The sequence below is a fragment of the Phyllopteryx taeniolatus genome, chromosome 6, assembly GCF_024500385.1.
Source record: "Phyllopteryx taeniolatus isolate TA_2022b chromosome 6, UOR_Ptae_1.2, whole genome shotgun sequence".
In the NCBI taxonomy this organism is placed as follows: Eukaryota; Metazoa; Chordata; class Actinopteri; order Syngnathiformes; family Syngnathidae; genus Phyllopteryx; species Phyllopteryx taeniolatus.
Genome location: NC_084507.1, coordinates 29,525,075 through 29,653,462, shown reverse-complemented (window position 1 = coordinate 29,653,462; position 128,388 = coordinate 29,525,075). Strand labels below are relative to the sequence as shown.

The following is a 128,388-nucleotide window of genomic DNA, read 5'->3' as shown; positions in this document are numbered from 1 at the left end:
TGACTCCCCTTATTTTGCTAATTTAATTATGGATGTGCCTTTGAGCAAACATTGGTGCATGTATGTCAGCCATTGGTGTATTTCGTATTGTTGATTTACCGTATGTCTGATATGTACAGTATGGCAAGCCCTTTGAACATTTAACAACTCGACTGGATGAATATGCGTTACAGATATCTGAAATTAAATTTTTGCCAAGTCAAAAGGGACATTTTAGATATCCGCAACTATGTTCTTCCTGTCCACAATTGTCATTTCAGATATCTGCAATGCAATTTCATCTAGTACAGGGGTGTCAAACCGGTGGCCCGTGGGCCAGATCTGGCCCAAGACATCATTTTATGTGGCCCGCGAAAGCAAATCATGTGCGTCGACTTAATGTCTTTTGGGAAAATACTAAAATTGCAAGTTATCTTCACTTTCAATAACGTTGAGATATTGGAAGCATTTTTTGGTAGCAAGCCCCCTTAGAAAGTAAATAAAATAATAGTTGAACAAACCTTTTCTTTTTTATTTATTTATGTGGGTTCACAGTAATAACGGTTCTCCGAGGGAAGCCGTAACTACGATGTGGCCCGTGACAAAAATTAATTTGACACCCCTGATCTTGGACAAATGACACTACTTTTGCCATTCATACGGTATGCATGGGGTTTGTCATTACGGATATCTACAATTCAGTTGCAAATGTCCTCTAAGAAATAGATACACGTACCTCCAGTTTCAGATATCTACAGGTTGATTGTGACGAGTCATAATTCCAGTTCAAGATATATTTCATTCACCTCAAGTCTAGATGTCTACAAGTCCCTTTAGAGAATATCGGAAGTTAAGTTTGCACAAGGAAACAAATATGTCGTGCATCTCAAAGTGGAGTTTTAAATGTCTACAATTCAGTTGCAGATATCCGTAATCCACGATCAGATATTTGCAACTCAATTGTAGATACCTGTAGTGACAAATACATGACTTGCAAAAGTATAAGTATAAAGTATATCAGGCTAAGTATAAATAACACTGCAGATATTCACAATTCAGTTTTGACTAGGCAAAAGTGAGTTCCAGATCTCTTGATCGGAAACAACCGATCAAGAGATCTGGAACTCACTTTTGCCTATTGTGATTTGTCACAATAATGTTACAGATATCTTGAATGAAAATTCCAACTATTCAAATTTGAATCACGACAAGTCCGAATTTGAATTCTGGATAGTCAAACTTAGCTTTTAAATGTTGAATCCACTAGCTGTACTTCTGCGCATTTACGCTGCACTCACATAAACACATATCTGACCTATAGGGGATTTTTTAATCTACATTAGGAAAAGGCCTGATTGTGATTTGAAAAGATCTAATTCAGGTGTTTGTTTTTTTCTCTCTTTACACTGCCATGACACATATCCCAATTGTGCCACTTGAGGGGAATCGGGTTTGTTTCACTTAAACCTTGCATTGTAAATCCAGCCTGAGAGTGGCTACCTGTATCTTTTTTTAAAATTTGCATTTATTTATTTTTTTTGCACCTCGCCAGGCTCAAATTTCTTCTCACGTGAAAAAACCTTTGCCGGTGCCAATCCTAGACCCCCACTGGTTTTGAATTCCTGCTGCCCCAAAAGCAAAATCACCACCGATCAAAACGAAACAATAGACAATAGTGCAAGAAGAAAGTGATACGCTACAGTGAAAATTCCCTTCTAATGGAAGCTTATGTGCAAAGCCTCATGTCTTTATTAAATGGGAAACTCCTGCCAAGCGTTACAACAGCAACAATATCACTGATTATTCAGCTCTGACACATTAACACATTTACCAGCGCTGCTACTGGCTGGCCCACACACCGGTGCAAAAGGCGTCTTGTTGTCCTGGCTGCCTCACACTGCTTTCCCAGCATTGGACCACGGTGTGTCCGTGTGTGTTGTGTGTATTTGTGTGTATTTGTTTGTGAGTCCACTTCGGAACATTGGTTTGTTTACAGCTGCATTGAGTGTGGAACTAAATGGTTTCTGACTGGAGGCTTTTGCGAAACTGTTTGTGGAAGGCATCACCAGTTGCTGATTATGGCCTCCTAGGCTTTCCTTGAGCCCAACTTTTAATTCCGAAAATGATGTTTGACATGATGTTTTAATAAAACAAATCTTTGTGGAAACATTTTCATTTCTTCATGAGTTGGGATACAAAGTAGAATACACAAATTACATCTAATAAAGTCGAGTTTTTACCGTAACTTGATGACAAAAGCAAACAGGAATTCAGCACGTAGCTCACATAATTCGTATACTTGTGTTTTCCCCAGCATCATTTATATCTGAGTGTGGTTAGGCGAGATGAAAAGACACATTGTAAAACAATAGGATCACACAGATTTTACACAATGGATATGCATGGGGGAACCTCAAATGGGCTGTGGATGAATTGATTGATTGAATGCTAAGAACATTGTCTCGTCAGCATTCTGTCACATTTCATTTGAAGATGTATTTATGAGCCAAATTTGCTCATGAGTCAGACAGATACTACATACTATATACATTTACGGCAGATTGTGAAAAATCTACACAACCCACAAAACATGCAAGCCCGGCTACATTTTCATCCATCCATCCATCCATTTTCTTTACCGCTTCTCCTCACTAGGGTCGCGGGCTGCTGGAGCCTATCCCAGCTATCTTTGGGCGGGAGGCGGGGTACACCCTGAACCGCTCGCCAACCAATCGCAGGGCACACAAAACAAACATCCACACGCACTCACATTCACACCTTCGGGCAATTTAGGGTCTTCAGTCAACCTACCAAGCATGTTTTTGGGAGGTGGGAGGAAACCGGAGTGCCCGGAGAAAACCCACGCAGGCACGGGGTGAACATGCAAACTCCACACAGGCGGGGCCGGGAATTGAACCCCGGTCCCCAGAACTGTGAGGCAGATGTGCTAACCAGTCGACCACCGTTCGGGCCGGCTATATTTTGTAACCTATAAAATATGTTTGGTGCAAAGAAAACTTGTCCAAAAGTTTTTTTTTCAAGATTTCTGTTTGTTCTCAAACGAGGTGAAATCATAGGTGAATTTATTTCTTTTGGGCTTTTTTTTTTTTTTTTTTTTTTTACATTACAGAAACCTGGTATTGGATCAGGGTGTGTAGACTTCTTATACCCACTTAGAGCATATCTGCCCTGCGCATGACTGGTGCCCATTCCAGGGTGTAACGGGCTTGTGGGGCAAATCCAACAGGAATATTCTCCAGGTCACCCATGAAAATAATGAGCCCAAGACGCACTTGAAATTGGATGAATGATGGATAGATGAATGGATAGAGGGATATTACAACATTACTTGTGTAGTTAAGGTTTTTGAGGGTGAGCTAGACCCTGGAACCAATTGTTGCCATTTCCATTATTTCCAAATGGAAAAATGGTACAACCTACTTAGGCCATGTCCAATTGATTTTTTTCGGGGGGGGGGGAGGGATTTATTTTGATATTGTCATTTTGTTATATAAGCAAACTGTGTTTTAGGTCACTGAAAATCAAGCTTTTGGAAACCCAGAAGTCCAGACATTCCAAAATTGTTTAAAATGGGTAGACAGGAAAACTTTTCCTTGGCAGCTCTCAATTATATGACATCACTGGTTACCTCATTATTTTGACTTTTTTTCATCCATCCATCCATTTTCTACCGCTTATCCGAGGTCGGATCGCCGGGGCAGTAAGTTTAGCAGGGACGCCCAGACTTCCCTCTCCCCACCCACTTCATCCAGCCCATCCAGGCGTTGCCAGGCCAGTAGTCTCTCCAGCGTGTCCTGGGTCATCCACGGGGTCTCCTCCCGGTGGGACGTGCCCGGAACACCTCACCGGGGAGGCTTCCGGGAGGCATCCTAAACAGATGCCTCAGCCACCTCATCTGGCTCCTCTCGATGTGGAGGAGCAGCGGCTCCATTCTGAGATCCTCCCGGATGACCGAGCTTCTCACCCTATCTCTAAGGGAGAGCCCGGACACCCTGCGGAGGAAACTCATTTCGGCCGCTTGTATCCGGGATCTCGTTCTTTCGGTCACGATCCACAGCTCGTGACCATAGGTGAAGGTAGGAACGTAGATCGACCGGTAAATCGAGAGCTTGGCCTTTCGGCTTAGCTCCTTCTTTACCACAACGGACCGATGCAGACGCTGCACCGATCCGCCTGTCGATCTCCCGTTCCATTCTTCCCTCACTCATAAACAGGACCCCAAGATACTTGAACTCCTCCACTTGGGGCAGGATCTCATCCCTGACCCGGAGAGGGAACGCCACCCTTTTCCGACTGAGGACCACGGTCTCAGATTTGGAAGTGCTGATTCTCATCCCAGCCGCTTCACACTCTGCAAACCGCCCCAGTGAGAATTGGAGATCACGGCTAGATGAAGAGAACAGAACCACATCATCTGGAAAAAGCAGCGATGCAATTCTGAGGCCACCAAACCGGACCCCCTCTTCGCCTCGGCTGCGCCTAGAAATTCTGTCGATAATAGTTATGAACAGAATCGGTCGCAGTTCGATGATCGACTTTGTGGTCGTATCATCGGACTTGCGTCCGCATGTCTTGGACACTCGGGTGAAGAGAGGAGCGGAGCTGTCAACTGATCACCACCTGGTCAGTTGACTTTGATTGGCTAAAATTGCCCGTATTTGACCAATTTGTTTAAATCGAGAGAAATCCTCCTGGTGTGGACGTGGACGGTGCATTACTAATGACAAGAATAAACCGCAAACTCCGTATGTCACTCTACTTTCTACTTGATTCCCTCCTTCTGCTGGTGTGGTTGCGATGACGCCTTCATGAAGCAAGCTGTAGCTTTGACCGCAGCGAAAAAAAAAAACTTCAGCCGACCACCGTCACGCTCAGAAAAGTGAAAGCTCACTGAAAACGAGCAGGTCCAGCGGACAAATGAGGTGAAAATTAACTCAACATTCTTCATGACAAACCCGCGTTAAGCAAATACAGCGCAGTGTTTTGACGGCGCGAAAGCACACGTATTCTTACTGATCCCATTTCCCTTACTCGCCAGGTTTAAGATCCATTCGTCATGTTCACTCCTCATGCCCTCATGTCTGTGGACATTTCCCTCTCATTGTGCACCTATCAATTTCTCCATCCAGAAGGATTCAATGGTTTCCTCCGTGCCAGTTCCAGTCAGCCAAATTTAGCTTCTAACGCCCTTTTACTGGCAGTGCACCCATCACTGGATTAAGCTCACACTTCTTTTGGCATAAGAAGGGAGAAAACAAATGAAAGCACGTGTGTCTGCCTGGCTATGTATTTCTGCAGACTATTATTCTTTCAAGCCACAGCCCATCGTTTGCATAAAATAAACTTGGGCCTACAGTGTGTCTCATTAGAAAGGCAAACATATAATTGGTTGCAAATGAAGGAGAGAGGTTAACTAGAAGACAGCTCTGCATAAGTGCAAAGCAGTTAAGGTGAAGGCGAATAAAAAAAACAGCTGAGGTTTACTGTGGGAAGAAGGGAGAGCCAAATTACCACTCCCTTTGTTTTGGAAAACCAAACTAATATGATGCAGCATCGAACAGGCAACAACAAAATACGAGGAAGAAGCTAGGATAAATGATAAAAGACTGCTGTTTAATCTCACAATCCAACTGAGTCCAAGGATCATCCAACCTCGGTGTTGACCGCACAAAATTATTGGCGATCATGAATATTCAACAGGTTTATCATCTACGATTGTTGGCCCGACTGTTTTCGGAGCTAAAAACGTACTCCACACGACAGGTTAATTGCGCAGGGGTAATCTTTTAGTCAGCCGATGATCGGGTCTTTGCTGACTTTGAGCTGATTTCAGAGGTGTTCTACCATTTCTGCGCCACTATCCCAATGTTGAGAAAAGAAATATAAAGCTACTTGGACTCCTGCTTCTGTCATAATTTTATAAAATGTATTCCACAAATGATGTTGATGTTTCTCCACATCGTTCTATGAACCAGACCTGGCCAACCGCACGATTTCCATATTTAAGAAACCGTTTTTTAAAAAGTATGTTTTCTTTTTTTTTTTTTTTTTTTGTTTTAAATCAAGCTTTTTTTAGGCACAGAGTGCCTGTGCAGCACACACGCCCACCCACGCACACTCCCCAGTCCACAGTTGCATGCAGACAGACAGGCAGGCAGGCAGGCAGGCCATTCCTCTGAACACAGCTAAGTGCCTGCTGCGGGAAAGCCCAGTGGCCTGCATTCCAGTGGCGTCCTGGTGAGAGAGCAGGAAGCATGCCGCTGCTTCGCAGGCCGCTGGCCTCTTTGTCATCTTTTCCAAGGTAACCAAAGACTGCAGGAGATTAAGCCCAATGGAAAATAGTTGCAGAGATAATAATGAAAAAAAAAAGACAACAAAGAAACCAAATCAATGGCTCAAGTGGTTTCCTTGAATATGCCATTTTTCAACAAAGATGAAGGATTGCTGTAGAAATCTTTGCTCAGATTCTAATGCCACTATTCTACTGCTTTCAACACAGCTCCACTTGCTCGTGAGACTTTTGCACTGGCAAAAGCAGGTACTACTCGATACCACTTCGCCGATCGGTCGAGCTGATTAGTCATCACTGCGTTAAGGACATTTGAGGATATATGGCGAAAAAGGGCAAAACTAAACACATATGCTAATGTTAGCTTACCAGGTTGCAGGGCCTAAGCTCTGCTCCATAGTCTCCACTTTGCTGTAGTGGTCTGTTTTTCTCTCAGCCCTCAGTCTCCACTCTGATATCGCTTTTCCTGACTGTGGTCAACACGGGAGAGCTCAATACTTATCCTCCATTACTGTTGCTAGCATGCATACCTGTTTCTCGCTATGCTATACAGCAGTGGAAAATCAAGCTCGCTAAACTGAGACAAATTCAAATCTCCAACATGCATGTCGTCTTCATGAGAAGGAGCACAAAGAGCAGTGTTCGTTGCTGTTCTTGATGGAAAAGGTTTTACTCTTGTCCAAATTGGCTTCAGCAGGAGACGATGGATGTTTATCAAGACTGTAGTTGGAAAGATTAGCCTGTTAAAGATGGATCATAGACAATGTACAGAACATAAAAACACCTCCCAAGTGTCTCTTGTCTTTTCCCAATAGTGTCTGGCTGTTGCGGGCATGTCAGGTTACTTCATTTTGGCACAGTAACGTTGATGTCGACCCTTTTTTCAACTGCCCAAAAACAAAGAGATATTATTCATAAGGCCTTTTGGGGGTGCTTAGGGGTTAAATATGAGGGTGATTCCCATTTGATTGTTATGGTTGACCTTTGACCCCATGGGGTCTTTTCCCCGCAGTTGATGTAAAGCTCTTCGAGAAGAACGTTTTGTATTTCCACAGCATTGGGGGATTTTTCTGGTTGCGTGTGGGGAGCACTTACTGCTTCACATTGAAGACAGTTATTCCATATTGACGTGTCAGGTTAAAGGCGCGCAGCCAACCTCAATTTCCTCTTTATTTTAGGGACATGTTTTATTTTTACTGCTTATTTCATGATAGTGTAACGGAGGTGGCCAAGGGTGAGAGGCTGAAGAGTAAAGTGTTAGCACAGTAGCTGCACAGTGAGGCCATCTTTGCATTGGGCCTGTGCCACCGCGCATTGCAGCCCATGACTAAGAACTTGTTTTGGTTGGTAAACATGAAGCACAACTACATACATTCAAACTCTCATGAAACGGACATGCACACAAGGAAGCAGGTTGTCTGTTGACTTTCCTTGAACACCGCCCCCCCCCAAAAAAAAACCCAAAAACAAAACAAAAAAACACCATTTGATGTAGCTGGAAGCATCTTTGAGAGCAAGTTTCTCAGTCTATATAGACGTGTCTGTATAAATGATCTCCCCGGAGTGTGGTGAGAGAGTCGTGTAGTTTCACACATGTAATAAATACTTCATTGAGCACAAATGCTTTCTGCATGGTGTTAAAAGACAATGTGATGTAAGACAGTGGTAAAATCTAATTTGTCTGTGCGCCTTCCGTTTATCTACTTTCATATACCGGTTATGCTCACTTGGGTCACGGGTTAGCTGGAGCTTATCCCAGCTCATGTTGGACAAGATGTGGTGTAGAAACAGAAACCGAAGAAAAAGGCTCCACCTCGATTGTACTTGTAATTTAACAGGCCAGAGCTGGATGGAATTTCCTTCGTTTTCACAGCGCTGGAATATTCCTTTTTCGAAAGCGATTCAAAATCATGTAAATGATTCAATGGGAATAATAAGGCTGCGTTGTGTCTGTGCACGCTCTCTCTTGATGTAATTGTGCAGTGACATCGTCGTTCACGCGATGGCGGCTTCCAAACGGAGCTCGTCTGGTTTTGAACTACTTGTAACTTGTTGTTTCTAAGCTGTTGCTTTCATGAAAGTGTAAAAACAATTGCAAGTGCCGTGCTAAATAGACGACTGACGGAATGACAAAAAAGTCTGCATGTTAACCCGGCTGCTATTAAAAACACGTAACAATAGATTCTGTCGATTTTTAGGGGTCTGGAACGGATTAATGGCATTTGAGTTCATTTCAATGGTTAATATTGATTGGATACACAAATACATTCAGTTAGGAGCTTGTTCACAGACTTGAATTAGTACGGCTGTATAAGCTTTTTCACAGCGAGCCTTGTTTCTCCGTATGCTGCTATGTGTCACTCCAGACACGTCGGTCTTTAAAAGCGCCGTAGAGTTTCCCCTAAATCATATTCAGAAACCTCATAAGAGAAAACAAGGAGACCACATCAGCTGCCGTGGAAGTCCAGGGTTCCCTCTCTTGTTATTTCTTCTCTCAAGGCCACATATGAGTCACTGCTTTGACTGGCAAGACTTCCAACGGCGGGCACAAGGTCTGTAGGAACACTCATCGCTCTTTTTCATGCCTGTGTCTGTTGCCTTAAGCTTCCCTACTCCTTCCTTGTCCTCACGCTGCGTTCACATCACTCACCTCAAGTGACAATTTCTGCATCCGCATGAGGCCTTTGCTGCTGTTGTTGTTTTTCTTGGGGTTTTTTTCTTTACCGCTCGTCCGTCGTAATTTCCATCTGACAGGCCCGGCTACTCTGGCTATAAAATATCCTTAAAATGAAATCCGAGCTGGACCGCAGGGTGGTGGAGAGAAGAATATGAGGAGGCCAAGACAATGGTTGTGCTTTGCCTGTACAACAACAGTGCGGAGGCCCACGTTTCCTGACAAACTTTCATGCTAAGGTCATTCATCTTGAGTCCCAGACTGCGTGGGCTAATCGGAAAATGTACAGCAGTACCTTGAACTTCGAATGCCACAAAAGTTGTCAAATTTAAAGTCGGACCAAAATGAATTGAAAAATTTGCTTCCGTTTAAACACGTAGCCAGCGTTTTCACACCAGTCGTCAGCGCACCTGACTGGATCTCCTTCAGACAGCATCAAGGGATTCATTCTGTTAATTCTGTTCCATTAATTCTCATTAATTTCCAGCTATGAAGCCGAATGCAACCAAGCTGTCACCAATACTGTGTTCTACAATAATGCTTGACTATATTTATCTTTTCGTATGTACCCGTGGCTAAAAAAGCTACACTTGAAGAGTAGCAGTCAACAAATGCAGCCGACAGCCTCGCTCTCGAACATCTTTTTCCTTTCTTTCTTTTATTAGAATATAAATACAGTGGCAATCGGCTTCTTCCTTGACAATCACGCCATGTTGTTTGTGGTTCAATAATAATAAAATAATCATATTTTTAAAAATAACCCAGCGCCTAAAAATGTTTCCCGATTATAAACGACAGTGGTTGCAGTATTTCCATTGGCCAGCGTGCGCATGTGTGAGAACTGCCAAATGTGTTTTTTTGTTTTTTTATTTTATTTTATTTTTTTAGCCATCATGCATTTCAGTTGCGTTTGGGCCACGTCGATCAGTGTGCAGCGACCAATCGAGCGGGCAGGACGGTAAAGTAGTGACAAACACGAGTGCCTCACACTCAGGACTATCTTTTATAACTTTTAAACTGTATTGTTCGGAATTTTATGTAAGCAACATCATCAACAAGATAATTAAAATGAAATCAACTTGTGACGTGACACTTTTGGCTTCATTTCTTTAAATACGGTTGAAGAATAATTTGCGCTACGATAGCATCCAAGCATGAGTATGCTTATGTCTATACTATTTGCATGTCACATGAAACCATACGGTAGTTCATTAACGGTTTGTTATGGGGGCCTGAGACGTTGGCATTTTGACTAATATGCAAAAATAATATAAAATCAACTTTGGGCTATTATTAACAAACGGTATATAGAAAATACATTTGCAAAGATGTAAAATGACAGCGCTTGGGGCAACGGTGAGTTCTTAAACCTTCACGGCATTTTCAGGTCAGAAGAACGGGACTGAAAAAAACTGTCCACCTTAAGCGACCCGCCAATAGCAGCCAAACTAACGCATCCAATGAGAGAGTGGTTTTATCATAGTGTGGAAATAGAACTTGTAATGATTTCACGAATGACCTCAGCTCCCTCTACCATCTTTGGTATCTCAGGCTTAATGAGAAAATTATGAATTTAGTCTTTCCAATGCTGCCTTGACACATTTTCATTCTTGTCAGCGACCTGCTTCCACATCCTGCAAGTCCTCTCAGTCCAACCTTGGCTGGCTATCTCCCCCCCCCCAACAATTAATTCCACGCTTTACCCTTTCTCTCCATTCAATCTGAATTTTCAATCTGAAGCAGAGCTACAAGGAGAAATTCCATTTTTTTCTTTACCGATTGATGTTATAATATATCGATTGACCTTACAATTAACCACACACCGGATGCTCGAAACTCAAGCACATTAGTTTCCCAAACCACAAGTCTTGTTTTGTGACCGTCCATGATCCATCATGTAACATGACCTACGCTCGTGTTCTGCTTTTTCTATGAACCTTTATTAAATGACGCTATCATTTAAATTGCTGCACTGATTGAATGTTTTATTTAACATATTAAACCAAGGAGTGGAAGACAAGTTTCCATCTCATAATATCCCTGCTAAATGCCATTGGATTGGATCAGCCAATTCCAGTTTTGAGGAACATTCCCACCACTGAATACAGTAGGGGTCATTAGTAGTGTAGTAGTTCAAATAAGTGACGTTCATGCAACTGGCGTAGGATATATTTTCCTAATTTCAATAGCCATGTGATTAAATGACATTCAATCCAGTATGTAGTTAAACCTTTTCTCTCAGTAAAATCGGATATAGCAGTCCCTTCTCTGACCCGGAACACTAGGGCTCGGACTCACCCTCTAAATCCCCATTGACCGTAACGAATGACTAGCGAATCAGAATCCAATTGTTACTCCTCGTACTAGTCAGAAATAAAGACGTCATTGTCCAATTAAATGAACTATCCAATTTGATTATTTGAGAACTATTGATAGCGCCCTGGTTACATACTAGTCCGTTTTTTGGGGGGTCGTAGATTTTGAAAGAGAGGACGCTGTTGCATTTTGACAATTTTGTTTTCAAAATACTGCTATTTATTTCAAAATGGCTTACTTTAACCAAGATCCCTTGCCGTATCGTGGCCGTGGTCTGTTTTGCGCCAGTCTCAGTGGCGTAAAATGCGTTAATCCACACTGGTCGGCTGGGAACTCCTGCTTCTAATAGCTGGCTAACTCTCATCAATCATCTGTATCACTATGTCTAATAAGAAGTGATGCATTCAAGTAGGAACAATTGTGCTGTATTTTCTCTGCTGTGTTTTTGTTTTTAGGCTCCTCTACAGTTGTCTAGTGGAATTAACTGTAAAGCCTCTGTGGTAAATACAAATTGACAGCTGGAAGGAAATGCGTCTTTTAGCCAACAAAGACATGGTCTGGAGCTTAAGAAATCAAACAATGAATATTAGCTGAAATGTCAAGCCATGCACACAAATCGGATTGGTAACGTTCGCACAGACTCTCGTGCTAACACAACACGAGAGGTGTGGACGGCAATTGATAGCTGCCTTTTGCTGCCTTCGCACAAGCGAACGTTCCATCATCAGTAAGATTTGAAACTCTATTTCGCTCGTTGTTTCTTTAAAATGATACAGACAGGAAAGTCACTGTGTCCAACATATAGATTGAATTTCAACATAATGGGAGTACATTTACAATTAAGATTGCAAGAGTGCCAGAATTGTCATTTTGATTCGGTAACTGTGAGCATGTTTTGATGGCGCACATATCCAAATTGGCTAACCCCAGTTGAACGTTTTAGACAGTTTTAGCACAAGAAAGCCCATGTTTTGCTAAATGTTTTAGTAAATGCGTTTACAACTCACAGTAAAGTGGAATTTTCAGTTGTTGACAGCAAACACCGTCTCTGGAAATTAGTCGTTCAATTACTCAACACTACGATGTGTCATGGAGCTGCTCGTTACGTATTTTTAACTGTGTCTGTGGTTACTCTCCCAAAACATCTATTTTCTATGACTAAGAGCTAATAGCATGAATGAAGTAGTAATAAATCTCGCAGGCCGGCATTGCTTGCTGTGGAGTTTACCACACACTTTAGGTACACCAAACTGTTCCACTTGTTGTTCTGCCACACAGTTTTTCAGGTCAAATAAACTCTTCAGTGCACACGGTACGAACTGCCACACGGGCCACACAAAGTCTTCATCCGCGCTCATGGACTCATTTAGTTATTCATTTTTATTTAAGTGAATCTTCGGAGGGCACTCGTTGAAACGTTATTATGATGATAGCGCTATGATCGCGTTATTACGACAAAATATTCTTTCCAAACTGAAAAAAAAAAAAAGAGTAATTTTAAAATTATGACGGGAAAAAAAAATCATAATCAAATATCACTAATGACAAGTTGTTACTCTAAAAAGTGTTATATCTGAGCATGTTGTAAAAAATTTTGAACGATATTTGGTCAAAACACATTATTCATCAAGAATGGCATTATCAAGTATTGATGCTGATCATACTCGGTCTCAAAAAGAGGTGGCATCGATGCATCCCTAATATTATTACCTTACGATAATATTCTTTTTTGTTTTCAATGTAGTCCTAATATTCCTTTGTACATTATATGTTTCCATTATATTTTTTGATGATTGGTTCTACTTCCCCATATTTGACCTACCAGCTTCATACCGGAGACAAAGTCCTTGTGTGTTTTTGACGAACTTCGCAAATAAAGATGATTCGGATTCTGATTATGAACACTCGGATTCAAATTTAGAAATGAAGGTGAAACATCTTTAACAAACAAGAACCGGTCCAGTTGCCATGATTCAACCTTTGCGGGTCAACGTGACATCGCAGACCTTATGAACACTCGTTTGTCTTGACCTATCAAGGGCTTCAACATAAACATGGCGTCATGTTCCAACATTATGGCAAAAGAAGAAGATGGGGACATTTCAAGCAAACAAAATATTTCTGACATTCCAAATCAAATTTTGTTTTTCGGAAAGAAAGACTTTTTTTGCCGGGGGGTGGGAGTGGTGGGGGGGGCGGGGATAAATAAACAAATATGTACTCAATTGAGCCATAAATTTAAAGTCGCATCCCCTCATGGTTACGAAATATTGAACTTGTTCCCTCTTCTATTGAAGTAGTCCTCTCTCCCTTTCTCTCTCTCTCGCTCTCTCTCTCTCTCTCTCTTTCTCTTGCTCTCTCTCTCTTTCTGTCTCTCTCTGACATGGACCACTTTGCTCAGTCTGTGCGGGGGGAGACACTTAGTGGGTGGGCAATGTGCTCTCTCTCTCTCTCTCTCTCTCTCTCTCTCTCTCTCTCTCTCTCACACACACAAACTCTCTCCCACTCTTGCTGGTTCTCTGGGTATAAGAGCACATTTGTGATGGAGTCCCCATTCGTTCACGTTGATGCAGCTGAGATGAGTTCTTGGATTGCAAGCGCCAACCCGGCCATGAAGCTTATTTTGGTAGGTTGTATTTGAGTTAGTTTTATACCTGGAGAGACATGATTTTTATGTTTAAAAATACGCATGCGTGTTGATGAGACTGTTTATTTGTTTGAATGTGTCTGATGTACAAGCTGTTACTATGCTATCAAATTTGAGTCCACATTTTGGCTCATTTCTGTGCCTGCTGTGCACCACTGCACTCTCTCTGTGGCTACAAAAGAGTGTTTGTTTCAAACATGTACAGGGAATTTTCATTCAGTTCTCAATGTTTACTGTACGGGCAATCATCTGCAGTCAAATTAGTCTTGATCGTGACAAAATAACAGAAAGGCAAATAAATCCAATGCAAAAGAAAATTCATTTTAGACCGCTTGGTGGTCTTGTTGCCACAAATATCATATTACTCATAAAATGGATTACCACATAGTATTTCAGTCATAGAATGAGAGGTTAACTGAGGTCATCTATCTAGCTCTCTATCTATTTGTCCTTTCTTGGGCGTCAAGGTCCAGGCTAAGAGTTTTTTAAATCCAGTGTAGTTTGCACGCATTGTAATGTATTTTGGAGATTTTGCATGTATTTTGCACACAAACATTTTTGTAGGCCTCGGCCGTTTGCAAGCACCAAACGGGCTCTTGCATTAGTTTCTAACAAGTTCCTATTCATCAAGTCAATATGCGCAGTTGCACCTAAAGCCAGTGCTTCAATCGAATCATGCAGAGTAGTTCTTCACATACTAGATAGTTTTGCAACGAAAATAGCATTTGAGGCGCTTCTGCATTATTCAGACTGTCATATTTAGCCAACTAATGAGTCAGTCTTTCAACATCCGGCTAATTAGCCAATCGCTTCCTTTGGGACTCCCTCAACTCCGTGCGCCTGCTTCCAAGCGAGTTACGCAGCCAAGCAGCCGCTCCGTGCGTCATTGAGCAACTCGTGTCCGAGTCTAACAAACGCTCTGCGGCCTCTGCATGCGGTGAATGTACCACGCGCACCTGTGTGCACTTCCTTTCCCCGGCGTGTCCCCGACACATGTGGCTGCGATATGTCTGGTGTCTTCAAACGCGTTCTCCTTTCGGACGATATCAGTGGAACATAAAATCACGTCAAATCCTTTTGAGGCTTGTGAGGGCACGTGCAGGTCAACAGGCGAACTATCGTGTGACCGAAACACAATATGTTTTTTGTTTTTGTGTTCATCAGCAGGGAAACGTGTCTTTTCAATGTACGTATATATTCCTTCATCGGTCTGTTCATCTCTTTTTGTGTACCCATCCGTCCATCTGGTCGCCCACTTTATTTGTCTGGCCGTCCTTTTATCTATTTCTCGCTCAATATATTTCTCCACTTGTCGGTTATCGATAGGTCTGTCACCCGCCCATCTGTCCAACAAGCCATATCTTCAGCCTAATAGCATAATTGCCCAAATCATCAATCTCGCTGTTACGATGTCAACAAAATAAAAATACCCACGTGCTCATAATAGTTTGTTCTTAATGTCAGCGAGCTTCTCAGTCATCCAGTCATCCCTGTCCATTGCTTCATTCATCCATCCATCCATCCGTCCGTCCGTTCATCCATTAACCTGCCCTCTAGCCCTCAATCTGTCTGCCCACCCTTCTGTCCATCCATTCCCGAATCAATCCATCAGCTCACCATCTGCCAGTGCACCCTTCATTCTCGTTGTAAAAGGTTCATCAACCCATCTTTCATCAATCGCTCATCCACCTTTCTCTGTCTGTCCATCTCAACAGCATCCATCCATTCTTTTCTCCCCCCATCTGTCTACCACCGTAGTCATCCCTCCGGTCAGTCCACCAGTCTGCCCTTCGTAGTCTGTCACTTACCCATCCTTACATTCATTCATTATTCTATCCATCCATAAATCCACCCATCTACCATCTTGCCCTCTCTATTGTCCATCCATTTGTTTAATTGATTATCGCTATTGATGAATATTTCATTGTATTTTAGTACCTGATTTGACACCGAAGTCTACAATCGGCCATTTAGGCGTCCATGCCATTGTAGTACCGTACAATATCTGCATGTGGCATTATCTGTTGTTATCTCTTCCCTCTTTATCTTAACGCCCTCTCCCCACTTTCCTCCGGGCACTGGCCGTTGGTGTGAGCCGCAGCAACTTCCCCAAACGTGCGAGTACTGTATTCCATTGTAGAACGTTCACATGCAAAGGGCGTGCGGAGGGCAGATTGCTACGAAGAGCAAACCCAGTCAAAGAGCTTTCATTCTTTCGGAAACTGCGTGAGAGGTGACAGCGGGCTCCTGCTCAAGGTATGCGGAGGAGCGAGATGTTTTTAGACAAATAAACGCTTACATTTGGAAGTTGCCTCTGCGCACCTAACTTCCTCTTTTGCATCAACAGTAGAGCAGAAAGCAGAGGTTTCCGTGCATGGAGGGCAACTGGTGGGGGCGGGGTCTTTATTTGAGGAGTTTGTGGAGTGAGTGGCCAAGTGACAAAGAGAAGTGGGCGAGTATGCAAATGACGTGAAGCTATTTGAATCAAGGTCACACTCTCTGGCCTTCATTTTTGTTTCAGCTTACTTCCGTATGCGCTGTGTTCAAAACAGTTTGACCGATGCAAATCTGCCGAACAATTATAGCACAGTGCACACATTGTTGAATACGTACGGGGAGTAGTGGCATAAGTACAACATGCATAAATGTTTGCATGTGTTAGGCAAATAGTTCTGTTTTCTGTGGTTTTGAACATGCAAATGTATGTCATTTTAAAAGGACAACTAACACTTAAAAGTTGATAAATGGTCTGATTTTCTTTACCGGAAATAGATTTTTCCAAATGTTATTGATTCTCAGCTGGAGGGAGTGCTTGTAAGTTTAATTGTCCTTTTATACTTTGTTTTATACTAATAGATAATAATTAAGATAACGACACAAACATTTACAGTTGATTTTTTTTTTTTTTTACATCATCAACAAAATCCAGATTAAAAGCCTGATATGAGATGTTTTGTTGCGCAATGATTGATGCATTACGGCGAGAAAAGCTGTTAAATTGGACCGATCGAGCAATGAGTCAGTGTGTCATCTTGTAAAGCATACCCCATCTCCCCCTCCCCCTTGATCTCTCTTTATGACCTTAAAAAAAAAAAAAAAAAAGAAGAAGAAGAGAGATTCCATATTCACGGGAAAACACTCACACATAAACGTACAGTCGGGGAGCTGGAATCCCCCTCAGACCGCCTGCGTTCTTCAGTTAACTGAAGCCGAGCTGCCGCCGGTGCGGCCGATTGGAGGGTGACCTTCGGGAAATTTCAATTTCCTGCGTAACTATAGAAATGTAAATATGTTGAGTTACGTTAAATATGCGGAGCAGCTAATTGATTACGGATGTGCTTTTGAAATGAACTCCATATCTACAGTGGAAGCGCTGAGGTTCGAACACGCTCCCCTTCAGGTGACCGAAGGTAACATTCTTAACCATCATACAAATGTGCGATGGAGTTGACCGCTCGTAATTGCAGTGATGAGTGACTTTTGCGGTGACGAATGTGCGCACAGACAAAACGCAGCTCACTTTCCATGAGCATTTTCTTGTTCTTTTTGTTTTTACTTTTGTCATTTTGTACTCATATATTGTGTATTGCTCTCCTTTGTCCTATAGTATTTCCTGTCCGATGGTCATGGTCACATTTGTATCATCTTGTGCTCTTATAAGATGGAGGAGTTAAACAGAATTCGCTTTGGCGTTTGGTTTTGTCGACATCATTTCTCAGCATTCAGACAATTTCTAGTAAATCAACTGGCCCCCGACACTAAGAGTTATGAGCTCTTTGTGAGCTGGCTTGCATAAATTGAACTAGTCAGTGAGCAACCACGCACGCTGCGGCAAGCGTGCTGTGTCACGAACCGCCACGTTTTCACTGCTTTTTAACGATCCAATTTAGTGTAATGCTGTTGGTTGCAGTCGGCGCCAAATAAACTTGTTAAATAACACATGTTCTGTATTGAGGGGGGAAAAAAGGGAGCACATGAGTTGAACCCAATGTGATTTTCAAGTGAGGTTACATCGCAAGCAGAATCAAATGAACCATTTGTTACCAGTAAGATTTTGTTTATTCTTCAAAATTCTTCTTCTTTTGTTTTTGTTTTTCCTGAGAAAAAAGCTTTCGAGGGAGATGGAGATTGTTCATTAAGTGAAGTGCCCTGTCAGGATACTCACAGTAAAACTAACAATCTGGAGCATTTGTCCTTTTGCAGTTTATAATACTGTCTCAACATAATTACATTTTAGTCAAATGACCTCCCATTTTGATCCGTTGACTTCCCTCTCCACTTCAATACCTTCATCCATCCTTTCCTCCCATCTGGCAGCGCTCCATTTAGTACATTTATTTCACCGACAGTGTAATTATGGATGTCAGTGGGCCCCGAGTTGCCGTGTAATTTGTTCTTTTCCAGGGATGGCGCATGATGTCATCAAACGGTGTCTTCAAACAAAACCAGGTTGAAAAGTTCAAGATGTCTTTTAGTTGTTGATAAACACACACATACACACGCGTTCACACGCACACACGCATACGGCACTGGACATCTTCCAGTTCACCCATTCTTAAAAAGCTGAGCAATTTTGGTGGGTTTGGGAAAGAGTGATGAAACACTCTTGATGAAACAAATCTCAGCAAGATGTTATTTTCTATTCGTCGTTGCGGTCAACTGAAAGTAACACGAAGCTATATGTTGCACTACGTCGGCACGACTTTTGAGCTACTTTCAGGAATCAGTTCTGTTTGGCTTTTAACTTCAAAGGATATTGGCATTTTTTGCACACACATTATATTGTTTGTATAAAACTAGTAGCATATCTGCAGTGCTTGTCTAGCAAATCAAGGTTGAAATGAAACAATGAAATCAATCTTTAGTTACGTGCCAAGGTCTGAAAATGTGGCTGCACGTCCGCCTCACTGTGATGTAACAACGGGGCTACTTAACATAACCACGCCCACACGGTTTTTCAATGACTTGGCAGCTTGGCGTTTAATACTTCGGCGGCATGCCTGTGAATATTTTCATTCATCCAGGTCATTGCATGCTCAGGGCATTGAATCAATCCAAGCTGGACTGTTCGGGTTGTCTTAGAAGACATTTCTCCTCTCATCCGAGCAGGCTTCGCCTTTTAACAAGACAGCAACTGAGATCGAAAAAAAACACCAAATATACATCTATTTTTCTAATTGATTTTCATTTTTGTCAGTGTCGTTGTTCAAAATGTCACTGGCCTATTTCCAGAATATACTCTATCATAACCTTAATAGGCAGGACGGCGCCCTCATGGTTCACACTTCTGGCTCGCAGTTTTAAGGTGCACAGTTCGAATGGCTTCCTCCCATTTTGCCATTTTCCCCAAAATGTTCAAGAATAACAATTTTCTTCGGGTGTGAATGTAAGTGTGAATGATTGTTTTTCCTTGCGTGCGCTGCGATTGGCCAGTGACCGGTGCAGGCTGTCCTCCCCTCATGAGCACAAGTGCCATAGAAAACGGCTTGATGACGACCTGAATTAGGCCGTTTCCTAAATAGATAAATAACAATTCTAAATTGTTAATAAAATAACATGGCAGTTGTTCCATGTGTCAAATTGTACTTTCATTCAATCAGTGGTGCTGCCGTAATGAATGACATATATTTCATTTCAATTTGCACAAATAACAGATGCACGTGGGAACTGACCAATAGTGTCCATTTGTGAAAAAATCTAAATTTGGACACAGGCTGTTTCTGCCTAACACTGACAATAGAGAGGAGTAATAGACTGAGTCAATGCAATCTCTGTTCATTTTGTCAAAAAGTAAACAGTGTATGACATTATTGAGATTGTCCTTTTTCTATGGCGCCTGAGTACACTGGTCAGCAGAAACCCCCAGGTCACATATATTCATATATTCCACTCACACTTCATCTTCACGGGGAGAACATGAAAACTTCCCACCCGGATTTCAATCCCAAACCTCAGAAATGTGAGCCAGACGCCACAATTCCACCGCCCTGCATAATGAGATTGTATGAGATGTAATATTATCAAACTTTGATCTGGAAATGCCTTTCATTACGGCGTCAGTCTTTACAGAAGTGGAGAAGCTGTCATGTCCTCGTGCAAAACTGCAAATGTCGGGAGGAGTAATGACCAGGTGTCCCAATATTTCTGTTCACACGATGTGCCTTCTCTGCTGCCCCCAAGTGGCCGTATGCAGTTCTTTCGTTTGCTTTCAGCTCCCACTCCACATGGCTCTCATCATATCCCGATAATTGAAAGAGTGAACCATGACATTTTCTTTAATTTGTCCCAAAATGGATGACTCAGAAAGCATCATTTCTTTCCCAGAATGCATGTGCTGTCTTCCGTCCGTCTCTGTGGCGTGCATTGCGTCGAGCTGTGTTCTGTCACTGGACTCGGTCCACGGAGCACTGTGTGAAAGTTGACAAAATCAATGCGACCGTGACCATTTCCACATGCGCTCGTGAGCACACGCCAGTGAACTCAGTGTGACTTATTGAAGTGACAGCTGTAACTGTAACCAGATTAGCTCAACCGGGGGACACACTTTGTCAGGCTTCGCTATACTCTTTAAATTGACTGCCGTCTCACGGCTTAACAGTCTTCTTAATTTATGGCTGCGATTGCTATGAATGTGACTTCTGGCGGGGGCCACCCAGGCTACAAACAAAGCATGCAGTTTGTAGTCATAGTATGGCTCGCAAAGTCACTCTGGGGCAAAATCCTTCCATCGAGTGTCCTCGGAGGTTCATGGCCTTTTGTCAGGGGGAACCGCTGAGCTCACCGGGTTTGTGCAGCTTCGGTTTCCAAAATGCAGCCTTTAATCTGTTTTTATTCTCTTTTTCACTGAAAGAAAACAGAGGCAACGAGGGTTTCTGAGCCCTTTACGACGAAGTGTTGAAAACATTTAATTAAGAACATATACAGCTCATTGAGTTGAGTTTCTTGCCCACGAAGAGCAGTAGCATCATTTCTTTTTTCTTATTTAATAAATCTGCAGGCGGCACGGTGGACCCGTTCTGAGGACCCGGGTTCATTCCCCGGCCCCGCCTGCGTGGGTTTTCTCCGGGCACTCCGGTTTCCTCCCACATCCCAAAAACATGCATTCATTGGAGACTCTAAATTGCCCGTAGGCATGACTGTGAGTGCGAATGGTTGTTTGTTTCGATGTGCCCTGCGATTGGCTGGCAACCAGTTCAGGGTGTACCCCCCCTCCTGCCCAATGACAGCTGGGATAGGCTCCAGCACGCCCGCGACCCTAGTGAGGAGAAGCGGCTCAGAAAATGGATGGCCCCCCCCCGTCAATATGGGGTGCTATGTGTACATTAATGAGGGAAACAATTTACTTAAATGATTTTCAGCAAATGGCTGCAAAATAACAAAGAGTGAAAAATTTAAGGGGGTCTGAATACTTTCCGTACCCACTGCAGGTCAAATCCTTTTTTTTTTTTTTTTGCTGTGACGTGTCTGATTTTTCCATCCATCCATCCATTTTCTGAGCCGCTTGTCCTCACTAGGCTCGCGGGCATGCTGGAGCCCATCCCAGCTATCATCGGGCAGGAGGCGGGGTACACCCGAACTGGTCGCCAGCCAATCACAGGGCACATACAAACAAACAACCATTCGCACTCACATTCACACCTACGGGCAATTTAGAGTCTCCAATGAATGCATGTTTTTGGGATGTGGGAGGAAACCGGAGAAAACCCACGCAGGCACGGGGAGAACATGCAAACTCCACACAGGCGGGGCCGGGGATTGAACCCGGGTCCTCAGAACTGTGAGGCAGACACTCTAACCACCGTACCACCAATATAAAAAGAGTATAATTAATTTTTTTTTCATATCCAACCCAGGCCACTCGTATGTGGATATAAATGGGGTATGTATCCGATGCGAGTGCAATCTGGACGCTCACGTCGCACTCATCTGACCGACACGTCATCAAAAGGTGACAAAGGTCACAATTCTTTGAAAAAACACGCGCGACAAACGCAACGGCGGATGAAGGAGCAGAAAACAGTCAGTGGCGAAAAGAAGATTCTCGAGAAGTGACATAAGAAAATGTTGACTAAAGTCAGACAAATGTATGTATGTATAAATGTGTGATAATATACAATCCCAATTCCAATGAAGTTGGGACGTTGTGTTAAACAAATAAATACAGAATACGATGATTTGCAAATTATGTTCAACCTATATTTAATTGAATACACTACAAAGACAAGATATTTAATGTTCAAACTGATAAACTTGATTGTTTTTAGCAAATAATCATTAACTTTGAATTTTATGGCTGCAACACGTTCCAAAAAAGCTGGGACAGGTGGCGAAAAAGACGGAGAAAGTTGAGGAATGCTCATCAAACATCCCACAGGTGAACAGGCTAATTGGGAACAGGTGGGTGCCATGATTGGGTATAAAAGGAGCTTCCCTGAATTGCTCAGTTATTCACAAGCAAAGATGGGGCGAGGTTCACATCTTTGTGAACAAGTGCGTGAGAAAAATAGTCCAACAGTTTAAGGACAATGTTCTTCAACATACAATTGCAAGGAATTTAGGGATTTCGTCATCTACGGTCCATAATATCATCAACAGGTTCAGAGAATCTGGAGAAATCACTGCATGTAAGCGGAAAGGCCGAAAACCAACATTGAATGCCCGTGACCTTCGATCCCTCAGGCGGCACTGGATCAAAAACCGACATCAATGTGTAAAGGATATCGCCACATGGGCTCAGAACATGGACTGATGCCAAGTGAAAAAGTGTTCTGTGGTCCGACGAGTCCACATTTCAAATTGTTTTTGGAAATTGTGGACGTCGTCTCCTCCGGGCCAAAGAGGAAAAGAACCATCCGGACTGTTATGGACGCAAAGTTCAAAAGCCAGCATCTGTGATGGTATGGGGCTGTGTTAGTGCCAGTGGCATGGTTAACTTACACATCTGTGAATGCACCTTTAATGCTGAAAGGTACATACAGGTGTTTGAGAAACATATGCTGCCATCCAAGCAACGTCTTTTTCATGGACGCCCCTGCTTATTTCAGCAAGACAATGCCAAACCACATTCTGCACGTGTTACAACAGCGTGGCTTCGTAGTAAAAGAGTGCAGGTACTGTCTCCCATTGAAAATGTGTGGCGCATTATGAAGGGTAAAATACGACAACGGAGACCACGGACTGTTGAACAGCTGAAGCTGTACATCAAGCAAGAATGGGAAAGAATTCCACCTACAAAGCTTCAACAATTAGTGTCCTCAGTTCCCAAACGTTTATTGAATGTTGTTAAAAGAAAAGATGATGTAGCACAGTAGTAAACATGACCCCATCCCAGCTTTTTTAGAATGTGTTGCAGCCATAAAATTCAAAGTTAATGATTATTTGCTAAAAACAATAAAGTTCATCAGTTTGAACATTAAATATCTTGTCTTTGCAGTGTATTCAACTAAATATTGGTTGAACTTGATTTTCAAATTATTGTGTTCATTTTCTATTTATGTTTAACACAACGTCCCAACTTCATTGGAATTGGGGTTGTACATTGTTCTTTCTTTCTTCATATTCAATTGTTTAAATGGAACACACACACAGGCGGCACGGTGGACGACTGGTTAGAGCGTCAGCCTCACAGTTCTGAGGACCCGGGTTCAATCCCGGCCCCACCTGTGTGGAGTTTGCATGTTCTGCCCGTGCCTGCGTGGGTTTTCTCCGGGCACTCATGTTTCCTCCCACATCCCAAAAACATGCATTCATTGGAGACTCTAAATTGCCCGTAGGCGTGACTGTGAGTGTGAATGGTTGTTTGTGCCCTGCGATTGGCTGGCAACCAGTTCAGGGTGTACCCCGCCTCCTGCCCGATGACAGCTGGGATAGGCTCCAGCACGCCCGCGACCCTAGTGAGGAGAAGCGGCTCAGAAAATGGATGGATGGATGGAACACACACAAACATGAATTGATGCTCAGCGTCTAGTTGAGCGGAGGCCACTATATGAAGAGATATCCATCCATCCATCCATTTTCAACACCGCTTATCCTGGTTAGGGTCACGGAGCGCTGGAGCCTATCCCAGCTGACTTCGGGCGAAAGGCGGACTACACCCTGAACTGGTCGCCAGTCAGTCGCAGGGCACATACAGACACGGACAACCATTCGCACCGTGACTGAGTGGGAACTGAACCCATGCTGCCCTCACCAAAGTCAGGCGAGTGTACCAACCCGAAGTGACCCGAAGAGATATCCCATCCATCCATTTTCTGAGCCGCCTATCCTCACAAGGGTCGCGGGAGTGCTGGAGCCGATCCCAGCTATCTTCGGGCAGGAGGCGGGGTACACCCTGAACTGGTTGCCAGTTTGAGGCGCGTTAGTTGTTCGAGCATATGCCATTATTTGAAGAAGTGTGTTATAAAGATATCGTTCGTCATTAAGTTTGATTTATTTGATAATAGAGGCACAATGTGGAGAAATACGGTCTCACATACTTTTTTTTTTTTTTGCTTATTGTGCTTTCTGTACCAAGGTACCACATAACAAACATTTGATCTCAGATATAGAAAGAACACCCCGTCAGGTTTGCCACAGATTTCTTACTGAGGTAGTGTGTTCTTTAAGGCAAGCGGCCTGAGAACAAATAAAAACACGCAGGAGAGACGCAGGTCAGTGGTGCATTGTGATAAAATAGTAGGACAGTGTTTTGAATTGTGAATGGGGAAAGCCCAGAAGTAACCTCCAACAGTTACTTTAACAAACAGCAGCCAGGAGGCGACCGCAGAAAGGAGCACAGCCATAACATATAAACACACATATGCATTGCACAGTGCACACACATGCAAGACACATGCACATGCACGATATGAGAGGGTATATGCTTGTTGTGTGTCCTTGTAGACAAGGATAAACACATTAAACGTATGCGATCGCACAATGCAATAATGGCCCGTATAACAACGAGGGCACATCTGGGCCAACGGGGAAAATCCGCAGAGCCAACACTGTAGCCGAAAGGAAGCGGGCTGTCGGCTGACATCTGGTCCGCATGTGTCCCTCCGCAGTCTGCGTGGCTGCGTGTCAAACACGCTCACTAACTGACAGCTTCTCTCCCTTGTCGGCAGAGAGCCTGTCGGGAAGGTCCACGGCCATTTAGACAATAAATACATCGGCTCAGCGACGTATGCATGGCAGGGTATTGCTCGGAGTTGTGACAGTGCATCACAGTTGCTGGTTAGTACTGCTGTCTCTCACTGCCAGCCTTCTCAGTTAACATGGATATTTGACTTCTAAAGCCGTCAATGGCAGTGAATGTGTGTTAAGAAGGTTGTGCCGGCCTTTCTGTTGGGAGTTTGTTCTCTCTGTGTTTGTGTGGGTTGTCTTCGGGTACTCCGGTTTCCTCCCACATCCCGAAAAACATGCGTGGTAGGTTAATTGACATCTCTAAATTGCCCATAGGTGTGAATGTGAGTGCGAATGGTTGTTTGTTCAGTTCAGGGTGCCCGATGATAGCTGGGATAGGCTCCAGCACGCCCGCGACCCTAGTGAGGAGAAGCGGCTCTGAAAATGGATGGATGGATGGATAAACAACAAAAAGCATGCAGGGATAAAATATATTTTTTTTTTCCAAGAAAAGATTTATTTTGTACGGAAGCGTATTGCATTCACTTGGATTAAAAAAAAAACTCCTGTTTTTCTGAGTCATTTTTTTGAGGGCTTTGTTTTTTTTGTTTTTCTAAGTAATTATTTTTCTCGGTTTTTCTGTCTATTTTTTCCCCCTGTTTTATGACTATTTTTTCCCCTGTTTTTCTGACTTTTTTTCCCCAATGACTAATAACAATACCATCTATGTGTCTCAAACACAGGAGTATCTCCCAGTGTCTTAAACCCATATCAAAATGAAATTGGATCAAACTAAACAAGCCGGTCATGTTGCTTACTTCGTAGTCTGCAAAGAGTCACTTGCAGTTCGTGGGTTCTCGCATGAGTTTGATGTGTCCCGATAACTCAGAAAAAGATTTGTCAGAAAAACAGGTGGAAAAAAATTACTCAGAAAAACAGGGGGAAAAAATTACTCAGAAACACAGGGGGGGAAAATTAGAGAGAAAAACTGGGAAAATAATTAGTCAGAAAAACAGGAGTTTTATTTTTTTTTATCCAAGTGAATGCAATACGCTTCTGCAAGATTGTCTTTTTTTAAATTGTTTTTTTTTTTATTTAGTGGGCGACTGGTTAGAGCGTCAGCCTCACAGTTCTGAGGACCCGGGTTCAATCCCCGGCCCCGCCTGTGTGGAGTTTGCATGACGACTCTAAATTGCCCGTAGGTATGAATGTGAGTGCGAATGATTGTTTGTTTGTATGTGCCCTGCGATTGGCTGGCAACCAGTTCAGGGTGTACCCCGCCTCCTGCCCGATGATAGCTGGGATGGGCTCCAGCATGCCCGCGAGCCTAGTGAGGACAAGCGGCTCAGAAAATGGATGGATGGATAGTTTACACTTCATTTTGGAACAGTGCTCTTCAATTACTTTGACCACACAGGGGTGCTGACAGTGAGTCTCGGGTGTTAAACCTCACATTCTGGTCCCTGGCAGCCGTCAGCGTCTGTTTCGTCTCTGGTATCATGTGGGAAGCCCCCTTCCCATTCTGCATTTGTCCCCTAAACACAGGACAGTGGTGAAAAAACACGGAAACACAGGACTGTATTCATCATTTCGTCATCATTCATCATAAATGGCCTGGAAAGTCAGTTGATAGAGGCCCCAGCTTCCCCTTTAATTTATGATTTTCTTTTTAATCACCTTCACCAAAGGGGTAATTCAGAACATTTTTCCCTCAGCTGTGCCGCTGAAAAAGTCATTCATTTTATGTGATTTACTGTCATCATTTTAAATGCCGACGGTTGTCTTGCAAAACAAAGTAAAACAAGAAGAATGACAGTGACAGTCTCTCTTTAATGGACAGATGCAGCAGACAACACTTTTTCGTGACAGGGAAGGTCAAACACATGACAATTCATTTTTAAAAGAGACAATTCAGTATTGTGATTTTTTTCCCATGGCGGCCATGGAGAAAGACTTCCGGACGGCCTCGGGATCCCCCCGGAAGAGCTGGATGAAGTGGCTGGGGAGAGGGTAGTCTGGGCGTCCCTGCTGAAGCTACTGCCCCCGCGACCCGACCCGGATAAGCGGTAGAGAATGGATGGATGGATGGATTTTTTTCCCCCACACCTGCGACATGCTTCCATTCAAATAGTCAAAGGAAGAAAGTATACTTTAAACACGTTATTTTTGTCTTGCTGAAATTAGTCCATATGGGAGGATGACGATCTCATGTAAGTGAGCCTGCGCAAATCCCGCCTGGCATACGGTGGGGCCCAATGCGGGTCCAAATCTCATTACCATGACAACTGGGGGCGTAGCTCGGAAAAAAGCGACTAACTAACTGCGAAGCGCATACACGCCGCAACAAACTGCATGCATTCTATTTTCTCTTGTGGAAGCAGAGTGCAGCCCCTGAACTTGAATGTATGAACTGCTTTCTGGACTGGAGCAGCTTACATCAAATACAGACCTAACTGCGTTTGGACAAATTCACTCAGGAATCAGGAATGTGCCGAATCTAACACTGTAATCAGTGCATCCCCAAAAATACTCGGTGCCGCTTTGCTTATCTTTTGGCTCTGGTGTAGTGTCGGGAATGTAATGCAATAAATGCCCGTTACACGAAAGGTTTACTGTCGAATTGACCTGGACTGTTGCTCGACTTGTCAGTTATGTAAGAGAGAGGCAGCAGAAGTGCAGAACGGCTCGCTGACAGACACAATTTTCAGAAAAAGAAAAGATTTACTAAGTTGTTTGATTTCACGTTTAATGAGTGGCCGGCACTCTAGAGACCCAACTATTTGTAAACAAGCTAATTAATAAGTGTGCTCCCTTATAAGCTCCTAGCTGAACTGAAACATCTGCCTCCACTTATTTTATTGTCCAGAAATCGTTTAGCGTATGACAAAAATATGCCAAAGAGCATTGAGACTAATAATGACGACTAACAGGCATGATGGAATCATACAACAACAATTACAGCTTGTTTGGCGTCATTAGGCTGTGAAGAATTGTTGCTTGAGAAGCGCCAGTAAATGAAGTAGTTCGAACGCAGGTATTCATCTCAACGGAGGATTTTCTTCTCAGACGCTGTAGAGCACAGCAATTGGCTGGAGGCCAGCGAGTCCACCAGGAGCTACAATTTTACAGCTCTGACCTTTCCTTCAACTCGCTCTTACTGGAAGCTTTTGGGCACGCCAGCGAGTCCAGCATTCAGAAATATTTCATGCTCAAGCAAATAGAAGGACGAGATGTGCTCGAGATGGCTTTCACCATCACACGTGTTGATCTATTTTTTTTTTTTTTTTTTTTAACCCTTGGTGCAGCTCTTCACAGCCTCCCTCACCTGGGCCTTCCAGCAGCAGGCTGAGCTGTCCAAGTACCAGTACCGCGACCCCGTGACCTCCGACCTCCTCCTTTGCGACCAGTGTCCCCCCGGCACGGCCGTGAAGAAACACTGCACTGCTGACAGGGCCACAGAGTGCCAAGCCTGCCCCGAGAGGCATTTTGCCGACAGCTGGCACTGGGGGGACTCGTGCCAATATTGCACCTCGGTAGGTACAGTAACCAATTAACCAAATACAAGTACTTTTTTTGTCAAGTAGCTGTACTTTAGTGTACTTTCTATTTCTACTCTTTAGTTTTTCAAAATTCTTTTGGGGGATTATGATAAAAAAAAAAAAAAAAAAGATCTAAATAGGGAGTGGTAAGGTTGATTGATTGAGATCTTGGGGTTTTATAATCCGAAAGAAGAAAAAAACAATAACAAGGAGCATTGTGAACAGGTAGCATTACCGACGATTGGAACAGATTCAGAGAAGCGAGATATTCCCCATCCATGGCCTGATTAAAGAGAACGAATGATTCGTGCCAGTCTAAAAAGCAACAGCTTCTGGTGTTCAAAAGTTCTCTTGTGTGAAAAAATCTAATCAAATAAAAACACACACAAATAGCTAAGGTGTATTTTTATCTGTTGTGATCAAATTTTGCCTTTTTCTCATTCAGTTTAGATTGTTAGCAGAACTATTATTACTTGATTTTGATAGCTTCAAAGTCGAGCCAATGCAACCTTTTGGTTTGATGAGATATTTTTTCCCCTCTTCTCAGTACATAACTATTTATGTTAATAAAAGGAAAACTATTTTGTGTGTTTTTTGTGTCTCTCCTCCCCCCACCCACCCATTGTGCCAAGTTATCAAAACATGTATGGCTTATAATTGACTTTACTTCTTATTCTTGTACTTAAGTAAATTTCAGTCTGAACTTTTTAAAAAAACTTCTTCTGAAATACTTTTACTTCATCCTAAGTACAGAGTGTGAATACATTTTTTCACCTCTGGGTCGGTTGGAGGTTCAAAGTCTTAATATAATATATACTATACTGGACCGGACGTTGTAGTTTTCAGAAAGACACCTGTTTTTCTCTTTAAGATTCCTGTATAGAGACGGACACAAACACGGACTGGACTCAAGTCTGTTAGTTCACTTATGTGAAGTGGTCACAAATTCCTCTGACGTTTCCTTCATATTTTTATTCAGCTTCCCTTCATGTTAGACTCTTGTGGTTTCTCTCAGATCTTTTCTTTATGTGCGTGACTATGTTGTATGATGTTATTTTTTTCCCCCCCAGAAGCATGTCTTTGCATGTCATGGAAATGTAGCTTTCAAGGCTGCGGTTTGTCATGCAGCACCTTGGTGACCTGCACTGTGTCTCCCACTTCAGCGCTCCTCTGTGTGCTTTGCGCTTAGGTGTGCAAAGAGAGACAGCTGGTGAAACACGAGTGCAACAGCACCCACGACCGAGTGTGCGAGTGTACTGAAGGTTTCCACCTGGTGGTCGAGTTCTGCATCACGCACAGCTCCTGTCCACCCAGCTATGGAGTGGCAGCTTTAGGTAAGCATTCTAATTCACTTGCCAGCCTTCCTAGTTTACATGGATATTTGACTTCTAAAGCCGTCAATGGCAGTGAATGTGTTAAGCAAAACAGAAAACACTAAGTTGTGTTGACTGCTTATGTCAGCAAATTAGTGTGAGGTGTCAATCACACCATACTTTATAAAAAAAGGTTTTTACAGTTAGTATTTTTTTTTTAGCAGCACGGTGGACTATGTGTGCCTCACAGTCCGGAGGTTCCGGGTTCAAATCTCTGTTCTCCGGGTATTTCAGCTCTCTCTCACATTCCAGAACCAGCATGTCGGGTTAATTGAAGTCTCTAACTTGCTGTTTGTCCATATGTGCCCTGTGATTGGCTGGCAACCAGTCCAGCAAACACTCCAGCAGCACTCATTCACGACTCTCAAGGCGCGATACAAAAATGGAGGGATGGTCAGACTGAGCCAATAAATAGGAGTAATAGGATAAAATGTTTGTATCATTTGCAAGTTAGAGTAAATAAATGTCATTTCTCTCAGGATAAGCAAACTGGATTGCTGTTTTGGAAGAAGAAAAAAAAGTTCTTTATTACTTTTACTAAACTTGTCAAATCTTCTTTTATATAAAAAAAAATTGTTTTCTTTTAAATCAGATTCTCAAATGTCAAAAGCAAGATTTGTCAAGTCATGCGTTTCAAGTTAAAGTCAAGTGGAGTCTTTCATGATTTTTAGTAGAGCGAGTCCCAAGTCTTGAAGATCGGCAGGAGTTGAGTCAATGTGACTCCTGTCCCCCACCTCTGGTATTTAGATTAAAAAGGCCACAAAGCACGTCAAACGGTCCAACTTCCTCACAGCAGTCTGATAACTTCCTCAAAATATTCATGTTTGATTAACAGACACGCTCAGAATTCAGCATCCTCCGTAACCTTTACTTTCAGTGCGTGCATTTCATGTTCCTTGCTATTAGAATATCTGATTATTATTACTCCTCCCTGAGCTGTGTCCTTACCGTGGTGGAAGGTTTTGTTTGTCCCAGGTATCTAAGGAGCTAAGTTGTCTTGGGTTGTGTTCACGCCCCTCGTAGAGTCACCTATGGCCAGCAGGTCCGAGGTGCGGGACCAGACAAAGCACGGCTCTAAAAATCCCAAAGATGTTCAATAAGTAGTGAGGAGGCTCCGTGGACGACCCGGGATGTCTCCCGGATGAGCTGGACCAAGTGGCTGGGGAGAGGGAAGTCTGGTCTTACCAGGTGAAGCTTCTGCCCCGCGATCCAACTGCGTACAAACAGAAGATGATGGATGGATGGATGGATGGATGGATGATTCTTATTACTGATTTGAAACAATAATGTGGAGTGTGCTGACCTTATTGCTCATATTTCCTTTTCCTGGCTTTCTGAATGAGTTCTTCCTTTCAAACTACACAGAAACTCTTGCACACTGCAGTCCTTTATTGATAAATCACGGCTTGCGTCAACTGTTATTTCTATGACAATAAGTCCCTCTCATCTTTCTTCTCTGGAGCACATTTTGCAGGAAACACACAGGATGCCTCACCTCAAGCACCTATGACATTTACCCTCCACCCTGTAATTGACACACCGCTATAGTAAAATAGGAGACAACTTTCCTCGACATGGGACGGCGTTACTGGGGTTTCCCCTTCCTTAAGCTGCTTGGCTCCTTATGTAATGGGCAGAAATGTGGTTGAAGCCTTCAGCCCGCAAGATGAGCAAAAGCCATCGGTGTGCCGCCTCGACGTGACTCAGCTTCTTCCTACTTGGCCACCTAAGGTGCCCTCTCGCTCGAGACTCTCTTAATGGAAGATTGCAAGTTACTCTCAAAAGTGGCAAAAACACATTGTGCCATGACTGCAAAACAAAGTGAAACAAAGTGTTTGAACTGATTAATGGTGATTGATGTTTGTTGTCCCGCGTGCTTCATTTGAAAAAACAAAATGAGGATGTGATTGTGACTCATGACATGCACAATGTGACTTGTGTGCTGAGCAAAGAATTCCACAACTTGGCCCCAATTGCTACAAAGTGCCTGTGTTTGTCCTTAAAAAAAAATAAAAATAATAGAATGTACAGTTATATGCATTTTAACATTTGCACCAGTCAAAGAAAGTGAAAAGGAAAGCAATCGCTTCATAATAGAACTTTAAAACATTATTGTGTTCTCACTCTTGTGCGACGTTCCTAACTTGTGATGGCATTGTAAAAAGTATGTTCGCCGCTTCACCTTAAATCTTAAAAACAATCATTTGTCTAGTAGAATTGTGCTTGTGCTTCAGGTGTGTCAAGTCACATTGAGAATAATTGTACTGAGCAGTCAAGACAGAGATGTGTTTCCCACACAAAGGACCTTTTCCTTCTTCTTTGCCATCACTGGTACCCTCCTTTGAACATTTTGGTCAAATGGTTCAACTTCCGAGGCATTTGACTGAAGAGGTTCCACTGTATTTAGTAAGACATACGGTCATGAAAAAAAAAAGCCAACTAAGTAGCTGCTCCAGTGATGTGAGTCACTCTCAGAATGACGTAGTCACATGTTGTGGTCGACACGCTTGGAATCATATCGCCGCACCTCACCATAAACCGCCAATATGTAGTCATTCGATTTAGAATAACATAATAAATCATTTGCTTTGTAATCAAGAGAATAGTGTGTGACATTTCCAACCCTGGCTCAACTGATTTAGTGCTCTAGAACAGTTACTGTATACACAAGCAGTGTGTCACACATTTTAGTATTCCATGAGAGATCAATTCAATGCAGTCGCTAGACTATGTACGTTTACCTTTCACAGGAGTACAATTGAAAGGTATTAGTAGCATTCCTTATTGTTACTTTTAAAGATGTCTTGGTTTGTTTCCTTCCAGGTACCCCGGGGAGTGACACTGTGTGCAAGCAATGCCCCGCCGGTCATTTCTCCAGCAGCCGGTCCTCCACAGAACCATGTCGACCACACAGAAACTGCACAGACTCGGGCCTGAAGACACTGAGATGGGGAACGTCCACTTCAGACAGCATCTGTGGGAGTCAGGACCAAATCATGGCCATCGATTGCGCTCATCAGCACACTTTGTGTCACACAGGTGAGTCGACGATTATACCGAGCAGTCGATGCCTTACGCACGTCACAGGAGTGCACACGGGTCACAAGTTACCATGAGTCTGGCTAACTTATTTTCAGAATGTGATCATTTCCCTTCCTCAGGACAGGGGATTTTCAGTTTTCCTGTTTCTGATCAGATTTAGATTTGATGACCACAGAGACCAATGAACTGAATAGACTGTTTAAGGTATGACTGGGCGCATTTTAAACTGAGGGTTTATAGTTGCGCCAATCATTGGCCTGTCTTTCAACGAGAACAGCAAGTCTGAAAGAGTAGAGAAATGATCTCATGGCATTGCAGCAAGAAGATAGCACTCAGCAGCCTCTAGGGGACATATTTTCGTGGTACATTATCTGGAGATAGCATTGGCATAATTCCACTGCACAGTACTGCCTCAGCTCTACTCACATCTGAAGTTGTGGATTTTCTTCTTAAAAGAATACTGCAGAGTCGACAAAATTCTTATCGCACTGAATGCATCAATAGGAATGAGACGTGGAGACAAAAAACAATTGGGAAGAGCGATGGTCTCCTGTATTTACATATTTACACACATTAATGGAGACACGTTTTAATCAAGAGGAGAAGGAAGCGAGAAAACGGAACGTGGAGGCTACAGTATAATACTGCAGCGTCCGTAGCTTAGGCACAGCAACAGGTACACCAACGTATCCAACGATTTTTTTCTGAACCCACAGTACTCGTTCGTCTCTGGTGGGAATCTGTAATGCCCTCACACGTGGGAAAGGGGAGCCACAGTCGTCAATCAACCTTTTTTTTTTTTTTAATCATATGGTCGCACTATATTGTGTCTGGAACATACTGTATCCCCCATGATGAAAATTGTTTCAGTGTATCCTCAAGTAATACAACGACAAAATGAAGAATCTGACTGACCAATGAACACACGGTGGTTCAATAATAAAAATGATACATTACACTAATATAGCGCTTTTCTGGGCACTCAAAGAAAAAGCCTTTACAATTTCACACGGTATTTATTCACTCTAGTCACACCTGGTGGTGGTGAGCTACTTGTGTAGCCACAGCTGCCCTGGTGCGGCTGCCATTCTGCGCCTACAGCCCGTCCGACCACCACCAAACATCCAACCGCATTCATTCGTGGGTGAAGTATCTTGCTCAGAGACACAACAACGACATGCGCCCGGGCGGGGGATACGAACCGGCGACCCTCCTGTTGCAGGGCGTACCCTTACATTTTACTCTCTACTAGAAATATTTCCGAGTGATGTACCAGCTCAAATCCTTTCTTTCTGCATTTGTGAGAGAATTGCAATTCTTCTTTAAAACCCATGCAGTCATCCTGAAAGTACACTAAAATCAAAAGCAGAGTCAGGCAAAACTGTCATTGCAAGAAAAATAGTCAGTTGCTCAAAACAAAACTGTGTGACATAATTCCCGGAAACCGAAATGATAGAATGCGTCTTCACACAATTTTGTATCATGCCCCTGTCAAGCATAGTGACGGGCAATACCACAAATGCCCTTATACAATACGATATAAAGCAAGTATATCAATACTTCATTATTGATCTACACAACACTGTGTCACAAAAATCACGATACTGCATGAATTGCACTGTAATGCAATTCCTTTATACACGTTATTAGGCCACAAAGCCGTTGACAAACAGTATTTGCTCTCTTGTTCCAGACGTGCTCTTGTGCGAGGTGGCCGTCTTCCAGTCGCTCGCTTCCCTGCAGCTGACCTCCGTGCCCCTGGAGCGTCTGCTGGAGAGTCTTCCGGGCCGGCGGGTGGACGGCAAGAGCGTGGAGAGGCTGAAGAAGGCCTGTTCTCCGCAACAGCAAGTCCTCCAGCTGCTGCGGCTGTGGAGGCAGCAGAACAAGGACCAGGACAAGCTGTATGGCATCATAAAAGGTATTCTAAGATGACAAAGTTGCGTGTTTTCTTTTTGCAGGCTTTCACGGGCTAATTTTGACAATTATTGCAGACTAAGATAAACTCCACCATGAATTTCAGGAGCTCAGCGGATGATCACTTGATTTTTCGGTACCTACTCTTTGACCTAGACGCAACAGTCTGCGTCACAGATTTGTCTCGTCTTTGACGTCTACATACTTTGCAATCTTTTACCAGTCTGTGACTTCCTTTTGTGTTTGACCACAATACTCCAACAGTACACCGCCGTTGTTGTCCAAATCGTGATCTGAATGCTGTTTTTCACACTCCTTTGATGTTGTTTTTTGTTGTAAGAAGGAAGTGAGTTGTGAACGCTGATCTACAGAGAATTGGCTAAATTGACCAGCTTTGGTTAAAATTGCATGCCGCGCTGAATTGGTTTTGCTTAAATTGTTTTGTTAGTTGCAAATGCTGTTTTGGGGTGACACGGGTTTTAACTGTAAATGGATTCAATTGAAAAACATTGTTTCCTTTAAAACTGTCATTTGTGAAAATGACGCGCAGACGTACAAATTTATAGGTGTTGATTTAAAAAAAATAAAACAATAAAAAAAGGTGAATTGCCTCAAACCATTATTAATACTATTAATCTATCTGTCTATTTCCAACAACCCCTTTAACGTGACACGTATGGCTATGTTTACATTAGCACAGAACGCTTTATACACATTGATGTCGGTTTTTGATGCAGTGCCGCCTGAGGGATCGAAGGTCACGGGCATTCAATGTTGGTTTTTGGCCTTGCCGCTTGCATGCAGTGATTTCTCCAGATTCTCTGAACCTTTTGATGATGTAATGGACCGTAGATGCAGAAATCCCTAAATTCCTTGCAATTGTACGTTGAGGAACATTGTCCTTAAACTGTTGGAATATTTTCTCACACACTTGTTCACAAAGAGGTGAACCTCGCCCCATCTTTGCTTGTGAATGACTGAGCAATTCAGGGAAGCTCCTTTTCTACCCAATCATGGCACCTACCTGTTCCCAATTAGCCTGTTCACCTGTGGGATGTGCCAAACAGGTGTTTGATGAGGATTCTTCAACTTTCACAGTCTTTTTCGCCACCTGTCCCAGCTTTTTTGGAACATGTTGCAGCCATAAAATTCCAAGTTAATGATTATTTGCTAAAAACAATCAAGTTGATCACTTTGAACGTTAAATATCTTGTCTTTGTAGTGTATTCAATTAAATATAGCTTGAACACGATTTGCAAATCATTGCATTCTGTTTTTATTTATGTGTAACACAACGTGCCAACTTCAATGGAATTGGGGTCGTAAAAAAAAACTAAACGTGACGTACCGTTTCTTTGATTTAAACGACAGGGAACCACTGCACGCCTCCATTGGCTGCCACTGGAATTGATATTTGCTTCTTTACAGGTGTGAACCACTGCGAGCGGAAGGTCTCCCGTAGCAACAGCCTGAAAAACGTAACTTTCGCCGACCTCTTGGAAGTCACCAACAGCTTGCCGGGGGTTAAAGTTCACCGGGAGGACGTGTCGGCGCTGGTGGCTACTTGTCTCCCCAAGCAGTACATTCTGCAGCTCCTCCACCTGTGGAAGACGGCCAACTTTGACCTGGATCTGGTCAAAGGTCTTTCTCACAGTCTCAGGGTGCTGCGCAGCAAAGGGGCACCTCGCTACCTTTTAAAGGGCCTGAAGAAGATCAGCCGCATTATTGGCTCCACCTCCACGCGCAAGACGTATGAGAAGATGTTTGTTAGCATGCTGCAGGATGAGCTGTGTTTTAAAACTCTAAAGCCGTTCAACGAATGAAGAAGATTTCTATTAGGGATGGGCATTTGACAACATTTACTTTATTCGACCTTTGGGCAAATGAATGACCAATTAAGTGTTTTCTTTTTTTTAAATAAATTATTCATATTTTTTTAATTGGTTGAGAGAAAAGGCAGCACGTCTGCCTTGCAGTTCTGAGGGTTTTGCGGTTCAAATCCCAAATTCAACCTGTGGAGATTGCATTTTCTCACCATGCTTGTGTTGGTTTTCTCCAGCTGCTCTGGCTTTCGCCCACATTTCAAAAACTTGTATGTTCGGTCCATTGAATTGTCCATAGGTAGGAAAGTAATTGGCGTACCCCTCCTCTTGCTCAAAAGTCAACTGGGATAGGCTCCAGCTCATCCACAACCTTAATGGGGACAAACGCTATAGAAAATACAGTGGACTGGTAACCAGTCCAGGGTGCACACCGCTTCTTCCCCTGCTATTGACTCTAAACTCACCCGCAAACCCAAATGAGGATAAATTTAATGGATGGATGATTGGGAAAATAGCACTCTGTATGTTCTGAACTCCTTTTTTTCAGTGTCTTATTGAGTAGAATAATGCTTCCTAAAGGAGTTTGGCTTCCTTTGGCTTATGACTTGTTCTTCTTCTTCAGACCACAAACGAGTTGGCGGTGACCCAACAGCGCCTCCGCTGGTTGCAGTCAAAAATGTATTTCGTATCGCCTCGACTGCTTCAAGACTCAATAAATCGGCAGCAATTGATTTTCATGCCCATCCCTAGCTTAGATTCACACTTAACTTCAAGGTGGGAACAACACTGATGACATAAGCCGATAGTTCTAGCCAGTCAAATCATTAGGTACACCTAAGCAATGTAATGGATCCAATACAGGAGTTGGATTTGTAAGTTCGCAATGTAACATGAACATTACCTCTGTAATTTTTGTTACAGTTCTTGTGTTATGACGATGATGATTATTTTGATGGTGATGATGATGATGATGATGATGATGATGATGATGATTATTGGACTGTGCTGGTGTACATTCATATATGATAGCATCAAGTCTATGGGATGTTACTTAAGTACATAAAGCTACACACATTGTTATAAAGAGGTGTTTATAGTATTTCTTGTGATAATATAATGATACAATACCCCTTCTAAGGGTGAATAATTAACTACACAAATACTTTTGCCCACTTTCAGTCTTTTGAGGAATTATAATCGTACGATCTTTTCATTTCTAGGCAGAGCATAACGTAAACTTTGGGAAATATTTCATGGAAATCGTTTGAGTCTGTGAAAAGTAATAAAGAAAATATTTAAAATGTAAATAGTACTATTTTATGGAAAGTGGGACGGGAAATTTTGTATGTTCATTTTTTCTTATTGCTTTCTCGTTATTTGAGAGGAAGGATTTGATTTCATAATGAAATCCAGGTATGAGCTATATACTGTATGTCCTTTGTTTGTTGCTTTTGTCTGCGACTGCTGGCAAGTGACACTTATAGGGATTTTATTTTGTAATTTTCAGCTTTATGAATGTAAAATTGTGTTCTATTTAAAAACAAAAGGGAATTTAACTTTCCATTCTTTGTAAAGGCTTGTTTTTTTAAAATTGCTTTATAAAAAAAAAATACTGGATTCTAAATGCTGCAACTTTTTTGAAGGGATAAGTGTTTTATATTTGTTTTTCATTACTTTTAATATGATGAACTTTATTGTATATATGCCTCGTGTAACACTAATGTTAAATAGTTTGTACAAATGCATTGCTTCATAAAAGATGAGACTTTTTCTGCTGTGACTTGAAATTTCTTAAACAGAACACAAGCAAAGCGTAACTTTCCAGTCATGAATGAGCAATTTGACTTAAAGTCAGCGGAAAATTTGACATATATTGTTTCACCAGCACATGGTCACACAACAGATAGATGACATATCATCGTCATAGACGAGGTGACTCATGATTTTGAATTTCCTACAAAACTTGTCGAATTTGTATAATTTGGCAACGTGACGTCCCGCTTGTCATTTGGCTGACTGTGCAAAGCTTCTCTGGAGACCGTGTGCACAAATAAGCATAAGCTCGCAATCGCAGTAGCCAAAAGAAAATAAATCTTATTTAGGTACAGAAAAGTATTGAAAATATTATGGAGCGTGGTTCTACACCACTGCAAACTACAACTACAATCATAATCATATTGGTAGCCCTTAATAGTGCAAGGAAGCTATATTTAGAACTTAAACTATTCCCTCAGAGGCAGAACAAGTACGTTATTTATCCCAGCGAGGCAGCAGAAAAAATATATAACAACAAACAACATCATTACATGATGAAAACAGCATCATATTGTTGTATAATTATCATATAAATTATGATAACTTCTTTGAAATCATTACTAAGTACGTAATACACTGGTGTCTTGAGATATGAATGATCTGACTTACAAGTTGTTGTTTTTTTTAGATACGAGCCATCATTTGGCTTATTCCCCCCCCCCCCCCCCCCACCCTTTGAATTGTGACCAAAACTTTGAGATGCAAGCGCTGTATGGTGGCAGTGAACTCAACACAACTCAGTTCACAACAAGCAACAAAAAAAAAAAAGAAGTGTTGACGTTTACTGCCAAACCAAATGCAAATCTAAGAGAATTTACACGGTGACTATTTAAAACAACTACATAGCTTAAAAAAAAAAAGTCAGCTTAGACATATGGGCTAATGATTATCATCAATGTGGCGGTGTAATAACACGTGAAGCAACAGATACTTGAACACAAACAGTGCAGCAACACATGGAGACAGACAATATAACAATATTCACATATTATTTTTCCGCAGCGCAAAATGACTAATATTACTGCATCTTACGGCGTCACTAAACAGTAGTTGTGAAACTCTTTTTCTTTTTTGTCTTCTTGAGTATTATACAGCCCCCAGGTGGCCATTTCGCACACACCAGAAGAAGCAGGAATGAATTAATCATAATGCACAAACTCTTTAATTCTTTACATTCTATTTATTTATGTTATTGCAATATGTTTAAATGAAGTACAATGTTAAAAAAAAAGTCCCATTTTCCTTATCAAAAAACATAAAAATTGTTGTTGTCCATTTTAGTGGGGAAAGGTGATTTAAGGGAGTTTTTAGTTGGTTACAAGACAAATTAAACGAAATTAAAATTGCCTAAAATTGATTTTTAGACACTTTGGATTGCTGGATTGATTGATTGTATATAATACAGGTGGATTTGAATACATTAGAATATTTTGAAAATGTAATATATTTCATAGTTCAATTTAAAAAAAAGTGAAACTCATGTACACACAGTGCAATAGATTTATTACAGTAAGTGATTTTTAAATACACAATTTGATAACAATTGCTAACAGCTATGAAACACCCCAGAAATGAGATTACATTTTAAAAAAATCCAAATTATTTAAAATATAAAAAGTAGTTTCTACTTGATTAAAATATGTTTAAATGCACCTGTGCACTACATTATTTTACTGTATATTTTTCTTATTATTTTTGAAGTATGTTAATAAAAAAAAAGATATCTTTTTTTTTTTTTTTTTTTTTTACAAAAACAAACAAGAAATATGATCATTTTATTTGATAATGATTCACGGTGACAGACAATTGCATTTGATTTCCAGTCAAATAGGGGCTGTTTATTGTGGGATTCGTGTTAAATACGTTGATGAATGGAACGTTGCTCAATAAAGTATACTCCGTTATGAAAACACTTCCCAATTTAAGTGGTTTGACCTTTAGGGAAAGTAATGTGTTCCTCGCTCGACGCTATATAAATGCATGACAAAGCAGCATCCTTGTGCACGTGTGATCCACTCAACATCGGCATGGTGAGTACGAGGACCGCGATGCGTTCAAAGTCACTTTGAAAAGGCTGACAACTGGAGACTCGTGTTTTTCAAACGTGTTCTCCTCAGCTGACGCTGTCGCCGTCGTCACTGCTGCTGCTGCTGCTGCTGCTGCTGCCGCTGCTGTGCGGCGTTCACTGCCACGACTCGGCATCGGAGTCCCCTCCCACGTACAAGTACAAAGATCCGTCCACGGGGGAGACCCTCGCGTGCGACAAGTGCCCCCCGGGCACGCGCATGTCCGCTCACTGCACGGCCGCCGCGCGAACGCGGTGCGCGCCGTGCAGAGAAAACCACTTCACGGAGCTGTGGAACTACCTGCCCAAGTGTCTGTACTGCAGCAACTTCTGCACGGGCGACAAGGAGGTGGAGACCGAGTGCGGCCCACGCAGAAACAGAGTGTGTCGCTGCAAGCGGGGCTACTACATGACGGAGGACTACTGCAGCAGACACTCCGAGTGCGCCCGCGGCCGCGGCGTTCTTACCACAGGTGAGCGTTCCAATACATTTCGAGCATTTGGGAAAGCTATCGATTGAAAGTTGTCCCCGGCCACAACAAAATGTAACTATAAGTGGCAGTGCATGGGGGGGGAAAAAAAAACAAAACCCAAAACAAAACATCAAATGTTAGCCTTTCGTAAGTGCATCAATATCAGGTATTGCGCAAAGGTCATTTAAGTGCTTAGTGCTCGTTTAAGTCGCTGTCAATGCAACCTGCAGTGGACAAAATGAGCAAAAACAGTAACTTTATTTAAAAAACAAAAATAACAGTCAATTTGTTCTTTATCCCCACCGGCTGGGCACATTTGAGCCCCCCCCCCCACACCGCTGTGGTAAATAGTTTTGCGATTTGTCCATGGTGTGAAGAAAATGGATGCAATTGAAGTGTATTACCGCTGTACGATGCATGAAGTGGTTCTGAAATATAACATTTAAAACAAGGCAGTCAATAAAGAGGCTTATTTTTCAAACAATGTTTTTTTTTAGGTACATCCCAAAATGACACTGTGTGTCAAAAGTGCCCCGACGGCTTCTTCTCCTCATCTTCGTCCGCGGTGGAGGCGTGTGCCCGACGCAAGGCGTGCGTCGGCGGGCAGCTTGTACTCCTCAATGGCTCGGCAGCCAGCGACACGGTCTGCGGCCTCTGCGAGGACCTGGCAAATGGAGGTGCTATTTGTACACGTACTCCAGCTCCGCTTTGGACGAGAGGCTTAACTGCAATTAGCAACCACACCAACCGTGCGTTGGGAAAAACAGAAAACCGCCAAGGCCAAACAATCCTCATTTTGGATCGGCACCAAATCGTACACCTCCGAAGACAACCTCCCCCAAAACGTGTCTTTACATTCTTATTTGTGCTTCATTCAACTAACAAATAGACTGTACGTAAACCTAGTGGAGGTAACAAGAATAATAATCCCGGATCCGCATACTTCACGCAACAATATCACCGCCTTGGTGGCGTGGTTACAAACGATCCTGAACTCTTCTTGAAATCATGCCTGCACTTTTGTCTCCAGATGAGCTGCTCAGGACCTTCCTCTCCAGCTTCTTTACTATGCACAGGATGCGCTTCGTGAAAATGAAGAGATTAGTTCACAGGTGAGCCCTCGCCAAAGTCCACCGAGTACTCAAAAGCCGTAAGATTGAACAAGCGTCCCGTCTCCGACAGGTATATCGGTATGTCAGGGAAGGAAAGGCACACCGTGCGCTACGTCTTGGCTCCGCACGAGCAGCGACGTCATCTGTCGGAACGAATCGGGACGTGGTTCCGCGAGGCCCCAAAGGAGCAGCTGGAGAAACTGCCACAGATGCTCAGATTCTCTCAGATGGCCTCCATGGCGGAGAAGCTGGAGCAGAGACTGAAAGAGATCGAAGGGCAGAAACCCAACTGTACCTTAACGCATTTATTCTCCTTTGACTGAAGATTTCACATTTCAACAAAACTCGTTTCTCGGCGTTTGTAACTGTACGCACCTGATTCCGGACTGATATATTCGAGACCTAAATCTAAATAAACAATGTTTAGCAAAAAACTATTTACTTTGTCGGACATGAAATGCACTAACACGTCGAGTAATAGCATTCCCCTGATAAACATGCAAGTTTTTTTTTCAACCAGTTCACCAGGTGGAACGAGGCACACACAGATATATAGTAAGAGATTATCGGCAATAGCATAATATCGATTATTCATACAATAAATAGCACTAATTGTCAACTCAGTTTCAGATTTGGGGTTTGCCTGTGAAGACTACATTTATACTTGTTAGAGGCGTAACAAACATGAAAACCACAGAATTGTTGGCAATATAGTGTATGTTGAATGAAAATTCCAATTTCAAAACGTGACGTGTGACGTCACAACGAGCCGGAAAGCTCAATTCCCTGCAATTCCGCCTAACAACCACAAGATGTCCCTCTCTCCTTTCTCTACTTCATTGATTGTCATGAAGAAAAACACCAGCGACGCAGACGTGTCTACATTTTGTATTTTGGGATGATTTGAAAACGACAACTTTTGCGTTCCAGCACATTCCTCGATAGTTGAAGGGCTTCGGTTGGCTGGGTCTTTTCTTTTCTTCCAGTTGGTGTCGTCGTCGCAGGCTGCTGGCTGCTCCTCATTATCGGTGTGACACCCTCTTGCCACGCCGCTCTCACCGGCCTGGGAGGGGCTCGGGCTGCCGGTGTCCACCATTGGCTGCCGCGGAACAAGCAGCGACAGCTTTACGGTCGGGAGACGGCGAGGGAGGATGTTGTCCCGTCGTGCCTCCTCCGGAGATACGCTCCATCTGGGCTCGTCGGCGGCGTACTTTTGCCCCTTCCGGCTCACGTCATCTTAAAGCGGCTTGACTCACAAAGCGATGCTCGCCGCCGAGCCACACCGACACATTGCCCGGTCACCGCGGGGGCAGAGGAGCATGTAACCCGCAAGACAAACCACCGGGAGCGGCGGCACTGTGGCACCACCTGACACTTCTTCTCTTTCTCCCTCTTTTGCTTCTCAAAAAGCAAAAACGAAACATCAGGCGTCGTGTTGTTTGGCTAGTTAAGTGTGCCCAAAATGAGCGAGGACGTGTCAGAGGTGCCCAAAGAGCTTCTGGGTGAGTAACGCTCATTTGTGGCCATGTGTTCCACTCTCTCGGTCGGACCCACGCGTGTGTGAATGCTGCACAGCCTCTCATTGTGGCACACAATAGTGCGATTGTCTCGCTGCTACCTAAACTATGCACAAGTACTGGATAGGACGAGAAGGTTCCTTAGTACACACAATTGCTTTGACCTCAGATGTGGTGTTAACTCTACTGTTCTATCTACACTAATTAAGCAAATCTTTTTATTTTTTTTATTTAAAAAAAAAAAAAAAAATCTTAAAAAAAAATTTTTTTTTTATTTTATTTTTTTTTAAATTGAACTCCATGGTACTTTTCCAAAGCACCAAAGGGGAAGGTTTGTTCCCAAGCCTTAAAAGTCTTGATTTAGTAGTGTACAAAAGCTTTGTTTTGTACGTGCCCCTGAAGGCACATTAATGATGTACAGGGTGTCCATAAATCTCTTCAGAATTTAACAAATCGATTACAGACTTAATGGTAGACACATCTGTGTAAAAGTATTGCCAAATGAGGAGTACGCCTCATTTAATATACGTCTGTATGGACACCAATGCACCATTAGTTGCACAAAGCACATCAAAAAGTCCTTGTCTCCGTCAATTTCTTGCTCAAATTGACGACTGTGATTGTGGATGTCTTTCATTTTACTGAGTCTGCATATCTGATTTGGTTTCAATAAACCACAATGCACACTGTGCTTTTTCTCGAGCAATATCCATTATTTACTTTACTGTACTTAAAATAACCCATTTAATCAAGATGGTACCTGAAATACACAAAAGTAATGTGATTAAATACTTGCGTACTGAGTATATACCGTAGAACATATCTGATTAACATACCGCGTCAATTGCTTTGGTTATACATTGTTTAAATTCGAAAGAGACTAGTCTGTACTTTCTTGTCTAAGGAACTGGTGTCCAAGCTCAAGGCCTCGGGGGTCCAGACCTGGTGGCCCACCACCTCGCTTGATGTGGCATGAGATTAAATTAAATATCTGCCGCGCCTAATGTGGACGCTCTGTGTATTTAAATGATAAAGCATAGCGCCACGATGGCTCATGTCAAACTACAGAAACAAACAAGATATCCATTAGTTTGTCAGTAATGGTGGGCGATCATTCACTGCGGGCTCAAATATAGCGCAATATAGATTTGGTTCAACAGATACAAACGCTGATGTGTCTTTGCAAATGTAGCAGCCCATTGTACCCCTAGGTATAAAACGAGTGTTGCCAGTTTGTGGTGACCTTCTGCACTGGGTCCACAGTTGCAGCTCTAAAACTCGTAAGACGGGTCCTGTGAATTTGCTGCGCTTCTCCGACCTGTTTATATTGTCACCTTGGACATTTACTCTTCCCCCAGGTTGTGCCGCTGTGTGTTTAACTGTCTTTGTTTGACCAAGCAGTCCGTATTTGACACCTCGGTGCAATCTTGGCCAAGCACTAGCACTTTCCATTCCATCTATGGACAAAGACTTCCTCCTTTTAATGGGGCATGTGGTATTCAGGAAATTGTACGGACGCACTTAATAAGAGATGACTTCACTGGCTCTGTGTGTGTCATCCGCACGTTGAATCTTACATTTATGGTGTAGTATAGGGAAATAATCGAAGTAATTATGCAGTAATTGAGCACATTAAGGCATTTGCCATGATCACATGTCATGTGAGGTGTTGTGTGGATGATGACCATTGTTAGGAACATTCACTGGTGCCAGTGATTCAGCATCATGCAACATTTCCCTCCCTCATCCTCATACAGAAACAAATAGAAAGTAGAGAAATGCCAGTCAAACTGTTTCAATTTCACCTCAATCGTCCACCTGACATTTAGACGTACACATTTAGTCAAGTTATTCTTGTGACAGTGGAAGGAAAAAATGGGTGAGAAACAGACCAAATGTGTCAAATAATTTGAATCGGAGGAATGAAACTATAAATGTTTAGCAGAGGTCTGCAATGATGACAGCTGAACTTCCCAAAGCTGACATTGTGCGAGCTGGAGCCAATCCGAGCGGATTTATGGCGATTTACGGACCTGGTTGGCAGCCAATCGCAGGGCATTCCCACTCACATTCCAACCTATGGACAATTTAGTTTGAAATTAATTTGCGTTGTCCCATTCCTATCACGTAATAAGAAATTGGGTGAAAAGATAGGAAGGTTTACATTTTGTTAATTTTTATAGGTTGCAAAGCAACAACATAATCCCGAGGCACAAATATACTGGCAAATGGAACAGCAATAGCTTAGTTCTATATCACACAATGTAATGCTTCATGTGGTGAAGTGAAAAAAAAAATCAAAATCCACACTGTTGCTGGGGTTCCACTAACATGCTTGTTGTTTATTCAAGCTGCAACTCATTAAGACTGATTGTACAGCACCTATTTGTTCATAAATAAATCACAAAATGGGGTTAGTTGATTGGCAAAAGAAAAGCGAAGCTATGGTGGCGAGTCGGCAACCAAAACAAAGGCGCCGCCCGATGACGTCGCTTCTTGGCGACACACATTATCCAAACGACTGTTAAAACAAACTCGATGTTCATTGTTACTTATGCAGGAAGCCGCTGAAGTGAACTTAACAAAATTTACTGCAGATCGAGACCGTTCAGGTAACATTAGTTGTAGTGGGCCTGCTGTAACTAGTGGATAGCGTAAAAGTGAAGCTGGCGTCTCGGGACAGTGATAATGTCTGCAATTTGAAAGTACTATTTTAATTTGTAATAAGACGACAGTGCAACAGCGACTTGTCATGTCTGTAAATTGAGCGTTGTATTTGGAACTCAAGTTTCTGTTGTTTATTTCAGTACTAGACCAGTTGGTCTGTACCCTGTACTACTTTATTTGTGACTGAATGTGAAGCTACTACTTACAAGTGGCGTTAAGCACTCTAGTTTGACTTTGTGAAATTGATTCATTGACCATTTAAGAGATTTCTTTTGTGACGGCATCAAGTGCAATTTCTAAAATAATTTTTTTATGAATTTGAGTTTATTTAAAGGAGAGTTTGCAGGTTATTTTGCTTAAGTATTCACCGCGCCCGAGGAAGAACAACCCATCAGAGACAGAAGGCGTGACCGGCGAGATGGTGTCAGTCATTTGTCGTGCGAACACGGGCAATCCCCCGCAGCCTCGCACTGGCTTGTTTCCTTGGGCAGATTATTCATCTGCAGTTAGCAACAAGCGTTAAAAAGATGAATTTGGAATCCCAAGACAATCTAACGTGGTGTCCTACGCGATCCAGCCACTGCTGGGCTTTGAACACCCAAAGCCGCAGTCTTCACCGGTTGAGAGCGAAATGTGCTAACCGCTAGGCTAAAAGCCCGAGCTGCCAGCGTCTCTTTAAGGAGTCCGTGGTGTGAGGTTCACATGCTCTCCTTTGTTACACATAGAAGCTGCCTTTCAGAGGTGGAGGATTCAGAGCTGACACAGAACTAACAACATTTTGCTCGACTTGTAAGTTTATCACCTGTTTATAACTTTTCATGGATTGTGCATTCCAAAAAATACAAGTTCAAACCAATAACATTTAGTGTTTTGCAACACTCTAACATGAATTAATCATGCCAGCTTGATACATCGGCTTGTGTACTGCGAATTTTCTTAAAATGCACGTTCACGACTCGTGAGGGTTGTGGCTTTGGTCTGAAGCTCGGGGGGTGAGGGAGGAGTGAAGTGAGGCTACGTTAAAATCTTGCTAGCAGTTTTAAAACTGCAAACTCACCCTATAAGAAGGGATATCCAGACGTAATTTGTTTGCATTGTTATTTTGTGCTGCAACACTGATACGCTATGAAAAGATTTTGTTTACTTTGTTTGAACCACTGCTGCACTAGACTTATAGCCATATAAAAGGGTATCATGTTGGGATACTATTATTCAAATAAAATTAAGGCTATTGAGACAACTTGTTTTTTTTTTTCTTCTTAATGCATTGTCCTTTGTGTCTGATCGGAACTTATTATCTCGGCAGATACTCAAAACCAAGTGACTTGGACTCGGACGCAATAAGCGTAATCGATACAATTAAAATAATATGCATGTGTTTGGAATGTGAAAGAAAGAGAGAAAACCCAAGCACAGAGCGAAACAACACACAAAAGCTGGAGCTGAGATTCAAACCCAGATCCTCTACCCTGTGAGGCAGACGTGCTAATCACCACTTCACCTAGCTGCCTCTTCAAGACACAATTATTGAATTTTAATTAAGCGCTTTAAATAATCATCATGCCAACACCTAGTGACTTGCTTGCTACATGTCATACTCCACTAAACTTTGTGGAAATCTGCCAAATTGTTTTTAGCTGGTAACAAAAACATGACCTCTTCATTGTGCTTTATGGAGGTAGTAAGTTCAAAGTACTAAGGGTTGTAAAACCAAAAGAACACGGAAAGAAGTGTACCCAACAATAACCATACCATACCATACCACTGTATTTGATACGCTGAGCAAAGGTACCAAAAGGTATTGTGGTAACGATCACGTTTTCTTAGCATTTTTAACATATTGACAGTGGAAACCCCAACCTTTGATGCTGAAACAAACGAAATACAAAATAAATTGACTTGCAGGACTCCAGTTTCCTTGATGCGATTCGTACATCCATGTGAAAGTGCACCAATTTGTATCTACCGGGAGTCTATAAACATGAGTCAATTTGAGCTTCAGGTTCATTTTCTCAGTTGGACCAAGTGCACATGCTCTAACTCAATCCACAGGGTAGACGGCTGGTAAAATTAGCACTGCTGTTCCAGATGAAATTAATTAGGAATAGAAATGAAGGAAAACTGTTTGTTTCTGCTCCAGTTCATTAAAATATTGAAGGTCTCATGTTGCTTAGAGACACGCAAAAGCTACACAAAAAAATGGCGCTCATGTTAGCCGGATGAACTGTTTTTAGCGCTTTCCCTAATTATTTATTTCCTTTTGATCCGAAGAAGCCTGTAAGCAAGGATACGCGTTCCGGCACAGATGTGCTCAAGTAGAATCTCCCTCAGAATGGATGAGTGGGAGTGTGAAGAGCGTGGAGAGGCAGCTGACCCACTTCTGCTTTCTAGGCCTGCTTGCCAACTTTGGCGCTTCTCCTGGGTGTGAACAATCAAGCTGAAGGGAGTATACGCTGAATAATATGGATGTCTGAGTGCAGTAGCTTCCTACACAATTTTGTTCCTCTATTTAACTGCTATTACAATCAAATGTAACTTGATAGTTAACACTAAATATTTATAAAACCAAGTCGAATGCAAAACTCATTTAACTTTCCTGCAAATCCGGACAGAGGTTCACATCCAGTGATACTATGGGAAGGAATGGTACGAAAACGGTGCCCATCAAAGTTCCCCGCGGTTACACTACACCACGGATGGTACAAAAAGCCTTTAACTTCGCAAAGCAAATGCCTCTGGTACATAATTTGCTCTCACTCTTTGTCAAAGGTCTTGGAGCCATGAGTGACGAAATTAATTCAACAATGAGCTGATTAAACCTGTGTATATAGGCGGAAATGAATCCACTCGCACTTACCTTCATATGGCACGCAGCTAGCTTCCTTCCGTCTGCAACACAGCATTACAGTGATCGCTTTTAACAAAACAAGCCTACTCAAATGTATCTAACCTCACAATTTTTACTCCTTTTTAAAAAAAAACAAACAAAAAAAAAAAAACATCCACCTTAAATTGGTTAATAGTCCATAAAAATAATAGATGAAGGGGGGGGCTGACCAGTAGTGTTGATTTGTGAAGCAACCAACGCGTACTAGTAGAAGGAAATGTGCTTGCCTTGGGTCGCTGACGTCTACAGGCTCATGTAGGTTTCAACCTGAATGTGGACGAGCCTAATTGGCTGAAAATCAAATATGTCATCAGAAAAAAAGTTTAGTGAAAATTAAAACTGGGTCTATTTTTTGGGGTTTTTAAGTCCATAACTATGGAATAAATACCACCATTCCAAAGTTTATTTTTTTTTATAGTCGTCTAATGGGAATTAGTATTAGTATTTAATCAACTGCTACTTCAACAGACAGGGGCAACAACATATACAAACAGAGCATACAACATTACTCACAGGCATACGTTCTCTCTGGTCTTTGGGAGCAACGACTTGCTTCAGGGTGATTTGGGGACCTTCTCTGCCTCTTCTTGTTGCTCATTTATGTCGCATCTCTTCTAATAAACCTCAGTGCTGCCTGGTATGTTGCGGCACAACGTGATACTACACTGAAGGCGTGTGAATCTAAATTTAGACCTGCCTATAGACATGTAAAAACACCCCAAAAAGCGATTGCTTAAAATTCTGGGGTGTGAGGAGGGGCGCCAACGATAAACAGCGATTATAGCAGGGGTTCACTGGACTGGAAATGATGACAAAGCCCATCTCAGCTATCTTAGGGCGAGAGGCGGGGTACACCCTGGACTGGTCGCCAGCCAATCGCAGGGCACATACAAACAAACAGCCATTTGCGCACACATTCACACCTACGGGCAATTTAGAGTCTTCAATCAACCTACCAGGCATGTTTTTGGAGATGTGGGACGAAACCGGAGTACCCGGAGAAAACCCACGCAGGCACGGTTTATGTTGCTGTATTGTCGCTTCAGCCATATTGTACTGTGCAGCCAGTACACACGTGTTTCCCAGCTATTGCTACGTCACAGTTAAGTGTCATTAAGTGTCTACACGTTTCTTCTTTGCCACCTCTGTCATCCTGGCTGTGCGGTGGCATCACACAAAAACAAAACATCCACAAAAAAGCGTGTGACTTTCACAGTTTCACTAACTTTTTTCACTTCGGTTAACTTCATTAGATTTTTTTGAAATTCCTTCTTATAACTGAATAATCCAGGTTTTTGTAATGACAGAATTTTGACATAGGATGTCAAATGTATGCCAACACTGACTCCAATTCTGTTGTCCCTTGTGTGTAGAGAGCGTGCGGGATGCGGTAGGGAGGAAAGTGAAGCTGTCACTAAGGAAGAGAGTCAAACTGGAGATCAAAGGAGACAAGACAGAGAACCGAGTCTTGGTGAGTCGACTCCTGCTGCTTTCCAGCATACACAAAATAACTGTCTGCCTTCCTGTCTGTGTTCATGAAACCGCCGCACATTCCTCTGTCTCATTCTCAGCATCATAATGAAAGTCAAAATAGCCTTTAATATGAGGATACATTTATCATCTTGACCAACCAATTGCATGTGTTTCATTGCTTTACAATCCTAATTGTTGGTAAAGTATGGTAATATCTGTGATATTTTGGTGTCCTGTAAAGTTGTCAATGTTACTAAAACTATTTCTCTCCTGCATTTTTTATTTTCGATACCATTTTTACTATTACATCAGAGAGAATTCAAATGCATTATCTTTTTTTCCTTCATGCCTGCAGCACTCTATGTATGTAGCTAATGCATCTGTTATTATTGTCAACCTTTAGTCAAGACAGATAATGGTTTACTGGTCTCAACCACAGCACAGTAAACCAAGCTTAACTGTTCTACTTGGTGAAAACATTTTTTTTTTAACCTGTCCTGTTCAGCTGCATGGCCATGCAGAATGGTGGATCTGTATGCCTTTTTGTGCTAGAACAGTTTTGCTGTGCAACGGGGGAGTTTGAAATACTCCCTCTGCTTATTACTTATTTTTTCTAATTATTATGATGTTTATTGAAAATGCAGCCGGACAGAAAAGGGTTTTAGGGGACAGACAGAGGGACAGAACAGACAAGGACAGAGAGAGGGCGTGACCAGACCGGAGACCAGCACAGCCAGGACCCGGCCTGGCGTCCGCCTCATCATGCCTTGTGCCAAACCCCCAGGGGACCCCGAATGAGATGTGAATGTGCCCAATGTGCGAAATATGTACAGTGTGAGTAATAAAAATGTGCTGAGTGTGAGAAGCAAGAGGCAAGACTCCTGCCGGTCCGGCCCAGCCCGACAATCTGGAAGACCACAGAGAAAAGGGGGGTAGCCCCTCCCCACCCCACAGCTAATATCCCCGGCCCCCCGCCACCACCCAGTGGCCAGAACCCATCACAGAAGGTGGGCCTTCCCAAGGCGGGAGGCGCCGACACCCTACCATAGGCCCCAAAGTCAGCCAGGGACCTGAAAACATGGTTTAAGTGAGGTCGGTGTACTTTTGATTAGTTACGCCAACGGGACATGTTTGAAACGAGTCAAATCCAACACTTCAAAAGGCTTCATTATCGTTCTGTCCCTCATTGACTTTAGGGGAACTGCCAGCTTTTAAATTAATTCTCCAGAGTCTTAATACTTTGGCATGCATGTACTGGGTAGTACTTTGCATACACTGTCAGAAATCTTAACAGCTCAGATAATGTTAAGCAAACTGGCAGTCATTTAATAAATGACTCTAACTTAGTTGAGTGTGAATGACTTCAATGACTTTACATGTGGAAAAACAGCAGCTCAAAGCTTGTTGACAGCAAGTACAGGGACATGGAAAACCTGCACATCCTGCTGTTCAACATGTACATTTAGGACTTACTGAAGGCTCATTCATCAGGTCATCGAGTTTCTCTTGACTGTGTGTCTATGGGCCAAGTAGCAACAGCAGCTTAGACCATTAACTGTTGGTCATAGAGCAGTGGAATGCATACATAATTTATTCCTGGTGTATTATTAACAATCCACCACCTTGCCTCCTCTTGGCAGTGCGGTGAAGATACAGTAAGTCGGCTCAATTGGCATCTAGTCTATGAAAGATATTCCAGTTACTTTGAATAATTTTTTACATTACAGTATAGTCATGTTGGAACAGAAAAGGGCCTTCCTTACACTGTTTGAAAAATTGGATGGCTCCAAAATTTTGATTGCAACCCTTTATTAAGAGAAGGTTTCTGGCTTTTTGTGAGGCACTAAAGGGACAGTCTATTTTTAATATAAAGAAGCTACAGTGTGAGAACAAGAAATGTATAAATAATAGTTAAAGGTATGAAGATTTACTGTATTTTATTGACAGAGCTAACATTCAGCCTCCCAACCTCACCCTGGTCACCACCCAACTATTTTTCAAGCCATTCTGTCATTGTTAGAAACCACATGGGTCATCTAGGGACATGAGCAGAAAAGATGAGCTTCACTTTCACATTTCCTGCGTCCGCTAAATGATCTGGGAACAGGGAACGAGTTGGTGTGTATGAAAATTGCACTTGTCAGTTATGTAGTGCTCTCGTTAACTGGTTAGGAGTGAGTCTTACATCACAGAGAAATATGGTCATTGGAGTACTGGAGGCACACTAATATAAAACTTGGTATCAGTAAAATGTCCTTGTGCTTTGTGGGAGATTATGTAAACAGAGGCATGGAGAAACACATGTAGAACAATGCAAAGACGTGGGAATCTGTGTGAGGACTTTGAGTGGACTGATTGTGATTGATTATACAGCAGAGAGCATGAGAATAACTCTTGTGACGACACTGCTTGACCGCACTGAGCAAATAAACAATGGACAGTTGTTGTTATGGAAAATAGGGAAACTGATACAGGAAGAAAGGAAAGGGGGGGGGGGGAAGTAAGGCAACCATGTCGTGGAATTTCAACCTCTGGGTGTGATGGCGTTTGTTTGTCAATTTGAAAAGTTGCATGGAAGTGGGTCATGAATCGGTTAAAAAAAAAAAAAGGGTAAAATGAGTTATTTTCCAAACGCTGTAATGCATATGTCTTATTCTGAGAAAAATGACCGTCATACACTCCTGAAAATGTTTTAAGCATTAATTTCATCAAAATTTCAACCCATTTTTTTGCTCTATCTGAATATGTTCAACACATTGTCAAATCCCACAACAATTTTTAATTTTTTTATTTTTTAAAACTTAAATGTTGAATACAGAAATTAATTGTTTGTCTGTCCTTAAAGAAAAAAAGCAAAAAGAACATGCAGTGGACATCCTGCAATGTTAGTTATTAGGTTCATTAAGTTTTACAGGGATATAACGTGGCTTGACACAGTAGAATGGTATGGTATTTAATTTTTTTCATCTGATGATAATGATAATTGATTATAATAGTGGCGGAACGGTGGAAGACTGGTAAGAGTGTCTGCCTCACAGTTCTGAGGACTGGGGTTCAATCCCCGGCCCCGCCTGTGTGGAGTTTGCATGTTCTGTTATGTGCCCTGCGATTGGCTGGCGACCAGTTTAGGGTGTACACCGCCTCCTGTCCGATGATAGCTGGGATATGCGCCAGCACTCCCTCACAAGGTGAGGAGAAGCGGCTCAGAACATGGATGGATGGATTATAATAGTAATAATAATGTGTACATTTCAATTCTCCTCAGACTATAAAAAACTATAAAATCAAAAAGCTAAACAAAATAGATGTTATGGTCCTTATTTAGATGGAGTTATTTAAACTTCAGCATATTATAATGAAATCCCAACAGAAAACAACGCTAAAGGAAATTGTATACACTATAATTGAGCAGTGAGTTTGAAATTAAACACAATAAATTAGTGTTTAAGTCGGCAGGCATGTTTGTCATATCTTAATTAACAGATGATGCTATCCAGCCTTAAGCAGAGACAGGGTAATATAATTTGGTAGCAACTGTGTGGCAAACTCCTACCCCATTTTATTCCTCTCATACTGAATGATAGGGAAGAGATTTTTGTAATGAATTTACAACACCTACCTACTTTTGGTATTTACAAGTATGAATCACCCATGATAATGACACCACCTCTTCCTCACAACAATGCCCGATTTACTTGTCATAAGGTGTAGATTTACTGCTATTAAGACAGTCCATCTATCACCAGTGTAGTGTCTATAGGTAAATAACGGCTTGAATGTGGTTATTTCCACTATGGATTTAATTGCATGTCAAATACACACGTGTGCTGCTCGGACTGTGAACGGATCCCTCGCAGTGCCTGAGGTGTCTGTTCAGCACTAAGCCTTGACAGATGCTCATAGCAGGATAATGGCGGTCGAGATAATAGCGTCAGTCCATAAAATACACACTGAGTGTGCTGGTGGGGCGATTCAACCCCCAGCTTAAAATAGCAACATGGCGGACTGTCCTTGATGAAAACACTGAACCCTGAATCCCTCTCAATCAGACTAGTTTATAATTGCCTAAAGATGCCATGGTGGCAAAGAATTGGGAAAGTCCTCCCCTCACTTCAACATAGTTCCTTGGCACCAAGATGTTGCCAAAGCAAATACTTTCTGAGCACAAAAAGGAGCAATGGGTTGATGAGAAGCTAATGTAGCTGTCTACCAAACAGCACACAGATGGACTCAAATGGATGATGCCAGTCACAGAAGGTCCAAATCAAATTCCTCTGTTCAAAATACAATAGCTGCTCTACACTACCTGGGAGTCTAATTATGCCCCAAATATTGTGAGAAAAACGGTCAAAAAAACGTGGGGTTTTTGTTTGTTTTTTTGTTGCTACAGTGGTGTAATTTGAAATAAAGTCAGGACGGAGCCCTTTCAGTGACTTTGTCATTGTGCCAGGAGTTGTGAAATCGTGTTATTCATTCATAGAAATTCCGATGCCTTTCACAACTCTTGTTTCAGAGTCCTCCTCCCTCTAGGATTTTACAATCTCTTTGATCTCATAGTCCATATAAAATACAGTGTATGTTTAGTGTCTTTGTCCTAGATGGAGACTCTAACCAAGGGTAAAAGGCTTTATTTATTGCCTCATACTGTTTGCTTTGTAGGAGTGACTGTATTACAACATATCTTACAGTGTGATACGTCACTGTAATTAAGTCAACAGTAACGCAGACGTATCTTATGTGCCATGACACAGACGCTCCCTCAAATAATCAATCGGTTAATCTTTTACTACTTTAAAGCCTTCAGGGCTAATAAGCTAGTACAACAAGTCGTACTGTGCTCGTTGTTCTATCATGTCATGTCAGCAGGCTGACGTTTAAATCAGGCAGGTTTTATATAATTATAAACCAAGCCTAAAATTACAATTGCCGACATCCTTTTTAAAGTCCAGAACTGTTGAATAAGTGCCAATATTTGCAGTGTTAGGTAAGTCCTTTAAAGTTACATAGCACTTTTTGTTTCTGCCTCCAGAACTGGTGTATGATCGTATTAAATTGTGTATATTAGCTGCATATATTGGAATCGATCACTGAATACAAAAGAAATCTACATTTTCTTCATCTGTCATTGGCAACTGCCCGAGCCCATGAGTTTACATAAGGAGCCTCAACTTGTCTTTCTTGTCATCATCATCTCTTGTTGCTGGAGGCCTGTCATTAGGGCAGTGACAAAATGGAAGCGACCCAATTCTTTCAGCCCACCTGTAATGCTTGCCTTATGAGAACCCTGCAGTCCACCAGCATCTTTTGTCAGTGGCACTAAAACTATTCCTTAAAGGCTTGGTTGCAAGTATCTTCCACATTTTAAATTCCTTTTGATAAAGGCTTTAGTATCCGGTCTGTGCTGTAGGCTGTTTTTTGTCATCCAGGGAGCTTTTAAAAATGGCTTAGAAGTTACTGCTACCTCTATATGATTCACACAGTTGCCGGAGTGAACTGAAGCCTAGTTGCAGAATTTACTTGTCTTGTGTAAATGTGATGTGATTTGAAACATTTTCTTATGAGAATCTGGGGAGGTTTTATGAAAAACTAAGCTGTATATTAAATTCATATCTGGACTCATTGTCACTGCACAAACTCCATAATGATTGTTCTACAACACATTTGAAAAAAAATATAGAAATTGCTATTTAACATACTAAGTGAACAGTAGTGGGCATATTAGACTTGGACTTGTCATTCAAACAATTGCCCAGACAGATGTGCATTTGAATGTAATTCCTCAACATAATAAAAATATATCAGTACATTACAAACAAAATCATACAAATTCATCTAACACATGTATCAATATACATGTATAGTAGTCAAACTATTAAAAAAACCTCTAAAACAGGAGTTCAGTACTGTGAGATATTACACACTGTACAAATAGTGATCCGTAATACTATTACGGATACTTTACATTTACCTGAGTAAAAAGTACTGCACAAGAGAAAACAGTATTGCACTTACAAAACTGCATATGAATTGCTCTGTAATAATAGATAGATATTCTATATACAGTATTATTAAAAAACATTAACTCAATGATATGATAGTAATTCCCATTTTTGTAGCATGTCAGATATATTTATTTGTGTTATGTGCTGTGGCTCAGTCACCAAGAGTTTGTGCGTGCACAAAAAATGAAATGCTTTAAACGCTTAAGTAATCTCATTAGATCCATCGCTGTTCTTTTTCTCTCAACTGTGTGATACCTTATCTCAGTTGAGGATAATTTTTCATGTCACACCGTGAACAGCTTAGCCAACATCACCACCATATGAAAGAACCAGCTGACTGCAGTTAGTGAGGAGGACTCATTTGAGCAGACTTCCTTCAGCCGATGCTATCAGACATCTCAGACTCTCTCTGAAGGTCTGGTTAGCAGAAGAATAGATGGAGCTAGTGTGCATTTTTGTAGCCTTCCTATAAGCTTGTAACATTCTCATTGTCTTTTTAGCTTTTGTGGGAGTACCTCATTTGAGGTAATAAAAAAATGTGGTGGTGTTTTAGGCTTCACCAATATCGATATAGACTTTTTATTTGAATGTTTAGTATGTTTAAAGTGTATCCCAAGGGAGATATTAACAAGCAGTCTGGCCTCATGAAAGCCCCTCCCACCGTCATTCATTTTAATGATATTATAGGTCATGGTCACGCAAACAGTTGTAATGGCAATCAGCTTTATATTTATTTTTAAATAGTGTCAGAGTATTTCATTTTATGCAGTCTGTTCTTATTTCTGTATAACTATTTATATAATATATGGCAATATAACATACACTGTATTGTCAACAACATTATCTTTTATTGAACATATTCAGACTGAGACTATCGTATATCGGAATAAAATTGTTTATAAAGTTTGCCGGCCTGGGTAAATGTAACATTTCTCAGTATAATCATCAGAATGGCTTTAAAGTGTGTTGGAGAAAGAGCTTCATATATACATGACTGTTAAAGTGTCTACTAGAGAGGTATACAATTTGTACAATGGTTTTTATTGCAATTGCTACTTGCCCGACATGAGCGGTGGACTGTAGGTATGTAAAATAATTTGTTTAACCTGTGAAATGCCCTGGTTGGCACAGTGCCATGTTCTAATTGGCTGCAGTTGAATGAGGTTTGTATGTCGTAGCTACAGTCAGTATTGATTGGACCAAAATGAAATGTGCAGTGTGTGTTGACTGCCATATACTGTGTAGGTTTCATTAAATGCATGCATGTACGTGTATTTAACTTAAGTCCGCAAACATGTTTTCCGGGTTTGGTCACGTGTTCTGCATAAGGCGGTTTCTCTCACGAGCGAGAGAAGAATGGTGCGGCCGGCAGATAACTTTCCCCGCGGGTGCTGCTGTTCCAATGGAGTGTAACTGTATGTCAGCAAAATAAAGGAAATGACATCTGGCCTGACGCTGTCATAGGCTTTTGCTGCACGTGAGGTTTTTCTTTTGTCATGTCCATCAAGCTGTTGATGCGTCTATGTTTTTATTGTACTCTGCAAATTGCTAAGCTTAATGCATTTTATTGCGCAACACTGTTGATATGAGTGAAGGCTGCCGCTCTTGAAACACATACTTTCATATTCAGATTTGTAAAGTTTTTCCTGGGACTGGGAGTTTTGAAAATATAGTATTTGTGAAACTATATAGGAATGATCACAGGCAGAGGGTGTGTCTTTTTATACAAAGCCATGACTGTATCTGCTGTTCCTGCTGTACGTTTCTTGGACACAGCCTGCGCCACTACACATCTAACATTTTTCTTCGATTATAACGTTTTTATGATCGTTAGAAGCCAAAATAAAAAACACGCTTACATTCCGAGTAATCGCCCAGCTATAGTGTTTCCATTGTTTTTTTATTATTCAAACACAGTCTACAGATTCTATAGCTGTTGCTATGTTTGTTTAAGGTCAATATGTAAATCCAGGATTGCTCAGTTGGTAGAAATGAGTTCAAGTCACTGCTTGTTGGTTAGTTTGTCTCTGGAGACGGTAGTGGCTCAATCAGACTTGGCTTAGAGACCAGAATGATTCAAGTTCTGGAACACGAAAAAACCAACAACAACGAGCCTTCCTGTCTGGACTGGTTGCAGGTCTGCTGAGAACATCCTGTGGTCCACTTGAGCAAGGCACCCAATTAGTAATGTGATGAGCATAGAATGATTTACACCCTTCCATGTCTGAGTTGTGCCATAGCAGAAGTCTGTGTGGATGTTGATCAACTTCCCACGGCTGGCTTGATGTTCTTCTCCTTTACATCACAAACTCAAATCACAAACGACTGAATCTGCAGTGTATCTGATGGTATTAGCCAGCTACTGCAGTGGATTATTTAATCTGTTTCTGGCCATACCTATACGCTATGGTAGTGTTGGGTAGTTAGACGCAATGCTGTCTGTTGTTAATCAGAATCATCTTTTTCTGATTCTGATTAAGTACACGGAATTGTCACTTCCACGCTACAATAGACGAGGAAGATAACAAAGAACATCAATTAATAAGCACTGTCAGTTATTTTTGAGGGGATTAAAAGATGCGTGTGTGTTTCTTGTTCAGAGGTATTTTCAGCACATGCAGTAGCACTGTCTCGCTCCTCTTTAGTGAGTTACACACTTGTGCTGTTATCATGTTACACTATTTGCGTTGCCATCTTTCCCACACACTCTGTGCTGAAAAGCCGGATCTGGATTCACCATTTTGAACCGTACTTTGGTTAACTGGACTGAAGGATCTGGAGAATACGTGGCTTATTAATGGTTTGTTGTACCTCTTATGGGTTGAGTTTAAGCATTTAGTTTTGGTAGTTAGGGGAAGGGGTTATGTTATAGCAGTGTTTTCCCTCACAAAGATAGCTGCACTAATGTGTGTTATTGGCGTGGACTGATGTTATCTGTCTACTCCAGAGGGAAGCGTATACTGTGCTGCCAACATCAGAAAGAGATTCCCCTCCCTCCTACTCCTTTCTTCTTCCTCTGCCTTTGTCTCTGTCATTCCTTCCTTTGACATATATTTCCCAACTGTCTCCTCAACAAAGCAGTTTGGGTCCAACTGGAGCGTTGGAAGGGTTCTCCTCTGCCTTTGTTTTGTTAGCGCTATAAATGAACTCCATATCCACCTTGATTGTTTTCTTGCAGTTTTATCTGTAACATCGCTGTGGTCTGTGCTGGTAGAAACCTTGAAACCAAGAAACCTTGGCTAGCATATAGGGCTACTTCACACACAGAACCCCCCAACCCCACCCCTGTCTGGCTGGTATGCTGATGAATGATTGTGATTGTTCCCTATCTTTGTAACCAAAACACAGTGTTCTTACAGGACACCCTGCAGGCTGATACTGTTCTACATGGAAGCTCCTTGATCTGCCCTATCAGCGTCTAGTAACTTGATGCACTGATATTCAGTCAGTGCTGGAGGGCCAACCTGGATTTTTTCGTTTTTAGGTTTCACGAGTCAAATAGTGCTCAAAAGGTGGTGTTAACCTCATGTTCTCATTAGTAGGACATCTATTGGTGTTAGATGTTAGTTATTATTTTAACATTTTTATCACAGATAAGTTATGTTGAAAACAATATATAACCAATATATTGTATGTCAATTGAAATTAGACTTTAAAACAAATATCTATGAGAAAATATGTATTGCAATTGTATATGAACATTTTCTATATGCAAGTACCAGTAAGCATATAGACTTAAGGCACACACTCTTCTTGTGAGCTGCCAAATTGGCACTCCATATAGTTTCTTATTAACTATTCAAATGCCTCCAGACATTTGCTGATGGTTTGCATTAAGACTGAAATCAAAAGCGACAAGAATAGCATTATAACATTAGATTTAACCATGAACTATCACTTCATGTGACTCCATTTTTATTCATGGAGTCGCCTCCCACAGCTGTGGCCTGATGAGGGCAACCAATGCAATCATGTCAGGAAGTAACACAGTCTGTGCCTTTTGTTTGGCTTTATATTATCAAGCAAGGCAGCGATAAAATAAAATTGATCTCTTGCTGCTCTGCTCGGCTGCAGGCGTAATGAAAGAAGAGTTTGTGCTTAAGACAATGGTTTTGGTTGAAAAGGGAGAAAACGTACTGCGAACTTCACATGAGGCTGGTAGGGGGAAAAAAATTATCGAGGAACAAATTATTTCTCTCTGGGCTGTAAAAGTAATTATTCTGAGACCAGAGCATCTTTATGTTGGATGCTGAGAAGGTCCCGACATTGCAGTTTCTCTCCTGTAAGGACCTTTTTTAGGGCCTGATTTGCTTTTGCGCCTGCAAAAATGTTCGCAAACTTGATTGCTGACTCAAACATAGGTGAAAACTGAGCTCCAAATCCTGCAAACATGCTAAATTGCTGCAGTTCGTTTTGCGCGTTCTCGGAGGAGTATAAGCAAATAGATTAATGTAGCACACGGCATATGCTTAACCTGAGATGAATTGCGATGGCTGATTTTGCATCTTTACTGTGTCTGAAAGGCAGGTGCAAATGGCACCGCTGTGTTTTAACCATGATGAGGAGGTGCATGCAAAATAGAGGTGGCGGGGGGGAACGGATCTTTTCCGCTCGTATACAAATGTTCAAGTCATATCACGTAGGACAAAACTCCTTTCAACTCTGCATTTCTTTGCATCTTTGTTGGTCATTTCAGTCATCTAATTGAAGAGCATTTAATTGTTCTGCCTGTCACAATATTGCTGGTGTATATAGATGAACAAAGAGTTGTAATAGTTTTCAGACAAATTAAGTGAAGTAGAATAATTTCCCCCAGCACCGCTAATGATCTCTCACGGCAGACTAGTGTGCCATGACGCCCTGGTTGGAATCACTGTGTTAGAGTGAACATTAAATTTAGCACCCACAATTTGGTATCGTAATAAATCAGATGCTTACTGTCCACCCGAGTGAGTGGAGATATGCCCATCTCTATATTTAGACACGGGGGATAGAAAACACAAGCGTGTGCTTCCTCTGCAGCTCCATCGAGTGACTGGATTTAAATGATGTGCTCAGGCAATGTGCAACCTTGATTTGAATTATTTTCTATATGCTAATGTCGACCTCACATTTTGCATTTCCTTGCAGATGATGCAATGTGTTTTTCAATGTGAAATGTTGAATTGAAGTCCAAACACTTGACTGCTCTCTTGGACAGCATTACACCATGTCTGATCATTCAAAAATACCAAATCAGTTTTTTTTCCTCTGCTGCTGCAGAATTCCCATTTCTGCTAATTTCTTGCATATTCATATAATCTACCCATCATTCATACACCGTATAAACACTGAAAGTGCATGATAAGAAATTGGAGTGAGATTCCAGGAAATAACATCCTAATTATTTTGGGGCAAATAGTTTTGTGTGCAAGAAAGATCCAGTAGTCTTTTGTATCATGACACAGAGTCTCACAGTAATTTTGAGTTTAAATCATGTATGATATTCTAAATGGAATTTCATTTACACACCTTACGGAATAATCATCTATTTAAGTATGCTTTTGGCAACAGTTTAAAACTCAACGCATCATTGATCCTACTTTATTTTTCTCAAAAGGTGCATTTATTTATTTATATTTTTTTAAATTTGATGACTAAAACATTTTGGTCTAACTGGCATAATACACTATAGCTTTCCCATGTGCTGAAGTAAACAGAATGTTCACAAATTTTACCTTGTCCAATTGTGATCTATTCCTATTTTTGTTCAACCTGACACATTAGTACATTTTGGACCACATCACTTTTTATTATATGGGGGCGGGCTGTGGCTCAGTTGGTAGAGCGGGTCGTTCAGTGAGCAAAGGGTTGGCAGTTCGAATCCTGGGTCTGACTGTCCGCCATTCAAGTGTCCTTGGGCAAGACATTGACCCCTAAATTGCTCCCGGTGGGCCTGGCAGCGGCATGCATGACAGCAGCTGCCCATTGCTGTATGAACGTGTGCATGAATGTGCGAATGTGAACCTCTGTAAAGCACTTTGGGCACCATGATGGTGTAGATAAAAGCGCTATATAAGTGCACTACTGCGTTTCATTTACCATCCATCCATTTTCTATAGTTCTTGTCTTTCATAAGGCTCCAGTATACAAACTTGTGCTAAATGGTGTGACGGATCCAAATAATGGAGCATGAATGGCACCCTAAGACTAGATGGAGGGACAAAAGCATTTTCAAGAAGGGAGGGCATAGTTGGCGGGTAAATATCTCGTGTGTGTGTGTGTGTGTGTGTGTGTGTGTGTCACAGCTGAAAGGGTGCAGACACTTGTTGTACTTCCTGAGTTCCTGCAGCGAGTCAGGCACCACTGTAGGCCATCATGATGAGATGTTCAGTGAAGCGAAAGCTCACTGATATTCTGAGCGCAGACTTGGTACCGCAGCACGCCACTTTCATGCGTGACTTGGTGTCGATCAAAATACAGTGTTTGGGTTCACAAATTTGTGTATAACCTCGACTCAGTTGTTACCATAGAAACCCACTGTGGGCGTCATAAGGGGTTGACAGTTTGACAGAAAGGAGAATGAAGGCATGCTGGTGCTGTGAATGGAGAGCAGACACACACACCTACTGTATAGTGTCTATCTGTCTTTTCTCTCTTTAGTGGGTTTCATTGATATTCATAATTTTATGATTATACTTGGCAAACATTAGATTTACTGCGACAGCTCCCCCCAAAAACGAACTGTAGTAACAATTCTGTATTTGAAAAGATAGTTTTGAATGTAGCTTTCAAAATGTTTGTGTGGCAACAGAACAGTTTTTTTCCTTGGTCCACTGTCACATTCAAAATTTCACTTTGGTCCACTGTCACATTCAAAATTTCACTTTGGGGGGGAAAAAAAAGCATTTAAGAATAATTTTTTTTTAAACGGTGAATCTTCATGTTTTTAAATGTGGCACAAGTTACTTGATAATGAACCCTGCCCACCACGACTGACAGCGGGCAGGGGAACCTGACAGTAGGTCAGTAATGTGGCCAAAGAGACCATGAATAAATGATGCCTATAACTGGTGGCTCGCATACTGTACATGTAGTGAATGAAAAGAGTGTAATAATGCAGACGTGCTCCAGCACTGCATCCATCTTGATATTTGAGTGGCACTAAAGGCGGGGTAGTGACCACTGACCAGCGTGGATTGATTTGCTTACTGGGAGGTTCAAAGCCCTTACTTAAGCTGTAGTAGGGGAGTTGTTGGAAAGCGTTTTGTGTGTTATGGCTTTTGTCCACTCTACGGGGCAGATAGTCGAAGGAAGCGCTGTGCCGCCCGGGGATGTGCTGAGAAGCAGTCATGCATCAACGGGAGGAGGAGTCCGACCTGAAGAATACTTGCTTTTGCGTTCTCCATTATTTATGTTTTTGAAGCTTTAACCGCACTCATGACAGGTTGGAGTAAAAGGCGGGCTACACCCTGGCCTGGTCACCAGTCAACCACAAGTTTTCAAAGGGGCATTGAGTGGGAGTTAATCCCATCCATCCATCCATTTTCTGAGCCGCTTCTCCTCACTAGGGTCGCGGGCGTGCTGGAGCCTATCCCAGCTGTCATCGGGCAGGAGGGGGGGGTACACCCTGAACTGGTTGCCAGCCAATCGCAGGGCACATAGAAACAAACAACCATCCGCACTCACATTCACACCTACAGGCAATTTAGAGTCTCCAATGAATGCATGTTTTTGGGATGTGGGAGGAAACCGGAGTGCCCGGAGAAAACCCACGCAGGCACGGGGAGAACATGCAAGCTCCACACAGGCGGGGCCGGGGATTGAACCCTGGTCCTCAGAACTGTGAGTCAGACGCTCTAACCAGTCGTCCACCGTGCCGCCAGTTAATCCCACTATACTAAATTAATAAATTCTATTGATTTCACTTACTTAAAGACAGTTTGTTAGTCAATTAATAACCTATCTATCAGTATGATGTAATAACTATTTCAATGACTACCACAGAACTTTGTGGAGGTATGGCGCGTGGCCCAAGGAAGAACCTATTACGTTTGAAGAAATCTCTCTTTTTGCAAATTGAGTCACTTGAATGGAACAGTCCACTTCAGTTCTTTGTTTTTGTTTTTTTAAGTATGCACCGATGGCTTTCATCATATTCCATAAGCATGAAATAGCATGCACGCTAACTTACAAGTTGATAGAAAAACAAGAACAACTATAGGACTGTGTGAATTTCTCGACACTTTTGTTAAGTGGTCTCAATTGTTCCTGAAAGTTTAATCCTATCTTCCTGATGTTACTTTGTCATTATTATCTTAACCATGATTACAGTGGTTTATCGTTATCATTTTGTTTCTTGGTTTAGTCGCCCTTTTGGTGTAGATGTGGTGACAATATTCTGTACTATACAATATGATTGGGCATTAGAAAAATCAGTGTATATGAAAAGGGCAAGGCCATATTGCATTGTTAAAATCCATTCATCCAACAGTCGTACCATTTACAACCACAGTTATGTTGTACCAAATGAACTGTAGTCAACCTAGTTAAAATAATGTGAGTAGTCCAAATTAGAGAGGCAGATATGTGCATAGCATTGGCAACTGGTGCTTTTTACTCAAAGTAATGTTGGGCCTCACAGGCCCGTCTGTGTCTCTTACATCAAACCTTACTACTTGTGGAGTTTTGCCTCGAGTGCCACAGCACACTTGTCAATCTGTTTTTTTTTCCGCTCTTTCTCTCTCTCTCTCGCCATAAACATGAAAGATTGTGACATTTTTGTTCTTCTTGGCTTCCCCCTGACATTTACTTTTTCTCTTTTATTCTGTATTACATTCTCTGTGTTCCCTGATGTCTTCCTGCCATCTCATCTGCTTTCTTGTCTTTTCATTGTCTTCTTTTATATTCTCTTTCTGAATATGACTGTAGTGCATGAACTATGCCGACTCGCTGTATTGAACAAATGTGTTATCAGGTTTTAAAGCTCGTTTGTTCCACCTGTGGGGATCTTCCGGGGACTGGGAATTTTAAATTAGCGGGAGAAAAGTGAGGCGAAACCTCTCAACGTCGGATTCATGAAGAATAAAAGTGCTTCTTAGCAAAGTGACTGTTTGCTCTTTATGAGAGTGCCTCTGTATTTTATTTAAAGGTCAGCTTGGAGTATATATATCAATTTGTTTTGAAAGGAAATATCTGGCGGACAGAGATAAAGCCATAGGCACATACAGTTAGGGTTTTAACATCTATAACCAGATGCTTTGGCTGATAGTTCGAGTACAAATTGTTTCAAAGGTCAGTCCTTCATGGTAGCAGCTTTTGTTTTGGCTCAAAATGTCACTAATAATTACAATATATAAAATTGTGGCACAAAGAGACTACAAAATTCATGAGTTCAAATCCTCCTTGTAACAATTCTATGTTCTGTCAGCATCTCAATAACATACAATGACCTTTCAAGCCGGATTGTCTGCATAGGAATGTCGAGTGTGTGTATGCATTCCATTTATGCCTGTTCATGCTCATGTTTCCCATGTAAGTCTGGTAACAGAAGCTGGTTCGACAAACAGTGAATTTGTTTAAGCAACAATAAAGAAGTTGTGTTGCAATTTACATTACATCTTTAGTAAAGGATAGTAAGTGTTGAGCAGATGATTTATATTTTGTTTTTCTTCCTCTGACTAAGATTTTTCCCAGTCACAAGCATTTTCATCCTGACGAGTCAGCAGATGAGCTCCCTTGTCTTCTCTGTCACTTCCTTTTTAGTGTTGTTCACGCTGTGTATTTACCGCTAAAGAGCATATTTACAGGCACCGACTCATCGTTTTCCCCTCTATTCTTTCTCTCAGGCTCTTGCGTCCCACCGAATTTACCTCCTGACTGCACGTATTCCCACCAAGGTAAGAGGAACAAAGTTGTTAAAACCATTTTCCCCAATGTTATGATGGGGAAAACACATTGTTCCAGAATAATTGGATTGTCCTTTTTAGTTTGGTGCACAAGGGTGTAGTGCGTTTTCAGAAAATGCCATCGCCAACTTCTGTAATTGCACGTGTATGTGTGAATGCCAATGCATGCATGTTGGATGTGTACCGTAATTACACAGCTGTTTGGCAAGCCTGTTTTCTTTTTTTTTTTTTATTATTATTTTTATTGTTTTATTTACTGGAAAAAGTCTGAAACGTCTGTGGAATGTAATGCAGCGCCTTATCAGTACTTTAACATCAGAAGTTCTTTAAAACCTTTACAGAATCATCGTCACTGCTACCTTGTTGTAAAAAATAAATGAATAAATAATAATTATTATTTTCAGTTTTCATCTTTATCTGGGCCACTGGCCAACCATATTCAGCAGACAGAGCTACACCTACAGGGGCATTGTGGAATAGTATCACTTTGCACAACATGATTTTTTTCAACCAAACAAGTAGTCAAACAAACATTGTTTTACATTGCTCCTGCTTACCAGTTTGTTTTTTTCAAAGAAGTGTTGTTCAATTTGATGTCAGAGGTTGTTATTGTCCTCCAAAAACACAGTGAGCAGGAAAGTCTTGCCTTCAAACCTTTTTACTGCTTATAATCCCTCAAGGGGAAATTCAATTTACACTGTGCTGTATTGTACATATACAGTATTTACCGTGGAGAGAAGCAGATCCCACACATGCAGACTGGTTCCAAAGCCCAAGTCCTCTTAAGAGCTACTGCAGCCCAATTTATTTTTTTGTTTTTTGTTTGTTTGTTTGTTTGTTTTTTTAGCATTGAGTTACTCCGCCTGTCCCTTCAATGATGTCACCCCAGCATCATGGCTTATACCATTTCCAGGAAATACTGAACTGTCATGCCTTATATACTGTAGCAAGCTACAGTGGGTACGGAAAGTATTCAGACCCCCTTAAAATTTTCACTCTTTGTTATATTGCAGTCATTTGCTAAAATAATTTAAGTTCATTTTTTCCCCTCAATGTACACACAGCACCCCATATTGACAGAAAAAAACGGAAGTGTTGAAATTTGTGCAGCTTTATTAAAAAAGAAAAACTGAAATATCACACAGCCATAAGTATTCAGACCCTTTGCTGTGACACTCATACATTTAATTGAGTGCCCTCCATTTCTTCTGATCATCCTTGAGATGGTTCTACACCTTCATTGGAGTCCAGCTGTGTTTTGATAATACTGATTGGACTTGATTAGGAAAGCCACACCCCTGTCTATATAAGACCTTACAGCTCACAGTGCATGTCAGAGCAAATGAGAATCATGAGGTCAAAGGAACTGCCTGAAGAGCTCAGAGACAGAATTGTGGCAAGGCACAGATCTGGCCAAGGTTACAAAAAAATTTCTGCTTCACTTAAGGTCCCTAAGAGGACACTGGCCTCCAAAATCCTGAAATGGAAGACGTTTGGGACGACCAGATCCCTTCCTAGAGCTGGCCGTCCGGCCAAACTGAGCAATTGGGGGAGAACTGCCTTAGTGAGATAGGTAAAGAAGAACCCAAAGATTACTGTGGCTGAGCTCCAGAAATGTAGTCAGGGGTGGGAGAAAGTTCTAGAAAGTCAACCGTCACTGCAGCCCTCCACCAGTCAGGGCTTTATGGCAGAGTGGCCCGACGGAAGCCTCTCCTCAGTGCAAGACACATGAAGCCCACATAGAGTTTGATTAAAAAAAAACACCTGAAGGACTCCCAAGACGGTGAGAAATAAGATTCTGTGGTCTGATGAGACCAAGATAGAACTTTTTGGCCTTAATTCTAAGTGGCATGTGTGGAGAAAACCAGGCACTGCTCATCACCTGTCCAAAACAGTCCCAACAGTGAAGCATGGTGGTGGCAGCATCATGCTGTAGGGGTGTTCACCTTCCAACAAGACAATGACACTAAGCAAACAGCTATAATAACAAAAGTGGCTTCAGAACAACTCTGTGACTGTTCTTGAATGGCCCAGCCAGAGCCCTGACTTAAACCCAATTGAGCATCTCTGAAGAGACCTGAAAATGGCTGTCCGTCAACGTTCACTATCCAACCTGACGGAACTGGTGAGGATCTGCAAGGAGGAATGGCAGAGGATCCCCAAATCCAGGTGTGAAAAACTTTCCCAAAAAGACTCATGGCTGTATTAGCTCAAAAGGGTGCTTCTACTAAATACTGAGCAAAGGGTCTGAATACTATATTATTTACTATATTTCAGTTTTTTCTTTTTTAATCAATCTGCAAACATTTCAACAATATTTTTTTTTTCTCTCAATATGGGGTGCTGTGTCTACATTAATGAGGGAAAAAATAACTTAAATTATTTTAGAAAATGGCTGCAATATAACAAAGAGTTTAAAATTTAAGGGGGTCTGAATACTTTCCGTAGCCACTGTATATAATTATTTCAAGTCAATACAATGCCCCCAGAAAGAAGTGATTGATTGGTTGCATTACAAGTGATATACTGCATAGACAATCACATGGACCTTCTTTTCTGCCATTCACAGTTCGGAAATGTGCTTATTTAGGCAGTGTCGACTAACCTGACTTGCGGAATTAGACCCCTCCCTGGTTCATGATCTACTCAATCAGAAGCACTTCCAAGGCCAGAATCCACATTCCCTGTCAGACCAGCTTTGCTCCAATGTCCTTTTAAGCCTTTCATTTAGCATTTTCACTCATCCTCACCACTTTTTCCTCAATCCAGATTACTTCTTGCTCTCATTTCTCCCCCCGCTCACCACTGTGTCAAAGGTCGCAGGGATAACCTGCACTGTCTCGTTCTGAACAGCGTGGTACATCAAAGAAAGAAAAAAAAAAAAATGTCTGCCTGCAGCTAAAGATCATGTTTTATTCCAATTTCCTTTGTGTGGATTTACTTTATGTGGTATGTGAGTAAGTTGTTTAGTGTGATCAAAGGTCCAGCAATATTTATTTTGAAAAAAAGAAATTGTTTTGGTGCCTTTTATGATTTTGCTCACGTCACAGTCACATAAAGCTATAAAATATTTTTGTCATTGTCCAAGGGAGGTTTCAGATACAGATTTTAAGTACAGCTACTGTCTAGCTTGCTTAAATACTAAGTCTGCCATACGGATTTAAAAAGAGCTGAGTGTGCTACCACATATCCGGGTCCATTAATAAATATATATATATTTATTTATTTATTTTTTATTTTTTTAAAGATGAAGTCTATAATGCAGTGATGATAAGTCCACAGAAAATGATTTGCTACTATACTTTGTTGTCAAAAGGCATTCTGTTAATGTAATATGCATCTCATTTCATTTCATTTGACAAAAGATGAGACGGTTTTAATGTGTGTTGCTCTTTTGGGTCGAGTGCAAGACCTTGATGTAGAGGCATTGTAAACCAGTAACCCCCATTCACTTTCTACTTGTATTTGTGTGTCTCTGAATGCCCCCTCTGGCTCATTCTTACACTCTCAATGGGCTTTTCTGCTTGTGCGCATCTCAAATTCCTCGACTGCATCTCCTCCCAAACATACACAAATATTGTCCCACCCATTTTTGACACGCCGATCACCACTTTTATGTTTTAGTTTTTAAACGACATATTTTTTTCAATGTATGCTGCATATACCTGCATATACCTTCATAATAATGTCTATAGTTTTACCTTGAAACGGATCTGTTTGCATACAGTGTCACATTGGTGGCAGCTGGGCAATGGACAAATGAGTGAGCCATGCAAACACTAATGCATTCGGTCATCTCTCAGCAGGATGTTTTGTTTTTTTTCCCCGCTCAGCTTCTGTGTGTCAGCATGTTCCCGTAACGTTGGCTGAAAATCAGTGCAGCTACTATGGCAACAATATGTACCACATATTGTGGCGTGCTGTAAATAGCATTATAAACAATAATACAATACATATTTACTCTTGAACCTTTTCTGTATCTTCTGTATGCAATTGTTTCCACATTAAGTTGATAGGATTTTTGTATAATGCACAAATTATTTGGTTGCTTTTCTGTTTTTTCTATTTAGCTTTTGATTAGCATGACAATCAGTTATCTTACTATTAAGTCTATTACTTATTATTAAGTCCTTCATAAACTACGCGTTGACGAACCTCAGCTGAAAAAGTACAACATCTGACAGACTGAATTACAGACATATTTTCTGTTTGTGTTGATGTCATAAAATGTAACTGTTGAAGTGTCGCTTTTGTATAAGCACAGCAGCAAAGTGATTTAATGTCTCTATCTTTAGCCTTCATAAGCAACCAGCCGACCAAGTGCTCCTTACAACTTGAACCCTCTTTGTGTTGTGATTTAAGTACAGGCAATTTAGTTACAAATGTTTTATTACTACAGTGTTGTATAGTAAAGCTTTTTGGAATAGGATTTATATTTGCTAACTAATAGCAGTCGTATTAATGAAGTACTGTACTGGTAAAACGGTACTTACTTTGTGTGTCGGTCTTTTAATTTAACACACAAATGTTTTATAAAAGGTCAAATGTTTTCTTTAGTATTTTCTGTGACCGTAAATGTGTATATACAGTATACATTGTAATTGCTTTTCCATATGAGCGTTTTATTTCAATATCCGAGTAATCTTATGATATTATCCACACAATTGATGACGGAACTAGCAACCCTTTATTGCTCAGTGACTGTTTTTCTCAATGTCTTTATGTTTCAAAAGTGTTCTCTGTCAATTGAGTGTCTGTTGTCGTACGAGAGCGGCTCCAACTACCGGAGACAAATTCCTTGTGTGTTTTTTGAACATACTTGGCAAATAAAGACGATTCTGATTCTAGAATGCTGATTGTAGCATTTTTAATGGTGCAATTTCTGTACTGTAGACAAAACATTGGTGTGTAGCACAGACCTTGCTAAAACACACACACACGCACGTAGAATCAGACAGCAGACAGTGCTTATCTTCTCCCCTCTCTCATCTGTGAGCCAATTCTCTGAAAATCAGCTCCCACCTGGAATTGTCTGCTCTCGCTTCCTGGCCTGCCTTCAGGCACTGTGTACTGTATCTGAGAGATGCAAGAGCGGGAACTCTGCTTACTGACAGTAAAATAAACAGTCTCGGGCAATTTTATAGGCACAGAGAGTCTCCCACTATCACATGGAGGTTATTTTTTTTGTGTGTCCTTTTTTGGTATGCGAAAGCAGACTACTGCTTGATTTGTATTTGCCCTGAAATGATTCTTTTAACAGTTTGATAATTGATGTTTTAGTTTTGTTTTACACTTACAAATGTGTCTTCTAGTCACCAATACACAATTGATATCAGAGGGTTAGGTAATGTGTACAAGAGAAACAACAAAGGACTGTTTGCACCTATTAATTATGGACATTTCTTTCACACATTCTACAGACAGTCACTGTCAAGTCTTGTTATTAGAAACAATTACTTGTATCACAGCGTATGCGCTGAAACATCGTCATTAAGTTCACACACAAACATTGGATTCCTTTGTATGTCCATCAGAATAGTTTGCCTGCTAGCTGCTATACTTTCTTACGTTACATTTCACCCTTACCGATGTGTTTTTGTCTCTTTTGTGTTTAGGTGGAACACTCCTTTAACTACCTGGAGATCCAGGGCATTGCCTGTAACAAGCCAACGCAGGTACAGAACACTTCCTATCAAGTACAAGTACACAAAAGATAACCAAAGCCCACTGTGAGGTCATTTGGTTTGTCAAAAGTACCAGCCACTGCTTAGTAAAACCGCACAAGCCTGGAATTACCAGTGCTACTTCTACAAGGGAGAGAGGGAATGCTTGTCACTTGGATGTGCGCTGAAGTGGGCAAGGCTCTGAGGGAGTATATTTACACCAAAAGCACAGTTTTACATGGGGGATCAGTGTGTAAATATCTGTTAAGATCAGTCTTTGCAATGGATACCTAAATTGTGTCAGAGAAAAGAGAATTAAGAGCTCTGAAATCCACTTTTTCCATCTGGAGAGCTCTTCAGTTTGGCTTCAGCATGATCTGCTTTACAACACATGATAATCTCTCACTTTATTAAATTCATGCAGCTCAACCTTTGTAGCACTCATCCAGCACCATAGATGTCACTCCTCTTACTATTTGGACTTAATGGTCTTCCGTTCCATACAAACTTCCCTGGATTATGCAAATTTTGACCCGTAGAGGTGAGATGTGCATAATCATGTACGTAATTGGAGCAGATGCTGTAATGGTTAGCCCATCTTGGAAAAGGTCGTTAAATCTTTACTTTTACTTTAATTGTCTGGTGCCTGGACAGATGTGTGGGTATTAGTGTAGATAGATTAGGGGATAGCAATAGAAAGAAAGGATTATAAAATTCAAATGCAGGGTCCAGTTTAAACACAAAAATCAACAAATGTTACTTTTGTGTTTCCTTTTAGCTGTTTATAGAATATGAGCGAGGGTCCTTCTCATTGAAGCTGCTCTCCACTGACGAGGTCAACGAGGTGGTTGCTCATGTCGGAAACTGTCTGCTCAGAATATGTCCAGGTCTTCCACCCAGGTGAGTCTAATCAGTCACAAACAAACTCTCAAATTATGGACAGTAAGGAACACGCTCATTGCATTTGCGTTTTCACAAACTGGTAGGTGCTCTGTCCTATAATACTGGGTCCTATAATACTGTCCATTGATATGATGTTTTCAAACATCTTCGCTACATTAATTAGTCAGTTGAAGAGTAGAGAATATAATCATAGAAGAGAGAGTTTTTAAATTCCTGGTTTTCTGATTTTCGCTACCACTTGTTTTTGCGTTTTGGCATTGTTGACGACAGAATTTGGGTTGAAAAGTTTCTAGAGCATGCTCCGTTTCAGTCAAATATTTGAATAAATGAATAAATTTTATTGTTGAATTTTAAAAGGTTAGTGTTTAGATTTCTTATATTGTGCTGGAATACTGAGCTGACGTGAATAGTACATTTCATAGATTGCGAAACATATTTACAATACCATAAACTGGAGTTTTAGTTTATATTTAAAATAATACTACATCCTAAAGTATACATTTTTAGTGTAATGTTTTCTGTATTTATGAACATGTGATTTACCACAATTGACAAAGTTTTAAAATTTTTCTTTAGTTTAACTCAGTCGCTTCAAGATTATATGAATTTTAGTTTTATTTATTTTTTTACATTGTGTCAACAACACTATTCAGCATATACAGGTCCAGAACACTATCACTTTAAGGCAACCCACAGTTCAGGCTTTATATAATGACGCATAGAGTGAATACAGACAAACATGTCTTACTAAATCTTAACTCTTGCTCTTTTCTCATGCCAGTAAAGTGATGAAGAAGCTCAGCATGGAGCCTGCAGACAGACTGACCTCGCTGCAGACGTTGTGGGAGAACAACAAACCTGCTGACCCGGGACCATGTGGTAGGTAGCAGTGATGTCACAGAGATCATGATGATGTCATACTGAAAAAGGACTGCAAAAACATTAAATGTGAAAGTGAAGCTATGAAGCGTGGCGCTTTCTAGTTGGTCATTGAATCGTCTCGGTCATGCTCGCTTGTGCTGCAGGTGGCTTTTCTCAGATGTACAGGTGTGTTTGCGACTGGCTATCACTGCCATACAGAGAAGAAGTTCAGTGGGTCAGTATTGTTTGATCCTCAGTTCCACAATATTGATAACTAAAATAAGTGCCTATGTCAGTCAGGTCTTTTCTGAAGTTCTTGTATCTTGTCCGCAACGAAACCACTTGTTCATTATAGAATTTCTTCAATTCAAAGTTGTTGTTTTTTTTTTTTTTTTTTTTAAGTATTAGCTTTAATGAATTATTATTTTCCCAGGACGTGGACACCATTTATTTGACACAAGACACCAGAGAGCTTAACTTGCAGGACTTCAGCCATTTAGAGAACAGGTGTGTATTTTGACTGACTGCTATAAAATTTAATATCACAAAGTCATTGTAGTGAATTGTGTGAGTGACCCCCTCTCTCTCCGCTTATGTTTTGTTCCTCAGAGACTTGGTGGCTATAATTGCAGTCCTGGAGTTCAATCAGTGGTTCACCAAGCTCGCCACTAAGGACTACAAGCTGGTAAGCTCTCACCACTTATGATGTGTTTGTTGGTCCAGGGACTCCAAACAACAATTCTTGTCATTTTTGCAAGCTAACCATAAATCAGGTGTGCCTCCCTTATGTCCTCAAATAGAGAGAGGACACCAATCATGTGGTGAATTGCATTTTTGGTTTTGGTTTCTCACTCTACTCAGTCACCAGTTAAAAGAAATCACAGTCTAGTGCAGCCTCTCTTCTGTGATGAAGACTACGGTGTTCTATTTTTTGATAAAACCATTATTGATATGGTTGCAAAGGTGGTTGTAGGTCATTGTAATGTTAAATTGGTTGTTTATTACCACTTTACCCCCCTCCTCATTTTAGTTCCTTTCTTTATATTTCAGCACTATTATGGACTGCCACAAACTTTCCAGATTTAATCCCATCAGTGTCCAGTGAGACACTACTTACAAATGGGTGGTTTCAATTGCTAGCAATTTCATGAAATGTCCTCTTCCTTTATATTTTGCACAGCTGCCATAGCTATTTATCGAATAAAACGTAAAAAGGTTACTTACAGATAGCACATTGCTGTTTATCCAGTTCGAGCCCAGATAAAATCATTATCATTTGCGCCAACAAAGTCAGCTTTTCACTTGTCTGTTGGTGTGTCTGGCGAATAGATCGTTATATTTAAGTTCTTTCCTGAGAAAAATAGTAGTATTTAAATGTATATACATTTACGGTATGTTTTAAAAGATGCTCCACATTTAATTCTTTTTGGAATTGACATCTTTGTTGAGTCTCAATCCCTTCATGACCAGCCACGTCCACACAAAATGACGTGTCATTGTGTCCTTTGTTTGCCCACATGGTCCCTCTCGTGCCATTTGACTGAGGATCAGTCAAATGTTCTCATGTGATAAGACTCCCAAGATCTGAATGAGACAAAGGGGCACCAAGGCCCCCTGCAGGTCTCAATAACCAGTTGTCTTGTCTTTCAGCTTCATGCCGTCTCAACAGTTACCACACTCGGCTTCCTCAGTCCAAACAATTATCTCATGTCTTCGTCATTGCTAGTTCCTTTTGTATTTCATTTAATCCCTTTCCTCACCACCACGCCGTGTGCATATTTCAGCTCAAACGTTCACAGGGGCTCAAGTGTTAATCGTGTGCCTTTTCTATCCCGGATAAGCGGGCATTAAATGGTCACTAAGACCACTGGGGGGGAAAAACAGCATCACTAAGTCTTTATTCAATTATTTTAGTGTGAAACTTTTGAGAGGACATCGTGGTTACTATCTGTTTGGGCAATTTCTTTTTCTTTTACGAATACATTGCCCTCTCTGTCTGTTTACTTTTTCATTGGAACTATTTTGCCTATCTGCTTGTTTGCACTTGTCTGCTTGTTATAATTGTAAAAGCTATGCAGACTTGAACTTGCTGACCTCCTGAAATTTTCATTCTTCAATAAGACTGAACTATTCCATCACTCCAAATGGGTGGGAAGAGTTTGGGGAAACACCTTTTCTGCCAAGCAAAGGGCCATTTGTTCACTTATGCCAGTCACTAAAGTGCCAAAGAAGAAAGAAACCGAGAGAGGGAGAGAGAGAGAATCAAGAGCAACAGGATAGAAATATGTAGGTCAATTTGGATTTCAATGGAGAGGGACAGGGAGAGCCAGATGATGAAATAATTCAAGAGGTAGTGGGAAAGAGTGGTTAGAGAAGAGATCCCAGGGAGAGAAACACACATCTTCTCCTCACCCAATAATCAACCTGATTTTCTGGCAAATCTTTTCACATGCAAACCATTGACCTTGAGGGCAGCATAGCCCCCACTGCTTCATTTATCCCGATGTAACCACAATGTGCTGCTTTAGGTGTGTTATTTAAAAAGAAATGTCTGAAAATCCAAAGATTTATTTTTTTTATGACTACCATCATATGTACATGTACATATGTAGGATTTCTCTGCATCACAGGGAGTGATATGCCTGCTCAACCTGTTTAGTTAGTGTTCTAGTCTGGTTGCTGAACTGGACGAGAGATATAAGGACGAGGGGAAAGGACAACAGTGTCACGATGACCTGATGAAAAGCGCAGCTTGCAAACAAAGTGTAACTTTGCATGTGCGAGGATGTCATTAGTTCAGAGCCGCACAGAAAGAAGCTCTTATTTGGCTCCTAAATGATTCCGTGCATATGTTGTCTCCAACTGTGTCATTGTGACTTTTGTTTCACCATTTTATTCTTCATTACTCTTATTTACTTTCCAGGTATTGCTTGCTTCCCTCTTTCATTCTCAGCCCTTCTCTGTAATTTATAGTTTGATAGCGTAAACATGGGAACAAGAGGCTCTTTCATCCATCTCACCATCTTTCTGTCCCTCAACTCTGCTTCTCTGCCCTCCTCCCCACTTTCTCTCACACCGTGTGTGGGACAATGTGGCCAGTGTTTTGGCCTCAACGGGGCTTTTGGCCCAGAGAGGCAGCCCCTAATGGCAGGACTGTCAATTACAAAGAATAACAAACAGCACAACAGTTCTGGTATTCCGATGGAAAATTGTTGTTGTGCCCCTGCAGATAATTAACGACTGGCTGTAAAAACATTCAAGTGTCTGCATGAGGGAGTGAGAGGCAGTATACAGTGAACTGGGTCAGTGAACATCTAGGCGGAGCGTGTTCTTCCAACTGTTGAATTTTTAATTCCGTCTAAATTGAGTGCTTTAGCTCTGACGTGTGTGTCTCCTGTGGTGATGCAACCACAGGGAGACAACTTTGTCCCGCTGAAGTGTGTCGTTCCAAGTTGTTCATTGCCACACATTAATGACTCCAAAGTACCACAGATCGAATTGCTTTGCATTTATTTAATTAACATAAAAGGGAACGCTTCCGCTGCAATTTTTTAAAGAGAAGCACATCTTGTTTGTTTGGATCTTTCTGATCTTTGTTATTCTGGTTAACTACATTTGAGCTTTTATAGTTACATTATCGCCTTGGAGCTCATCCGATTGAGTAGCGTGACTGTTGTGTTTTTGATTGACAGTGAAAGCCTTTAATAAGCCTAACTGTTCATCATTTCATATTACTGTCCTTCATGCTTTCTTATCTCATCAATTTAACTCGTGTGTTTGTCCTAAGTCTACAGATGTTTGTGAGCAGATCCTCAGAGTGGTGTCTCGCTCCAGTCGACTGGAGGAGTTGGTGCTTGATAGCGCAGGACTCAAAACGTGAGTAAAACTGTCAGCGGTATGGGCAAAAGGCTTGGGACTCTTGATCAATGAAGTAATCAATAAAGGCTCGTTCCTACTTTGTCTCAGTTACTCCATTCATTGAGAAATTTAGGGCAGTTCTATGCTTGTGGCCCTTTTCTGGTTCCAAGAAGTAAAAACCCTGACCTCCACTCCATCAAACACTTTTGGGATAAAGTAGAACAGAGATTCATTCAGGCTTTTGACCTCACGAGTGTTCTTTTGGCTGAATGGACACAAATTCACACAAACACTTCCAAGCATCTTGTACAAAGTATCCCCAGAGAAGTGTAAAAGTGGAGACCAACACACAGTGATGTGCATGTGTCTTGAGTTTGTTTGAGAGGGTATTTACATTGGTTGGGCATCTACCTCTGTCAGCTCTATGAAGGAAATGTATCGCTATATGACTTTCTGCGGTCCAAACTTTTTTTTTTTTTTTTTTCTTAATTCAAGTTTATCCAGGTGCAGTTAAAAATATGCCTTGTTTCATGGTTCACTTTTTCTGTTTTTAGATGTTACTGTTATCATTGCCTTTACACATTCAATTCCAGTTTTACAATGCCTATGTTACCAAAAGCTAGCAAGTATTGGTCATGTACTTACAATGTCTTTTGGTCTCTCATCAGTGATTTTGCCCAGAAACTCGCTGCTGCCCTTACACACAACCCCAGCTCAGGACTCACTGCCATCAATCTTGCCAACAACCCACTCGAGGACAGAGGTATTATATTTAAACACTATGTTCATGTCAATCTAATCAGGACATGTCTATTGAAGTTGCATTTTAAGTATTAACTGGTTTGTATTTGCTCCTTTTAAGAATGACTGTAATCACTTGGACTGTTAACTATACAGGATATAGAACATACCAGTATTTAATGACTCGCTCTATGTATTTTGTAATATTTTTGCATTTGTGTAAAATACAATCATTGTCTTTTCTACATTGTTGTGTACTCATTCATAATATGAACAAAAAGACCCCCACAAGTAAATTGTTGCACAAAATTTCACTGGTACTTTGAGAAGGAAAAGTTTTAACATATTTGGGGCTGCTACTATATTATTCATAAAAACATTTATTTAAAAAAAAAAAAAAATGCAATTCATATACTGTCAACTCAGTTGGTTTTGACCAATTAGCACAGAAGATAAGAAGCCTATTAAAAATAATTTGCAAAAAGAAAGGTTGGGGGGGATATCATTTGATGTCATTTTCATCAGCTGTGTTCCTGCAGGTATTTCCTCCCTTGGTGCTCAGTTCGCCAAACTTCGTATTGGGCTCAAGTATGTAAACCTCTCCAAAACCTCAGTGTCACCCAAAGGTACTGTATGTGTTGTCCTTGTCTGCCATAATTAACAAATGGATTTAAAAAAAAAAAAAGTTTAAATCAGATTACTGTCGTTTGTTGTTCTTGTTAGTGAACATTTTAACATGCAGATGATGGTCAGATGCAGTTTGCAGCTTCTGCTCATCTAATTGCTCCCACTGCTGGGATAATGCACTGAATCGGTGCACTAATCACAGTATACAATATCTGAGTTGATGACAACAGATGACAAAAAAGTCCCTCATAGTTATGGTGGAAACAGTTGTCGTTAATTGAATCCCAAATAAGCAGACACTTTGAGGATTCTGTATTCAAATTTTGTGTTGTCAATAATGGCTTCCAGGTACAATTTCATCTTGGTTTACCGTGAAAGTAACCGCGGCAACACAAGACACAGTCTTCAGGGATGTACTATAAACAGCTTAGGCCCAGGGCAATCGATAAAGAGCTATCATTTTCCACAGTGAAGCGTTGCTTCAAGCGAGCCCTACTCAGCTCAATCTATAATTTCAGCTCCCAAATGGCCCAATGCTATGAACTCTATCAAGGGATCCCACTGGTGTTTGAAATTGTTCAAATTAGCATTTATTTTTTTTTTTTTTTTTTTTTAAGGTTTGAGAAGTGCTACAATACTGGATGAAATAAAGGTGTTAGTGTTTCCTCTTTCTTTTGACTTTAAGATGGAGATATTACAATTGCACTCTCATTATACTGTTCTTTAAAATCCTACAGTTATGACATAATTAAATATAATTAGAACTAATTAGCGGCACGGTGGCCGACTGGTTAGACAGTTCTGAGGACCAGGGTTCATTCCCCGGCTCCGCCTGTGTGGAGTTTGCATGTTCTCCCCGTGCCTACGTGGGTTTTCTCCGGGCACTCCGATTTCATCCCACATCCCAAAAACATGCATGGTAGATTGATTGAAGACTCTAAATTGCCCATAGGTGCGAATGTGAGTACGAATGGTTGTTTGTTTGTATGTGCCCTGCAATTGGCTGGCAACCAGTTCAGGGTGTACCCCCCCTCCTGCCCGATGATAGCTGGGATAGGCTCCAGCACGCCCGCGACCCTAGTGAGGAGAAGCGGCTCAGAAAATGGATGGATGGATAGAACTAATTAAACAGTTTTTTCACACACCACAACTATTCTTCTTCTGTTGTGCCCACCATGGCCACCCGGAGGCAGTGTGAGAGACAGACTGATAAACTGTTGAATTAGACGTCAAACTAAGTACAGCACTAATAGTGCCTCTGTGCAGTCATTATCCAGAGAAGATTAGAAATATTTTTTTTAAATGCTTGAATATGACCTTGAAAACAGCATCTAAATTGATCTTTTTTTTTTTTTTTCCCCCAAACATGTTTTGATTAAGGTTCAGGCTAGTATTATGGCAGATTAGGTATTCGTCAGATAGACTGCAAGTTATTAAACGAAATCTATTGTAGCGTCCTTGACAATAATTTTCTGACTTGCTCGTCGCCTTTATTTTTTCTGTTTTTCCATGTCATAAACCTCATGTAACCAGCTGTCAAATAAATCAATCTACAGACAGAATCAGATTCAGTAACCTATAAAAATTACTGAGTCATGCGATAGATGTGACACGGGTCAGCAACTCTACACATCATATGTCAATGTCATGCACACCCAAAAGTCGATTATGTAAAGACCTTCATAGACGTGTTTAATCTCATCGTAATCATCAGTACTTTTGTAGATTTTAAGAGGTCAGTGAATCACTGTGATTTCTTATCTTGACTTTAAAAAGAATGTCTAGCATGACAACCATAAGACATTCATGTTCCATTCTCACCCGTTCTATTGCTCCATTCCTTGACTCCCAATTTATTCCCTTCACTGCGTTGTAACAACACAAGTGGAGATTTGAAAAATGCTGACACTGCTTCCGCATGGCTGTGTGTTTTTGTGTGCGTGGGTGTGTTTCAGGGGTGAACAGCCTTTGTCAGTCACTGAGTGCCAACCCGTCCATCCCCAGCAGCCTCGTCCATCTGGACCTCTCAGGGAACATCCTCAGAGGAGACGACATGCAGGTGGATACATAAAAGCACACAGAGCTCGAAAACTTATTTACGTGACATTTAAGCCACGCCATTTTTTTTTTATTTTTTTTTATTTTTTTTTGTGATAATGCACTATGCAACTACAATCACAAAAAGGACTAAAGAAAACATGTTAATCAATTTCAATTATAGATTGTATTTGTAGCTAGGCAGCAAATCAATCCTGTCTGACAGCTGCTGTAGTCATTTGTGTTCCAATGTTAAGGCGAAGCTGATTTGATTCATATGCTGGGGAAAAGCATATGTTCTTAGTAGAAATTCATCTTTTAACAATATATTCAGACACGATGGAGAGGCTAGAGAAAAAACAGATGCTAAAACATAAGTCACCTGTATTAAAGGAACTCAGCTGAAATGCAAATGAAATCCAAACAACATAGAAGTCAAATTGCACTGTCCTTTTACATTTTCTTCTAACTGCGTGTTTAATGCTTTCTTTGTAGCATTTCTACAATTTCTTGAGTCAGCCCAACCGACTGGCAACCCTTGATCTCTCCAACACGGACTGCTCATTGGATCAAGTGAGTTGATGCCAAAAGAAGGGCAGGCAGAGAAAAAGCTGACCGGGTCACATTAGTCCTCACTGTTGCTTATAAAGTAGCATTTTTTTCACTGTATCTTCTTAAATTTAATCATTGCACATGGTCAAAGGCGATATCTCATGCATTTAAACAGGAATAAACAGAGGATTGTGTCTTAAAACAAATTAGTCATTTACAGGAAACACGATGTTGCTCTTACTCTATGGGTGAGGCTTTGCTGGGGGTCTGAGAGCTAAATACAACAAATTGATTTGTCTGACATGTAGCCAGCTGTCAGTCTGTCATAGAGGATATTGATCCACCGCATAAAGCAGCGATATGTAGAAATGTCTTTTAAAAACAGCTTCAAAGTCATTTCAGTGCTTTACTGGCTGTGGAGAAGATGGTCTTTGGGTATATGGGTCCGCAGAACACCTACTTTATTGGGCTATAATATTGGTGGAACAGCCAGGACATTGTCCAAAGTACGTGTTTAGAGTTATGAGCAGTGCTTGTATAAAGTGCATGATACCAGAAATAATAATAATAATTTTTATTAAATGGCGCCTTTCAAGCCACCTTACAAACATGGTTAAAAGAAATCAAGCTATACAGTAAAAATGACAGAACACAAAACATCTATTAAAATGGCAAATGAAAATGTTTAGACCATGTTTTAAGTTTCTTTCAAGTCATGCAAAAAAAAACAAAAAAACCACAAAAAAAACATCCTAGTCCTTTATCTCTTATCTGTAGCGAGGGCAGTTGAACTCTGTGGAGATACTTACTTTGCTTATACAATGATTTTATTACTTTGTCCAGGTTTGTTCCGCTCTCTTACGAGGCTCCGCCCAGCATCTGTCTGTCCTCAACGTTTCAAAGAGCATCTTTCCTCACAGGTAAGACCCCAAATCTAGTTTCTTACACTACATCCATGCTCAGTCCATTGTTTATTTAAAAAAAAAAAAAAAAAGTAATTTTTGCATCCACTCGAGCCGTGACATCAATATTTTTCTGCATGTCACCCGCTGGTGACTGAGTGTCATGACAAACAGCCGTTATGTGCATGTTTGCACTCATCATGTATGTAACAGATGGGTTTTTGGCCCCACTGTTATCTAATCCCACTGAGTTCCAGGGGAGTTGAGGTCCTCATCAAGGGGTGAATAGAGCTGTCCCAGGGGAACCTGGGGGTGGTTGACTATACAGAGCGAAGATGAGCAGGGGTTGCGGCAGGACAGGAGAGAAAAAGGAATGAATGTTTTAAAGAAAGAGAGGCCAGTGGACAGTGTAGAAGACACGCTGGCAGGTGGATGCTTTTTCCCCAAAATAAAAATAGCCAATTTTCTGGCCATTGCTCGAGCTCTAAAATCCCTTGAACATGTGCTGAGAGATGGAAATGGAAAGCTGTGTAGTATCGTGAAAGCTTCCGTCACGTTTCATTTGGTATGTTTCTCGTTAGGAAAGGCAAGGAGGTACCGCCGTCATTTAAGCACTTCTTCAGCAGCGCCATGTCCCTCAGCTCCATCAACGTGTCAGGAACAAAGCTGGCGCCAGATGTCCTCAAGTGAGTGAACCACAACAACTGCCAAGTCCTTTTAATCCATCAATTTCAAAATATTTAATTGTTGTTTCGATCCATTTGGATATTACAGAGCTCTGCTGCTTGGCCTGGCTAGTAACCCCAATGTGAAGGATGTGTCTTTAGACCTCAGCTGTTGTGAGGTGAGATTTGCCCCCGCCATACCTACAAAGCATCTTATAATTGCCACATAGCATCACTGCAGTTTGAATTTCTCGAAAGCACCCTTTCTTTATTAGTCTTATTATTAGTTTGTTACCTTTGTGCAAGCGAGACTCGAAGAGCAGTAGACATTCTGATTTATACAGGATGTATGATATTGATCACCAACCAAATGACTACAGGTGTAAGTGATGAGTTAAACACACTTGTTAAGTAGCTCGTTCCAGTCCTTAAACACTTTTCTCAGGTAAAATGAGTGGTGCATCTGTAGTGTTAAATAGTTTGGCTTCCATTTAACATAAAGTCCACTGATAATAATGGCACATCTTTGCAAATGGGCTTACTGAAGCCCTTGTTCAAGTGCCTTTTTCAGCTTAAGTTTGGTGAGTGTGGCATCTAATCATTTGGAACTGATCCTCCTTTACTGCAATCAGCTTTTTAGCAGCCACTCCAAAACCATTTGACAGACTGGTGACATGCCAACGGGTGTTATTAAGAGGCTTTATAATGAAATACTTGGCAGACAGCAGGCGGGGCAGAGGCTGGTAGTTGTAGGGTGGCGGTGGTGGTTGTGGTGCAGAGAGTATTCAATTTTCCTCCTTTAATTTTTGTATTGCACGCACAGGCTTTTTCATCTCTGCCGGTGCTAGAAGAAAAAAAGGGCTTTCTGCAGACTAAATGGGATCACAAAAGATAATACATGGCTAGAAATCACACAGGGAATGTAATTCCACATACTAGTAGAAATCTTCCCACATTGAAGCTGTGGGAAATAAATGCGGAATTCCTGCCATTATTCAATGCCCTAATGAGCCCTTTGCTGAATGCAGTGCACTGAGTGGGCTGAGAGTACACAAGAAGTAAACTGCGCAAGATGCAAATGTGTGTCAGCGTGTGAGTGTTTAGTGCGACTATATGGTCATTAAGCATCTGTGTGTTTTGTTCTTCCTAATTCTTGGCTTCTGTCTGACACGCTGTTCTCTCCCCTTAATGCCTCTCTAAGCTTGGCCATTGTGTAAGTACCAATGGGCTCCCGCTTACTAATTAACGTCTCATCACTCTTCAGTTTTATTTGCACATCTGGTGTCGGTTTAGTCTTCTTAAAAAAATGCTCACCTTCCTCTTTTTGAAAATAGTTCTTCACTGTGTTGCGTGTAACAAACTAAAGTTGTTCTTCATTAATCATGACATTCTTGAATACGATGGTGCACCTTATGTACACTTACAGGCCACGACATTCGGTACACCTGCACATTATGAACATCTGTAGTAAAACAAGCAGTGAGGCGCTCTGAATACTTTCCAGATGAAGTCTACCATATACAGAGAGATGTTAATGTTTGATACAATAATGATACTTGATATCATTATTAGTGTATATAATGTTATGGCTGTGTATTTCTAAATATATAGGGCCATATATATTTTATCAATATTTTTTAAGATATGCAATCTTAATTTATCATCAACTGTATAGTTGCATGTTCACCCTGAGAAATGTTTGCGTTTATGCATCTTGACTCGAAGCATTTTTGTCTAATATGGTTGAGCATCTCAGAGTCTCGTGTCAGCAGCTGTTGAGTCACACATGTCCAGTGGTTTCGCATTTAGTGATGAACTTGTGCGTGATGCAGTTGTCTGACTTTGTGCTCTTGTTCCAACAGTTGCGTTCTGGAGGGTCACAGATACTTGAAGGATGCATTGCTGAGATTCCAAATATCTCCAGCCTGGATATCTCTGACAATAGTGAGGCGCTAAGTTGTATTTTGACTTTTCAGTGTTTACATACATTACATTACATTACATTACTTGTTTTTGTATCTCCAGGCCTGGACTCTGATCTTTCGACTTTGCTGATATGGTTGGCTAAAAACCGATCGATAAGACGCTTGTCTCTGGGCAAGAACTTCAACAACATCAAGTCCAAGTAAGACTACAATCCTGGACTTTATGTGGCTTGACATGCATGAAAAATCTGCTAATGTCACAAAGACCGATGCGATCAGCAATTTATTGCTGGTCTTGTAAAATAAAGGATTGCTTTTGTAATATATACTGCGGTCTCATCCTCTTGTCTTCTATCTGATTCAGAAACCTAGCCCCAGTGTTGGACAGTCTCGTTCACATGATCCAGGAGGAAGAGTCAGTGAGTTTTTCATTTCCTTATCTGTCTGGGTCTGAGAGCATCATTAACTTGACAGTTAAGAAAGCTTTCCTCACATGATTTAGCCAGCATCGGAAGCTGATGTGTGTAATGTAGACTGCTACTCATCTTATATGATTATGTAAACAAAAGCCCTCTCTATTGATCAGTTGAGTTTTAATATATTGGTACTTTATTGTATCTTCCTGCCTTATTCTCCCTCGAGCCATCACACTTCTGGTCATCTCGGTCCGTAATGTCCGCCCTCCTTTGTTTCTTATATGAGCACATCACATCAACAATGTAGTAAGTCATGGGTGTGGAATCACCTGCGTGTGGGTGTGTCATTGGAGACAGATGGTTGTAATCCGGTGAGCTGAGTGTGAAGGTTACGTAGCAGGGTAAAGCTTGATGGAAAAGGAATGAAGGTTGACTGAAGGTTTTTGTTCTAGGTCCAACGAGAGACTTAGATTATAGGGAAATAGGAGATGCAATCAGACATAGGGTATTGTATAAAATTAACTTCCTTTTCCTTTAATGCTGGCACAGTATGCTGGTTTTTTTTATGTTGAGTTCTATTCTTGCCAAATGTTGTCATGCAATGATGTTACAAAATATTTGATTAATATAAACAGCCAGCATCTTGTGTAGTGCAAAGACTCCAAACTAAGAATTTCCAAATGGAGCAATATTTTAAAAACAATGCACAGCAACAAAACAGAATGCGTAAACATCAAATTATTTTTTTTCTTTTCATTATCACATTTATGGGGACATTCAAAGAAAAAAAACCTAAGAATATTAATAAGTAGCCATCTTGCAAGTGATTCATCAAACAATTTAAATATGTTTGAGTAGAAGGCAATAACAGTTTTCCCATCTGCAGTCATCTATTAGGAGATAAAATTACATAGCCCAGCATGAAGCTACTATTGCAACACTATCCATCTTTTTAAAGAATGGTTAATGTCTCTCAAATATGTGGCCAGTTCTTTTTTTTATACAGTTACATTTTCTCATTTCCCTAGTTTAATTAAACAGGGTAAGTGGGTGCATTAACCCTGGAGAGTGATTTCTTAATTTCAGTGATTAATAAGGGAATCTGAGAGCCAGTTGCTATATTTCCAAACAGGAGAACCGGGCCTAATCACTACTTTTTGTCGCCCCATGCTGATGTTATGATTGCGCAAGCATCATTTCGTCCAGAATGAGCTCTTAAGCTAGATGTTATCGACACTACTGCTCTCCGTGTTACCATATTTTCCTTTTGCAAAATAATTAAAACCACTATACAAAGCCCGCTGAATTATTTTTTTTGTTTGTTTGTTTTTTTTCTGCAAGGTAAAGTGGGTCACACGCGGTGCTTTGTTGTTACACAGCATGGCGCACTGAGTCAGACAGGCCACCTTGCTTGGCCGCCCTGCAGCCATCTGTGTCTGACTGAGAGGCAAGATTGGGAAACACTTTGGACAAAAGCACCATAAAATGCCATCCTTTACAACACGGAGCAACTAATCAGACTTGTCTGGTTACATTTGCATGCGTAATGTCTGCTGTGTGCAAACACAGGGTGTAAATAATTCCCCCCGCACCTTTCTTTCAAGAGGGCATGAAATAATAATTTTCCGCCTCTGTTGTTTTGTTGTGTTCTCTATTGGTGAAACTGCCGCATTACTCAAAGAAATGAACCTTCACAAGCTTCATTAAGGATGTGTCATTTATAATATATTAGATGGTAAATGCATTTGAGTATGTTCTGACAGAAGTAAATACAGGGATGGCCCAAAAATAATATATATATTATATAGTCCATGTTTATGGCAGGATTTTAAAATGGGCAGCTTTCATTCCTCCCCAGCCCCTCACCTCTTTGTCGCTGGCCGACTCCCGACTGAAGAGCGATCTGACCATCATTCTGAACGCGCTCGGCAGCAACACGTCGCTCACCAGGCTCGACATCAGCGGCAACGCGATGGGCGACATGGGCGCCAAGATGCTGGCAAAGGCGCTGCAGATTAACTCGAAACTCAGGTGACTGCCACAGGAGAGTAAAGCTGCCTACATCCGCCCATTTGTGTAACACTGTGCACTTGTCTTTACAGGACGGTGATCTGGGACAAAAACAACACTGGTCCGCAGGGTCTACAGGATGTTGCAACAGCTCTGGAGAAGTATGTCTCAATGTGTATGATGTCGGCGTGCATGATGCCGTTTATCCAATTGTGTCAGCGTTCGCTAACATACTCAACTTGAATGTTGCATGTGCACTGTTGGACCGTTTTTGTTTCACGTATGCTCAGTGAATGGTGAGCTGTACCATTCAGATAAAAGGGATAATAGAAAGAAGGAAAGCAGAATATGACAACAGAAAAATTAGAGCAGAATATATAAGGAAAAGTAACAGCTGAACAATCACAGAGACACAAGATTGAGTCTTGGTGGAGATGGACTTCATCAGGGTTTAGTTATTTTGACTGAGAATGATCGGCTTCTGGTCGTGTGCGCCTCCATCTAAATTTTCATCTGGGACACATCTGTCGATGTACTTCCTTTGCCTTCATCAGCCTGTCTCTCTGCTTATCACAACCTCCTAAAGGAACATCTCCCCAGCTCCTGTCACGCTATTTAATTTTTCAAGTAACAGTTTTCATTTTTTATTTTCCTCATGTCCCCGTCGTTCTTTTCTGTTTTTTTTGGGGGGGCTAGAGGGGACGGGGCTCATCAAAGCATTCATAATGCTTGAGATTACATTTTCTCAATTATTCAGTGATATTTAATATTCGTAAAGCACTTACACATTGACAATTCAACAGTAATTAAATTAATAAAAACCCTGCCTGGGTTTACATTTATAAATATGATCTATAATATGAATAAAGGTTTAACTGTTAGACTGTCAAACTTGACACTACTTGGATTATGTCTCTAGGGAAAAAGTGTCATGAATTTATAAAACAATTCAGATTTGTGGGGTGGCGGAAAATAAGACGTATTTAGTTTGGGGAATTTTGCCCTAGAATGGAGAATATTTCTGCTTTCTTACTTGCTCACTTACGATTTAGCAACTGAGCCTAGACTCTGATATGCTGATCTTGTCGGAGGTTTACACACACTTATCCATTCAGGGCTCTTAATGATTGATTTAAACTGCTTGGCACCGACCCCTGGCTTTTAAGCATTGTCCACAAATGCTCTTTAGGGTTGAGGTTGGGGCTTTGGGAAGGCCATTCTAGAAGATCCAAATCCATGTGTATTTGGTATCATTGTCCAGTTTTAGTCCTCCAGCTGTTGATTTAAAGTGAATTTCAAGATTTTGGAGGTTGTTTAAAGCCCAAAATTAATACATTCATAGCCTTGTACACTTCTCACAGCAACTGTGTTAACATATAGAGAAGGTTTCACCACAAGCAACCGCCCGTTGGAAAGTAATGGGTTACTCAATGACTGAAGCGATGACTACTTCATAATTCCAACTTGTGAAGAGTGATTACATTGTACTGTAATGCATTGGATTTATAGTCATTTGTATCTTCCATAGAGATTTTGTTGTCTACAGAACACAGGTTTTATTCGGAAGCATTTAAATTTTGTGTGTTTAGGATCACAATATCAGCCAATATGGGACCTTAGGCTATCTTCTTTTTGGATTTTCTTGAAATGAGGGCATTTTTTTGGGGCTCAGAGTTCAAAAGGCAGAGGAAACTGTCATGTTCCAAAAACTATATTTGCAACTTCATTCGAAATCTGTTTTCCTTTACTTGCCTATTGGAATGCATGAACAAAATCCCTTAAGATTTCCTGTGGGATACATCATGGTTCTCTACAAGCGGGAATTTGACATACTGCTATTAATGTAAAAAACCTAAAAAAACACACACAGTAGGACTAATATGAATGTGTAGAGGAGTTTAACTAACTGTCTTGTTGCCATCTACGCCGGTGTATACGCAATAGCTGTGTCCAATTTCCCTCCTTGTTAATGTGTCATTTTAATGATGTCCTCTGGCTGTGTGCCCAATTAGGAACTTCACAATCCGTTTCATGCCCATCCCCATCATTGACGCCTCTCAGGCTCTCAAGGCCAGTCCAGAGAAGACAGAGGACGCCTTGCTCAAGGTATTGTGACAAGCTCCATTAGTTCCATCAGTCAAAATCTGTCTCTTGTGTATTTTCATGTTACACAAACTGGAAAACCAGAAGCGGTGTATTCGTAGGGATACCAGGTTTCAATAGACTGGCAAACATTGTTAAATACAGTATCACTAACATTATCTGCGTCATTGTGCATTTCTATTTCCCCCACAGATTGAAAACTATCTGTACAGAAACCATGAAACCAGGAAATACCAACAAGAACAGGCCTATCGCCTTCAACAGGGCATTGTAACCACAACCACACAGCAGGTTTGTAAACACAAGGATCTCTTATTTCCGCTTATATTATCTAATTGTATGTTATATAACTGCAACAGTGTAATTATCATTCTACAGATGAAATGTGCCCTCTCTTTTAATGAAAATGGATTGATTTGGGCTTTAAGCTGCTGCTTTTTTGTTGTCTAGATGATGGACAGGATTTGTGTGAAGGTGCAGGACCACCTGAACTCTCTGAGGAACTCTGAGACTGACGCTTTCCTCGAAGATGTCAGATCTGCTGAAAGCCTCATCAAAGATGCAAAGAACTCGAAAACAGTGAGAAACGAGAGGCGTTTGATGCACTTGTTGTGCAGTAATTGGCATGACGTTTATTTTTTTTATTTTTTCCTTTTCAGATGTTGTTATAGAAATAACCAAAGAGAGATATCATTACAGTTCTTGTTTTATATATAATTGTTTCCGCCGCTCCGTGTCTTCACAGCTCCTCCCAAACCTCTACCACCTGGGCTCTATTTCTAGAGAGGAGGTGCACCGCGCTTCAGCAGGCCCCATACAGGAGAAATTGGAGTCTATGGCAGGCGAGGTGACTTCTGTCATGGACCAACAGCTGCAGGTATATTTGATGACACATTAACTGCATATTATCCTCAGGCAACATACATTTGGATATAATTTGCTGATCCAAATTGTTACTGCACATGGACTGTTTTCTGTGTATTAATAGAAGAAAACCCATGGCATTTGCGCCACCTACAGACAATAATAGAAAATACATAATAATAATCAGGCACAAATCTTCACGTCGCGTCTTCTGAGACGTAAATGCTCATTTTTGAATTTGATGTAGCATGAAGCCGTGTCCAATATTTTCCCTACCCTGTTGAGTTCAAGGGACAACATCCAGAAGCATTGTGTGTATTTAAAAAACTTGACATAGCTCTTGAATCTCATTGTAGCTAATAATGTCTACATGCACATCATGAATTTTTGGGGAGTTAATCATTTTCAAATCAATTCTTTTAGAGCCTGTTGGAGTCTATGATGGACGCAGCAGAGTCTGTGTGTCCTCATGTGATGAAGAGGAGTAACCTGCGCTCCGACCTCATGAAGGCCAGCTCAACCAAGATGGTCGTCCCCAAGAGTTTTGTCACCAAAACGCTCCTGGAGCAGTCTGGTATTGACATCATCAATAAGATCAGGTGAATGCTTTTTATTATACGAGTACTGGAATGTTCAGAAATAATATGCCTACAGACCTCGAACAATTTCTTTTTTTTTTTTTTTTTTTTGTCAGTGAGGTAAAGCTGGGTCTTGCCTCCTTCCTGTCCGATCGTATCGTTGACGAGATTTTAGAGGCTCTTTCCACTTCACAACACACTTTGGTGCGTCACCCCTTTCACCATGTGTTTTCTACTCGTGCTTGGACCTATTTATTTCTCTGCTTTCATCCCTGCCCTTTCTCAGGCAGACCATCTAGTGCGGAGAGGGCGCCCCTTGGTGCAGCAAGAGTCGGTAGACCTGGACGTTCCCGAGGAGAGGATTCCTAAACGGGCGTCCACTGAGATCCTGGAGGGCGAGCGGCTGGACGAACTGGAGTCATGCATGGTAAGGGAAAAGAGAGGGCTAAAGTCAAATATATTTTGTCATGCTAATATTAAAGATTGATTGAAAGGAGAAAACAAGTTGTAGTCAGGGTAAGGTTGAATTTTCTTGTCCTTTTGAGATTCTTTTTTTTCTTCTCATCCTCTGTCATCTAATCTATTGCCTTTCTTCTGTTTTTTTAAAGCCTCTTTTCTAATCTTATTGCCGTCATGGCTGTTGCACTCAGTTTCCCCCCCATTTGCCTTTTTTAGGCTTTATTGTCTTTTTCTTCAATTTTCTCTGTTCATCCTTTTCTTGCCCCTTTGCTCCATGGAGACTCTGTGCTGCACCAGTGTAAGTAATCGTGGACGGTCTTTGTCTTCCTCACTCAACCTGCTTGCTCAGTGGTCATCTGTAACTGAGAGTGCTGTAGTGCAAAAAGTGTTTATGCTTGTCTTTAACTTTCAAACACAGGGTGTTATGTTGAGTTACATGGGAAGCTAGACGTATTCATTTGTGTACCACTCAAATACTATGTTGATCTATTAGTGTTTTAGTAGTGCATCCCTCTGCCACATAAAACACACCTGTTTATATGTGATGCTATCGACCTTTTTACTTTTGGGGCCCAACGGCAGGGGACATGACCTGCTTGTGAGCAATAAAATGAAACAGAAAATACATTATTATTCACTAAACTTATAATATATGGGCAAAATTACTGGCGCTGCAGGAAATTACATTTGATATCGGGTTGTCTATCCACCCCAATTTCAGATTTCTTGATTATTACTGTAAGTGAAGTGTCCCAAGAATTTAGTCCCTCTTGAGCAAGGTTTCCTTAACTTTTTCAGCTCAAGACATCAAATGCTGTCGCCACAGCGAGCCATTGACACCATTTTTGGGCACAAAGGTTGTCTGCCCTAAGTTTGGGAATTGTGCAAGGTCAATTGATCTTATTATATTGTTCACTTTGCACATGTTGCACTCCATCAGATGTCCGTTCAGATTTGTCACAGTGAAATGAGTGTAGAGCACAGTGGGATGAGGGTTAGAAGTGTTAGACTAAACAGGTTTTACTATAGAGGGACACTTAATCACCCCCCCCCCCCCCCACCCCACCCTCTTCTAATCACCTCTGAATGATGATACTTTTTTGCAAACACTGGGAAAATGTATGTAATATACTGATATGTGTGTATGCAATATATCAGTGAAAAGTGTGATTATTTTTGCTTGTTTAGCACTTGGTGTATTTGGATTGGATTCCTTCATACTTTCGTTTGTCATAAAAAGTAATTACAAGTTCCACAATTCAATCGCAGTTATATAAATATATTGGAGACAAATATTGTTTGTTGTTGATAAATAATTAGAAAAGCATTATGTTGTATGTGCTTCCCTTACAGATGACCCCAAAGACAAAGAGGAAAAGCATCCATAGTAGAATGCTGAGACCTGTGTCTCGTGCCTTTGGTAAGCTGTAGTGTGTTTAAATTCAACTCTGATTGGAAAATAGAGTAAATATCGTTACCCAATATTTAAAAAATATATATATATAATTCAGGAAGCGTGCACTGCACTACATTTATAATCATAAACGTATATGTTACTCAGCAGTATTGTCTTTGTAAAGGAGATGTAGATATTGTTTGTGTGTCTAATTTTGTGGCCAGTGTGCTTTAAGTGCTACTTTCCTTTCTCTGACATTATCAATAGAAATGGAGTTTGACCTGGACAAAGCATTGGAGGACGTACCAATGCATGTGGAGGACACGCCGCCTCCGTCGCACACTTCTCCAGCTGCTTCTCAGCCCTTAGCCAAAGGGGAGCAGCGTCTGCCAGGAGGGATGTTGGAGCTTCCGTCCGAGGAGGAGAAGAAGCTGCAGCACTTCACAAAACTAAGACCCCGGAGAAACAAGAAAACACACTCCAGCAAAATACCAGTGAGTATAATGTATTTAAAGATATTGAATATGTGTTGTGATGATTGAATGTTTTTGTTATTGTTGTTGTTGTTGTTTTCAAAGCAAATGAGCAGCACCCCACCACAGGATGGGGAGCAGAACGGCTTGATGGGAAGGGTGGATGAGGGGGTGGATGAATTCTTTTCCAAAAAAGTCACCAAGATGGATTCAAAGTAAGACGCAGTGATATTCTTCTCATAGATTTGGCTTACTACCCACATTGGCTCGATCTTTCCTCAGACGTTCCATGAAGAGCTCCGAATCTCACGATGGAGAGAAGAAGAAGAGCAAAGGAGGCTTCCTCAACCTAATCAAGCGTTCTTCCAAATCGGATAAATCAGACAAGTTGGAAAAATTAGAGAAAAATCAGGTGACCCCTTCCTCCTCGGCTACGTCTTCAGCCTCTTTAGTGTCAGTTTCCAGCATCGCTGAGGAACCCGCCTCGCCAAAGTCCACAGTAAAGAGTCCAGCACCTGAGCCAAAGTCCAGGTACCATTGAACTCATCGTATGTATATCTTACACCTGCGACGGTGATGTAAAATAAAAAAAAAAACAATTCTCCCATCGAGGGAATCAAATACAATTTTGTGCTCAGGTTTTATTTGCATTGTTAAATGTGTGTGTGTTTGTAACTACTCACACTGTTTGCTTTTTGATGAAGTAATTTTCCCCCTCATAAATTCAGCATCATTTATACGTATAATAGTTATCAGTCATTTCAATTGACCAAATTATTGGGACCTGGTTAATTTCTCGAAAAAGATTCTTGTGATGCATTTGAAGAATGCCCGATATTACGGAAGCGTATTGCCGCTACAACGGAAAATGCAAAACGTTCAGTATAACGTTAAAAGGTGAAATTGATCACGTTATAACGTGATACTGAACTTTTTTTTACAGGTGGGGCAGCTAATCGCATCCATACGATATGATATATATCTACCTATTTTGTTCATCTACAAGCATGCATTTCAAGTTTTTCAATCCGTCCCGTTCGTCCTGCAGAGATTCGTCCAGTCGCTCACAGCCTGCAGACTACAGCAGCGGCTCGGAACGCTCGGAAGAGCTGAGGACGCCCGACTCCATAGACGAGCCGTGGGAGGGCTCTGACGGCCGAGGGAGTCCCCAGGGAGGCCGGCGGTACCCGGGCATGCAAATGATGGGCGGCGGGCTCCTGGCGGAGATGAAGGCCAAGCAGGAGAGGAGAGCACATAAGGTGAGCTGCTATCATTCAGACAGAAAAAAAGTTATGTGTTTTTGTTGTTGTTTCCAGTTTGTGAATGGCACAAGGCATAAGAATATGTTGTCACACAGTGGCAGTTTCTGGAATGTGCAATATGCACCATGGGATCACCTTTTTAAGCAGAGGACTACGCGTACCTGAATTGCCGTAAAGAAGAACTCCTGCCCTTTTGCTGTGGATACCTTATGTACTTTAAATGTAGAGTTTTGGATTGCACAAGCTCTGCTCTACTATTACAGAATCTATTGGTAGACGAAGACCACTAATGTTATATACATTCTTTAATAATCAAAATTGTGTCTTCCAGTCCTCCAGCCCTGACAGACCTGACAGCAATGCCACAGGTGAGTTAACATGCTTGCGTCTTATTTCACGCAAGTAGATTGGCATACTCAAAGAATTACAGGGTATTTAAAAAGTCACTGTGCATTGAGATTTTTATTAAGAGACATATTTCTGTATAGAATACAGGAGGTTCATTTGTTTCAGTTTCAATGACCAATAAAAGTCTGCCTGTGAACCCGGCTTATGATTTGTGTTTTTGCTTACCGAGGTTTTCATCCCGGGTGACCATCTTTCCTCTCCCAGGTTCTCCAGAGAAGACCTCAGCACGTGTTGAAACAAAGCCCGATCCCGCTCCTCGTACCCGGGTTCCGTCCTCCTCGGGTTCTCCTGGGGGGCCGGTTAGTCCTAAACCGGCGATGCCCATTGGAACGAAGCCCGCCCTGTCTTCCCGGCCCTCCCTGCCTCAGAAGCCGAGGACCAGCAGCAATCGGAGCATAGGTACTGTCAAAGCCTCTCTCCTTTGCATCAAATATGTCATGATTTCATCGTAACTTACTTCTATGTTCAATAGATGAGAGCTCAGACACCACCAATGGTGGGGGGCCTGGGGGGGTGTCTCCTAAAGTGACAGCTCTCCCGTCGCTAAAGAAGGTGTTACCAGAGAAAGACAAGGAGGGCCACAACAGTCTGCAGCCGGGAGGTTCTGCCAATAAACCCACTCAGGAAGGTGAGGAGCGTCTGTGTGTGCCAGCTCTCACATTATATGCAGTTTGTCTGATAATCAGCACGGTGTGGAGTGGTTAGCACATCCGGCCCACAGTTCTAAGGTCGTGGGTTCCAATCGAGGCTTCTGCCTTCCTGTGTGGACTTTGCATGTTCTTCCCGCACCGGCGTGAGTTTTCTCTACCAGGTACTCCGGTTTCTAGGGATGTTACCAGATGTGTCAAGTCTTCGATGCGTGTGTCGGGTAATGAAGGGGGTGTTTCTTTCCGCAAAGCGCGTAACGAGGCTTGCTTCATTTGCGTGAGGAGACGGAAATGATGACGTCCGAAGCCTGCTGTCCGGCTGTACCGCGTGACCTATTCAGGAATTGCTTCAAGATTTTACCAGCAAAATAAACATGTAGGCTCCATTCACAATGTGTTTATTTCTGATCAGATCAGCTTAAGAGTTTGGACATTTTATAGTTCATAGATAATTATCATTACTTCAGGCGTATTATTTAGGTTTGTTGATCAAGAACCATTATTTTATTCAAAGGTGAGGTGTTTATTGTGTGCAAGGAAGTAAGGTACAATAAACAACACCTTACTAGACGAAAAATTGTTGTACACCAATTTATAGAATCCTGCTCTTTAATGAATCTCTTCAAACAAAGAGACAAAAGCTGTTGAGAAGCAGTTATTTCTAAATAAAAAAAAAAAGAAAAACTCCCGTTCTATAGGCCATTGTTACACAAGCAAATGCAGTGCCTTCTCCCTGGTTCTACAAGCACTTTTACAGTCCTATCTCTGTCTGCTTAAAGTGACAAAAAATATACAACCTGACATTTCATGTGATACAACCATTGTGGAAACATTTTACATACACAGAATACATTTAGGATCATTTATTCTACACTTTATGTTGAAATTATTTGGTAAACATTGTTTTGTAATACATTGTCAATGACAAGAGCCAAAACAGACACACAAATGCAATCAATCATACATTATGTGGTGAAGCTATAGCTGCCTGTGATTTTAGTCATGGCCACCAGGTGATTTCACGTGCACGTGAAGCATCAAGTAATGTTACGATGCCTCATGAAGATTCATCTCACCATCGCTACCGGTTTCCTTCCACATTCCAAAAACATCCACGTTAGGTTAATTGAACTCTCTAAATTGTCCGTAGGTGTGAATGTGGGTGTGATTGCTTGTTTGTTTATATGTGCCGTGTGATTGGCCGGCAACCAGTCCAGGGTGTACGCGGGCCTCCCGCACACCTGTGGCTCAAGTGAGGATAAGTGGTATAAAAGTTGGCATCTTCCATGAAACAGAAAGTAGCCTGATTTCCATTGTTTTCCATTCCTCATTGTCTTTTTGTCATCGTTCAGGGAGGAAAGCGTCCGCGTCCGACCCCAGTCAGCGCTCCAGCCATCAGCGCAGCAACTCGGATGACCACGGCCCCTTGAGGGCCAAAGGGCCGTCCCCGAATCCAGACAAGGAAAAAACAGGCAAAAAATCTTCCAATCCTGGGGAGGAAGCCGACAAAGAAATTATTTTGATATAAATGGATCGCATTTAATGCAAAAATGAACCCATGTTTTTTCATTTGAAAATGACTCAATGGGCAATATAAGGAATACTTATTTATAAGTTGTACACTAAGAGTACAAATGATGTAATACCTGTTAATGGGTATCATCACAAGATTTTTTTTTTCTTCTCTCTCTCTCTTTCTCTCTCTCTCTCTCTCTGATGTCACCTACTAAACCAAACATTAAGAGCTTCCTTAATCGTACAGAAATATTTATTGAAATTCGGTACTTCAAAGTGTTCCTGAGTGTTCATTCAGGCAATTAATCGTGTGAGCTGACTGATTAAAACCACTGAAGAGGAGGCATGAACATGCTTTCAGTGGAAAAGCAAGTGTGGGCTCAGAACACTGAAGAGAGGCTGTGAAAAATGACTGACGATGATAATCGCATATGCTTTTTTTTTTTTTTTTTTTTCTTTTGCAGTAGCTTGTCTCTAGGGACCAAACCTTATAATTATAATCACAACAATACCACTTATCACTGTACTGTACTTGAAGTTTAATGTAGTGCTAGGCTCAATGGCATTTTCGTTCCTTGATGCTTAAATCCGTTTGCGCTAAAATATGTATCTAGATCCATTATGCAACTGATCTTTTTTACAGGGCAATACAGGTTCAAGCTGAGCGGCTCAGCGCACACGCAAACCACACTAATGTAGCTTACCTGCACCGAACAATCTCCACCCCCGCTTGTTCCTCACTGGTGAGGATTTCAAACACCCTTTGCGGTACAAATTAGCTTTCAATCAACAAAGGCTTCAGCACTGTTAACTAACAAGCATTCACGCACTGTGGACGGAACAAATAATAATCTTGTTACCCTTTAACGTCTGTCTTTTATGTCTATAGGAAAATAAGTCATGTGACTCCTAGTCTCTTGTTTTACGAAGCTTTTGTGTTGCATGCCAATTTTTGTCCAGTTGTCCTTCTGACTCTTAAGTTAAAGACATATTGTGACGCCATCCATTGACACTCATCTGTGTCCTTCAGAAACATTGAATAGTCAGGTGCTTTCAACCTTAAATTGCAATGCAAAGTTTAACAATGTAAAATCACCTTTGGTTCAGTTTTTGGACCACGGTGCTCGCACAGCTTCTGGATGCTTTACCTTGACAGCACAAAACATTTTCAAGAGCGACAAATGTTATTTTTACACAGCCTGACAACCGCTGCCTGTCACTGCCTGCGCTGCAAAATGCGGTGGAAAGGAAACATGGGATCCGGTTGGAATTGCTACAACTTGCAGACATAAGAATAAACTGACTGAGGTTGAAGCACACGTGTCAAGTGAACTCCAAAAGAACATTTTCCAGCAGTTTTTTTTTTTTTCCTCGTAGAATGGCACCTTTAACTCTAATCATGCAAATAATTGTACATAATTTCCCCGGCCTGATGCCAATTTAATTTATTTTTATTATATTTTTTTTTTTGTCCAAAAAGATGTTAAGTCACAGGTGCACAAGTTTGCTGTAGCTGACTGTGACTTTGACAAAATAACAGTCGACTCCTGAGTGAGTTGTGTGTATATATATATACATGTGTGTGTGAGACTGCATGACGTGCACTGTACTGTATGAACTGTATATATGCCCATACTGACGTGTTTGTGTAATACATGCACATGTAATATGGGCACTGTGAGGTTTTTTTTGTTGTTGTTTGTTTTGTGTTAGTTTTTTTTTGTTTTGTTTTTTTTGTTTTTTTTGTTTTTTTGCAAACGCCAACAGTTGTTTTTGGTACACTGCTCGTAACATTCGGAATAACGTCCGGAACAGTCTCTTTCACAATTAGACATTTTGTTTATAAAGCCAGTTGTCTTCATGTATGCATTTGTTATGACGTATATTAAATCTTAACATTTCTGTCATGATTTAAAAAAAAAAAAAAAAAAAAAAGATTAAAGCAAAACTCTTACATAAATACTGAAGACATGTTTGCACATCCTGTCTTGATAAAGTTTTGGAATCATCGTGTTGCTTTCATTCTATTGGTGTCCATGTGAATATTAATGTTGATTAAAATCATTTTACGGGCTTTAGAATGTGTTGCCTATGTTCACACGTGAAAGGAAATTTCGGCGGATCCTCAAGTCTATCTGGTTGTTGTTTGACAAACTTCACTTTTTCCTGAAGGAAAAAAATGTAATATGGATTCATTTTAACTCCACGGGCAATGTTTTAAGTAACATTGTCATAATACCAACTGTAGTTAATAGTTGACAGATATGTTAACCTCTGTTTTAGAAAGGAAAACTACAGTCAGTCAGCTAGCATAAATCTAAATGAAAAGTGCTTAAATAACCGAAATGTATGATGGAATGTTTGTTTTCTGCTTGTTTCTTTGGTATGTATGGTTCAAGACATTGATTGTTGATTATTTAAAAAAATGTTAAAGACCACAGATTAAAAGTGTTGGCTGGCCAATTTCATGCTAGTTATTAGCCATTGTGATTTTAGCTACATGCTAGTTAGCCGTGTTATCAGCTTGCTTTAATGTTCTTGTGTCATGAAATTGATCATGAATTGCAGGATTTTTTATTGGTCAGCCAGATCTATTCCTGTGTTATGTTTATTTCTGGTGCTGTCTTTATCACCACACTTTTCCTCTTTGCCATCACTTTTACACTTCTGTGGTGCCAACACAAAAAGCCAAAGAAAATGAACAACACTTGTGGAATTGGAGACGAAGCAAAAGTTCGATTTTTTTTCTTTTTGCCTGAACATTTTTTTGATGAAATATATATTTTTTTTACGGTTTTGCAGATGTGAGAGTACGTCACATATGTGCAAGTCTTGTCCTAACTTTCAAGTTTCAAGTAAGTCTAAAGTTACCGCAGCAAACAAACACCAAGCAAGTCGAGTCAAGTCATCACTTTAACTCGGTCGAGCTGTCATACTGTGTATTACAATCTTGCTCAGTCGTCACATACAGTGGGTACGGAAAGTATTCAGACCCCCTCAAATTTTTCCCTGTTATATTGCAGCCATTTGCTAAAATCATTTAAGTTCATTTTTTGTCCTCGTTAATGTACACACAGCACCCCATATTGACGGAAAAAAACAGAATTGCTGAAGTTTTTGCAGATTTATAAAAAAAAAAACTGAAATATCACACAACTATAAATATTCAGAGCCTTTGCTGTGACACTCATATTTAACTCGGGTGCTGTCCATTTCTTGTGATCATCCTTGAGATGGTTCTACACCTTCATTGGAGTCCAGCTGTGTTTTGATTATTCTGATTGGGCAAGCCACACCCCTGTCTATATAAGACCTTAGAACTCACAGTGCATGTCAGCGCAAATGAGAATCATGAGGTCAAAGGAACTGCCGCAAGAGCTCAGAGACAGAATTTTGGCAAGGCACAAATCTGGCCAAGGTTACAAAATATTTTCTGCTGCATTTAAGGTTCGTAAGAGCACAGTGGCCTCCATAATCCTGAAATGGAAGACGTTTGGGACGACCAAAACCCTTCCGAGAGCAGGCCATCCGGCCAAACTGAGCAATCGGGGGAGAAGAGCCTTGGTGAGAGAGGTAAAGAACCCAAAGATCACTGTAGCTGAGCTCCAGAGATGCAGTCGGGAGATGGGAGAAAGTTCTAGAAAGTCAACCATCACTGCAGCCCTCCACCAGTCGGGGCTTCATGGCAGAGCGGCCCGACGGAAGCCTCTGCATAGTGCAAGACACATGAAAGCTCGCATGGAGTTTGCAAAAAAATAAAAAACACCTGAAGGACTCCCAAGATGGTGAGAAATAGGATTCTCTGGTCTGATGAGACCAAGAGAGAACTTTTTGGCCTTAATTCTAAGTGGCATGTGTGGAGAAAACCAGGCACTACTCATCACCTGTCCAATGCAGTCCCAACAGTGAAGCACGGTGGTGGCAGCAGCATCATGCTGTGGGGGTGTTTTTCAGCTGCAGGGACAGGGAGACAGGTTGCAATCGAAGGAAAGATGAACGTTGCCAAGTACAGGGATAACCTGGACGAAAACCTTCTCCAGAGTGCTCAGGACCTCAGACTGGGCCGAAGGTTCACCTTCCAACAAGACAATGAGCCTAAGCACACAGCTAAAACACTGAAGGGGTGGCTTCAGAACAACTCTGTGACTGTTCTTGAATGGCCCAGCCAGAGCCCTGACTTAAACCCAATTGAGCATCTTTGGAGAGACCTGAAAATGGCATTCACCATCCAACCTGACAGAACTGGAGAGGACTCCCAAATCCAGGTGTGAAAAACTTGTTGCATCATTCCCAGAAAGACTCATGGCTGTATTCGCTCAAAAGGGGGCTTCTACTAAATACTGAGCAAAGGGTCTGAATACTTATGGCTGTGTGATATTTCAGTTTTTCTTTTTTAATACATCTGCACAAATTTCAACAATTCCGTTTTTTTCTGTCAATATGGGGTGCTGTGTGTCCATTAATGGGGGGGGGGAAATGAACAAATGATTTTAGCAAATGGCTACAATAGAACTGAAAATATTAAGGGGGTTTGACTACTTTCTGTGCCCACTGTACATTGGAGTGATGTTTTTATCAGATCATAACACCCCCCAAAAAAAGGCTATTAACGCTTTAAAAGCTAAATAACAGAATATGCAAACATTTGTATACACTGCACATACAGTATTGCCTATATACAATATCGATCTGCTGTTTCAAATGCGCAACCACCAGATGGCATGAACAGCTCTTTAGAAGTGTGCGTTTGTGCGGTTCCCACATGCAAAAGGGGTGTGGTTTCTCCATACAACGAGCACATATTGTTCAAGCAAGAGTTTAAAAGACGCCGCAAGAATCTCGCTGTGCAAAAGAGAGAGAGAGAGAGAGAGAGAGTGACAATGGACAGTGCCTTTGACAAGCTGGATGCTTCTGGTTTCTTGGAAATCTGGCAGCACTTTGATGCAGATGGTAAAGCTAATGAATCTCATATCTTCATATCCAAACAGCTGTGAATGCTGATTGATACATGCAGCTTATTTGTCTTATGAGGATAAGTTACATCTTACAACGTAATATCTAAAAAAGATCGTGTAAAGTAGTGCTGTTTTTATTTGATTTTTTTTGCATTTTAAAACACAGCAGTTTATTATGTTTTTATTCCATTTCATAGTCTACAGTCACATAAATGCAAAGTAGGGAAATATTTAGTAATTCACTGACTTCTTGTGGGTATTTTCAATTGAAAATGACGTAAACAATGAGCTGCTAATGTGTTTTTGTCAGACAATGGCTACATTGAGGGCAAGGAGCTGGATGAGTTTTTCCGTCACATGATGAAGAGACTGGGGCCACAGGTAAGTCCACTTGGCATCGTATGGACTCACCCGGTTAGCCTGTGAAGACAGCAGCTCACTTTAGTCAGCAACATTTCGTCATTATTTCCTCACTCATTTGACAAGCTGATGAATGCATGAGTCGGCTCAGGGATCTGATGGCTGAAAACATCAAATGATATGAATTGGTAGTCCACTGCAAGTTCTGCACTTGGAATATTTTCGTGCTGTGTTGACGTGAGTGACGTCGATTGACATTTGCACTTGGGTAAATCCGCCTCCGGTCGTAATGTATGTCTGCACAGTGCGGGTGTGTTTGACTTGGCCACAAATGGGATTGTATAAAACAAACAGACCGCATGTCTCTCAGTCATCCATTTTCAAGAAAATTAAATTGGCACTCATTTCCAATAATATCCATCTGCGTTGGAGCAATCAGTAAATAACTAATTGCCCTTGGAGCGGCCCTTTTACACCACCCTTATCGATACGGTGTAACGTCAGCGGCAGAACTGGAGGCCAAATTTGCTGCATTGCCAATGTGGACAAAGGAATGTACTATATATACTATAAAGTGACAGTATTTACTCATGTTTTATATATCATCACTGTCGGGCAGAATCCTTGCACCTCCAAAATGACAACTTTTTAGGAAATTAAAAAATAAATAAAATAAACGAACATCTTGCTTGAGTTTCCGTTTGTTGGAGTTGGTATTATACCTTAAATTGCTATTGTATACTCGCAAAATTATCTTCAATCGCTAATTGTAATGTGATAAAAATGAATTACCTAATTTATTACATTGTCATTGATTAAAATGGTACGAACACGGCACCAGCAAGTCGTGCCCATCAAAGTCTGCGGTCACGTGACTCCACCGACCGTGCAAAAAGCTGTTAACGTCACAAAAGCAAGCGCCTGTGTTACATCATCTTCCCAAACTCTTTTCAAAGTCGAGCCATTAGCGATGCAATTAATACAACGAGCTGACTAAACCTGTATATTAGGCAGAAATAAATATGCACATTAAAAATCATTTTGACTTTGACTTTCACTGTGTTGTGAATCTATATATTTGAATTTCACTTTTGAATTTAACTAGTGAAATCCATTCTTTTTTTCGCAATATTTCAATCCACTGAGATGCACCTGTGCATTGCCCAAAAGCAACAAAAAACTAGAAGCAATTTTAATAGATAATAATAAACATGTTTGTTAAATGGAAACCTCTTTACAGTGTCAATGAAAACTGAGAATTGTCCGTCGACGTAATGTTCATCTAAATAAATATTTTAGCTTTTTTTTTTTTTTTTTTTTTGCACAGATGTACACATTTGTATGGCCCATAAGTGTACATCAGATTGCTCTCATTTTTATCAACAAAATTCTGATTTGCAAGTGAGCAATGCATCTGTATCCCGTATACTGTACGTCCGGTTTAGTCTTCATGATGGAAAAAGTTTGCCTAGCAACAACAAACGATTTCTGACACAAGAATGATACTGAAAACAAACACTGGCCTTTCTCTAATGGATCTGGCGTCAGCGTGCACCTCTGCAGTCTGTGTGCGCTCCACATGGAAAGTCATGTTTCCCATCATACACCAACATGTTGCTATAGTTACATGCTGCAGATGTTTGGAGGAAAAAAAAAAAAGAAACCTCTGGATGTTGGTATCCAAGCACATGTACACACAGACCCCAAGTGGTGCTCAAGCACTTTCCCTTTTGCCCTGGACAAAAAAAGTGCCCTTTTTGCTGCAGACTATTTTATTATTATTATTATTGTTATTAATTATAGTATTTCAAAAACAATCTCGGTCATCAATTCCAGCCAAAGTGTTTTCATATTTGAGGGGGATTTTTTTGAGTCCCTGGTAGAATTGTACATACTGTATGCTCTCACTTTAATTTGTTTGGGGTTAATGGTTTAAATGGTGGCAGGTGTGTGCGGACTCCCGTTTAACAGGAGTTTTGATTGTGATTGTTGAATGCTGAACACAGCCACATCCCCATTTATGAGGGTGTGTGCATTTATGCCACCACATCATCTCAGTTGTTTTTTTTGTGTTTTACTTCTACTCTCATTTATTTCAGTTGATTTGGACAGGTTATATGTTAACTAATAGTAGAAAAAAAATTAAATGCTGTATTTGTATTTTTGTACCACATAATCCTGTTATTTGGCCAGGGGTGTGTAGACTTTTTATAGCCAGTATTGCTTCGCTCCTTTTTTAATAGGTGTTTTATTGACTTGATTATATTAACATAAATACAGTAAATACATGAGTTAAATATATACTACAGTTTTGTTTTTTTAATAGTATGAAGAATTTTGGCGATGGGTGCCCTTTTTTGGCTTGAGCACCTGCCCCCAAAAATCTCCGTGCACGTGCCTGTTGGTACCTTATTTCATCTGCGGTTCTTAACGGCTTGATTGTATTTTGTGTCAAAGGAGGCTGTGGCCCTTTTGGTGTGTCCAGTTGAAAATAAAAATAAAAAGTGTCATTCTCTTTTTTTTCCCCAAAAAAAATTCGAATGAGTAACATTGAGAAGAAAATTGCATTCATGAGACTGCAGCACACACAAAAAGTACATGATTGTACCTTTTGGGCAACAATTGTTTGTCCCCTTCAAAAGTAATACATTCGTAGCCTTCATCTTTATAACTTGGTGTCACACCTGTACCTTATTGGGACCTTGAAAAGTTACAGCAGTTACTTTGGAATCAAATAATAAGCTCTGTGCGGTGTACATCATAGGTTGTCTGTCACAAACGTTAACATGTAAATTATTGCTCTTATGTTTAGTACAGTATGCACTCTTAAAACACTGTAATCCACAAATAAATGCGTTTTATTACATATTCATCACAGTAAGTCCCCTTTAAATGATAAAATATGTACCACATACTGAGATAACGGGGGGGGGGAAACAGATTTACATTATATTTGTAAGGTGACAGTCATAAAAATCATTTCCTCAGCATTCATCATCATTGGTTTCTTCCAATGTATCGGTCGCTACGCAATGACTGTCAAGTGATGAAGAACTCTCAAGAGTTACTCGATGTATCCCAGCCTTGTAGTGTAGCGAAAGCACTTTTATGCGATCCAGGCAGCGACGTATTTAGCCTGCAGCCTCAGTGCTACAGATGTTCAAATGAATGCTCGTGTGTGTGCGTGTGTGTGTGTGTGTGTCCTTGCAGGAGAAAGCGACTGAAGCACGGGTCCAGAGGCTGAAGCAGAGGTTCATGTCCGCCTACGACGTCTCCGCTGATGGCAAACTGCAGATCCAGGAGGTACTCCTTTGGTCATATACGCTGCAATTTGTTTATTTGCAATGGGGTAACAAAAAAAAGCAAGAACAAATGTGGCTCGGCAAATTTGTGTTTTGGTTCGGCCGCAGTTTTTGCCATCGGCAGGGTGTACTCTTGGATGGATGGAGTCAGTCACATATTTGTAAATCTCAAGGCTTGATTAAAATGACATCATTTCCTTGAAAATAATCAAATAATGATATCGGTTTAACACATTTTCAAATGAAGTATAATCAAACGATGTTATTTCTCAGTGGAGATCAACATAAGTCTAAAAATGAGGAAAACAAAGAGAAATATCCATTGGCTTTGTCTGACAATAATCTGCTACCGCTCTCCTCTTCCGCTGCCGCACTTGCTCGTCTGTCTTTTCTTTAATTCATGTTTCCATGACAAAGACACAGTCCTTATTCGATTAAGTCTGCTCTGGAGGCTTTCCAGACGGAAGCTCACCGATGCCTGGTCAAGCGCTTTTCAGATATCTAGTCAATTCTCAAAGGGAGCCTTTTTCATTTACTCTAATGTCCACTTGACTGAAAACCTAGATTAAAAAGTCACGATTCGAAGATGACAATGACCTTCTTCATTTCACAGTGGTTCTCTTGGCTGCACTGCTTCCACTAGTGTATGCGGATGTTAAATGTTTTTGAACAATCAACTCCTTTGGTGCACGCCACTTGATGTCATTTATGTAACTTCGACTGTACTGACAATCAAAATTCACCATTTTTCTGTCCTCTGCTCGGTCGGCCAGAGCAAAACTTGTTACAGCCAACGAGCAAATCCCCACTGAAGGCCCAGACGTCCAAATATTCTTTTGTCCTGTTCAAGCGGCATTATCGTGCTCTACTGTCGATGGAGAATTAGGAAGGAAGTGAGCAGAGCGGTCAGAGTGCTGCTGCATCCTCTCTGATAGGCCGCCTGTTTACAAGTCTGCATTTGGCACCCACGTTGGTGCATTGCGTTTGTCGTTTGCTGTATTTCAATGTGATTGACGGCAGCGGGCAAGGTTTCATCTACTAATGGACGTACAGTAATGTTATTAAAGGACAGCCGTAGGAGTGAGAGGAGGGCGAGTCAGTCCAAATACACATTTCTATTCCCCTGGCGGTGTTTCCGCTCATAGAAACTCAATCATTATCTGCAGGGGAGCATAGGAATGCCTTTATTTTTCCATCATCTCATGTTTACTGCATGGGAACACTTTCTTCACCAGAAACACTCACAGAAAAAAACCCAAAGACTGAACACTTCAAATGTTTGGCAGCGTCAGAAAATTGACTGTCCGTGCAATTGTGGGCTTTGTTTTCCAGTTGGCTAACATGATCCTACCTGAGAAGGAGAACTTCCTGTTGATCTTCCACAGAGAAGCTCCTCTTGAGAACAGCGTCGACTTCATGCAGGTGAAGCCACTCGCTATTACTGTCGTCACTTGTTAGGTACAGGGTTGAAGTGCATGCGTTACAGTTTAAGGCAAGGAACCATATTTGGCATCCACAATTAATTAGATATGCAGTCTAGCCGTATCATTGTTGCATAGTTTGTGTAACTTAACTACATAGCGTCTCATTGAATAATTCTTTTCGATAATGTTGCATTCAACTCCAGAGTATCGACAATTCAAATCCAGCGATGATGTTCGGTTGTACTGCGATGGTAATGGTTAATAACTCTTTTCACGCTTATCATCCTCCCTAATCAATTCTGTTTGACGAATGCCGTCACGTCCCGGCCACTGCAGATCTGGAGGAAATACGACGTGGACTGCAGCGGCTACATTTCGGCTCAGGAGCTAAAGGTAAATCAAAATGCTCTCACAAAAGCGAGCACGAACAGATTTCTTTTTGAAAGTGATTGTAAAAGCCTCAGCCGCTATTTCCTGTCCTTCCATATTTGGCATTTTTAACCACTTGTGAGGCATTTTATTGGGTGGGAAGCACGGAATGGATGCAAGGGATGACTTTTAAGTCTTCAGCCAGACTTAAGAACAGTGAGGCGGACGTGTTAACCACGAATCACAAACGCTGCCCCCTTCAACTTCAATACCGCAAATTTGAAAATATAATTTTCCATCACTTTTCGCTCTCTTCTGGTACTTAATTACATTTAGTGGATTTTGATACCACTTGTTTTTTTTTTGTTTTTTTTTGTAAGGCTTTCCTGAAAGACCTGTTCCAACGGCATGGTAGGAAAGTGTCACCTGACAAGCTGGAGGAGTACACTGACACAATGGTATGAGTCACGCCTCGCATGGAACCCAGAAGGGCACAAAAACACGTCCAAATCTTGTTTATCCGGCAGATGAAAATCTTTGACAAGAACAAGGATGGCCGTTTGGATCTGAACGACTTGGCCAGGTATATTATGAAGAAGAAGACGAAGAAAAGCATGACCCGTTTGTTACGTGTTGGCTGTCATAGTAACCGATTGACAATTTTTGAGCACACAGTCTAATGAGACCCAATACGAGAGCTATATCAAACAAATCTGCCGTTACAAAGGTCATCATAAACAATATAATAAATATAGATTTGATATTGTATGTGTTTCTAATATATTTATTTCCTTGTTTAGTTTCATAGGAGGGCTAAAATATTAGATATTTCTCAGTATTAAGGTTCAATTTAGGATGGCAACCTTGGAGGTGCTCAGCCCCCATTCTCCTGAAGTCTCCAATTACACCACAAAAAAGTGGATATGTATATATATATATATATATATATATATATATATATTTATATATATAAACAGTTGTGGCTAGAGGGTCAGAAAATTTTCATTAAAAATAGCCCCCAAAAAAAGTCTTCAACTAAGTTAAAGAGACGAAGTAGCGGCTTGCATCATCGCATGCCCTAGCTCTGTCCAGGTTGTCATGGTAACGAAAGCTGTAAAAAGAAAAAATAATAATTGGAACTGTAGTGTGACGAGAAGGCTGGCTGTAATTCTTTTTCTGTGTATTTTGACGGTCGAATGTCAGCCATCTTTTGTTAAGACACCTGTGTGAAAAAAAATAGAGTATGTGTTAGCTTGCAATTCATGCATGAATAAAACAAGAATCCTCTTTGAAAAAAATACACATTTTCTAAGAATATTGCCTTTTTTTTTTTTTTTTAAGTCAACCAAATTCAAAGTGTAGATGGGTTCAAAATGAGTAATCGTATTTTTCATTATAATACACTGCTTTTAGGATGGAGGATTTTGACGAAATACTAGTCAATGGTCAATACTAGTCTATGAATTCCAAACTATGACTTTGTAATGTCGCCCAATATGACTTTGACACTTCAAGGCCACCGTACTTCCTGGTTGAGGCACCTTCGTGGGATAAAATGATAACCTCTCTCGAACTAGCGTGCATTTTTTGATGTATGTGACCGATTGCAGTGCGTTCTTGGACTGACTGGCCTGTTTAGAAAAAAAAAATAATAATGTTTGCGCTGCAAATAATAGTGCATCACACCCATAAACATTCAATAACAAACTCTTCAAACCTCTTTGACAGCGTCATTCAGATTTTATTATGTACTATTGTTAATACCAGTGTCTTTAAGGCAGAATGTTGAATATAGTTCTTGTTTGGAATCTTATCAGATTGAGTAGCTAATGTTGTAAATCGTTGCAGAAGCTGTACTAGATGTTTATGTATTGCTGCTGCACCTGCAAGCATAATTCGATTTCTGTATTTATCTGCTCATATGGAATATTTTCCTCGACTAGGATCTTGGCTTTAGAAGAGAATTTTCTGCTCCAGTTCGAGTTGGACGTATGTGTCACATTTTGCATTGTAACAAATGACATACAAGTCAATAGATAACATGAAATGAAACATTCTAACAACTTGCCATGTGGATGTTTTCTAGGCGGGCAGTAAAGCGGAGAGGAAGCGAGATTTTGAGAAAATCTTTGATCATTATGACAAAGTAAGTAGGATTGTTTCTCAAGTAAATTAGCGTGTGTCAGTAACGTTTCAAAAATATCCTAAAACGCTTCCTGGTGCACAGCCAAGAGAAGCGTTTCCATCATTCTTGTAACGTTGCTCTTTATTGATACAGCACCCCCATCTTTACTTATTCATGTGTCCCATTTTAAATGTAAAACATTCTGCATGGTAAGTGGTGGTGCTTCTTGGCGCCCAAAGCTCTTCTTTAATTAAATAAAACACCCATTAGGTTGCCAGTGTTCACTCTTTGGCATACCAACGTAATTGTCGGTCTCATCAGCACCGATCCGCTTCTTTTGTTCTTGTGCGCTAAAACGAGAACTTGAATGTATGTATGTGTCAATTAGTGGCCAGTCTGAATATTTTTCGAAAGACTTTTCGAACGGTGAAGTAACCTTCAGACTTTTAAAGCAATCAGAGACCTCATCATTGAGTTTGTCTTAAATGTCCGTCAGCGTTTACGGTTTGCGCAACCACAGTTCTGCGAGCCTCATTGGATTCATTACATGTGACTTTTTGGGAACACGTCTAAAATATTAATTGGATGATGTCACACAAGATATCCGATGACCTCACTGCAGCTCAGGGCTATGTGCTTTTTTCGGGGGGACTTTTTGTACCTTTTTCGTGAACAGCAGGAGGATATACTGTACACAGTAACTTACGTGAAGTAACCAAGCTCACATTCAAAAAGCAGCAGGCATGTACAATGCACAGTGGTAACTTGAAATTAGAAATGAGTACGCTATAGCAGTGTACTGTGTAAAAATGTCTGTTAATAACACAATTAAATAGAATGTAAATAATGAAACAATTTCAGATCGTAGTTTTCATGCTTTAATTCGATGGACATTGTGCTGCTCCTCCTGGTGTGTGCATCTTGGCCGCCAGGGGGCAGTATAATAAATATGTATAATATACACAGATTTGATGGTGACATGCATTCGACTTTAGAAGTTACAATACAGTACATATGACTTTCTTGGGGTGAATAAAAGAATAGTAAATATCACAAAATCACATGTACAATAACTTCCTTTTTTGAGATGGTTCTGGTTTGGCCTTTGAATTACCAAGTATTCCAAGACCGGATATCCAAGTCAGTCAATTAAATCCATTCAAACAGTTTGAGCAACTTAACTCATTCACTGCCAGACCTCCCAGTTAACATGGAACGTTGACGTCTAATTACGTTAATGGCAGTGAATTTAATAGTCAGTCTTGTCTCATCATGTCTGAGATGTACTTTATACTACAGAGGCAATGTTCATTTTTCATTCATTTTTCGTCACTGTTTCAGAGCAAGACTGGAGCATTGGAAGGCGCGGAGGTGGACGGCTTTGTCAAAGATATGATGGAGCTGGTCAGGGTAAGAAAGCATCAGATCACATCAGAGCAGCCGCACGTCATTTCGTCATTTGAAAAACGATTGTTTTGTTTTGCAGTCATGAAAATCTGTTGAATGTTTTCAACTTGAACATTATATTGTAACTCAACACCAATTGGATTTTACAGAACCAAGTATTAAGAGTAACTTCTCAAAACCATTTATGATGTTTGCATTGTTACTTTAACTCTGATGTAAATGAAGCTTTTGAACTCCTCAGCCCAACCTCACGGGTCCCGATCTTGACAGGCTGCGAGAGGTTTTGTTGCGCCACTGCGACGTCAACAAGGATGGAAAGATTCAGAAAAACGAGCTGCTGCTGTGTCTGGGGGTGAAGCAAACGCTTTAACTGCATCGCTGGTGTTATTGTGTTAGATTCGAAAAAGCATGAGCGTATTGCACGTGAGGCAGAAACAGATCATGTCGTTCATGCGTGATCCTGATTGATCAGTGAAGTGTGATGAATTGAACACATTGTGATACCGTGTAATAAAAAAAAATTTCTTTTGTGCATGTTAAAAGCCAAATTAAATAATGCAAAGTGAATGCTTGTGGTTAGAAAGAACAATTGTGCTGTAAAATGCATTTGTCACCACTTATTAAAAAAATGAAACGAACGAGGTGCATATCACTTCGAAGGAAAGCAATTCAATGAACTGTTGTATCTAATGGTTGTGATGACCAAGTGCACATGGTAACGAGCTTTTATGTTATTTGTTTTGTGTTCATTGTCATTGTCATCTCCATGAAAATAATATGCATAAAACATTGATACTGGGTCTTTCACCCATTGCACAAAGTATATATATATCACAAACATAACACATTCAATATAATTAATTGCTTTGAATGCTCAATAGCTACTAAGAGTTAAACGTGCGTAGCCGTAGACCAACACTGCTCCTCCCTCTATGAACATGGCCAAAGGTTTGCTTCTCTTGTACACCTGAGACCCAAAAACGGTCGCGACACCTTCAGGACTTGATGTTGTCGTCTGGGCGTCCTCTATTGACCTACACAAAATAATGCAGGATGTTCCATAAGTCCACGGCAAATCATCATAAACATGGCATAACATCTGCAGTGCCGTGGAAAAGTATTGCACACCCCCCCCCCCCCCCGCTCAAACATTTTTGCTTCTTTCCCCACTTTAATGTTTAAGATCATCAAACAAATGTAAATATCAGACAAATATAACCCAAGTGAACTTAAAATGCTGTTTTTAAATCGTCATTTTCTTTATTAAGGGAAAAAAAACCTATTCAAAGTTAGCCCCCTTGTTAAATCATGAATTCACATCTTTTGGTTAATTTTCACTGATCTATCAGTCTGGAAAGGGTAAGAAAAGTCATTTCTCAAGCTTTAGGATTCCAGTGAACCATAGGAAAAGCCATTAACCTCAAATGGAGAAATTATGGAACAGGGGTGAACCTTCCCAGGAGTGGCCGGCCTACAAAGATTACCCCAAGAGAACAGCAATGACTCATCCAGGAGGCCACAAAGAAACTCAGGACAACTTCTCAAGTATTGTAGGCCTCCATTGCCTCAGTTAAGGGCAGTGTTCATGACGCAACAGTAAGGAAGAGACTGGGCAAAAAAAACACTGCTCATCAAAAAGAACAAAGGTTTGTCTTAATTTTGCAAATAAAAACAGAAAAAATCTGAATAATAAGACATTTAGGAGAATATTATATGGACGCACGAGATGAAAGTTGAGCTTTTTGGAAGATGTGTGTCTCGTTACATTTGGCGTAAAAGTACCACAGCATTTCAGAAAAAGACCTCCATACCAGCAGTCAAACATGGTGGTGGTAGTGTGATGATCTTGGGTTGCTTAGATGCTTCAGGACCTGGACAACATGCTATGATTGATGGAACCATGAATTCTGCTCTTTAACAGAAAATCCTGAAGGAGAATGTTCAACCATTAGTTGGTGACTTCTCAAGGTGAAGTGCACTTGGGTTCCGCAACAGGAAAACAATAGAAAACACACCAGCAAGTCAACTTCTGATCTCTTGATGATCTTAAACATTCAAGTGGGGAAACGAGCAAAAATGTCAGAATTTGAGAAGGGGCCCAATACTTCATCACGGCACTGTATTAGAGCGTCTCTCAGTCTGATATGTACAGTAGAGTGCAGATCTTAATATTTGAACAGTCCCTTGTGAGAGATCATGCAGTACACGGGGAGTGCAACTGGCTCACTTGTTTGTTCTGACCTGCTACGGTCACTAAAAGGCGGTAATGGGCTGCACCTAAATGCTTAAGTACCCTCTTTTTCCCCAGAGAATTGCACCTGTGATAGATATGCGTGTGTGTGTGTGCATGTGTGTCTGAAGATACATTTCAGAGATACACTGTAGGCCTCATTTTTCGACTCTCCCACTTAGGGCTAATTTTGCAGGGCCAGAGAGGACTAAACAGACATTACATATTATTTGTTTGTGTACAGACGACGGTCAATTGTCAGTGTGCGCGTGTACAGTGAGTGCCTGTGTGTGTATTTGAGAGGGCGATTAAGCAGCTGCCTAACAGCTGCTCCAGAACAAACACGTTCCCATCGAGAGAGCTTCAGTTTCCGCCGGCCCGTAATCCTCGTGTCCACTTGCTGTTCACCGCGTCTAATGGATGCCAAAGAAACCTCACTGGATGCAAATTGAATGCCGAGCCTCCGTCTGTCAAGACTCACAGAGTCAGCGCTTGTTATTGTTATTTCGCAACCAAAATAAAATGAACTAAAAAAAAAACTCCTTCTGAATGATGTAATGGTGCACGATGGCATAGTTTCATTTTCTGTCGATAACAAGCTCAACGTAGACTCAAAAGCAGTCGTGGCGGCGGTAGTGACGTCACAGCACGATATGACATGTTTCCTTTCATTTGACCCTAAAACTCATCCCCTTCTGTCTCACTAATATCATGATCATCCTGTCAAAATGTCACTTTAATCTTTAATGTTCTGATGCCTTGCCAGGGGGCCTGGGGGTGGAGGTCAGTGGGGGTCAGTGGGGGTGACCAGCGGGGTGGGACTCCTACGGTCTACGTTTGCCCCGGCTACGGTTGGCTACCTTTTGGCTCCGCCCCTTAATTGTTTTACGCAGATATTTGCATGCCACATTTTCCCATGACTTCTGATTTCTAATTAGACTTCTTAACAATAGACAGTGAATATAAAAAGTCTACACACCCCTTTTGCAAATTTCAGGTTTTCCGATGGAAAGCGTTAATGTGACAGGGGATGCCAAATGAACGTCTTTTAATTTGGGGTTTGGCTGTGTTCAAAATTAACCCCTCGCATTCAAACTCATGTTAGATGGGACTCAGCACACAACTGCCAACAATAAAGTGCATGAATGACTGAATAAAGTTCAGCTGTTTGAGTAGGTTTTCCATTGTTTTCCTATAAACCAAAAGTCAAAAGGGTTGTGGCGTTTAGACTACTTTTTAACTTAAGGTTAAAAACTGTTTATTGAGAGACACTCGACAGCAAAGCAACATTACCACGTGTGTTCGGTGCCTCAACTTTTAAGGGCCATCCTGCTTTACAATGACGCCATGGAGGCTTTTTCAACTACTTTGCGCAGTGCTGCTCTCTAGTGGTGAAACTACAATAATGAAGGGTAGGCTTGGTCGTTGACCTTTGCGTAAATCAAACTCAACGCATGCGTTTGTGTTTTCAATGCAACAATGAATGTTTATGATCTGGGCTACAGTGGGGGGGGGGGGGGGGGGGTTAAATAACATAACACGTGGGAATTTTTGGTTTACAGCGGCTCAGTAAAAATAACATGCATTTTTTTCACTATTAAAAATAAAATTATTCTAAAAATAAATACCAACTTAAACTGACTAATATAACGAACGTCTAAATCTAACTATAAAATGAGAACTTCAATAATGTACGCATTTGGGAAAAAAAAAAAGTTTTGTATACAGTTGCATGTCTGTCATGCAAATTCATGAGAGACAATTCAAAATGTTTGACATTTTGAAATTAGGCAGGAATTGAGCCGAAAAGTACGTTTCTGTGTTTAATGAATGTGTGTGATGTGAGTTTTACTTTTTGAACGGAACTCTTTTCTCGCGTGTTCTATTTTGCACATGCATGTGCTCACCACAGGAAACTGTAAATAACGGCCACGGTGCCAGGCTCTTATAGACACACATCGCCCCACAATTCCTTCCTTGTACGTTTTCTCTCTTTTATTTTACTTGATTGTGTCCCTTCCTCCAAAGGTTGCTGGCTGAGTAAACAACAAATAAGACAGACGCAGTAAATTGTAACCCTTAAAAGTCTCGCTGTGACGCAGCTGGGGCCTGCGTTTCTGCGCCTCTCCTAGGTGAAACCCAACACAGACGGCCTCCAAATGCCACGGGCCCAGACGCCGTGCGGGGGAACCTCACCCACAATGTATGGATCTGCCAGGTCGCCGGTTGCCACGGTTACGCCTGAGCACTGCTGTGATGAGCAGTCGACGGGTCAGCGGAGGGAAAATAGTTGGCAAGGCTGGAATTCATCACAACAAAAATCTTGACTGCTCTAACTGATAAAACTTCTAGGTCTTTATTTATTTGATTTGATTTTTTTTTTTCAAATTATTATATTACTTTTTTTATAGCACCTGGCTGAACACTGCCTACTTCAACACACGTTACTATTATGAAGTAAAAAAATGAACAAATCTGTATCAACTACTTTGCAAACTTGATTGGCAAACATTCTGCATTTCCAGCTGATGTGATGTTCAAAACATGGACTTTGTGGCTTTGTGACATTTTGTTTCATGTAAACACCCAACAAATGACGTAAATATTTGCTTTCATGGTTCCAAAACTGCTGTATTTTCGTTCTCTCTCTGTGCTGTTCCGGCAAATCCATTTTCAAAATCTGGAATACTTAACATTTATTTCTATACGCGCAGCCCCAAGTGGCAACCATATGTTGTTCGGGCCTCCATCCGAGGAAGTGAACACCGAGGTCGCCGTCCAAGCGTGGCCGCTGCCGGACGCACTGTACGCCCCCCGACAGGGCGTCCTGTCACAGCCAGAAAAGGAAAAACATGACTGATTGTTGGCTCACGAGAGATTCACTTTTGGACTTTTCGAACGACGGCGCTTTAAGCTGAAAACCTCAAGTAAACAATAATATTATGTAGAATATAAAGTCCAGTTATGATTCAATTTTTTTCTTTTTGTTTTACTATAAAGTAAATTAGTGCCAAATGTGTACATCCTCGCTCAGCATCCAAACGTCAGACTTCCCAATTTCTACATTATGCCACCCACCATACGACCGTTGCCATGGAGTTCAGTGTTCCAGCTCGCGGACGCAGAAAATAAAGCACAAATGAGAGATTTGTGCTGGGCTCCCATGCTGACAAGAACACTCAGTTACCCAGAAGCCGTCCAAGTTCAAGTTCATCTTTGGCCAAACAAAGTCATGTGGTTCTTATATATATATATATATATATATATATATATATATATATATATATATATATATATATATATATATATATATATATATATGTATGTCCTGTGAGAAATTGTTTAACTTTAAGCTACGATAAAGTAATCATCTGCGTTGAATGCTCTTGGTGTTTTGGCATGTTTTTCATTTGAATGAGGATTCTTCCTCAACTGTATTCCATCCTTGGGTGCAATACGGGTTGCTAGCAAAAGACGCTTCGTTATGTGCAAATCATATAAAGTCATTGAGTCAGGGTGCGCTGTGCCAAGATTGAATGATTTTCTCAGGTAAGTTTGAGACTATTTTACTTTTGTCTTAAAAAAAAAAAAAAAAAGTAAGCAAATTTCCTTCGAGGTCTTGTGTCATGTGTGACTTCTTGTGTCTCTGATTTGTGACCGACCTTTTCATTTCTTTTGCAATGCAATTGTGATTACGCAATCTGTTCCAAATCGCGTCGTTTTCAGCTGGCACATTTTTGCTGCATGAGAGGGCGAAAATATTAAAAGCACTATTACGAGTGTAATGTTGTGGCCTGTGAGTGCGAGAAACAATATTTAAAAATATTGTTTTGGTTTTTTTTACACAGCACACAGCTGTGATAATGATGTCCCACTTCTGGGCGACTTCTTCTCTCTGGTGTTGGCCGAGCAAAACTGCGTGAAGCCCTACAGCAGCTTGCTTGCGGTCAAGCTAACCGTCGCGGTGGATGCGACTTTGTTGGGAAAGGATGGTGTCAAACCTCCTTTCGAAGTGGCGGTTCAACATTTCCTTCCGCTGAACAAAGTGTGTTTTGTCCGAGGGCGATCACAACATCTGGTGCGATGTGCGTCCTCGGAGGCCCGGATGGCGTGACGCGGTCGTCATCCTGCACTATTTCCTCTCATCTCGCTGGCATTACGACATCTCCGCCGTCGTGTGTGCGCCCTCGCCTCCTTCATGTCTTCGCGTCAGCTATTTCACAGATAGCATGAATGTGCGTGCGCAGACTTCCCACCTCATTCTGATATCACACATTTACTGTGCCAGGCCACTCCACGGTAAATATGCTTTGATACCTTCACTTTTTTCCACACATTTATTGGCTTTCTGGAATTACTGTAACACATAATTCTAATTCTCAAACTACCATGGCAACCATGTTTTGTATTAGCGGTGGACCAGCCAGGACACGTGACAGTTTTGTTGGCACTCGTGTCAGTACTAACATTATTGTTGAGAATTGCTGTTTTTCTTCTTCTTCTTTTTTTTTGTTGTTTTTTTTAATCACAGTGGCACAATCGCAATTGTAAAGCGAGCCGACGAGCAAAAAAGTTTTGCATTGCGGCTTTAAGGAATAAAGGATATTTACATATTGTTTGACTGATTTATATCAAGTGAATAGTTTTTCATTGTATTTTCTTTTGCCTATGAATGGGTTCATTATAGAACCGCCAAATGGGATGTGTCATGTACATAAAAATAATAATAATAATAATAATAATAATAAAAAAGTGGTCGTAAAATTCCATCATATATGACCAATATTTAATCAACATTGATACCCATATAAAGCAATAGAAGCTGAATTAGACTTACGGAAATACTGAACTTGAATTGCGCACGTGTAAAAGTGGAGTCAGAAGAGGTCTTGCGGTGCTGGCAGCCTCATTTGCAGCCGGAAGACCAGCGGACGAGTGATGAGGCGGCGCAGTCTGCAAACACGGCCGCGCCGTGAACTTCAACATTCTTCCGCTGGCGCAGGCAAACTGTTTGAGCCGCAACGCTCTCTTCCGCATACTGTCCCAATGTACTGTACGCTAAACTGTGCGTGCAAAAAAAGGCCTTAGCTCACAAATTCCCTTAGTTAGTGTGCAACCTGAGTCTGTTTGGTTGAACACAAAGTTGTATGGCAACAGGCGGAGACACAATTGTCCCGATGAACTCTCACGGCACGCGAACGCATGGGAATCGCCGGATGTGTCGACGAGCATTGGTCACGTGTAAATATATCCTTCTGTCTCAGCGGGGGCCAAACCGCAACGCGACCTCTGAGCAGACGCGATGACCTCCGCGTCGGCCTCCCACCGATCCAAGCTGCCGACCGCCCGGAACTTTCCGAACGGCGTACCTATTTATGGAAGCGGTCCAGATCCCTGAGGATATGACGGGCTTTTCCATGTGCGCCCTCCCAAGAAGGATCCGAGGAGGGAGGTCAAAGGCGCAACCTCTACTGGCAGATGGACCAAAGGGAATCCCCACATGATGACACCAACATCCTGAACGAGGAAACGGAATCCTCCATTTGTGTAGCCCAAAGGGGAATCGGAAAAACAGGGATGCTTGACAGACAGTTATTTGTTCAGAATCGTCCTTCCATCCCGCCATTTATTTTCCGGACCACTCTTCCTCATTTGGGTCAACTTTCCCAGCCGGAGAGTTGGCCAGCCGATCGCACGTGGAGGCCAACGACCGATTCACAATTTCAGACCGGGCGTGTCAAACGTAAAGCCCGCGGGCCAGAACCGGACGGTCGGGGGGTCTCATCCGGGCCCGTGGGGAGAGAGAACACGACGAGCGCTCCAAATTTTCCACAAAAGTAACTGTTGTTGCTATTTTTGTCCACTGGAGGTCGCCCTGATGACCACTTGCCACTTAAATGACATTCTGAAATTGGCTGCTACTCTGAATTTGACGCCTGATACTGATGCACCTGTGAGGGTGAAAAGATTTGTTTTAAGTTTCAGGAGCAAAGTAAGCCCACTTCATATTAAAGGCTGTGCCACCTTCGCACTGCGAAGAATACACTTACTGCAGTTCTCTTCAAATCAACGTCTTTCAACAGCTTCAGTTCACAAGAGGTTGCTTGGGTGGAACCTTTTATGATTTTTCACGCAGTGCCACAACTTAAGTATTTTTATGAATACATTCACAAGGTACACCCTATTTCTAAATACTGTATATCTGCATTGTATAATCTATATTTTTTAGCCAGCATGTTTTCACTGCAACTCGACAACTACAGTGTTCAGTTTTCAGTTTGATGCAAGACAGTAAAACAGTTTTCCCTCCCTCACTTGTTTGGGTTTAAGGGTGTAAATTGTCCCAACTTTTCTGGCAGAATGTCCAAATGATGGGAAGAAAACAAAATCCCCCCAAATAAATAAAGTCCTCCTCAAAGACTTTGGGCGTTCTCGCACGCATTCCTCGCGACCGGTCGTCATGGTGGCGGTGGGACGGCTTTGTCGATATAAGGGCCTCCCCTCCTCGCTCCGGAGGCACAACGACAAAGAGAGTCCAACCTTCTGCTTCCACGCAAGCTAGAGAACGAGAGGAGGGAAACGTCAACCCTGAATCCAAGGACTCAAGCCAGCTTCAGCATAGACAATTTCGACACCGAAGATGATTTCTTTTTCAAATTCATTTTAAATTGAGCTCTGCGTGCTGAGAAGATGACCAGCTTGTGGGATAGAGCTCTTTTTCTCCTATGCTTTACAGCACAGGTAGGAATTGAATTTTCCCCCAGAAATGCTTAAAGTCATCTTTGAAAAATATATTTCAATATCACTATAACACATATCATTGTTACTTTTCCACTCATACATTAACTAGTAAAATACTGTCAATTGGTAACATCCCTTTTTTTTTTTTTTTAAATATCAATATATAAAGCACATGATTGTGATTATTAATTCGAATCATCATCGCGTCTGATTGGCTGAGCAAAATCACATGACCTTACATGTTGCCTACTTCGACTTAATTTACAGTTTGCATGATTATTCACGGCAATTTCATGTTTTACCTTCCTTGGTGGCATCACGCACGCCTGGCACGCGTCCCTCCTTCACCCAATGTTCCATTCACGCCTTACATTTTGGAAAAAAAATGTTTTGACGTTTGTGCCAATCAGGTGTTCACTATAGCCCGGTCCCAAGTGTGCCCGCAGAGATGCCGGTGCCCAGAGGAGCCCCCGATCTGTCACCCCGGGGTGCCCCTGATCCTGGACGACTGCGCCTGCTGCCTCGTGTGCGCCCGCCACGCAGGTCAGGCGTGTTCTGAACTCAACCCCTGTGACACACGCCAAGGCCTGCGGTGCGACGACACCTCCGGCGAACACAAGAAGACGGGCGTATGTGTTGGTGAGTCACTTTGCGCTGAGAAAACGCGATTCCTGATCCTCTGACGGTCTTTGTCTTCCAGCGCACGAAGGCGACGCGTGTCTTCTGGACGGTGTGGTCTACCGGAACGGCCAGACCTTCTTCCCCAGCTGCAAGCACCAGTGCGTGTGCCGAGACGGGCAGATCGGCTGCGTCCCGCGCTGCAACATTGACGTCATGCTGCCGGGGCCCGACTGCCCCGTGCCGCGCAGGGTGCGAGTGCCCGGCGAGTGCTGCGAGAAGTGGGTGTGCGAGCCCCAGGCGGAAGCCAGCGCACTGGGAGGCTTTGCGATGGCAGGTGAGCAGACGCTTCATTAGGTACACCTGCACACTCTCATAACGTCCAACACCAGGGTCGCGCCAACAGTCCGGTGCTACGCGGGCTCCCTCTAGTGGCCCATGAAAGAAACACTGAATTCAATACAAATACAATTTACAATATTAAAACATGCAATCAAAGCAAACACATTCAAATGATGCTTGTAGCTGCACATGCAGCCTTTTAAAACATTTTTCAAATCCAGTACAGTATTTTATTGATTGATTGATTGATTGATTGATTTTGGGGGATTTTCATGTACAGTACACTTTTTTTGCTCATCAAGTATATTTTTTTAATTATAGTTCAGAGGTATTTAACTATTAACTATAACAGACTACATTTGCATTTAATCTGGAAGATCTTTTTGTTTTTTTAGCATTTTCTTAAGTCCAATTTTAGGTCACTTATGTGCAATACATGTAGTTGAATCATTTTAGTACCGTTTAACACAGCGAAGTGTTTTTTTGAGGTGGCACTTTGTGTAAAATCGGCAAACTCCGGATTTTGAATATGTTTGAAAAGGGCTAATATCGGCCGCTAAAATCAGACACTTCATCAGGTACACCTGCAAACGCTAATAACATCCAATACAGAGTTGCGTCAGCAGTCCGCTTTTACAAAGATAGTAAAATCGATCAAATCAATCCACCGATTAATCGGTCAGGCCATACTGAGTGCTGTTTCTGGTACTGTGCTCCTCCAATGTATCTTACATAAGGTAACGAAAATAGTTTCGTTTGATAGTTTAGTTCCGTATCGCTGCGAACTACCACCGCAAAAAGCATTACGGCACGTCTGATACAGTTCTTGTCTCGGATTTCATGAGATGAATGCGCCACATGCAGACATACAATAGTTCCCACACTCGGGGAAACACACGCTCCTGGTGTCGTACAAGTGCGAGACACACAGAGTTGAAAGGTTATTGACTTAGCTCTGACCTGTGAGAGGAAGAGGCTGGAATGAAGCACAACACAGAAGAAAGAGAGTGTTGTCACCTCAACCTGAAATGTGAAGCACTGACGAGATTCTCTGATTTCTGTACTGAAGTTCGGGATTCACTGGCAGTATTTTCAGTTGAAAGCCGAATTGTAACCTTTTCAAGCCGCCTCTCTTACACAATTGTGCTCTCCTCGGTGCTCCTGGAGCCTTTCGTCGGGAGGAAATGGTGAGCTTTGACTCCTGGGAGCCCAGCTTGAACTGCATCGAGCAGACCACGGAGTGGGGGGCCTGCTCCCGGACCTGCGGCACGGGGGTGTCCACCAGGGTCACCAACAACAACCGCCGTTGTGAGCTGGTCAAGCAGAGCCGGCTGTGCGTGGTCAGACCTTGTGACGACGACCGGCAGGACCGGACGGCGCTCACGAAGCCAAAGGTACGATCGCAGACGAATTACAAGACGCTTACATACTGTCCAGGTCGAATTTGATCCGTTTTGACAGCAAGTAAAATACCCAAATGTCGGACTTGCTTGCTAAAATTTGATTTCTATGGCTCCTCCTGGAGGGAATGATTTACCTGTGTTAGATCAAGGAAAAATGGTGGTTATAATCTTGTAACTGTGTAACTGTGGAGCCTGATACAGTCCAGAGAACTGTCGGTGTTTCCACCACATTTGCACAGCTTTCTACAAAAACATGCACCTGTTGGTCTTTGAAGGGTCATAGGGGAATCGCGAAACCGTGAATGAGTTCAAGAACAGAAGAATTATCATAAATATTAAACATTTTACCTGCAACGTAGTATCGTGTCCTCCTGGCCAAAGAGGAAAAGAACCATCCGGACTGGTATGGACGCAAAGTTCAAAAGCCAGCATCTGTGATGGTATGGGTCTCTGTTAGTGCCAATAGCATGGGTAACTTACACATCTGCGAAGGCACCATTAATGCTGAAAGGTACATACAGGTTTTGGAGAAACATATGCTGCCATCCAAGCAACGTCTTTTTCATGGACGCCACTGCTTATTTCAACAAGACAATGCCAAACCACATTCTGCACGCGTTACAACAGCGTGGCTGCGTAGTAAAAGAGTGCGGGTACTGGACTGGCCTGCCTACAGTCCAGACCTGTCTCCCATTGAAAATGTGTGGCGCATTATGAAGTGTAAAATACGACAACGGAGACCCCGGACTGTTGAACAGCTGAAGCTGTACATCGAACAAGAATGGGAAAGAAGTCCACCTACAAAGCTTCAGCAATTAGTGTCCTCAGTTCCCAAAGGTTTATTCAATGTTGTTAAAAGAAAAGGTGATGTAACACAGTGGTAAACATGACCCTGTCCCAGCTTTTTGGGAACGTGTTGCAGCCATGAAATTCTAAGTTAACATATGTTTAACACAACGTCCCAACTTCATTGGAATTGGAGTTGTATTTGATTAAGGATTAATCCTCCATTTATTAATGTCAGACGGCCTAATTAATACATTCTGAAAAGCTCTGTAGTTCATAATTGGACGTAGGCAATAATTATGAGGATATCGTTGTCCTGGGTCGAACATACGTGTGCACTGCAGTTCTAAAAATGTCCTCCCCGCTGCATCTGCAGAGAGGCAGCAAATGCCAGAGGACGGTGAGGAGCGAGACAGCCGTCCAGGTCTCCTACAAGAACTGCACCAGCGTGCAGGCCTACAAACCTCGCTACTGCGGCTCCTGCAAGGACGGCCGCTGCTGCACCCCGCACAGAACCAAGACCGCCCTGGCGGAGTTCACCTGCGCCGGCGGTAAAACCGGCAAGAGGCCGGTCATGGTGATCCTGACCTGCGCCTGCCACGGTAACTGCCCACGCGACAACGCGGCGTGGCAGCCTTCGGAGCCGGGCTACAGCGGCATGACGCTATAGGTCGTAGCGTTCGTCGTTACAGCTGGTGACTGCTTGCCTATTTAGGAATTCCTTTGAGTTGGACAAATTGTTGTCCAAAATCTTTAACATGAGTTGCATCAACTCTTAACTGTAGTCCAAGTTATGCAATGTAATTCAGAGTTGTGCATAAATGTCCCTTTAGAATGAAAGCACTTGGCACGTACGACATAACGAGTTTCTCCTCTTTTGGAGAGCAGATTTAGAGAATGAACTACGACGTACAGTATATTCATTAAGGACACACAAGGTATCCTGAGAGCATTTACGGGACGAAACTGTACAGAGTCGAAGCTGTGAATGCTGCAAATAGTCCCGTGGGGAAATTAGTGTAGAATTTAAAAAAAAAAAAAAGAAATCAAAAATGTAACTCAATATGTGAGATTGAAAACTGTTGTGTAACAATTATGCTAACACGTGTTCTAATATGTTATAATTCTAATGTTATAAGCGTGCAGTTGACAATTTCCAAGCACGGGACGCGTTGTTCAACTAACCGGAGCGTGCTCTACGACCTGGCCCCCCCCCCAAAAAAAGGGCTCGAGCTGTGATCACAGCTCATTTTGGAGACTTTGTGTCCTTTCTAACATCTGCCCGATATCCTCCCGTGTGCCTTCTGGCCAATAATGCAACAATAGATGCTGTTTTATTATTATTTTTATTTTTTTCTCCTGGCCTGAATGACAAAGGTTCTTGGTGAACACTTGCCGTAACAGTTGCATTGTTATTTTGGTTCTCCCAATTCATGATTCATAATTGAACTGTATTGATTTTGTGGTATCCTTTTTCTAACTCGTCCTTTCTGATTCTTCTGTAAAGTCCTTTAAGAATAAATGTATTTTTGTATCAAAGACTTAATCTGTTACAGTCGATGAAGCACACATGGTTACCATAACAATAAAAGGCGGCTCTACGTGATCCTTTCGTAAATCTGTCTATTATAGTTTCCGCGGCGCTTGATTCATTCGTCGGAGCAGGGTAACACGTCGACCTCTACCACCGAACCCGACTTGGGGGTCAGAGTTGAAGATCCGGCTATCGTCAGGGAGCGCTTCGTATTTCAGGCACCGCTCTGGGGAAAACCAGCGCATCGATATGACTCCAAGTCACTGGGGGGGGGGGGGGGGGGGCTCAACACATCCGCTCGAAGCTGTATTATTTACATTGTCACACTGAGAATACATTTTATTCACGTGTATGCTTTAACATTGAGCAAAATGTGTGCTAATGTCTTGTTTGAACTCTACAGACTGTTCCTTTTCCATGCGCACATTGACAGGGCCCCAATAAAAAAAATAAAAAATAAAATTGGCAACAATAACGTTCAGATGAGATTAGATAAATTGAGGTCAAATAACCTTTATTAGGCAACTGCATCATTGCAACGGCAACATTGCTTTTTCACAGTGGAGGCCGACTGAGGGAAACCGAATGAATGAATGAATCACTATAGAATCAGTTCGGTGAAAAAAAGATTCATCCTTCTGCAAGTCGTTCATTGGGCAGTTCATGAATGATCCCTGAGGCAACGTCACTCATCCAACTGGAGTCATTCAAAAACAAAAAAAAAAGGAGCAAGAGTGCCTCCAAAAATCCGAAAGTTATTGCACAGATGAAGGGAAGTGGACGTGGACGTGTTCCATTTGGAACTATGATGCAATTCTCAAGACTAATATCACATATAAAGGTGTCAAGATTCAAAGCAACACCTTTGACTGTAAGACAGACACTCTGATCGCTTGATTTTCACCCCAATACGAAACAAAATCAAGATTGTGCCGTTTATTTTAACGCAATATTTCTCAAAATAATATGCATTCTCAGAGTAGTAATCATGACTAAATACAATAGTAATAATAGCCTTTCATTTCTGCCTGCAATGTCTTCTATGTCCAGCAGGAGACGCCAGGTTTTCATTAAACATGACCCTGTTGCCACGCTCACCATTTGCAATTTGACCCTTTTCTTTTCCACGTGACCTTGATTGACGATGACGGACAGTTTTTTTTTCTTCATAAATCTTGAGAGAAAAAAACCAAACTATTTTCACCATAGTGAGGGTTCCTCTGAGTTTTTAATTCAACTTTTAGCTGCCTTAAAGACCTGTTTTGAACCAAATTGCCTATAGAGTACGAACATATAGTGGACACTGATGACATTACCTGAAATGCAGTCTTTGTCGCCGTTTCTAGGACAGATCCACACATACTGGACTTTAGGCAAGAGGCTGCGTACACCCTGGATTGGTCGTCAACCAATTGCAGGCCACATATTGCCAACTTTTCACACGAGTGCGACACCAAAGCGACAGAAATCGACAAAAAAAAAATGTCTTTAAATCCTGTCTGCTCTCTTGCCTCTTTTTTTTTTAATGCTCGCTGTCTGCTAAAGTGTGACTTGTTTGTGAAAGTTGCTAGCCCACTTTTTTGTTTCTCATCGGAATCACAATCAGAATCGTCTTTATTTTGCCAAGTATGTCCAAGAAACACCCGAGGAATTTGTCTCCGGTAGTTGGAGCCGCTTGGGGGGGGGGGGGGGAACAACAAAAAAACAGTCCCTCAGCAATAGAAGGTTGCTGTAAGCTGGTCGTGCCGGTACAATTTAAAAAAAAAAAAAAAAAAAAGATGCAGAATCCTCTAGCACTGAGAGCAGTTGGAATGACTAATCTCGCAATAGTCCGGTGCAGTGACCATTGTGCAAAGGTTACAGATACTACTCAGTCGATTGTGCAAAGGTTACAGATACTACTCAGTCGATTGTGCAGATGGTGCAGATGCTACTCAGGCACACGAGTGGCCAGTATTGGTCAACAACAGATATGCAGATAGTGCAGCGTGGCCAGACTACTACAGTGAGTGCACGAGTAATGTAGAATTGGCCCGACGGAAATGTGACAACAAACTCAAGACAAAAAAAAATAAAAATTGGCAGCATGTTGCAATGGAATTGTAAGTTAGCGGTTTAAGAAGTTGATGGCAAGAGGGAAGAAGCTGTTGGAATGTCTGCTCGTTCTAGTTTGCATTGATCGGTAGCGCCTCCCAGATGGAAAGAGCCGGAAGAGCCGGTGACCGGGATATGGAGGGTCCGAGAGGATTTTGCACGCTCTTGTCTTAGTTCTGGCAGCGTGCAAGTCCTCAAGGGTGGCTAGGAGGGTCTCAATGTGTTCGGAAATGTACACGATGTGAAAACTGGGCCTGTTTAATTGAACGTAAAGCTGGAAACGAAACAACAACACAAGAAAATTAAATAAAAATACGGAGAGATCTTCAACAGCTCTGCCATCTAGTGACAAAGCATGTCAGTGGTCTGCCTGTCACTGTACGTCACTCCCATGGATAGATGACCAAAGATACATTATTTGTATGATAAATAAACAACCATTTTCAGAGCGCTGAAGGAAAATGGGAGTATTTCCCGTGGCACATCTTCTGCGGCGCAGCGGTAGGGAATCACTGCGTTGAAAAACCGAGTCACGCAAGCTGGCACGCGATTAAGACGAGATGTCGTCGGTCTTACGGCCGTGCGGCAAGCGCAGGTCCGGACGGACATATTACAACGCAGCCGCCCACTTGAATTGCGATGCAATCCGAAAGCCCGTGTCAACGTTTGCTCCTACGCCAGCGCTCGCTTTCAAAAAGCAATTCATTATCAAGCCTTTAATAAGAATGCCCTTTTCTTCTGTTTCTTTGTTTGTTTGTTGCGAAGGTCATTACCACAACAAAGAATGTGCATTGAAGTGGATAGCTCATTTCCATATAAAAGTTTGTTTAAAAAAAAAAAAAAAAATCAATCAGAGCTGCTGCACCGCAACTCATTAAGACAAAAGATTCTTTTTTTTTTTTTTTTCAAATCCAGCTGAAGCCCTCTTTGGTTGTTTCACTTCTAATGTCGTTAGAAGTAATACTTTAAATACTTTACATTGTTCGGCTGAACTCATTTATGGGCTCTATTTGCAACTGCTTCCTAATGAATCAATAATCCAATTGTGTCATATCTGCTGTAATCATTTTGCCAGCGAGGATGAATTGTTGTCAAGTTGTGCCCCGCATGTGCTTGGTTGCCCGCATGGCAAGCAGAGTGCACGCAGATGAACTTTGACCCCAATGAGGACAAGCGCGATATGCAGAAAATGGACGGCTGGCTGGGGGGGGGGTC

The 128,388-nt window shown here is 41.5% G+C and overlaps 5 protein-coding genes and 1 long non-coding RNA gene across 10 annotated transcripts; 5 read left to right on the top strand and 1 right to left on the bottom strand.

The window, feature by feature from the left end:
* Positions 1-13,750: 13,750 nt before the first annotated feature.
* On the top strand, positions 13,751-38,490 carry LOC133480012 (tumor necrosis factor receptor superfamily member 11B-like). Of its 2 annotated transcripts, XM_061777634.1 has the most exons (6): positions 13,751-13,905; positions 28,335-28,562; positions 29,758-29,902; positions 32,765-32,980; positions 34,677-34,901; positions 36,326-38,490. In XM_061777634.1, exons 1-6 carry the CDS (start codon positions 13,822-13,824, stop codon positions 36,718-36,720), a joined length of 1,293 nt encoding a protein of 430 aa, XP_061633618.1. In that variant the 5' UTR covers positions 13,751-13,821; the 3' UTR covers positions 36,721-38,490. The 2 variants fall into 2 exon arrangements, with proteins under 2 accessions (XP_061633618.1, XP_061633619.1); XM_061777635.1 differs by lacking the exon at positions 28,335-28,562 and having other exon boundaries at positions 13,757-13,905.
* A 1,973-nt stretch (positions 38,491-40,463) lies between these two features.
* On the top strand, positions 40,464-42,622 carry LOC133479208 (tumor necrosis factor receptor superfamily member 6B-like). The gene is made up of 5 exons (XM_061775832.1): positions 40,464-40,565; positions 40,653-41,073; positions 41,571-41,750; positions 42,104-42,185; positions 42,256-42,622. The coding sequence occupies exons 1-5, from the start codon at positions 40,512-40,514 to the stop codon at positions 42,506-42,508; spliced, it is 990 nt and encodes a 329-aa protein (XP_061631816.1). The 5' UTR covers positions 40,464-40,511; the 3' UTR covers positions 42,509-42,622.
* A 293-nt stretch (positions 42,623-42,915) lies between these two features.
* On the top strand, positions 42,916-99,557 carry LOC133479206 (F-actin-uncapping protein LRRC16A-like). 2 transcript variants are annotated; one of them, XM_061775826.1, is made up of 40 exons: positions 42,916-43,687; positions 50,630-50,727; positions 66,559-66,609; positions 72,234-72,293; positions 73,060-73,181; positions 73,966-74,063; positions 74,210-74,280; positions 74,479-74,552; positions 74,655-74,730; positions 77,833-77,921; positions 78,572-78,666; positions 79,184-79,270; positions 81,227-81,330; positions 81,804-81,881; positions 82,704-82,780; positions 83,344-83,448; positions 83,537-83,606; positions 84,629-84,640; positions 85,290-85,371; positions 85,453-85,552; positions 85,717-85,771; positions 87,627-87,799; positions 87,871-87,939; positions 89,791-89,884; positions 90,074-90,172; positions 90,332-90,460; positions 90,627-90,758; positions 91,169-91,344; positions 91,440-91,527; positions 91,610-91,750; positions 92,063-92,080; positions 93,136-93,202; positions 93,446-93,672; positions 93,757-93,866; positions 93,934-94,182; positions 94,700-94,910; positions 95,245-95,281; positions 95,526-95,720; positions 95,794-95,949; positions 97,321-99,557. In XM_061775826.1, the coding sequence occupies exons 1-40, from the start codon at positions 43,648-43,650 to the stop codon at positions 97,494-97,496; spliced, it is 4,191 nt and encodes a 1,396-aa protein (XP_061631810.1). In that variant the 5' UTR covers positions 42,916-43,647; the 3' UTR covers positions 97,497-99,557. The 2 variants fall into 2 exon arrangements, with proteins under 2 accessions (XP_061631810.1, XP_061631811.1); XM_061775827.1 differs by lacking the exon at positions 92,063-92,080 and having other exon boundaries at positions 42,921-43,687.
* A 2,711-nt stretch (positions 99,558-102,268) lies between these two features.
* Positions 102,269-112,063, top strand: scgn (secretagogin, EF-hand calcium binding protein). The gene is made up of 11 exons (XM_061775671.1): positions 102,269-102,433; positions 102,749-102,819; positions 106,009-106,101; positions 107,433-107,522; positions 107,861-107,917; positions 108,274-108,351; positions 108,421-108,476; positions 109,837-109,882; positions 109,980-110,039; positions 111,360-111,428; positions 111,667-112,063. The coding sequence occupies exons 1-11, from the start codon at positions 102,364-102,366 to the stop codon at positions 111,793-111,795; spliced, it is 819 nt and encodes a 272-aa protein (XP_061631655.1). The 5' UTR covers positions 102,269-102,363; the 3' UTR covers positions 111,796-112,063.
* Positions 112,064-112,351: 288 nt separating this feature from the next.
* On the bottom strand, positions 112,352-120,839 carry LOC133479131 (uncharacterized). Of its 2 annotated transcripts, XR_009788842.1 has the most exons (4): positions 120,699-120,839; positions 119,706-120,213; positions 118,493-119,606; positions 112,352-112,459 (listed from the first exon to the last, which is right to left on the bottom strand). It is a non-coding gene; the product is annotated as an uncharacterized LOC133479131 (long non-coding RNA). The 2 variants fall into 2 exon arrangements; XR_009788841.1 differs by having other exon boundaries at positions 118,493-120,213.
* Positions 120,094-124,755, top strand: LOC133479129 (CCN family member 3-like). Of its 2 annotated transcripts, none has more exons than XM_061775670.1 (5): positions 120,094-120,396; positions 120,832-121,035; positions 121,097-121,351; positions 122,524-122,750; positions 123,922-124,755. In XM_061775670.1, exons 1-5 carry the CDS (start codon positions 120,381-120,383, stop codon positions 124,213-124,215), a joined length of 996 nt encoding a protein of 331 aa, XP_061631654.1. In that variant the 5' UTR covers positions 120,094-120,380; the 3' UTR covers positions 124,216-124,755. The 2 variants fall into 2 exon arrangements, with proteins under 2 accessions (XP_061631654.1, XP_061631653.1); XM_061775669.1 differs by having other exon boundaries at positions 120,807-121,035.
* Positions 124,756-128,388: the final 3,633 nt, after the last annotated feature.

Bases quoted from the DNA above. Each gene is read 5' to 3' on its own strand.
- LOC133480012 (XM_061777634.1), top strand. From the start codon at position 13,822: ATGGAGTCCCCATTCGTTCACGTTGATGCAGCTGAGATGAGTTCTTGG. The intron at 13,906-28,334 runs GTAGGTTGTATT...CCCTTGGTGCAG, and splicing joins CGGCCATGAAGCTTATTTTG to CTCTTCACAGCCTCCCTCAC. The intron at 32,981-34,676 runs GTGAGTCGACGA...CTCTTGTTCCAG, and splicing joins GCACACTTTGTGTCACACAG to ACGTGCTCTTGTGCGAGGTG.
- LOC133479208 (XM_061775832.1), top strand. From the start codon at position 40,512: ATGCATGACAAAGCAGCATCCTTGTGCACGTGTGATCCACTCAACATC. The intron at 40,566-40,652 runs GTGAGTACGAGG...TGTTCTCCTCAG, and splicing joins ATCCACTCAACATCGGCATG to CTGACGCTGTCGCCGTCGTC. The intron at 42,186-42,255 runs GTGAGCCCTCGC...CGTCTCCGACAG, and splicing joins ATGAAGAGATTAGTTCACAG to GTATATCGGTATGTCAGGGA.
- LOC133479206 (XM_061775826.1), top strand. From the start codon at position 43,648: ATGAGCGAGGACGTGTCAGAGGTGCCCAAAGAGCTTCTGG. The intron at 74,064-74,209 runs GTAGGTAGCAGT...CTTGTGCTGCAG, and splicing joins TGCTGACCCGGGACCATGTG to GTGGCTTTTCTCAGATGTAC. The intron at 87,800-87,870 runs GTGACTGCCACA...TTGTCTTTACAG, and splicing joins CAGATTAACTCGAAACTCAG to GACGGTGATCTGGGACAAAA.
- scgn (XM_061775671.1), top strand. From the start codon at position 102,364: ATGGACAGTGCCTTTGACAAGCTGGATGCTTCTGGTTTCTTGGAAATC. The intron at 102,434-102,748 runs GTAAAGCTAATG...TGTTTTTGTCAG, and splicing joins GCAGCACTTTGATGCAGATG to ACAATGGCTACATTGAGGGC. The intron at 107,918-108,273 runs GTAAATCAAAAT...TTTTTTTGTAAG, and splicing joins TTTCGGCTCAGGAGCTAAAG to GCTTTCCTGAAAGACCTGTT.
- LOC133479129 (XM_061775669.1), top strand. From the start codon at position 120,346: ATGACCAGCTTGTGGGATAGAGCTCTTTTTCTCCTATGCTTTACAGCA. The intron at 120,397-120,806 runs GTAGGAATTGAA...TGTGCCAATCAG, and splicing joins TCCTATGCTTTACAGCACAG to GTGTTCACTATAGCCCGGTC. The intron at 121,036-121,096 runs GTGAGTCACTTT...TTTGTCTTCCAG, and splicing joins GAAGACGGGCGTATGTGTTG to CGCACGAAGGCGACGCGTGT.